The sequence below is a fragment of the Babylonia areolata genome, chromosome 3, assembly GCF_041734735.1.
Source record: "Babylonia areolata isolate BAREFJ2019XMU chromosome 3, ASM4173473v1, whole genome shotgun sequence".
NCBI classification, from domain to species: domain Eukaryota; kingdom Metazoa; phylum Mollusca; class Gastropoda; order Neogastropoda; family Buccinidae; genus Babylonia; species Babylonia areolata.
The window spans coordinates 35,943,119-36,087,297 of record NC_134878.1 but is presented as its reverse complement, the minus strand read 5'-3'; the positions used below and the strand labels follow the sequence as shown (position 1 = coordinate 36,087,297).

At 44.0% G+C, this 144,179-nt stretch overlaps 5 protein-coding genes and 2 non-coding genes across 7 annotated transcripts; 2 read left to right on the top strand and 5 right to left on the bottom strand.

The window, feature by feature from the left end:
• Positions 1-28,464: 28,464 nt before the first annotated feature.
• Positions 28,465-44,494, top strand: LOC143279968 (laminin subunit alpha-like). The gene is made up of 3 exons (XM_076584356.1): positions 28,465-28,606; positions 28,818-28,943; positions 39,485-44,494. The coding sequence occupies exons 2-3, from the start codon at positions 28,847-28,849 to the stop codon at positions 39,622-39,624; spliced, it is 237 nt and encodes a 78-aa protein (XP_076440471.1). The 5' UTR covers positions 28,465-28,606; positions 28,818-28,846; the 3' UTR covers positions 39,625-44,494.
• LOC143279967 (cilia- and flagella-associated protein 95-like) lies at positions 40,001-56,050 on the bottom strand. Its single transcript, XM_076584355.1, has 5 exons — positions 55,865-56,050; positions 53,255-53,360; positions 47,015-47,139; positions 45,806-45,935; positions 40,001-45,172 (listed from the first exon to the last, which is right to left on the bottom strand). Exons 1-5 carry the CDS (start codon positions 55,960-55,962, stop codon positions 44,984-44,986), a joined length of 648 nt encoding a protein of 215 aa, XP_076440470.1. The 5' UTR covers positions 55,963-56,050; the 3' UTR covers positions 40,001-44,983.
• A 292-nt stretch (positions 56,051-56,342) lies between these two features.
• On the top strand, positions 56,343-56,414 carry Trnap-ugg (transfer RNA proline (anticodon UGG)). Its single transcript has one exon. It is a non-coding gene; the product is annotated as a tRNA-Pro (tRNA).
• Positions 56,415-60,197: 3,783 nt separating this feature from the next.
• On the bottom strand, positions 60,198-69,526 carry LOC143280312 (uncharacterized). The gene is made up of 2 exons (XM_076584943.1): positions 69,320-69,526; positions 60,198-64,451 (listed from the first exon to the last, which is right to left on the bottom strand). The coding sequence occupies exons 1-2, from the start codon at positions 69,524-69,526 to the stop codon at positions 60,198-60,200; spliced, it is 4,461 nt and encodes a 1,486-aa protein (XP_076441058.1).
• A 33-nt stretch (positions 69,527-69,559) lies between these two features.
• LOC143280311 (uncharacterized) lies at positions 69,560-81,653 on the bottom strand. The gene is made up of 4 exons (XM_076584942.1): positions 81,447-81,653; positions 72,374-76,579; positions 69,756-70,034; positions 69,560-69,619 (listed from the first exon to the last, which is right to left on the bottom strand). The coding sequence occupies exons 1-4, from the start codon at positions 81,651-81,653 to the stop codon at positions 69,560-69,562; spliced, it is 4,752 nt and encodes a 1,583-aa protein (XP_076441057.1).
• A 37,161-nt stretch (positions 81,654-118,814) lies between these two features.
• Positions 118,815-119,681, bottom strand: LOC143280309 (uncharacterized). Its single transcript, XM_076584941.1, has one exon. It carries the CDS (start codon positions 119,679-119,681, stop codon positions 118,815-118,817), a length of 867 nt encoding a protein of 288 aa, XP_076441056.1.
• A 9,258-nt stretch (positions 119,682-128,939) lies between these two features.
• Positions 128,940-129,012, bottom strand: Trnav-aac (transfer RNA valine (anticodon AAC)). The gene has a single exon. It is a non-coding gene; the product is annotated as a tRNA-Val (tRNA).
• Positions 129,013-144,179: the final 15,167 nt, after the last annotated feature.

Genomic DNA, 144,179 nt, shown 5'->3' with positions numbered 1-144,179 from the left:
GTAATGCCACTGAAACGGTGCAGATGATAGGGCAGCAACAACAACAACAACAAAAAAAAAAAAAAAAAAAAAAAAAAAATCATGAACACATCCAACCCCTTGATTAAGCCACCATACACTGCATGAACATTTTCGGATGCTGGTTACCCATGTTACACTTCCCCTGGCATCTAAATCAAATAACATTTTATAAGCTTCATCAACAGCAAATCTGCATTCATACATTTCAACCAGTTTTAACCAATACCTGATGCGTCTTTGGGTGTGTTGCTCCGATTACCTGACCAACACTGCAAGTGTCTGTATCTCTCGGGCCTGGTTAACGCCGGGATATCATTATGACAGGAAGCGTAGAGTACAGCCTTGTCACGCAGTCCCAAACCAGAATGGACCTCCATAGCAACATCATCATCATCATCGTCATTCTCCTGCTCTTTCATCGTCATCAATATAAACAAAATAGTCTCAAAGTCTGTGGCCTTTCATGCCCTGCTCTCATGGTGACCTCAGTTTCGATACCCCTCCACTTCCGTGCTTGGGGTGAGTCCTGTCAATGTCGTCAGTGTCGGCAGATTCATGGGGGGCTGTTGTTTGAGGGACGTGGTGGCGGTCTCCACTCTGGGAGGGACGCTCACTCAGTCTGGCTCCGCGACTAAGCCATTACTGTCGTTAGTAGGGGGCTTAGTAGGTGGTGTCCTAAGTACATTAAAACAGAACAGGCACCACTGAACACCACCGAAGTGACTCAGCAGCAGTGCAGGGTCTCCTCTGGTGTGTGGCCTCCTGGCGACCTAACATCGATGGTTCCCTGTGGACTGCCGACGCTGGAGCTGCGACGGACGAACCCGGGTGTGGCTGTGTATGGGGGAATCTAAATGAGTGGCGTGGGAGTAATGCCACTGAAACGGTGCAGATGATGGGGCAGCAAAAAAAAAAAGAAAAAGAAAATGGCGTTCGTCTTCTTCAGCGTTGCAGAAAGGACAGGAGTTTGATCTTACTGTGTATCTTTTGTGCAAATTAATATCACTTATGCCTAGCCTGAATCTAGCAAAGACAGTATGAAACTTGACAATGGTTATGTCTGAAATGTACTTTTCTGGTTGCAACAGTGACTTAAGACAGCGATATGTAGAGTATCTATCACTTTCAAATAGTCTACTTGACCAGTCTTGTTTATGACAGTCTATTATGCGTTGTTTAAAAACTGGTATGAATGCATTTTCATTTTCAACTCCTCCATTCAACCAAACATCTGAAAATCCATATATATCTGGGCAATGCTTAACCGTGTTGGCCCAGTTGTGTTTGTCGAGCTGGCTTTCTGTGTTTCTGATAATTGTGTTTTTGTTCATTTCATAAGCTTGTTTTGGCAGTCTGGAAAGATCTAATCTTCGTAGTTTGAACCAATACCAAATTACCTTAATCATACTATCAACATATAGGGGGTACCTACCTAGTTCACCATACACCATCAGGTTTGGAGTTTTGGGACCTACCCAAAGAAAACGCTTACAGGCAAATGTATGAGGGGCTTCTACAGACTGAAAACGAGTCAACCCCCAAATTTCAGCTGCATGCAACAACATAGGCTTTACCTGTGCATCAAATAATTTAAAGAAAACTGAGCATTCCATGCTTCCAAGGCTCCACATTGTTTTAATGATTTCTACCACTCTGCCTTTGGCTCTTCCTGCAATTTCTTCAAATGCAATATCAAACGACAGTTTTGTCGTTAAGGTAAATTCTAAATATAACTATTAACAATTTCTATTTCTTTTCCATCCAAAAACCATTTTTCTGTTTTTGCTAAATGCCATCCTCTTCTAAACACCATAATTTTTGTTTTGTTCAAGTTTTCATTCAAGCCAAGAGACTTCGAAGTTTCTGCAAGATTGTTTATCTGATTTTGTAAACCTACGGGTGTGGATGAGATCAAGCAAATGTCATCTGCAAATAAAAGCAAAAATATTTCTTGTAAACCAGGTAAAAACTGAAAACCATGCTTTCCTTTTTTGTTCACATTTTCAGCAACTTCTGTAATTAATAAAGAAAAAATCAGGGGAGACAACAACCTTGCTTCACTCCGGCAGGACAGTCAAAAGAAGTCAGACATTTCAGATCCCCAGCAAACACAACACTGAACTGATTTATACATCCCCTGGAGCATTCGAAGCATTTTCGTAGACGTTTTAACTTTCTGTAAGACTAACCAAAGGCTACTTCTATCTACTGAATCGAAAGCCTTCATATAGTCAATAAATGCAACATAGAATTTACTTTTCTTATCCCCATACAAACATTTTTTAATCATAGACACAAGTGTAAAAATATTATCAGAGGTGGCATAGTTTTTACGACAGCCCGCTTGTTCCTCACTTATTTTATGTTCATTCTCTGCCCAATTGTACAATCGTTTATTCAAAATAGATGTAAATATTTTACTTATAATACTTAAAAGAGAAATGCCACGATAGTTTTCTGGATTATTTTTATCTCCCTTTTTAAGCAGGGGAACAATAACAGACCGGGTCCACTCTTCCGGGAAAATACCTTTATCAAACAAATGATTAAACATTTTGGTCAAAACAGGTGCAATTACGTCTTCGGCTGCTTTCAAAGCTCACTCGATATTTCGTCTAAAGCTGCGGCTTTACCTGTTTTAAGTTTGTGAATAGCCTGTTTAACTTCATTCACTGATATTTCTTCATCTAACTCGGAAACGTGTACATCATAGTCATCAGTCAGTAACTGGTTTTGTTCTGAAGTAGTTGTTGTACGCTGTCCTAACACTCTGGTAAAATGATTTTTCCATGTTTCTATGTCTATTGATGCTTCATTGTACACTTTAGGTCGAGCTCGCTTTACTGTTGACCAAAATTTGTTGCTGTCGCTTCTATTTTGTACCAAAGATTCACGTACTGAATGCCTATATGCTTTTCTCTTTTCCTTTAATGTAGAATGGTATTGTGATCTTTTTTCTAAGAACTGCGCTTTGTCTTCGTTATCCAGCGTACGTCTATAACAATTTAAAGAATTACTAAGCTGACATTTTAAGATCCTATACTCGTCATCAAACATTTGTGCGCCGCGTGCGACCGCCGTGAAAAACAGTGCACCGCATGCACTGACTGGCCTTGAGCAACATAGAAACGAGTTTATCAAGTGCACTGTCAATGTTCTCTTCAATGCGGTCTGCTACTTCGTTCATTGCTGACTGACCTTGTTCTGACGTCAGAAAGTCTAAAAAGAAGTGGGCTTTCTGTGGATTCCATTTCAATATCTGTGTGCTACCCATTTTTCTCGTGTTGACATTATTTTGAATGGCAGCACACACAGTGAGTTCCACAGGCATATGCTGTGATTCAACACGACTGACAACTGATAGACGTTTAATGTGAGTTACAAAATTTATAGAAGTTAAAAAGTAATCAATTAAACTGTTTCCTCTCTCTGAGAAAAAGGTAAATTTGCCATCAACATCTCCATCAACAAAACCATTCAATGGGGTTAAATGGAACATACAACATAACTGAATCAATATTTTGCCAAAATTATTCACAATCGCATCCTGAGATTTTCTTTCAAACACAGCATCTGGACTGTTTATAGAGTCATCATCATCATCGACTTCCAAGTGCCATGTACCAATCTGGGAGTTCAAGTCCCCACCAATCAGATAATGAAATTCATCTCTTGATTCCAACAAAGACAAAATAAATTGTTCTAACAGTTCTAGGGTACAATCATAATCTTTCTTTTCATAGTACACACTCTTAACCTTCGCCGGACGGTGCTATTGACTATACACGGAAGACGGTGTGGGTCCGTGTGGACCCATGTCCCTCAAAGAGGGAAAATCATGTCCACCCTTCCACAGACGGTGTGGGTCCATGTGGACCCATGGCCGTCATAGAAGAAAATTTTGTGTTCATCCCTCCGAAGACGGTGTGGGTCCAGGTAGACCCATGTCTATAAAGAGGGTTATTTTAATCCGATTTTGGCGAAGTTCTCAAAATACTGCTCCATCCTGCAACAGTGGCGGACAGTGGCGCTTATGCTTCCATCACAGCAGAATTTGTGTGTTATTATGTGTGTGTGTGTGAGGCATGCCTACCGTTACTGAGGGCCCGTAGTTGTCCCGGAAAATTGGTAGAATTGAAACGGTGTCCTGGAAATACGGATGTTTGCTGCATGTCCCGGAAAATTAAAAAAAATCCGACCATAACATTTTTTCCCCTAAGTATTGAGTGGGTACAAGTGTACCCATAGATGGCTTTCTGACCATTGCTGAAGACACTTCTTTAAGACTTATGGAAACATGGGTGCAACTCCTCCGTGGTCCTGAGACTGATTTTAGGTTTTCCCCCGGTCCCCTTCATGACCGTTTTATTGGGACGAGCGTCCCCTCCGCGATCTGCGTCTGCAGACGCATCGCCGCGGTCCCTATCGGGAGAAATCATGAGCTCCGGGCCTGGGAGAGTCTCTTGCCGAGTATCTCTCCCAGCATCATGATCCCTGCCTTCGTAGGATGGCATACAAGGCATGGTACCGCGCGTAAGCACCCAGCAAACAATTCGATCCCCAACAGAAAAAGGAAAGACAGGATTGGCTCAGAGGTAGAAAAATACGAAGGAATCGAGGGGGCCGAGTGGAAACGAGTACACAGAATGTAAGAACAATATACAGGCAAGCCGCATACAACAAAATAAGGCCAAATGAAAACGCTTAATAGCCAAAAAAAAAGCGTTAGACGAGACAGAGCGAAAACCAGACAAGATGGCGTGGAGAGCCTTGGCCAAAGGAATGATTCAGTGCTTATAGCTGTTAGAGGCGTTTGATTGGCTAAGAGCGGGCCAGACTAAGAGGGGCATCTTTTCACTGTTAGCCGCACGAAATTTGGCCAAACAGAGCAAACCATAGGCCTAGTTTGCATCAGTTTGACATGGTAAGTATATGTAAACACCAAACATGGAGTATAATACAAACTCCTCCTTTTTGGTCAAAAACGGAACGTCCATTTTCTGGAAGAAAAAAGGAGGAAGAAAAACGCCCATGAGTTCGCGTTATCTAATTGATGGCCAGTGAGACCTGTCTGTAGTCAGTCCAAGAAAGCAATGTACTGAATGGCTGTGCCCACCTTCCTCCCTCCCCAATCTTCCTCCACCTCCACCTCACCCTTCCACTACCACTGGCAGAGCTGTCAAAATCACTGCAGCGCTATTCTGGTCCCTTGACTACCCCTCCCCGCCTGTACTTTGACTGCTCAGTCTCTCTCTCTCTCTCTCTTTCTCATTCTCTCTCTCCTCTCACTCCCCCTGATCTCAGTGTGAAGGTCCTGTGTGCTGATAAAAAGAAAAAGAAAAGAAAACCGCCAGAAATAAGCATTCTGTGGAATTATATTCATAAGTGAAATCTAGTGAACACAAACATGACCTCAGTTTTCCTCCTTTCCTTCTGATCCCCTCACTTGACTACATCCCTCACTCCTCTTGTTTCCCACCAGACACCACCTCCCATATGCATACTTGCCCTCCGCTCTCTCTGAGTCTCTGCCACCAATGGTGAGAGAGGGGTGGGGGTGGATAAAACCACACAGTCAATGAGTGTGGCAAAATTGGCACTGAGCCAGGACAGTGACCACTTGCTCTGGCTGAGAATCCCTGACTGTTGAAATTAATATGACCAGTCACATACCCACCCCCACCTCCCTCCAGTCATCCCCCATTTCTTTCCTCAAACCAGCACACAAGTCTGTCAGTGGAACAGACACTACAGCAGCAGAGACCAGATGGTCAGTTATATCGGTACAGTACAAACTTGTGTGATAAGTACATTTTCCTTGTAAACACACACACACACACACAGAGAGAGGAGAGGTCCTCCCACACCTCTTAAAAATCAATAATTTCGTTTTCTGGCAGGAGTTGAGTTGGCCCTGGATGGTCAGCTGGGCCACACTGAAATCAGTAGTACTAATAGTGATGATATCAATTTAATGTGAAATCTGCAATAGATAAATAATACAGGTGTATATGAGGGACTTGAATCACAGCCTTGGACATGATTGCATGATGACACAGATCTTCAGGAAGGAACACTCTGAGAAGTAGCCGTTCATAAAGCTGGGGAGGAAAAGAGAGGCGTATGTGTTTTGCGACATCAGTCAGACTGATGGCAGATGTATGTTTGCTGAGATGTTCCTGAAAATTTAACCCTGTCCCTGATTCTAATGTGTGTTGTTCCTGAAAAGCAAATTTGGGGGTAGGCATGCCTGGTGTGTGTGTGTGTGTGTGTGTGTGTGTGTGAACTGTATGTGTATGTGTTGCATGTCTGTATGTGTGACACTAAGGAATGTTACCTGAAATGCAGACTATATTTCTAAGGCAATTAGGCTTCAAGCAGCAAGAAAAAAGAAACAAAAATACAATCAAGATCAAAACATTAAGAACACCAAGCAGTAGTAAGAAACACACACACACAAAAAGAACTCAACAAGCAAGAATCATGTTAGGTCATGACATTGTGTAAGAGCCAAATACCATATCTTCACTGCATTTGGTATAGCTGAAGAACATGTATGCATTTTAGAATTCTCATGATCTGACAAGTTCAGCGTTTTTACTTTGAGCACGCACAGGAAGGGCAAAGAATTTGCATGTGGTCGGGACAAACATGCTGACTGCATTTCTGGCACCTCTGTCTCACTTTTCGATCAGCCTTCCATGAGCAGAAAAAGCAGCGTGCTTTATTGCGCTGTGTGGGGGCAGCTTCACTTGATGTTCCAGGATCAGAACTGGCTTGCCTCTTGTGCAATGTGCTGGCAGCTTCACCTGATCTTACCGTCTCAGACTTGCCTTGCCTGACCGTTTTTGCTCTTGGCATTTTGTGCCCTTCTGACTCAAGCTCAATCCTCTTGATTGAACGTTTCATCAGATCAAGAGTGCCCCGGTGCATGTTTGTGTGCATGAGACGGCGCTTCATGTGTGGCAACATCAGGTTTTTACTGATGCATTGGATGAATGCACTCCGTGCATCTTTCTTTGCAAGAGAATCATCTTCAAATTTGATTGACCAGACACAGCGTGCAGCCACTGTAGCAAGATCAATGATGTTGGCAAACATGACAACTGGCCAGCGTTTGGAAATTCTTTTTGAGGTATAAGCATGGGCAAGCTTATCCAGAGAGTCTACGGCCCCCTTTGTCTCATTGTGAAAAAGAACAGTCTCAGGCTTCTGCTTGGGGGCCCCTGGCTTCACCATCCCTTCGTCATGCATTGAGCTGTGGAGAACGGTGTTTTTCCTTCTCTTCCCCTGGTAATTAACAAGGGTGACAGTCTTATTGTAAGCAAACTCGCTGCCGTGAAGTGGGAGGTTTCTGTTGCTTTTGAAAGGGTAGGGTAGAAACCTTTTGTTGGATCTGACTGTCCCTACGACTGTCAGGCCATTGTTTTGGGTTCCAGGGACCTGACTAGGGGGACACTTGAAAATGTTCTTAGACGGCGTCTTTCTTTTTCCGGTCACTGGAACTTTGCTCCATCTTGTTCCGTCCTTTGCTGCATATCTGTTGGAATCTGGTGGCACTTCTTGCTCCTCACCTGACTGAGAAAAGACTTCTTCTTCATCTTTTTCGAAATCTGGTTCATCATCACTAGGGGACTCCGCATCAGGCTCAGGTGGAAGAAATTCTTCGTCACTAGTCATCGCCACTTTCTTGTTCGTGGTCCTGGGAACTGGCAATCTGTGTTCTTTGCTCATCTGGGGTAACCAAAAAAAAGAAGAGAAAGGTACAATATAGTCAGATATGATTCCATAAATTTGCAGTTATGTTTTACACACACACACACGCACACACACACACACACACACACACCCTGTCATCGAAAAAACCCGTGCAACATTGTAAGCATTCGCAACTAAAAATGACAAGCAACAAAAATGCAGACTCATGTAAGCACTTGTAAACAATTAACCCATAAACACTAGAGCACCAAAACAGAGAGAGAGAGAAAGCCCCCCCCCCTTGTCTCCCCAGACACATGCGTAGACTACAGGCAAACATACACACATACAACAATTGAAAGGGAAAGTAGGCATTCATACCAAAATCTTCTTCTGGGGATAGGAAAGAAAAACAGTGGGTTTCATTGGTTTTTATAAAGCACATACGTTAATCCCCCTATCCACCCCTCTATCGGCACCTGTGAACGCATGAACTACTGCGCGAGTACACCTCTGTGATTGTATTCTTCAAGCCTTTTTACGTTATTGATTAGTTTTGGCTAGCTTTGGGATGCAACTTGAACTGAGACAGAGACAGATACAAACCATAGATACAAGCCATTTCTGCACTCCCCAAACCCCCGACCCATCAACCTTACTTCCCCTAATAAATAGTCAAGTGGTTTAAATTCTAACTCAAAATGTCTATATACTCACCAAAATTACGGTCTTCCTCTGCGTCAGCGCAGGTGACAAGGGCTTCAAAAATGTTGGGTCTGTCCATGACGGTATCAGTGACTGTCCAGCCTCCATGAGAGATACTCGTAGCAAGGAGTGAACGTGGGAAAAATCCGCCGCTTCATCAGAACTTGTTACTTTCAGAAGTGCCAGTATCGGTTTCAGTTTCTCTCTCCAGCATGCAAAGAGGGGTCCTACAGACCTCCCCATTGTCGCCCTCTGTTGCCAAGGGTTACAATTTTCCATCTTTGCGAGACATGGGTCCACACGGACCCACACCGTTTGCGGAAGGGTAAACACAGTTTTCTTTCTTTGCGAGCCATGGGTCCACACGGACCAACGCCGTCTGCGGAGGGGTAAACACAGTTTTCCCTCTTTGCAAGCTATGGGTCCACAGGGACCCACACCGTCATCAGTGACTAGTTAAAATGTCACCTTTAATTACTTTTTGAAATTTTGACCGATATTTTCGAAATTTTAGGACAAGGAGGGGATTTGTGTGTTTGGAGCATATCTAAAATTTCATTGAAAAACATCTATAAATATACGAGATATCGGCATTTAAAGACCCTTCTGGGTCCACATGGACCCACACCGTCCGGCGAAGGTTAACTGGATGATTGTAGACACCAATGAACACCACATCTTTATAACTACCAAACAATTCCTTTGATAGTTTACAACAAAGGATATTTTCAGACTGACTGTCGATTTTTTCTACATATTGTGATAATTCTTTCCGAATCAACAAAACGGTTCCTCCAGAGCAGTGTCCCATTTTAGATAATTTCACAGCAGGTGAATGAAGAACAATAAAGTCTTTAAAGTACACATCAAAATCAAACAATGGCATTGTAAACGTTTCGGAAAGGAAACAAATATCAAATGATTTGATATAACTTACAAAATCGGGATCTGTTAACTTGGAAAATAAACCATTAATGTTCCAACAACAAAAGGAAAATGTTTGTGAACTTGTCTGTTTAGCGTCATTTTTTTTCGTGTTTGTGTTACATGTGTCTGCATGAGAGTGGTGTGCGTGTCCATGTTGTGTGTGTGTCGTATCGTCATGTTGCAGGCCTTGGCCTCGCTCCTATTTGTTAGTGACAGTGCGGTGTACACGTGCAGTGCAGTCAGCGCTGTTGCCCCACGCCATCTCGTTCAGTCGAGGTTGACGGCTTGAAGAATGGGTTCTCGGTCTGTCGCTCACATCGTTGTGCACGGGATTTCCGTTGTTGTTGGCGTGGGTCTGCCCAGGAGTGACGTCAGCCACTATTTCGGCGTCTCTGGTTGGCTCGCTGGTCTGGGTCAAGGGGTGGTCCTGTTACGTCACGCGTGGGTGTTCTGGGGGATTCCAGCCTGTTGACGGTGTGAGTAGCGGCGAGGGGGCGTGTCCTGTTCTTTGATACGAAGTTTGCCGTTTACAAAATAACCAATCTTCCCTTCTTTCCGCAGTTTCTTCAGACTGATGGACATTCTTTTAGTGAGGTCTTGTGCAACCCTCAAACCGTTCTTCTCCATGTTCGTTCTGGCTGGTCAATCCTTCATCAGACGGATGGCATCTCCCCATCGCTGGAACTTGGCGATGATCGGACAGGGGTTCGGGTTGTGGGGGTTGGGTCTGCCTAACCAGTGTGCCCTCTCTATTACGTCAGGTTCCCATGTCTTGTCAGGAGTGTACGTGGCTAACACATGTCTGACAACTTCAGCACAGTCTTCTCTACCATCTGGAGCTTCATTTATACCAGACAGTTTTACATTATTACGTCGGGAGAAACCCTCTAGACGGTCTATCTCTGCCTCCAGACCTGCCATTTGCTCGTTCATCTTGTTCTGATTAACCGACAACTTCTTAACAGAATCTTCATTTTGTTGTGATCGTCGTTTGATGGCACTCACGTCCTGATGCAAATCTTTGATGGTCATTTTTATTTCTTCTTGTTCTGCACTAAGTCTCTTCAGTGTATCACCCTGTTCCTTCAGCATACTTTCCTGCCTCTGTACTGTACTGAGGATGGTGTCAAGTTTCTGCTGCAAATTGTCCTGTAGCAACTTGATCCTTTCACTCAGCGTCATTGTCTCTTCAGCAGTACCTTGTTCCTTTCCTGGGCCAGGGTTTTCCTCGACATCACCACTCAACTTCATACAACACATTGCCAACACCAACACTGTCAGGCACAGAGTGGGAGCAAACTGTTCTACAACTGGGCATGCCACATTCATTGCTGACTGTGACACACTGTCAACACTGGTGATAATGGACGTTCCACACAAAAACATTGGTTCGTAGGTTGCAAGTCCCATTCCGGCAGAAGGAGAGAACACATGCTGGAGCACTTGCCTCGCACTGAACACACAGCCGGCCAGAAACAGAAGGCAAACCCAGGTACACAGCACATCACTGACAGTGACACAGTTTTCACGTGTTGTCCTGCCCGTGGCTCGCACCGCCTTCAAACATCTTGATACACATGCCAAGTGAAAATGGCCCATTACAGCTCTCCACAGACCTAGTTCCACCATTTTTGCACACCAGTCCAACACATGCACAAAATTCCAGTTCGCAAGCCAACCTGTTGGTCAATGTTCCTGCTACAGCCACTGTAAACAACATTTCAACGCTTCAGCTGGAGCACTGAAAAAATTTGCTGCGCCATGTTTTCTCGCACCTCCTGAGAGCCCACACAAAGATAGAGAGAGAGAGAGAGACTGAGACAGAGAGAGAGACATACAGACAGCGAGACACAGAGAGAGAGAGAGATGACTCAACGCATCCTATACATGCACAATCAAAGATATTCAGTCACACAGGTACATGCTGTTAGAGAAAGGGATGGAAGGGGGTTATAGCTGAAGACAGGCGAAAGGGAGGGAGGGGGGATAGTGGGAGAGTAGTGAGGTAGTGAGGCTATTGAAAGTAAAACTTCTTTATTTTCCTTCACTAATTGCAAATTTAAACTTCTGAAATCACTATTAAAAAGGTATGGGTCGTGCATGACCCACACGAGCTTTCAAGGGGTGACCACGTTTTTTCCTCTTTAAAAAGCATGGGTCATACACGACCCACACAAGCATCCGTGTGTAGTTAAAACGCCACCTATAATTACTCATTAACTAATTAATGAATTTTTTTCATGTTTTGGCAAAAGTTGGCCTTTAAGGTGTAGGAAGCATTTCTGAAATTCCGTAGAAAAATACTAAGAATTGGCTGAGATATTTGCATTTTTGTACCCTTCTGGGTCGTGTACGACCCACGATAGCCAGCGAAGGTAAAGTAAGTGTGATGAGTAAAACTTGCACTGACTTGTACACAAGTGAAGGTTTCACTGACTAGTACATGATGAGTAAAGGTTGTACTTGGTGAATGCTGTATTGAACATGAGTGAAGGTTGTAATGACTTGCACATGGTTAGCGGAGGTTGTATTGACTGGTACATGAGTGAAAATTGTATTGACTTGCACAGGATTAGAGGAGGTTATACTGACTTGTACATGATGAGTGAAGGTTGTACTGACTTGTGCATAATTATTGAAGGTTGTATTGACTTGTGCATGATAAGTGAAGGTTTTACCAACTCGTACTTGATGTTTAAGGTTGTATCCACTTGTACATGATGAAGGTTGTATTGACTTGCACATGATTAGTTGAGGTTGTACTGACTTGTATTACATGATGACAGGAGGTTTTATCTACTTGTACATGAGTGGTGGCTGTATTGACTTGCACATGATTAAAGATTGTATCACATGATCAGTGGATGACAAAGGCTGTTCTGACTTACACATGATGGATGAAGGTTGTATTGACTTGCAAATGATTAGTTGAGGCTAAAGTTACTTGTACTGACTTGTACATGAGGGAAGGTTATACTGATTTGTACATGATGGGTAAAGGTTTACTGACATGGAAGTAATGAGTGGAGGTATGTATTTCTTTTTGTCACAACAGATTTCTCTGTGTCAGGTTGTACTGACTTGTACATAAGTAGAGGTTACACTGACATGTACGTGATGAGTAAAGGTTGTACTGACATGTACCTGATGGTAGGAGGTTGTACTGACTTGTACATGATGAGTGGAGGTTATACTGACATGTACATAATGAGTGGAGGTTATACTGACATGTATGTGCATGATTGGTGGAGGTTGTACTGACATTTACATGAGTGGAGGTTATACTGACTTGTACATAATGAGTGGAGGTTGCACTGATATGTACATGATGAGCGGAGGTTATACTGACTTGTACATGATGATAGGAGGTTGTACTAAGTTGTACATGATGGATGGAGGTTGTACTGACTTATACATGATGAGTGGAGGTTTTACTGACATGCACATGATGAGCTGAGGTTATACTGACTTGTACATGATGATAGGAGGTTGTACTGGTTGAACTGAGTTGTACATGATGAATGGAGGTTGTACTGAGTTGTACATGATGAGTGGAGGTTGTACTGAGTTGTACATGATGAGTGGAGGTTGTACTGAGTTGCACATGATGAGTGGAGGTTGTACTGAGTTGTACATGATGAGTGGAGGTTGTACTGACTTGTACATGATGGATGGAGGTTGTACTGACTTGTACATGATGTGTGGAGGCTGTACTGACTTGTACATAATGTGTGGAGGCTGTACTGTAGGTAGCGGCAGCCCCCATGGCTGATGCCGGGAAACCTATGAACGCCTAAAAAAATTGACTAATTTTGAAGTGCATTTTCTCAAATTTGATTTTATTTTGTGAAAAACTATCCAACTGAAATAATTATTTATCATCCATATTTTTAATTTTTATTGTGTTTGCTTTATGCAATGCCTGAATGAGTTAGCAGATAGAAGAAAAAGAAGTGTACTGTAACGCAAAATAGTGATCATGTTCAGTGGCGGCCGGCGTCTTTCTGAGCGCGACAAAGTTAGTTTCAACCACATAGTGGAAAAAATCACATCCGTTGCTTTCCATTCATTGGTTACTGTTCGAAAAACTGGGAACCGTGAAAGGCGAAAGTTCAAGGAGAACTTTAGTGTGTTTTTTTCCAAGCCTTGGGCGAAGTAGGGTAGTTAGATCTGAGCGCAAAGTTACGGGAATTTTTGGGCTATCTTTCAACGCCTCGCGCAGTTCGAAAATGAAATCCGACCCTGCATGAGCGGTAAAGAGCATTTTCTGCTGATTTCAATGGTATCCGAAACTAAGATTTTTGATCCATGAGCAATTTGCTCCAGCGATTCAAAAGCAGGTACTCGCCTTCGTCAGTTGTGTCGGCCCAATCAACATTCGACACAGGAGAGCGGCACTTCATCAAACACAAAAATGGCATTGTTTCTCCAGAAAATCTTAAGTTTCATCGGTAAGTTTTATATTATTTTTGAAAACGAATGCCTTTAGCAATTTCATTAACAATATTGAGCTGAAATTCTTTGAATCAGGATTTTGATCGATGTCAGTAACTGAGCAGCTTGGATCTATTTCATCAGTGTTTTCATAACATGACACCGTGTTTCAACATGATTTATTTTTTTCTGAGTAAAAAAAAAACAAAAACTATTTTCAGAATGAAGAATGGACATGTTAAAATGGAGCCTATGAATTCCCATTACTAATATTTAATTGATATTTGCTTTAGTAAGCAAAATATTACCTGGGTCTAAAACCGGAAGTGCTTGAGACAGCATTAGCGTCGTCTGCTAACAAACTCAGTGAGTGTTAAATAAGTGAGTAAAAAATTGTAATGTGGTTTCTTTTTCCATAAAATGAGCGTTTCATTCAAGATAACACAAAAGTCTGATATTCTAGTTGCATTTTGCTTCGATAGCTGTGAAACTTTACATTAATATGTACAGACAGATACTATGCTCTCACATTCCAAAAAGAACAAGAACACCAATTCATACTAACCCCCTGCTCCCCTCCACCCCCCTCCTCCCCCTCTCTCCTCTGCAAACTTCACTTTAATAATTTGCTGAGAGTTGTATAGTCATTCCCCTCCCTTGTCTCTCACCAATGGTAAGGAGAGGGGAGGGGGTTGTCAGTGGTTGTGGTAAACTTGGCATTGAGCCAAATCACTGACCACTTGCTCTGGCTGAGAATCCCCAACTGCTGACAGTGATATTACCCCCCACCTCCTCCCTCCAGTCACCCCCCTTCCCCATTTCTTTCCTGTCAGTGGAGTAGGTGTGTTTGTGTGTGTGTGTGTGAGAGAGAGAGAGAGAGCAAGTTTGCATTTGCACATGTATGCTTGTGAGTATGTGTATGTATGTTTGAGTATGAAAAAAGTGTAATGTGAAGAGATATGTGATTAATTTGAACAGTGCAGTCAACATTCTGTTTCTTAAAAAAAAAAAATTAACACCAATTTTTAACAAACTAAAATTAGTAAAAAGAAAATCTGTACAATAACACCCATAGCCTAAGTTGCACATCAGACTCAGTCAATCTATATAACATTATCAGGGATCCAGCAATTAAGAGTATAATGTGTGTGTGTGTGTGTGTGTGTGTGTGTGTGTGTAACCCATGATATGCTGTGCATCTCGACTGCATGAAACAGAAAAAGGGATAATTCATGAAATGATAAAATGCAAAATACCATGCATATATTGTGAATGAAATATTCAGTTTGATATATATATATATATATATATATAAGACATGCATTCTCACATACACACACAAATAAAGGTGAGTACACAAAATATATATCAAACAATAAGATACTAAGTATGATATGCGTATTAACAATAAAATATTCAATATTTAGTAATCATACATACCTAAGACATTTAGTAATACATTCATCTCAGTCATGGAATGTCGTACCCTGAAGTGGAAATATTTGAGTAAATAATCACATGCAACAGACACATAAGATGAACAGTACATGTAGATGGCAAAGCTCTTGTCAGCAATTAGAAAGGACAGACCCCCAAAACTTCAGCCTCAGTTGTCAAAGCATAAGTTGTTGCTGCAATTTGAGTTATTGTGTGAAAGGTAAATGCAGCCAAATAGTTCAGTGCAGTGAATTTTGTGTTGCTATTGAATGAATACTTACCTGTTAGTATGCCATTTTATAATTCTTTTATCACAGTCTTTTCCTCCCACTCAAAACACTCAGAAATTGACAAAATCCTAAACATATTAAACTGAAAGCTCTATTTTTGGTTTTATGTTTTAAATTGAATATAACATTTGTTCTTTCTTATGAGCTGATCTGTGTATCTAACATGTTGCAGAAACGGCTGCTCATGGCAGGGCATGCAAAACCTATCCAATGATCCAAAAAGGCCAGTATGAACAGCTCAGGTAGCGAGCAGCATGTTATTGCTGATGCCAGGAAACCTGTGAGTGCCAAAAAAGAGAGAATTTTTGGTGTGCATTTTCTCTCCTGTGAATGCCATTTTGTGAAGAAATAAAGATGCATCATCCACCTTTTATTTCTTATTTATTGTGGTTCTTCTACAATGAAATGCATGACTGAGTTCATGGATGGAAGAAAAAACTAGAGAGCTGAAAGAAAATAGATTCATATATCTGTCATTTTTGCTAGCAGATCAAGTAATATTTGCTCACTCCTGGGAACCTTTGTCTTGAAATGCCCCATCAACGTACCCATTCTGTATAATGCTCTCAAGTTGTATTTGTTTAAAAATCTGCAGTAATTTTGCAGAAGCTGATCAGCCAAGACCACTGGTAACTTATTGTGACTGTAACTTCAATATTTTTTCAAAAACAAAAATTTTGAAGAAGTCTCATCAGCAATGTGCACCCTTTTTTATGAGAAAATCAGGTATCATTCCATTTCTGCCAACTTTAGAGGGAAGTTTTAAGGTTGATTTAAATTTATTTTGAAAGCTGATATTTCACTTAATACACACACAAAATTTCCTGGTCCTACTTGTGACAGTTACTGAAATATTCATCTTTGTAGCAGGCTACCCCAATAAACAGTCTTTTTTCCGATTTTTCAAAGTTTGAGACTCTGATACTTAAAATTCAGCTAACTATCCTGCCTGAAAAAAATTCATTGCCCTTTTTCTGATGTATTCTGCAAGATATTTTATTATGAAATGTGTCGTGTCTATACCTAGATAGTAATACAAGGGAAATAACTACTATAAAGAGTCAAAGGTCACAGGAAGCGTGACGTGATATCTGGATCAAGATGGTGGATTAAACCGGTGTAACTATTACCAAGTGTCTGTGCAATTTGAATGGTAGCACATGATAACAACACCAACCATCCACGCATACATACACACAAGATACAGATAAGACAATGGCGACGAGTATAAACCTTCTAGGACGACCACGACCACAAGCGTTTGAAGCGGTAGGTGACGCACAAACTCTTAGCATCAAGTGGACTTCGTGGATAGAAGAGTTCGAAGCCTATGCAGACAGTGTTGGTTTATTTGTCAACGAGGACAGTACAGACAACGTGAGGCAACAACGTAGAGCACTCTTGCTATATACGGCAGGCAGGAAGGTGAGAGACATTTTTGCAAATCTTCCAGACAAAGGAACAGCAACAGAATATGACGAAGCAGTGACGGCGCTGACAAAACACTTCAAAGTGAAACCAAACAAGACATTTCAGCGACACCAGTTCAGAAAACTAACCCAGAATGACACGGAAACTGTTGCTCAATTCATGGGTAGACTGAGACTGAACGCAGATGGTTGTGAGTTTGATAATATAGAAGACCAGATCAAAGATCAAGTTGTGCAAACAGTGAAATCTGACAGATTGCAACGCAAACTGCTAGAACAGGGAGATGAACTAGATTTAGCAAAGACTCTCAAGATTGCAGCAACACATGAAGCCGTAGATGAACAAGCTAGACAGATGAAACAAGATCATTTGGGTGGAAATGGAGCAGTGGCCAGAATACACACTAATAGTAAAACGAACAGTCACAAAAACAAGTCAAGCAAAGGTGAGTGCTATAGATGTGGTAATACTGATCACTATGGCAGTAACCCAAGTTGCCCTGCCAGAGGCAAAACATGTCGCAAATGTGGTGGAGCAAATCACTTCCAAAAAATGTGCCGTTCTAGATCTAAGAGAGAAAGGACAGATCATCGAGATGCTAGACCACGGAAAAATAAGAACCAAGAGGAAGGTAGACAGCAAAGTAGAGGAAACAGAAATCAAGTGAATCAGCTTGACGCAGAAAACTCAGAATCAGAAAGCGATGAAGAGACAGTCCATGTATTCATGACTAGGGAGACTACCGTCAGAGACAGTAAACTCACTATCCAAGTTGGAGGTGTGCCTGTTGACTGTATTGTTGATTCCGGATGCGACATCAACATCATCAGTGAAAAACTGTGGTCAAAACTGAAGTCAAAGAACATAGAACACAAAATCAAGAAATGCACCAAAAAGCTGTACCCCTACACATCAACTACACCACAACAGACAGTATGTTGTTTTGAAGCAGAAGTGTGTGCTGGTGAAAACAAAGCTATAGTCGACTTCATTGTGATCAGAGAAGATGCAGACCCGCTGCTTAGCAGAAAAACTAGCGTGGAGCTAATTAATGTACTTCATATCGGACTGAATGTTCAGAACGTGTCAGCAGATGAGAACGAAGACATCAAGACTAAGTTCAAACCACTGTTCACAGGGTTTGGAAAGCTGCAAGGACATCAAGTCGAGCTCACTGTAGACCCCAAGATAAAGCCAGTTGCACAACCAGTACGACGAACACCATTTGGACTCAGAACCAAGGTATAGGCCAAGATCAAAGAACTTCTCAACAGTGACATCATCGAGCCCGTGGAGAAGCCTACTCCCTGGGTAAGCCCGGTAGTGATCGTGCCGAAAGCCAACAATGACATCCGTATGTGTGTGGACATGCGACGTGTCAATGAGGCCGTTCAGAGAGAACGCCATCCAATACCAACAGTTGAAGAGCTACTGCAAGACATGGCTGAAAGTAGAGTCTTCACAAAACTGGATCTGAAGATGGGCTACCACCAGCTGGAGCTACACCCAGACTCACGAGACATCACTACCTTCGTTACACACTGTGGACTTTACAGGTATAAGCAATTGGTGATGGGCATCAATGCAGCAAGTGAGATATACCAACATGAAATAGCACAGGTGTTACAAGGCATCCCTGGTGTGGCCAATCTCTCAGATGACATCATCATACATGCGCCAGACAGAAAGCAGCATGATGAGCGACTGCAGCAGACACTCCACAGACTCCAAGATGCAGGTTCAACACTGAATCCGGACAAGTGCCATTTCAGAAAAGACGAGATTGAGTTCCTCGGACACAAGCTGACTGCCAAAGGCCTTGACCCTGCAAAGGATAAGGTTGAAGCTGTGATCAACGCCCGTGAGCCACAGGACATCAGTGAAGTGAGGAGTTTCCTTGGGCTAGCAAACTACTGCGCACGTTTCATCCCAAACTTCGCGACATTGACTGAGCCCCTACGCAGGCTGACCAGAAAAGCTGAAAAGTTTCATTTTGGCCCAGAGCAGAAAGAAGCATTCAAGTCACTGAAAGAAGCCCTAGGTAGTGCAAAGACATTAGGCCGCTATGATCCCAAGGCGCCAACTCAAATCATCTGTGATGCTTCGCCAGTTGGATTAGGTGCAGTTCTAGTCCAGAGACAGAAAGAAGGAGCCAGAGTCATCAGCTATGCAAGTCGAAGTCTGACCGCTGTAGAGAAGAGATATTCGCAGACAGAAAAAGAGGCTCTTGCAATCGTCTGGGGATGCGAGAAATTTCATCCCTACATATACGGACTGAACTTTGATCTTCTCACAGACCACAAACCTCTCCAGACCATCTTTGGCCCCCGCTCGAAACCAAGTGCTCGGATCGAGAGATGGGTACTTCGACTCCAAGCCTACCAATTCCAAGTCGTGTACATCCCAGGAAAAGCCAACATTGCTGATCCATTGTCCAGACTCTTGCCTACCCAGACCCCTCCACCATTCTCAAACGTTTCTGAAGAAGCTGAAGAACACGTCAGATTCGTCACAAACAACGCAACGCCATGTGCTGTGACAACGGCTGAAATTGAAAAAGCATCAGCTGAAGACGACGAGCTGGAGACAGTCAGACAATGCATAGAGACAGGACAGTGGCACAATTGTGACAAGCTGTATGCTGCTGTGAGCCATGAACTGTGTACTGTTGGCAACATAGTGCTGAGAGGTTCCCGCTTTGTGATCCCCAAAACGTTGAGACCTCGCATTCTGACACTAGCCCATGAAGGACATATGGGTATAGTTGGAACAAAACAGAACCTAAGAACCAAAGTTTGGTGGCCCGGCATGGAGAAACAAGCCAAGAAATACTGCAAGACCTGCCATGGCTGCCAACTGGTAAGCCGAGCTAACCCGCCTGAACCAGTGAAGAGCACCAAACTACCAAACGCACCATGGGAAGACCTAGCCATGGACTTCCTAGGACCACTGCCATCAGGACACTCAGTACTTGTAGTCATTGATTACTACAGCCGGTACTACGAGATTGCCATCATGAAATCTGTAACAGCTGAAAAGACTGTGGCAGTTTTGAAGACAATATTCGCCAGACATGGAATGCCGCTCACAATACACTCTGACAATGGGCCGCAGTTCAAATCTGAAGTCTTCGCAGACTACATGAAAGACATTGGAGCCAAACACATCAGAGTTACACCAAGATGGCCGCAAGCAAACGGTGAAGTTGAACGCCAAAATGAATCACTTCTGAAGAGAATGAAGATCGCACAAGCAGAGGGAAAAGACTGGAAGGATGAAATTCTGAAATACTTGCAAGTATACAGAGCATCTCCACATCCTTCAACTGGAAAGAGCCCAGGAGAATTACTGTTTGGACGCAAAATCCGAACAAAGATTCCCCAGTTGCCCAGCGACTACATTGACCAAGAAGTCCAAGACCGTGACGCTGAAAGGAAAGGACTTTCAAAGTTGAATGCTGACCAGAAACGAGGAGCGACTGAGTGGAACATCATGCCTGGAGATACCGTCCTGCTGAAAAGAGACCAGAAACAAGGGAAGCTGGACACAACCTTCCTGCCAGAACCATATGAAGTCATCGAGAAATCAGGCAGCAAAGTGACAGTCCAGTCTCCAAGCGGTGTGAAAATCTCCCGCAACTCATCCCATGTAAAGAAGTTTCACAGCCCAAGTAGTGATGAGCCCAGCAGTCCACGGGAGGCAACCCAGTTCACCGACCTTCCAACAGCTGACAGTGAAAACCCACCCCATCCCCAACCCCTAGCAGAGGCCCCACTCAATTCCAGACACCCTACCCCATCACCCCCCAAAACCTGTACTGCAACCCCAGTCCGAAAATCGGAGCGCACAAAGACAAGACCCAGAAAGCTTGAGGATTATGTGACAAGCTGAGAGTGAGAGAGACTGGGAATGAATACGTGTGTATTTGGATTAATAGAACAGATAGTTCATTCAATGTGCTTTATTTTAATTTCATTTACTACAGTGATAATACTCCCACTGAATGTTGGACATTGATTTATTTTAAGAAAAGGGAGAGAAAGAAGGAGAGAGAAGGACAAACGTTGAACGAATGTGAGAATGCTTAAGAAAAAAAGACATTGAAAGAGTTTAAGATTGAAACTCAAGAGACAATGCTTTCATTCCTTAATTGTTGTATTTAGAAAGAGTTTAAGATTGAAACTCAAGAGACAATGCTTTCATTCCTTAATTGTTGTATTTAGAAAGAGTTTAAGATTGAAAACTCAAGAGACAATGCTTTCATTTCTTAATTGTTGTATTTAGTTTGTGAGAAGTCTTGAATGAATATGGATGAACATAAATTTGTTTGTAATTAATTTCTTTAATGTTTGTTTTTGAAACACAAAACAAATTCAGACATTATGAGAGTGAATCACAATGTAAAGAGTTTCTAATTGATTGAGTATTTTTACATAGGAAGATAGTATTTCATACCTAAAACAATTATTAATTCTGTTTGATATCTGTTGGGTAATTTTAAACTGATTTTAAATTAAAGTAAGGGAGGGATGTCGTGTCTATACCTAGATAGTTATACAAGGGAAATAACTACTATAAAGAGTCAAAGGTCACAGGAAGCGTGACGTGATATCTGGATCAAGATGGTGGATTAAACCGGTGTAACTATTACCAAGTGTCTGTGCAATTTGAATGGTAGCACATGATAACAACACCAACCATCCACGCATACATACACACAAGATACAGATAAGACAAAATGCAACAGTCTATTCTTTTCAGTGCTGTAGACCTTTTAAGTTTCTATTCTGTGCAGATTGACATGTCTTGATTTTCTATTTCCCCCTACTTTGACAGGCATATTTTCCAATTTCTTTGCTGCTGAAGTGTTACTGTTTTCTTGTGCAATATGCCATTATCATATGGTTTTTAAAAGTATATGAGTTTTCATTACAGTACCCTCATGGACAGTACAGCATGACTGAAAAGGTGAAAATATTAAGTACTAACAGCATGTACGCATCATCACATCTTTAAAATGGAATATCTTCAGAACCAATAGGAGGAGTTTGTATTATACTCCATGTTTGGTGTTACATATACTTACCATGTCAAACTGATGCAAACTAGGCCTATTGGTTTGCTCTGCTTGGCCAAATTTCGCGCGGCTAACAGTGAAAAGACAGGCCCGCCCGCTCTCAGCCAATCAAACGCCTCTAAAAGCTATAAGCGCTGAATCATTCCGTGGCCATGAACAAAAATGCCCCATGAGAACCACAGCGGAGACGCGGGGACGGACGGGCGGGCATTTGAGTTTGACATGGTAAGTATATGTAACACCAAACATGGAGTATAATACAAACTCCTCCTTTTGGTGTCATATACTGTACCATGTCAAACTGATGCAGAATTTAAAGCAAATGGAGGAGGGCAACGCCTACTGGTTCGTATGGGGAGCCCTTGTAACTGAGACGGCAGTGTTAGCCGCGACAAAGGAAATCCCCTTGGAACCGTCAGCCCTGGTCATACGGAAATTCCTGAGGTAGAAGTTGATGAAGGGATTCTCAGACCACCAGAAGGCTGCCTCCAAGACATGCTGCGTTGGCACTGAGTGCTGGAAAGCAGCCAAAGTAGCTATGGCCCGCACTTCGTGTGCTCTGGGATGAAGACAGCTGATATCCATGTGTGCATGAGAGTAGGCTCTACGAATGATTTGGGAAACCCGGCGGGAAATGGTGCCTGCAGCGATGTCTTTCTTGTAATTCTCATTGAGGGAGATGAGCAGACGCCTCTGAGAAGAACGCCTATGGCGAGACCTATCCCAATAATATTTGAGACACCGAACAGGGCAGAGGTGCCTATCCTCATCATCTTGGGCAAGAATATCAGACAAAGGTCTGAACCTCAGAGAGGGGGAAGGAACCTCAGGGTCTTGGTTCTTAGCCAGAAACTCTGGAAGGAAACGAATAGTGATGGAACCATCTCTGTGGAAGGCCAGATCTTGTGGCATTCCACTAAGACCATGCAGCTCACTTCTACGACTGCCTGTGGCCAGCCGCAGAAGGAAAGTGGTCATGAGGGTGAGGATGTCAAAAGGAATAGTCCCCAATGGTTGGAAGAGCTGTTTTCGAATGAAATCCAGCACCAGGAACAAGTCCCAGAGGGGCACTCTTCTGGGGTCTCTAGCTTCCTTCAGAGGGGCACCCCTAGCCACCTCTCTGAGCAGGAAATCCGCTTCAAAGGCGGGACCACCTAGCTGTTTGCATTGTGGTACAGATGGCAGACCTGTACCCTCGCACAGAACTAGCAGACAGGATGAGAACCGAGGAGCAGAGAGCCAGGAAGTTGGCCAGCTGCATGCTCGTAGGGTTCGTAGGGGTAATGCCCTGAGCTGTACACCACCGCAGCCATTTCTTCCAGCGAAAGTCATACAAAGTCTCCGTTCCCTGCCTCCTTGCTCTGGTGACTATGGAGAGGAGGTCAGAGGAGGCACACCCCTGGGTCAGCGCAGCCGACACAGAGGCCGACCGAGGGGTCGAGGACTTCAATGGTGATGCTGACAGTTCCGACCGCACAGCAGCCATGCATGCTGGTGGAGCAGTTGAGGATTGGAATGAGGAGTGCCCGAGCGAGGCTGCCTCAGCAGATGAGATTTGGTTTCAAGTTCCAGGGGTGGAAACATGTGTCAGGGACTGAAGGTCCTGAAACCAGGTCTGGGCTGGCCATTTCGGCGCAATGAGGATCAGCTGCGGGTGTTCCAATCTGTCTTTCCGTATCACCTTGGACAGAATTGGAAAGGGAGGAAACGCGGAAGCAATCAGACTGCTCCAGTCTAGAGAGCATCCACTGCCCACGCTTCTGGGTCGGCAACCGAAGAGATGTAAGTGGGAAGTCTCTTGTTGAACAAGGTCCACCATCGGCCGAAACCACTGTTCCCACACCCACTGAAGGCTGTCCTTGTCCAGGGTGCACTCTGTGCGTATGACACTCTTGGACCTGCTGAGAGCATCTGCCAAGATGTTGGTTTTTCCTGCTAAGTGTCTCGCTGAAAGTGCAATGCCCTTGCTGTGGCACCAACGGAGGAGAGCCTCAGTCCGCATGGAGAGGTCTGCCGAGTGCGCTCCCCCCCATTTGTTCACATAACATGCGACCGTCGTCTTGTCCGTGAACAAGCGGATGGTCTTGCCAGTGGCCTCCCCCATGAAGTGCAGGAGAGCCCTGTGAACTGCCTCCAGTTCCAGAACATTGATGTGGCATAGGCGCTCCTCCGGGGACCAAGTCCCTGCTGCATGGAGTGAGTCCATGTGGGCTCCCCAGCCCAGGGAGGAGGCGTCTGTGAAGAGTGCCACCTGAAGAGTAGGTGGGGCTATGGGCACCCCCTGTGTCCGAAGGGGGGTGATTAACCACTCTGATGTCACCTCGAGGAACCACTCGCCCAGACATATCTGGGTATCCCATGGCTGAGTGCTCTGTGACCGGCGTAACCTCAGTGCCCTCTGGAGAGGGCGCTTGAGAACCCTGTCCAGGGGAATGAGAGGTGCCGTGGACTCCATCATGCCCAAGAGGGAAGAAAGTGTCCGCGCTGTATCTTGGGAGGAGTGGCGCCAGTGGCTGAGGAAGCCTGCCAGACGGTCCCTGTGATCTGGCGCCAGAGAGACTATCATGGACCGCGTGTCGAATGTCATCCCTAAGAAGTCGAAGGACTGACGTGGGGACAGATCGCATATCTGCTGGTCCATGAGGAAGCCCAGTTGGGAGCAAAGGTCTAGAAGTCTGGCCGTATGACTCAGGCACAGGGCCTGCGACTGGGCCAGGATAAGCCAGTCGTCCAGGTACACACAGAGAGAAATGGATTCCGAGCGGACGATGGACACCAATTCCCGCACCACCTTGGTAGACAGGAAAGGGGCAAGGGACAGACCAAATGGGAGGGCCGGGAACTGGAACCCCTTGTCCCTCCACACGAACCTCAGGTACCGATGGGATGCCGAATGGATGAGTATATGAAAATAAGCATCTTCCAGATCGATAGAGGTAGGCCAATCACCTTGTTGGATGGTCTCCCGAATCTGTGCCTGTGTGTCCATCTTGAATTTGATTTTGGGGAGGAATTTGTTGAGGGGGGACAAGTCCAAAACTGGTGTCCACCCTCCCGAGACCTTTGGAACCACCAACAACCAGCCGTAAAAACCGGGGCCCGGGTCCGAGAGTTGAGATATAGCCCCATGAGGAGTGGGTGCGATATCTCTTTTTCTAGGACGCTCTCCTGCTCCGTCGAGCTGGGCACCTAAGGAGGAGGAGTGGATTTTAGAGGGGGGAGGTCCTCCACCCAAGACAGCATGTACCCCAACTCTAGCACCGACATAATCCCGTCGTTGAGTCCCAGAGCACACCACTGATGTGCATGCCGGGACAAGTTTCCTACTTGGAGGGGCTGAACGACTGGCGGTGCTGAATCGGGGCCCAGTCATTGGGGGTGCTGCCTTCTGGCCTTGGGCATGGCCGGTCGGCTTGGACGGACATAAGGTGGTTTATTCCTCTGCCACTGATTCTGCACACACTGCTTTGACTTAGGCGGCGTGGTATATGGAGGGGCCCTGGTGGCCGGTCTCTTCAATGGCATATAACCCTGGAGCCCATGAGGGGTGTGGGCCAAATATGAGGCCACCTCCCTGTTTGTCTCTGCCCTGTGGCTGACAAAATGGGGCGGGAACTGGCCGAAGAGGGAGTGCTGCTGTGCTGGGATGGACCGCAGGGCAGCCCTCTCCTCCACAGGAATGTTAGAGAGGCTGAGAATGGCATCACGCCGCGCTAGCACAGTGTTGAAGTGAAGGCTGGTAGCTGTGTCTGCAGCTGCCGTGAGACCAGATGCTACCCTATTGCCAAAAACGTGTAACCTCTGGTCGGTGAAGAGGCCAGGCAGGACAGAGGAAGGAGACCCCGTGTCCTGATTAACCGGACACTGTTCCCACAGCTCCTTGGCCCTGTGGAGGAACGCGTCGAAGGTGTACGCCGTGGAAACCTCGAGGAGGCAGCGGCGGGCCAATTTGTCCCACTCTGCTAACGTTTTAAAGGATAGGGTAGCTGAAGTGGGGAAGGTGGTGCGCTGTGAGACCAACATCCTGTCCTGTGCAGAGGGCTCTGCTCCGCTGTAGGCAGGGTGGTCCTGTGTGTACCAGGACCACACCCCTCCCTTGGAGGAATCTTTAAGGAACTTTCCCGGGGAAAAGGCGCCCGGGGCAAAGAGGGACTCCCTGCCTGGAGGAGGGATGGAAGCAGCACCCCTGACAGTGCGGGCTGGCTTATTAAGCCATTCCTGCACCATTTCTGGCACTCTGAGTCGCCTTGTGGTTCTGGAGTTAGAGTCACATGGCGAAAGGAGGGTCAAGGGTAACAAAGTAGCCTGAGGGACTGATTCGGCATACGTGACCCAATTGGGGAGGGTCAGTTCGAGCTCGGCAAAGTCCGAGTTTGGTTCAGGCTGGTCCCTAGGGAGGCGCGGGCTCAATCTGTCCCCCCTGGGATGTGGGCGAAGAGTGCTCATCTGCTTGTTCGTCCTCATCCGAAGACAGGGGCTCCCACTCTTGTTCGCAGTCCATCCCCTGCTGGGTGCCATCCCAAGTGGATGTACCCACTGGGGCGTCCTGTGAGCTGTGGTCAGCCCAGCGGGATGAGCTGGGATGATCCCGAGCCGGGACCATGGCCGCCACTGTTATGTCCTTGACACCTGAAGCGGGTGGGGAGCGTGTGGACCGTAGGTCCAACCATGCTTGGGATGGTGGGTGCCACACCTTTTCAGAGAGGGCGTCCCTGGATGCAAGAGGGACCCACGAGTGCTGTGAGGGGACAAACACCCACTCATCTCACTGTAGGACCGAGGGCTGGGCAGGTGGGAACTGCAGGCTCCGCCGGGCCGAGTAGGGCCCCTGAGCAGCCGTCGGTCCTGAAAAGGAGGCCGTTGTGACCGTGGAGGTCACCTGTGGGTTGACAGAGGCCCGATTTGTGGACAGAGTGGCAATATTGGTCGAGGAGCTCGACCTGACCGACAAGAAGTCGATCCCACTTGTCAGGGCTGTGTGTGTCACCCTGTGAGATGTGCTGGGTTGGGTGCGGTGGGGAGCGGACAAGGGGCTGGCCCTTGGTGCTCCCGGCAACCCAGCGTGCACCCTAGGTGCGCCCCAGTACGGGTAGAATGGGGGTAACCACCCGTGGGCACCAGCCATACTGTGACCCGAACCCCAAGGGTCACTGGCGCGTTGACCTCCATGAAGGGAACAACCTGGCCAAGTCGGAGGGAGGTCAGGTCCGACTTGGGTGTCAGTCCCGCCCGAAGACGAGCGGGCTGACTGCCCAGAACCGCCTGACACGCGCGTGCCTCCCCCAGCAGGGGAGACCGGCCGGATAGCGGAAAGACCTGCCGAGCAGGTTGCCACGCGCCCCGAATCCCCTCCCGTGGGGAGACTGGGGTGGCTTGGCCCGGGGTGGGCAAAGTAGAGATCCCCCCCCGGAACCAAATATTTCTCCCCCCCCCCAAAAGGAGGTGGGGGAGGGGGGTCGACAGAGAAGGGAGGAGGGGGAACAACAATGGGGCCCGTGAGGGCCGTCTCCGAGTGGGGACCCGGGTAATGGCCGGGCGCGGCCTCCCCTTGGGAGTCCGCGCCTAGCTGCGAGTCCCCACAGCCCGGAGAGGACTTGCCATTCCCCCTTCTCCCCGCCTCGCGCTGGGACACCTCGGGAGGCGACGCTCGTACCTCTTTCCCCCCGGTCCCCTTCATGACCGTTTTACTGGTACGAAAGTCGCCTCCGCGATCAGCGTCTAACGACGCATCGCCGCGGTCCATATCGGGAGGAATCATGAGCTCCGGGCCTGGGAGAGTCTCTTGCCGAGTCTCAATCCCAGCATCATGATCCCTGCCTTCGTGGTATGGCACACGAGGCATGGAACCCGCGCTTAGGCACCCAGCGAAAATCTGACCCCCAACAGAGAAAGGAAAGACAGGATCGACTTAGAGGCAGAAAAAAACCGAACGAATCGAGGGTGCCGAGTCGAATCGAGTACACAGAATGTAAGAATACAATAAACACAAGCCGCATGGAACAAAATAAGGCCAAAAGGATACGCTTAATAGCCAAAAAAAGCGTAAGACGAGACAGAGCGTAAACCTGACAAGATGGCGTGGAGAGCCTTGGCCAAAGGAATGATTCAGCGCTTATAGCTTTTAGAGGCGTTTGATTGGTTGAGAGCGGGCGGGCCCGTCTTTTCACTGTTAGCCGCGCAAAATTTGGCCAAGCAGAGCAAACCAATAGGCCCAGTTTGCATCAGTTTGACATGGTACAGTATATGACACCAAACAAGATATTCACTTACTCGTTTCTTTGTTTTTCTTATATTGTCATTAGCCAAAAATCACATTTCAGTCATTGTAATGAATATTTAAATTTTCATTGCCACCACCTACTGTACTGACTTGTACGTAATGAGTGGAAGTTGTACTGGCATGTACATGTGGGTGAAGGTTGTACTGACATGCACATGGTGGATGAAGGTTGTACATGAAGAGTTAAGGTTGTCTGTTTGGTGCAGGTGATTTTTGTGGTGGACAATGGAGCTGGAGCCATCTCCACCACCTTCACTCTGCCTGCTAAGAACACTCTGTGTGATGGGAAGTGGCACACCATTATAGGTAAGATGCAGTTTTTGCATATTGTCTTTTTCACTGCTTATTACTATACTGATGTATTCCATCATGCTCTCAGTATGATTATGTTTTTATTTTACAAAGATAGTCCTGTGGCAACAGTTTGTATGTGAGCTCCAAGCTCTAAATACTATAAAATTAAAAACGGGTCTCATTTGACTAAAGCAGTGTTTTACATGATGTTTTGGTTTTTCAGCCAACAAGAATAAGAATGTGGTGACGATTATGGTGGATGGAATGGAGTCCCCTGAGCCAGGTGTGGGCTCAGCCAAGGTGTCATCAGCCGACACTAACGACCCCCTATACATTGGAGGGGTGCCTGGTGAGTTGGGGTGCTGCAGTAATGTATATCGCCTGTTGATGGTCATATTGTTAGTTTTGTTTTATATTAGCTACCACCACCGTCAATTGGAAGGATAAATAGCCATTGGAATCAGTAGTGAAAGCAACTAAAGAAGTAGTTATCAGATTATCTGGATGAAAGCAGTTTAAGGTAAGAAGTAGTGATCAGTGTGTGTGTGTGTATGTGTGTGTGTGTTTCTGATGCAGTTTGTGGTATTTGAATTGCAAGACAGATTTCCTGTGTAAGAAACACAAATTCTGACTGCACATATGCTCAGAAGTAAAGTATGATTTAAGTGATGTTCATCCTTCGGATTCGAAGATGACCAAACCTTCAAAAATCAGATGAAAATCAGTGGCTGTGGGTCCAGCTGTGACTGATGAGGCCAATCCAGGCCCTAAAGGCTTATCCATATGTGGGACACAAGTGAGTGGGTGTTGTTATGGCAATGGATGCTGCTCAGGTCTTGTGCACAGCATGTTTTCGTTGCGTTTCGGTGATGCACCTGGCTTCAGCTGCACAGGTTCCTGTGGTGATCTTGCTGCGCCAAGCTGGACATTCCAGAGCATGTCTCCCACATGTTGATGTCGATGCCCACGTCTTTGAAGGACGCTTTGAGGCAGTCTTTGTAGTGTTTCTTCTGCCCTCCAGCTTAGCACTTGCCCTGACACAGTTCACCATACAACAGCTGCTTAGGCAGTTGACTGTCTGGCATTCTGACTACATGTCAGCCAACCTGGCATGGGCTTTCTACAGGAGGGTGTAGACACTGCAGAGGCCAGCTCATTCCAGGACTTCCATGTCGGGGACTTTGTCCTGCCACCTGATGTGGAGGGGTCTGCAGGGACAGCTCAGGTGAAAGCAGTTGAGCTGTTTGGCGTGTCTCCTGTATACAGTCCTGGTGTAAAGGATGGTGGTAGGACCACTGTACTGTAGACTTCAGCTCGGTGGAAGCTCTGAGTTCACTCCACTTACATTCTCATGTAGTCTCCAAAAGGCGGCACTGGCTGCGTGAGGGAGCATGCCGCCCAGGTAGGTGAAGTTGTCAACTGCCTGAAGGTTCTGCCCCTTCACTATGGTGCAGGCTGGTACATAACTTTGGTCTTTTTGGCGCTGATGGTGAGACCGAAGTTGTCTCAGTCATTTCACATCACGCTGCATCTTCTGCTCTGTGCTAGTGTTGAGTGGGCTGTCATCAGCAAACAAGAAGTCTCTAATGACAGTCTCTTTCACCTTTGTAACAGCCTGCAGGCACCTGAGGTTGAGCAGTCTCCTGTCAGTCCTGTACCTGACACAGAGTCCTTCTTCACAGTCACAGTAGGCATCTGTCAGCATGGCAGAGAATATCATACTGAACAGAATCAGGGCGAGAACGCAGCCTTGTTTGACGTTGTTTGTCACCGGGAAGGCCTCTGACCTGTCTCCATCATCATGAACTTTCACCATTTCACCAACTGTCGGATGATTGTTGCTGGGGCAGCCAAACTTCTCCATGATCTCCCACAAGCCTTCTCTACTTACCATATGGAAAGCCTTGGTCAGCCTCCCGAAACCTGGAGGGGGTCAGGCTGGTGTTCTCCTGACCCACTCCCGGGAGGGTCACTACCTTGTCGTGGTCGGGAGGCTTAGTGGCCAGTGATCGAGCGAGCTATGTCGGCGGGGGCATCAGTGCTTCTTGGGGTTTGGTGCTCTGATCCCAGGTCTTAATTGACAGCCTACATAGCCATCGTAGCTGTCAGGGCTGAATAAGTGGTGGTTTTGTACTGATGCCCCTGATAGGGCTTCCCATGCCGAACAGGTCGTGAGTGAGGCCCAAACTAAACGTGACCCACTGTCCCTTTCGCTGTTCTCTATTCTTCTTTTTACTGCCTCTTTTCTGTCCTCAGCTCCCCATCAAGCCTTCTTTTCCACATTCTTTTTTTCTCTGCGGCCTTCTTTAGGCCCGCCGTGTTTGCCGTGCGGCGCGACCTGTGATGGAGGGGAATGAGATCCTGGGGATTGAGAGAGCACGCTGCTCTCAACACATCCCTTTGGCTCGGACCTCTCCTAAGACAGGCGGCACACATTGGCCCATGTGTGTCAATCGGCTACCCCTTCGTGGGGCTGGGTCAAGACTGGCAGTTTAGTGGCTGACGAAGGTAACCCCCATAGTGCTCGGTTCTCTGTCCCCGGGAGCTGGGCATGATCGGGGGGGAACACGTTGGAGCTGGACTGTTGGTCGTATATCCCTCCCGAAACCTGGAAGGGGTCAAGCTGGTGTTCCCTTGACCCTGGCCCCTAAGTTGGACCCCATGGTGGGTGGGTAAGGGAGGGATGAATTCAATTTTTTTTCAACATGACTTCCAAAAAACTACACCCCCCTGGCTCGGGGAAAAAGAAGAAGACAGGGAACTGGGTCAAGACTGGCAGTTTAGTGGCTGACGGATGACTCGGACTCCGATTCGGAGGTCGTTGAGACCTCTGGATTTTGGCCATCGTGGCTGGTGATGGAGGGCGCTGATGACGACAAGCCGTTGTCGGCTCTCAGCCCCTTCGCTATCCAGAAGGGCTTTCAGTGTCTGGCAGGATCGCTGAAGTCCATCAAGAGGCTGAGGAGCGGAGCATTTTTAGTTCAGACGGAATCCAAAAGGCAGACACAGCTCCTTCTCAAGGCGACCACTTTCGTGGATAGGGCGGTGAAGGTTTCCCCTCACAAAGGCCTCAACTGCTCAAAGGGGGTCATCAGATGCCCGGAGTTGAAAGGTGTGTCTGAGGCCGAGATCAAGAGCGAGCTGTCCTCTCAGGGAGTGACCGAAGTGTACAGGGTGACGGTGAGGAAGGGGTCGGACAGAGTCCCGACCAACACTTTCTTCCTCACCTTCTGCTGCCCGGATGTCCCCAAGGACATTCAGGTCGGATACCTCATGGTCAGCGTAAGCTTGTATGTGCCGTCCCCCCTGAGATGCTTTAAATGTCAGAAATTCGGACACGTCAGGGACCGATGTAAGGAGGAAGAGGCGTGTGGCACCTGCTCGAAGGCGGCGCACCAGGGCGATTGCGTCAGTGCAGCCCGGTGCGCGAACTGCGGAGGTGGCCACCCGTCCTCATCGAAAGACTGCCCTGTCTGGAAAAAAGAGAAACAAATCCAGAAAGTCAAGACAGAAAAGAAAATTTCCTTCTTTGAGGCAAGGAAACAGGTGGAGGCCGCGTCGCCTAAGGTGTCGTATGCCTCTGTCGTCAGACCCAGGACGGTGGACGTCGCGGTCTAGACGACGTCCACAGGAACGCAGACGGACGACTTAACCGCCTCGTCAGAACCGTTGGCCTTGGGTGGAGACGCCGTGTCCACCCCTTCCCATCCTGTGCGGCAGTCCTCAGGGGCTGCTGGGCGGGAGCGGAAAACCTCGGGCGGAGGCACGTTGTCCTCCTCCCGCCCCACCCCACCCCCCGGCACCCCTCGCCCCGCCTCTCGTCTGCCTGGCCCTCGGGCTGGCGGAAGTGGCCGGAAGCCCCCCGTACCTCCAAGGCTCAAGGAGGGGAGGGTTGCAGCCTCGGCGGGATCGGGAGGGGCCGAGGTGGTGGATATTCCAACTCGGTCGGAATCCGAAAAATTTATTTCGAAAAACAAATACTCCATCCTGGCGGACCTTGAGCCACCGCAAGCACAGGAGCAGGGGGTAGCGATGGAATAGGTTGCTGCTTTATTATTTTAACCTTTTTTAATGGCAGTGATCCACTGGAACATCCGGGGGTTCCACGCCAATTTTCAGGAACTCCAGCTGCTTTGTTGTGCTTTGAAACCCTCAGTGCTGGCGCTGCAGGAGACTCTGCAAAGAGATGGCAAGGTTTTATCTCTCTCTGGTTTTAACTCCGTTTTTAAACCCGCTCAACCGAAGCAAGAGGGATTGACGGGAGGTGTCGCTCTTTTTATTCGCAAGTCCCTTTTATACAGTACAGTTCTTTTAAGCACCCCTTTACAGGCGGTGGCAGTCAGAGTCACGCTTGAGAAAACCATCACTGTCTGCTCTCTCTATCTTCCTCCTTCCGTCCGCGTTCTGAGGCAGGACCTCATGAACCTGGTCGACCAGCTCCCACGTCCGTTTTTACTGTTGGGCGACTTCAATGGACACTCCCCGCTCTGGGGAAGTGAGATGACATCAGCCCGAGGTCTTCTCTTGGAAAACCTTCTTTCAGACATGGACTTGTGCTGTCTTAACGACAAGTCTCCCACTTACCTGCATCTGTCCTCTGGAAAGCTCTCGTGTTTAGATCTGTCGGTCTGCGATCCATCGTTGGTCCTGGACTACGAGTGGAAAGTGCACGACGATCTGCACGGGAGTGACCACTTTCCTGTCGTCCTCCGCCCCACAGATGGAGAAGGTGACTCTCTGCCTGACCGCCTGTATTACGACAAAGCAGACTGGAGTTTTTTTACCACCAAGATAAGAGCGGAGCTGCAGGAAGAAACAGTATTGAAAAGCAAGGACCCTGCTGACGCTCTGACTCGGATCGTTTTAGATTGCGCCAAAGCAGCAGTCCCATCGTCTACCTCCAAGCCTCAGGTCCCTAGAACGCCCTGGTTCAACGCGGAATGTCGGGAGGCCCGCAAGTCTCGGAAGAGAGCGCAGCGACGTGTCTTTCGGAGACCGGAGACCGATAGCGTTCGAACCCATCAACACCTGAGGGCGAAAGCCAGGTATGTTTTTAAAAAGAGCCAGAGGAAGTCATGGAGAGATTTTTGCTCTTCCTTAACCTCCAACACACCCAAGAAGAAAGTGTGGAGGGTTTTAAAAAGAATTAAGGGCAAAAACGTATGCCCGACCTTTCACCATCTTAAACTCTCAGACGCTCTGGTCACAGAGAAGAAAGCAGTTGCCAATTTGCTTGCCTCCACAATAGAACAGAACTCGAGATCTGCTAACAAATCTGCTCGCTTTCTTAAAACCAAAAACCTGTCGGAAAAAACACCATGTAACTTCTTTTCCGACAACACAGAGAATTACAACCTCCCTTTCACAATGAACGAACTTAAATCTGCCCTTCAGACCTGTACGGATTCCTGTCCAGGAATGGACGAGGTCCATTATAAACTCCTAAAGCACCTTCCCCAAACCTGTCTGGACACCCTGCTTAAAGTTTATAACCACATCTGGGTCACAGGCTTTTTTCCACCCTCCTGGCGGAAAGCCCTCATAATCCCGCTGCCGAAACCGGGAAAAGACCCCTCGAACCCCTCCAACTACCGCCCAATTGCACTGACCAGCTGCGTCTGCAAACTGATGGAGAAGATGGTCAACGGTAGACTGATGTGGAAACTAGAGACCGACGGCCTTCTGGCGAAAGAACAGTGCGGTTTCCGCAAGCATCGCTCTACCGTTGACCATCTGGTTCGTCTGGAAACCACTGTCAGAAATGCATTTGTAAACAAACAACATGTGGTGGCCATATTTTTCGACTTGGAGAAAGCTTACGATACCACGTGGAAATTTGGTATTCTTTCCGACTTGCACAAGCTCGGCTTCCGAGGACACCTGCCTCAGTTCATCCACAATTTTTTTACAAGACAGACAATTCCAGGTGAGAGTCGGCACCACCCTGTCCGACATTCACGAGCAGGAGCTGGGTGTCCCGCAAGGGAGCATCCTGTCGCCGGCTCTTTTCAGCATCAAAATTAATGACATCGTTCAATCCGTTCAGAAAGGATCGGACAGCTCGCTGTTCGTGGATGATTTTGCCTTATATGCAACCGGCAGCACGTACGCCAGCATCCAGCGACGGCTTCAGCTCTGCGTCAACAAAATCCAGTGTTGGGCAGAGGAGAATGGCTTCACGTTTTCGTCCTCCAAAACTGAATGCATCCATTTTCATAATTTTCGCCAGTTCTATCCGGACCCTGAAATCCGTCTGGGAACATCCACCATCCCGGCGATCAAGGAAGCCAGATTTCTAGGGGTCGTCTTCAATCAGAAGCTGAACTTCCTCAGCCACATTAAACAGCTGAAAGTATCTTGCCAAAAAGCCCTTAACATCATCCGAGTTGTGGCACACACGAACTGGGGTGCTGATAAGAGAACTCTCTTGCACCTCTACAGAGCCCTGGTCCGGTCCAAACTGGATTATGGGAGTGTGGTATACGGCTCGGCCAGACCGTCCTATCTGAAACTGTTGGACCCTGTACACCACCAAGGGCTCCGTCTCAGCTTAGGTGCTTTCCGCACCACTCATGTGCACAGCCTGTACGCAGAGGCGGGGGAACCGCCTCTTTCCAACTGCAGACTGAAGCTGACCCTGAACTATTATCTTAAATTGTTCTCTGAACCTACAAACCCTGCTTACGACGCTGTATTCAACAACCCTTTCGATAAGAAATTTACAGACAACCCAAACTGCATACCTCCTCTCGGACTCCGCATTCAGCCGCACTTAGAAAAGGCCGATCTGGATGTCGGTGGCATCTCGGATTTCTCTAAGTTCCCTGACAGCCCTCCGTGGACCTTTACAACACCTGAGGTCCGATTCGATCTGGCCTCGTACCGTAAGGACACCACCAGTTCTCTGGCCTACAGAACCTACTTTTCGGAACTGTGCCACAAATTCCCCACTTTTCAAAGCATCTTCACTGACGGTTCCAAGTCGGAGGACGGAGTCGCCGCATCTGCGTTCTGTCCCGCCTTTCCTGACCGGCCCTCAACGGAACACATCCTGTCTGACAGCTCGGTGTACACCGCGGAACTGACCGCACTGGTTCTGGGGTTAAAAATGGTTCTCTCTTCGAAACAGAAGAGATTCATGATCTTTTCCGACTCCTTGTCAGCCCTGGAGGCGATCGCCTGCAGGAATATCACTCATCCCAAACTGCTGGAATTTTATTAAACTTTTACTCTCGCAACGAAGAAAGGATATGAGGTTGTGTTGGCCTGGGTTCCCGGACATGTTGGCATTCGTGGTAACGAAAGGGCGGACCTGCTGGCCAGGAACGCTGTAAAGAAAGAATTGTCCAGATCCTTCGTACCCTATACAGACATGAAGCGGAAGGTCAACACTTACGTTAAGGATCTTTGGCAAGAGGAGTGGAACACCCAGACGGACAACAAGCTCTTCCAGATCCGTCCGGACCTAAAAGAGACCCTCCCTTCGGGGGTGAAGAACAGAAAGGAGGAGTCTGTGCTGTGCAGACTGCGTACGGGGCACACTTTTTTTTACTCATTCTTACTTGTTGAAGGGGGAGGAGGCCCCTTGATGCATTCCCTGTGACGAGCCTCTCACCGTGAAACACGTGCTCCTTGACTGTTGGGATCTGCATGACGTTAGACGCAGACATTACACGGCGGTTTCTTTGAAGACTTTGTTTCGTGATGTCCCTCCGTGGGCGCTGATGGACTTCTTAAAAGAAGTGAACCTTTTTAACCAGATTTGAAGGTTTTAAACTATGGAAGTTTTTTTAACTTTGGAGTGGAAAGTTTGAAGTGTTGACTCGTTTTAATTGGTTGTTTTTTTATCCTTGTAGTAGTTATTGACGCGGCGATAGCCTTGAGATGGCCTTGGTGGTCGGCGAGGCTCTAAGCACCATAATTTCATTTCATTTCAGCCTTGGTCAGATCAACAAAGGTCATGAAGAGATCGCTGTGTTGCTCCTAGCATTTTTCCAAGAGTCGGTGCACAGCAAAAACCATGTCTGCAGTCCCACGTTCAGCACGGAAGCTGCACTACTTTCTGGTAGGAGACCTTGCTCAAGATGCTGGAGAAGGCAGTTGAGCAGGACACAGGCCAGAATCTTCCCAGCAATGGACAAGAGGGAGATGCCTTGGTGGTTGTCGTAAGATTGGCGGTTGCCTTTCCTCTTGTAGATGTGGATTTGCTGGCATCTTTCCGCTGTTGCGAGATCTGTCCCTCGTTCCACTTGGACTGGAAGAGTTCAATCAGCTTCTGCATCTCTACCAATGGCCTCGTAATTGATGTTGGCAAGACGGTTGAGGATGTTGTTGAAGTGCTCAGTCCACCACTCCAGAATCTGCTTCTTTTCTGCCAGCAGCTGCATCTGCATTGAGGAGGGGTGAGGAGCAAGAGGACTGGGGTCTGTATACAGCCTTAAGCGAATCATAAAAGCACTTTGTCATAGCTGTCTGTGTAGCCCTGGATTTCATCTGCCTTCTTGCTGAACTAGCTGTCCTGCATCTCGCTAAGTTTCTTCTGCACCTTTCTTTTTGCGTTAGCAAGGGCATCTTCCCTGGCTTGTGACGTGGGGTCGTTCTGATGCACTCTCAACAGTTGATTTTTTTCTGTTATCAGTGCCTCTATTTCATCATCATTCTCATCGAACCAGTCTTGGTTTCTTTAGATTGCTGATCTGAGATGTTAGAGGACAGTAGTGTAGAAAGCATCACTGAAGGCCATCCACTGTTCCTCCAGCCATGTTAGAGGACAGTAGTGTAGAAAGCGTCACTGAAGGCCATCCACTGTTCCTCCAGCCATGTTAGAGGACAGTAGTGTAGAAAGCGTCACTGAAGGCCATCCACTGTTCCTCCAGCCATGTTAGAGGACAGTAGTGTAGAAAGCGTCACTGAAGGCCATCCACTGTTCCTCCAGCCATGTTAGAGGACAGTAGTGTAGAAAGCGTCACTGAAGGCCATCCACTGTTCCTCAAGGCTGGTCCCATCTTCTGTGATGTGTCTGGCAGTCTGTCTTCAAGGTTGTCGGTGAATTCTTCTGCAACCTTGCTGCTTTTCAGCTTTGAGACATTCAGCCTCTTTGCAGTCTTCTGTCCTTGGGGTCTTCTCATGGGCAGAATGCAAAGCCTTAACTTAAACACAATGAGGCGGTGGTTGGTCCAGCAGTCGGCACCACACATGGCTGTCATCACTCTTGATGTCCAGCCTGTCCCTCTTCCTGGTGATGACTTTGTCTATAAGATGCCAGTGCCTCAAGTGAGGCTGCATCCATGACGTCTTCTTATGGGTTGGTAGGTGGGACAGGGTGTTGGTGATGACAAGGTCATGTGTGGCACATGTCTTGAGGAGCAGAAGGCCTTTGCTGTTACACTTGCCAGTGCCATGTCTTCCACTGATCCCTTCTCAGGTTTGGTAGTCTGTCCCTACTCTAGCATTGAAGTCCCTGAGAACAGTGAGCTTCTCTGACTGTGGGACTGCTGAAATGAGGGCATCGAGTTCCTCATAGAACTTGTCTTGGTCACGGTGGGGGCATAGGCACTAATTAGCGTTGAACTCGTCTTGTTTTAAAGTGGGAGCCGAAGTGTCATCAGGTGGTCTTTGATACCCTCTGCAAGCTTGGTGACTTTACAGGCGAGGTGAGGTGAGATAAATCCCACACCTGCTTCTCATTGTTCAGTGCTGCTGCGACCATTCCAGAAGAAAATGTATCCACCACCTTGTTCTGTAAGCTAGCCCTTGTCTGCTGGGTACATTTTGCTGAGAGCTGCTATATCCACATTGTAGAGAGCTAGCTCTTTGGTAACCAGTGCAGTTCTCTCGGGTCTGTCTGCCTTCATGTTATCCAGCCAAGTCCTCACGTTCCATGTGCGAAGGTTGAGCACCATCACTTCTTTTTTATTTGTCGACCACTATGAGGGATCCCCACCAGCGGCAGTAAGCTGGCCAGGGAGAAGTGAAGCAGGCTGTGTTTGAGCACCTTTTCTAGCCCGTCTTCACGGAGGTGAGCAGAGCAATCCTAAAGAGAGCTGCTCAGACACCCGGAGGGCTGCCAAACGCCACTGCTGCTTTGGTCCAGTAGAGTAGAGAGTGACCCTATCCCCTGGGCTGCCTGTGTAGGTTTTTGACGACAGTTTCCAGTGTGCCTGCACTTGCTGCTTCGCCACTCCCCCATTGCCACAGGACGTGAGGTGTTGTATGTTGCAGTTTGAAGTCATGACTTGCACTTGACTTGGATCCTGACAGCATGGGGAAAAGTAAAGTATTCCACCATTATCAATGGATTTCGTAAGGTTGGACTGTGTACTGCAACAGATGACAGTGCAAGCAACAAACAAGCAGCGACTTCCACCTTGCATTCATGTTCATCAAGTGAAAGCAAGGCTGAAGTCAGTGACAAGATGGCGGAGAAGCTGTGCTTATTCTCTTCAACTCGGACACTGAAGACGAAGATTTCAGTGGATTCAGTGAGCAGGACAACCTTGAATAAATGTGACTATCCCTAAATTATGGATCTTATTTTCGTTATTTCTTTTTTTGTGGCAGCAGTATTTTCAATTGCTTTTCTTTGTGTTGTTTCCGTTTGTGTTTATTTCATAACTGACAGTATTGACAGCTTTTCCATATTATCTGTATGTGTTCCGGTACCAGTAATAACTGCGGCTTATAAGCCAGTGCGGCTTATGTGTGTTTGAAGTTGTTGTGTTTTTTTTAATTTAGTGGGTGTGGCTTATATACCAGTGCGCTCAATAGGCGAACTTTACAGTACATGAACTGTTGTGTGTAAGTGTAAGAGCAAAGGATACAGACCTGAGTTGGAATGATGGTGTGTGACAGAAGCAATTTACAGTCTGCATCTCACTTTTTCCTTCCCAGATGCCAGTGCTAAAGGCATCCAGACCTCGGACAACTATGTTGGATGCATACGCAACCTACGACTGAACGACCAGCCTCAGGCTCTGTCCAGTGGTCAGGTGACTGGTGACATTCAGCTGGATTCCTGCCCTGTGAACTAGACACTGCCAATGTCACTTACACACCCTGTATATGACTTTCATACAAGGCTTGACTTTCAATAACAGCTACAGTGTTTATGATCACAATAACCCTCTGATGATTATGACTGCTCATAATCTCATGATGTATACATTGATGATTTTATAAGCAACTTTCAAAGTGTGATTTTGACTAATTTTATAGCTGTTGATTTTTAAATCAAATTAATTATGTAAAATTTTAAGATTACTGTTTGTGATCAGTTAAGTTGGTTCATTTTGTATACAGCATTTGATTTAGGTAGAAGTAAATGGAAGGAACTATTGCAAAAAAGGAAAAGAACCAAGAGAAAACTTGTAGAAAATGTTTTAAGGTTGGTGGTTATGTAGGTTTACTGATATTCGGGTGGGAATGTATGCATTTTTTTAATTCAGGGCAAAGAATCATCATTGCTCAATACTTTTACTCTTGATTTTTCCAAATGTTGTCTTGTCTTTTTGGCTAAAAGCATTTTGCTCAAGCCTGATGAGAAGTCATGAGAAGCATGAAGAATATATCAAGGTGATTGTGAAACATGTTGAAATGATCACAGATAGCAGAACCATAGGAATTGTGTTTGTTTCCTCCATTGCTGAGAAATGAGATTCAATGTTATAATGGTGATGAAACAGCACTAGCATGCTTTTTGTCCCCATTTTATAACATGTTACACTGTTTTATTTGCTGAGAAATATCACGCTTTTTGTACAATGGAACATGACTGCTGCAATGGCTTGTATGGTATTGATGATTATCTTCTTTTTGCCTGAAATGCAATTCATCATTACAAGTATCTCTCAGTCAAGACAGTCTTGTCAAAAATATTTATTTTGGAGCAAATAGTGAGATGAAATCTGTATCATATAATGTAGGACACACAGAGGAGAAAGCCCAGGTACTAAAAATATTATAATTATGGAACATTTTCATGGGTATACATCAGTGGAACCTATCACACAGTTTGTATTGGTTTTAAAACTTTTTTTTTAATGTCACCAAGCATGTTTTCAAAGTTGGAAAGAAAACACATTAAGTGGATTGTAAACTGTTGTCACAAGAAAAGTATTAAATATCTGGATGATTAGCTTCATCTGTGTTTTAACTTGTATGTCTGTTCTGTTACCATTATGTCTCTATTGAGATAATCACATGGAAGTAACCCTTTGTTCTATTTTTCCTTCTTCCATTTAATTTTTTTTTTTTAGTAATTAGTCATGATTTAACAGACAGCCATTATCTTCCGAGGATGATATTACTCAGCACATTTTAAAACAAAGTGTAAACCAATATCCATTTATGTATTCACTTATCATTTATTTGTTTACATCACTCATTTGGTTTACATATTAAATTTTGTTCACTTAGCCATTTATTTGTTATTTTTATTATCTTTGGCATTTTTATATTTGTTCTTTTTGTTATAATTCTGTTTGAGCAAGTTTGTTTTTTTTTTAATATGTGTTTTCATTATAATTGATGTTGTCAGTCTTTGTTTCATATTAGACTGTAAACAGTATTGCATATCTGAGACATCACAGACTTATGTATTCAGTGCTCTGAAATATTTCGGTTTTCTGACGCCCATTGTTAGAGCTATGTTCTAGGTGGATGTCAGTTTTAATCTCGTGCTTATTCTTGTCAGTTTGTTTCTCTTCCACCACTGAGCCATTCTGTCTTTAGAGTTTAAAAAATGACAGAAAAAAGACTGATTTTGCTGAACATATATACAAAATTCAGCAACGATCAGAAATGCTTTACTCTTTTTAATTCAGATCTGATAAGTGCAGTCTATTCTTATACACCATTGTATATTGACCACAAAGAATATAGAAACAAAGTTCTTTTCATCAACATAGTCTGAACATAGAATGCAATGGCATCTGTTTCTTTGCAGGAATTCAAAATATTTCTTCCAGTTCTAATAGCGAATTGTATTGATGTATTTTGTGTTCTAGAAGTTTCATTGTCCAAGCTCAGCTCCTTTGTAACAATGTGACATATTTTGTTGTTGATAAATAATGGAGTAGCTTTCCATGTCCTGCTGCAGGTATGGTTAACTTGTTACCCAGAAATATAAGAGAAAACATACTTTGTAGTTACACAGCTCAGTCTTCGCTGTTGCAGTAAATGTAGTTTTTAGTCATTCTTGGGTATGTACAAATTTGGTGATGTTCTCAGATATGTCCGCAATATGTCCAACAATATTCCTCTGCCAGCTGTTCCTCTCAGATCCAATTTTTTTAACCAGTGTTTGGTGTTCTGGAAATGTTGCTGCCATGAGAAAACTTTGCTTAAACCTCACTGAATAAGGGTGTTGAGTTACCAGATGTGATCTCATAAATCACTTTAAATTGTCACTAATTATTTACCAACAGAGTGACATAAATAAGCTTTCCCTTGAAGGACATGAATGCTTGTTGTGGTCAGCTGATATATACATTTTCTTCAAAAATGAGAACTACTAAAATTGTATAAAGAGGAAAGATCCAAGCCAGAAATGAAAAGTGGTGCCAAAAGAACATATCCATCTGTAGCTATTCATCCTAATAATAATATCTCAAACTGAAAAGGAAGGTCCATGTCATATGAAAGATAATCAAAATGGTTCTATATAATTAAAAAAATAATAATAATAACACACAAAAATCCCTCCAGGCCCAAAAAGGTTAGCTTATTTGGCTGTAGATACCCATTTTAGGCAATTAACTCAAAGAAAGAACATTAAATTTTAACTGATGATACTGAGGGGAAAAAAATCTGGCCACTTCACAGGCAAGAACATTTCCAGACACCTCCAAAAATGATTTCTTTTACCACCAAAAAAAATGTTAATCACCCCAGAAATAAGATGGTTCAGGCATCTCCTCAGACATTTGCACACATCAGCAGTTAATGTGGATTTACTGTGCATTGAATCCTGTCATTCTTATTGAAAGTGAACAAACTTACGTTTCTCATGGTTTTGTTCACTCTCAGTCACAGTTACCAACATATATGTTCACGACTTGTGAAACTGCATTAGCATTATAAACTGTGCATTTTGTGCAATTTTCATCATTGCATGATACTTCCCTTAGAAAGTTTATTCAAACTACACAAAGTAAAAATGCTTGTGAAGATAATTTTCCAACATATTTCCAACAAAAGCAGGTATGAAAACTCAACTCCAATTTCCTTGTAATTCAGGGATAGCAACCATTTACTGCAGAAAAGAACTGATAGTTCACAAAGGAAAAAAAAACAAACTGCTGTTGCATGCATACTGAAGTCCTGGTGATTCCTTCATTGTCATATTTCTGACACTGCCTCTCCTTTCCCCCTTGTTTTCATGTTTTTGTACACTGTTGAGCATCATATCCTAAGTTAACTTCAGTAGACTATGGCTTTACACAATTTTCTGCGACCTTGAAAGTAACATATATTGGTAGCTGGATGTACATAAGACAGCTCCTGCTCCCTCTGTCAGTGCCTCACCCCCACTCTCACTCACATAAACACTTTTTAAAATTATCAATGTTAGTACCACAATGGAAGTCATGACTGTTTATGGCCCGTATTTAACCCCTAGGCTGCCTATATGACGAGATAACTCGTCATCACAAGCATGTACGCTTCGCTGCCACAATGACGAGATATTGTCATCGAAATATTCTGACTATTCCCTGGTTTGCATTCAGTTCATTGACAAAAATGCTGGTCGCTTTAGCTTGGGGAATCTTTCTAGATTCTATTCATAGCTAGAAACCCCATATACGTCATGAGGCAGTCCATTATTTGAACGTTTTGGTTGGGTTACTGTCAAAGTGTTTTGCCTGGCTCCCTTCCTCACTCGCTCAACAAAATGTTGGACTGATGCCATGCTCAAGATATGCGATTGTGGCAAACTAAATCAACCAAGATTGCTTTCTTTAGCTGATGCTCAGAAAGAATCGAAGTGTAAATTCGAAGGAGAAGACAGTGATGAACATTTATAGGACGATTTGATAGAAAATAAAGGGAGCAATCAAGAGAGTGGCCAAGATACGGCTATCAGTGAGTGATGCCAGCTGCACAGCTTTAGCAGACGACACAAACTAACCAAATTATTAGCAGGACACAGTGTGAGCGATTTTCTTGGCACTCAGCCAATGCGGTCTGATGAGAACTGGATAAAGTGATCATGTGAGAGAGGTGAAGAGGAAGGAGTGGAGACTGAGGGGGCGTGGCCTCACATCCACATTACCACTTGGAGAAGTCACAATGCATTGTCTATCTCTTTTTTATTATTTTTTTATTATGGTTGTTCAAGTATGATTTTGTGTGTGCAGATATCCATTTGTCCAGAAAATATATTTTAGTGCAAATCACCTGACTGATGTTTGTAATGAACAAGTTGAAAATGTGACAAAAAACAAAACACTCATTTCAAAACAACAGCATGTCACTAAAAATATATAAAATGGGACAACATTATGTGTATTGTGTTCTTTATTCATTTACCTTTCGGAAAATATATACTTTTATGGGTCTTTCTCAAATAACAAATAGCACAGAATTTTTTGGAAAATTTATACCCGTTTTTTGTGAAAAAACCCTGGCAAATATATTTCACTTAAATCTTATTTTCCTGGCAGCGAAAGGGTTAAGAAAGATATGATTTTTTTTTCCTGCAGTGCCCTGAAGGCTCTATATACAGCATTCATGTGTGTGTATATTTTAGATGCTCGGGAGGGGCAGGGGGTATTACAAGCTCCAACATCATCACTGTGCCGGTGCAGTTTGTTCTTATATTTATTAAGGAAAATGTTTAATACAGTTTTATAGTTTTTGAGATCACTTTGGTGGACAGTGTACTAAAATGTTGAAACAAGATTGACTTGCGTCTTTGAATACTTGTGTACTAGTATGATGGATGAAAGTGCTTCTTTACAGTTGTGAGGTGTGATTGTGTTTGTTCACAGTTATGATGGGTGAGAGTTATTCTTTACAGTTGTGAGGTGTGTGTGTGGGATTACACCTGTGAGATGTGCATATTTTGTGTAAAGTAGAACATAAATTCAAACATATGGATCAAAACATGTATGACAGTTGAATCAAGTCCATAAGCTTATTGTGGTTAAAAAGCACACTCCACCTTGAGAAAACAACACAAATTCACAAATAACATATTGTATGGATAAAAGAAAATTTCCAAGAATATTGAATAAAAGAAGTAAATAATGGGTAAGTAAAAACCATTTTTGGTTCTATTAATACTAACTGCAGCATTTAAGATCTGCAGTTAAGTCATTCTTTCACACAAAAAAAACGGACAAAAAGAAGAAATGATGACAGTCAACTTTGTGTTGCCATGCCTGATGCTCAGGACAGTTGTTCAGGAACAGGATTTCTGGATACAAATTCCTGTCTCTTGAAATGTGTGTTGGCATAAATGCCGCTCTCATCTTGCCAGGTGTTGCGTCCTGGCCGCCTGTAGTCAGCTGTGTCAGTGAATTGTGAGTGGCATTTGCGGTAAGCTGCTGACTTGTCCTCAAATTCAGGTGGCTGTTCCTGTGAACAGACATTTCATTACACACACTGCACATGGACCCACTGATGCAGGCTCAGGCAGGGGTCCGATTCTTGTCCTGTGCAAAATATTACTCTGCCAGAGTCTGCATCAGTGGATCACATTAATATGTTTTTACAAGTGCTACCCTCCAATGTTTATGATGCCAACCTCTGCACTTTTCCCTTTCACACATACATTTAGGCACCTTTCAATTATACACTATGGCACACAAGCACACATTCTCACACCTGCCCACTCTTGCTCAAATACACTGTGCCTGCAAGAATGCAAACAAATGGAGTACTGGTACAGGTTTTTCTAAGAATGTATGTGTGTTTGTGTATGATGTGCTAATGCTGGTTTGTGTGATGACAATAGTGTTTTTGATATGCCAATGTTGGTACATCAATTTTAATATTAACTGAACCTTAACAAGGCTACACACACACACACACACACACACAGAGTCAATGAACAATAAATAAAACAAAGGTGTGTGTGCATATGCGTGTGCATGTGTTTGTGTGTTGATGTGCTCATGCTGGTGAGTGTGTTTGTTGATGATGCACTCATATTGATGTGATTGTTACACTCCTCGTCATTTTCACATGACAGAGATGTCAGAGACTCACAGGTGCTGGTTCATAAGGAAACGGAGGCTTGAAATCAGCATTGTGTGTGGTTTCCAGGTAGAACTTATTGTATTCAGGGTGGTGGTGTGGAAGCACAGACCCATAGCCTCCTTTTGGGTCCCCGGTGTCCCTGTATAAAGTGCCATGCTGTGCAGTTAAGAAAGGGAACACAGATTGTGGCTGGAATTAAATCCCAGTCCACCAATATCTTTCTGACAAATGAATGAGAAAATTTTGACATTGTTGCTTACTGTTCAGCAGACTGCACAGGGCCATACCAGTACTGCCCAACAATTCAGCTCCATTAAACACAAAACTGTCACTTCTGTAAAGAAAACCACAGTTCATGACTTATTTAATCATTAAGCTCCTTAATCTCTTGAATGTTGATACCTGGTGAAAAGAGATTGGCAAGGCATGACTTTTAAGTGCAGTTGCTATATTTTGCACACTCTTAAGTGTTGATTTTGCTGAACAAAAGTAATGCCGTCCTAAAAGGAAAAAGTCCATATAAATAATGCTGACTGACACCCAAACCTTTAAGCTCAGCCAGTCTCAAGTGACAGCCCTTTAGTGACAAGCATACATGTCAGCAGCAGTCAAAGGGTTAAGGCAAATAAGACAAGGCAGTGCTGAGGATGTCATCCCTTCTGATTATCATCCCCAGATTACAAACAATTCTGTTTTTTAAAGAATCAGAAATACTTAAGAGCTGCACAAAAATTATAGAAAAGGCAATGTCAGCAAATATCACTGCAGAATGAACAGCTAGACTAGGCATGGGAAGGCTGAAAATAAGGAAGAATAAAGGCAGAAACAAAGAGAGCAATAGAAAGCTGAAAATGTCTTGCACAGATTTTCCAAAAGCAGGGGGGACACTTTTTATACAGAAAGACCCCTGGCATCCCAGCAAAATCCTGTAGCAAAAACGTAGTTCTTGTTCAATGAAGCAGTGTCAAATTGCTTGGTCAAGACAGAATTTCTTTCATGATACTAAAATATTGATTGCAAATACTCTTTTCATCACACACACACACACATATTTGTGTGTGTATGTGTGTGTATAAGGATGAAGATTGTTTTTTCGCTGATATTTACAATGAAAGGACACACACACACACACTTTTTTTTTCTTTCTTTCTTTTCTTTTTTTTTTCTTTTCTTTTCTTTTTTTTTTTTTTTTTTTTTTCTTAACAAATCTCTGCATACCTGTCAACATGGATGTGTTGGATGGTGTCCATGGTGACCATCGGTTTCTGGCTGTCCTGCTCACTGTACAAGGGCTTCAGAAAAACCTGCTTGGACTGCTGCTGGTAGGTCGTCTCTGGCAATGACTGCAATATAGTCACTGATTGTTGTTCAATACGCTTCCTCCTTTACTCTTAGTCCCTACAAACACTGATTCATCAAAGCTTGTGACACTTCATAAATACTCCTCATACACACACACATGCAAGAATGCATGCACACACACACACACACACACACACATGTACAGAGAAAATTTATCATTTCTATCTCCTGAAATCATGGACCGAACAGCCTGGTTGCATGTAAGTCAGTTTTGAAATATGCTGTCTGCTTTCTGTATGTCATCTTGTGAAAAAATACTAAGTGTTTCAGGATAAGAGCTAATGCCCATTATGCTGAAAGTTTAAATCCTGTTTTTATGCCTGATTTTGTCATTGCCACAACCTTGGAAATAGGTTATGTGGTATTCTGCTCTCTTCTCTCAAAAATGTGATGAGCATTGAATCCTTAAAAAATAAATAAATAAATAAATAAATAAAATAATAATAATAATGATCGCAATAACAACAATAATAATTTGATTTATAAAGGACCTTTCCACGTAATACATGCTCAATTGTGCTGTACAATGTATAAACCAGTGTTTAAAACATGCATTTAAAAATTAAAAACGTGCATGCATAACCCTTTACAGGCAGCCAACCTAACACTCGGGCACAAATTCATGTTATCACACACACACACACACACACACACACACACACATCTATGCACACTCTTCATACTTATCACATGAAAATAACTAAAGAATGTAATATCATATCACAATACTAAAAAAAAAAAAAAAAAAAAAAAAGACAATACATACAACAACTCCTGATATCACAATACATAAAAACTAAATCACAATACTGAAAATCCACTTCCAGCTCAAAACACCAGTCACATACATCACAATACAATAAAATTCTCCATTTTAAAGTACAAAATTTAAAAGCAGTCACACAACACATCATCATACACAGAAAAAAGAAATGAGCACTCCTCTGTATGCATCATGCTAGGTGAAGCAAAGTGTGTCTTTAAATTTTTTTAAAGTTGAAAAACACAGTATTTTTCAGAAGGAAAGAGGTAGGGAGTTCCCGTCAGTGGGGTCAAAGACAGAGAAAGATTTTTAGCCAAAGGTTGAAAGGGAGAACCAAGGAATTGTCGGCAGAGAGGTGTCAACTGAGCGCAGCGACCTAGAAGGATGCTATAGATGGAGAAGATCTGAAAGTTAAGTGACATGCTGTTGTGAAGCAGAGACAAGCTACTTTGTACTGAATTCTTGCTTTAAGTTTAAAAGGATGCCAGTGAAGTGTTTTGAGCAGTGATGTTGCACTCTTATGCCTGGGTTTATGGAGAATGAGTCAGGCTGTATGATTCCGAATCCTTGTTCTTTTCATTATTACATTATCCTCATGTAAAAATCTGATTGCTGAGGAAGAAAAAAATTCTATAATACACTTCAAGTTTGCAAATGTTGGTATTGAGCATTTTCACTTAGCTTGTGTGTACACATTCGCATGTGCACGAACACACAAAGATACACATTCACCACACACAAATACACACATTCTCTCTCTCTCTCTCAAGCCCAGAGTATATAGTACAGTACTGTGTTGAGATTTGGGGTTTGGAAAATGGATATGAGATAGAAAAACTATATTTGTTTGCTATAAAAAGTTTTTGCAGGTTGACAGAATGCCAAATGACTTGGTTTATGGTGAACTTGGTAGTATCTGATTTAATTCATATGTAAAATGCATCAGGTATTGGTTAAAACTGGTTGAAATGTATGAATGCAGATTTGCTGTTGATGAAGCTTATAAAATGTTATTTGATTTAGATGCCAGGGGAAGTGTAACATGGGTAACCAGCATCCGAAAATGTTCATGCAGTGTATGGTGGCTTAATCAAGGGGTTGGATGTGTTCATGATTTTTGTTGTTGTTGTTGTTGTTGTTGTTGTTGTTGCTGCCCTATCATCTGCACCGTTTCAGTGGCATTACTCCCACACCAGTCATTTAGATTTACCCATACACGGCCACACCCGGGTTCGTCCATCACAGTTCCAGCATCAGCAGTCCACAGTGAACCATCGATGTTAGGTCGCCAGGAGGCCACACACCAAAGAGACCCTGCACTGCTGCTGAGTCACTTCGGTGGTGTTCAGTGGTGCCTGTTCTGATTTAACATACTTAGGACACCACCTACTAAGCCCCCAACCAATGACAATAATGGCTTAGTCATGGAACCAGACTGAGTGAACAATCCTCCCAGAGTGGAGACAGCCACCACGTCCCTCAAACAACAGCCCCCCATGAATCTGCCGACACTGAAGACATTGAGTGGACTCACCCCAAGCACAGAAGTGTAGGGGCATTGAAAATGAGGTCACCATGAGAGCAAGGCATGAAAGGCCAGAGACTATGGGACTGTTTTGTTTATACTGATGATGATGATGAAGGAGGAGGAGGACGATGATGACGATGTTGCTATGGAGGTCCATTTTGGTTTGGGACTGTGTGACAATGCTGTACTCTACGCTTCCTGTCATAATGATATCCCGGCATTAACCAGGCCAGAGACACTTGCAGTGTTGGTCATGTAATTAGAGTAACACACCCAAAGACGCATCCTTGAAGTGGATGACACTCGACTGTGTGGTCCCAGTCTCCCCATTTAAGCCCACAGCACACTCAACTCTGGGTAGGAGCCAGCCACAGGCCGAAAAACCCATCTCCACTGGGATTTGAACCCACGTCCTCCCAGCCGTCAGTCCGTGACACTAACCACTTCGCCATGGCAGCTGGTGTGTGTTCATGATTTTCTTGTTTGTTTAAACAGCGTATGATTGACTGTAAATGGCAGGAGTGGAACTACCATGTACAAAATAGTGAAAGATTTTATTTGTTCAGGCCATGTAAAATGAATTTAAACAGAACCATATTTAGTAATGAATATTAACCGAGTCATTAGATGTTCTTTAACAAGGTTTCTTTTTAGAGTACCTGATATCAATGTGCACAGTAAAAGATACAAGACCAGCACTGAAAACAATATGGTATGTCTATTATGTAGATCTGCAAAAGAAGATGAAGTCCATTTGTATTATGATGTCCTGTATTAGATGAAACAAGAGATATATTCCATTGAGATACTGTAGAAGACCAAGTAATTTTCTGTCTTCTACAAATGATAACATTATTTCAAATCTTGCCATATTCAATTACAAGTCATTAAAAAGATGTAGTTTCATGATTGGTTAAACAGAACACAGTTTTGTTTGTGTATGCGTGCAGTAAAATTATATTGTTAGGTACATTTATTCACACAAAACATGTAATCACCCCTTCAAATGGGGCCATGGCCTTCTTGAATAAACTATAGTTCCCTCTCTCTCTCTCTCAATCACTCACTCACTCCCCTCCCCTCAACCACCCCCTCCCCCTCCACACACACATACACAGAGGTTTACCAGCTTTTGTCATCCAATGATCTAGACAGATTAAGAATGGATCTACATCAGTGGGGAAGAAGACAAGCATAAGCATGGAGTAGGCTTCTTAGAACACAAGAATGTTGTGGGCACAGTCCTGGGATGCCGACCCATTTCAAGCAGACTAATTGCCATCCGCCTGAAAGCAACTCCTTTCAACATGAAAAAAAGAATATCATCGTCACTCAGTGGGACTAAAATGCAAAAATAGGAGAGGATGCCCATACCAACATGAAGAACACTTGTAGGCAGTTTTTCAACATCAAAACCAATGAGAGAGGTTCATGACTCCTGGAATTTACCAGCAGCAACAACTTAGTACTTGCAAACACTTTTGACTCTCACAAAGCATCACGACGAATGACCTTGCACAGTCCCAGAGGTGAACATCTCAATCAGATAGACTTCATTCTAGTCCAAAAACGTTTCAGATCTAGTGTAAATGTCACCCAGACTAGAACTTTACCAGGAGCAGATGTTGGCAGTGACCATGACTTGGACATGATGTCCTTTCGCCTTCGTCTCAGGAAGGTGTGTAAGTCAAAATTAACGAGACTCAAGTTTGACCTTGACAAGCTGAAATACCCTGAGGTGACAAAAGCTTTTAAGGCAACCACAGGAGGAACATCTGCACTACTTCTCATCCTCGGTGCAGAAGAGGTAGATGTGAACACCATGATGTCTGCCTTCAGAACAGCATTGACAGAAGTGGTCATTGACATCCTCGGCAAGCAACGACCCAAGAAGAAGCCATGGGTCACTGATGAGCTGCTAGAACTTTGCAACAAGAAACGTGAACTGAAGAAAAAGAAAAAGGAACCCGAAGGAGCAGCAAAGTACAGGAAAATTAACAAAGCCATTGAGAAAGGCATGAGGATTACCAAACAAGTCTGGATTGAAGAGAGATGCCAGGAAATAGAGACTGACCTGAACAAAAGCAACAGCAAGAGGGTGTACCAGACAGTAAAACTAAAACAACTTACAACTGTCAAAGAATCCAAGGTCTCCACTAATCAAAGCAAGGATGGAAAATGTCTCAATGTCTCTTATTTATCACACTCCCAAAGAATGGAAACTCCTATTGTGCCAAAACTGCCATACAATAAGCCTTATCAGCCACCCTAGCAAGGTACTACTGAAAGTCATCTTGAACAGACTGAAAGCAAAAGCTGAAGAAATCATCTCTGAATACCAAGCAGGCTTCTGAACTGGACACAGCACCACAGAACAGATTTTCAATCTGAGAATAATATGCAAGAAATATCTTCAACACCAGCAACCTCTATACCATGTCTTCATAGATTTCTGGAAAGCATTTGATACAGTGTGGCATGAGGCTTTTTGGGCGACTATGAGAAAATATAACACCAGCACCAACATCAATTATCATCCAAGTTATTCAACAACTATACGACAAGGCAACCACTGCAGTCCTCCACAACGGATCCAATGGAAACTTGTTCAGGACAACAGTTGGGAGTCAGATAGGGTTGTCTTTTATCCCTAAACTGTTCAACATATTCCTGGAATATATCATGTCAGATGCACTGAAAGACCATGAGGGCACCATCACCATTGGAGGCAGAACTGTTACAAATCTTTGGTTCACCAGTTACATTGATGCTTGGCAGGAAATGATACTGAACTCTCCAACCTGGTAGAAAGACTTGACATTACCTCCAAGACATACGGAATGGAAATCAGTGCAACAAAGACAAAGACCATGATGAATAACACCAACGGCATTAGCAGTGATACCCAAGTCAACGGGCAGTCTTTAGAATCTATATCTAGGTTCAAATACCTGGGTGCAACTGTCACAGATGAAGGCTCCAAACCAAATGTCATGTCCAGGATAGTGCAGACTACAGCAGCGCTCACTCGACTGAAGCCCAATTGCAGAGACAAAAACATCAGATCAAAAGCGAAACTTACACGCTCACTGGTTCAATCAATGTTTCACTATGTTTGCAAAATGTGGACTCTCACTGCCAACCTCCAGAAGTAGATCCAAGCCATGGAAATGAAATGCTTCCAAAAGCTACAAGACATCTCCTACACTAAGCATGTTACGAACACTGAGGTCGGACAGAAGATCACCCAAGCCATTGGACCCCAAAAAGACCTTCTAACCATCATCATGAGGAGGAAGCTCAAATGGTACTGACATGTCATAAGATCTGACAGGCTCTCAAAGACCATTCTGCAGGGCACAGTACCAAGGCAGTAGTAAGCGAGGGAGGCAAAAGAAAATGTGTCAGGGCAACATCAAAGAATGGACAGACCTGAATTTCCAAGATTTACATAGGGCTGCAAGAGACCGGAACCGATGAGAGAACTGGTCTGGAAATTATCTATGGTGCCCTAACGACCCTCCACTGGGTTATGGCTTAGGTGAAGGTGACTAATGGAACTGGCAAATACAGTAGTCTGCTTTCACAGATTGGTCCTTCAAAATCTTTTGAACTCAATTTTGTAATTATTTTGCAACATTCAAGTGTGTTTGCTTTTTTTTCTTGCTTTTTTTCTTGCTTTTTTTTTTCAATTTGTAGAAATATGTGTAAAAGAGGGGGAATTTTGTGCATTAAATTAGTAAAGAGGTGAAAATATGAGAGAGAGACAGACAGACAGAGACAGAGAGAGGCAATGTTTATTTACCCCATCAGTAACATTTCCAACACGGTTATAAGTAGCCTTTGTCAGATCTCGGACAGCATCCTTGCTCAAATCATAGTCTTTGGGCTCTGATTCTTGTGCCTGATGCCTGCGAAAATGGGTTAAACATAGCTGTAGGAACACATTAAACCAAGGTAAGTCTCACCATAATCCTCATGTAATTTATACAAACTTTAGTCTAAATATTTCATCGCTGCTAAACAGATGGAGAAGCAAAAGTTTCTTCTAAACATTTGTATTTGCATTTGTATTTTCTTTTTTATCACAACAGATTTCTCTCTGTGAAATTCGGGCTGCTCTCCCCAGGAAGAGCGTGTCAATATACTACAGCGCCACCCTTTTTTTTTTTTTTTTTGTATTTTTTCCTGCGTGCAGTTTTATTTGTTTTTCCTATCGAAGTGGATTTTTCTACAGAATTTTGCCAGGAACAACCCTTTTGTTGCCGTGGGTTCTTTTACGTGCGCTAAGTGAATGCTGCACACAGGGCTTCAGTTTATCGTCTCATCCGAATGACTAGCATCCCGACCACCGACTCAAGGTCTAGTGGAGGGGGAGAAAATATCGACGGCTGAGCCACGATTCGAACCAGCGCGCTCAGATTCTCTCACTTCCTAGGCGGACGCGTTACCTCTAGGCCATCACTCCACTTTATACAAGGCTATACATTTCCGAACACTCCTATACCCATGTGCACAAACATATATAGGTGAGTACAGTGAATTCATTATTCGGATAAAAATGAATGAAACATGCCTTATTTAGAGTTATTTAATGTACCATCAAACCACAATGTGGTTTTCAGTTTCAGTTATAGTTTCTCAAAGGTGTCACTGTGTTTTTACAAATCCATATATACCACACCACAACTGCTAAACAGATGCCTGACCAGCAGCATAGCCCAACGCCCTTAGTCAAGCCCTGAGTGCACGGACATATATATTTAATTTGTGTATCTATCAGAGTGGATTTCTTCTGCAGAATTTTGCCAGAGGACAACACTTCTGTTGCCATGAGTTTATTCTACAATGTGCCAAGTTTGTGCTGCACATAGGACCTTGGTTCATTGTCTCATCCAAATGACTAGATGCTTCGTCTGATTTTCCAGTCAAACTTGGGAAAAAGGGTGAGAGCGAGATTCTAACCCAGATCCTCATGGATACTGTATTGGCAAATAAGCATCTTAGCCATTCTGCCACTTTAAAATGTGGTAAAGTAGTTAACATAACAAACTGATGACAATGGGGTTTCAGGTTCCATTAGAGACCCATCAGAGACATAATTATTGTCTGTGTTTACAGACCTAGATGCCTCCTACCCAGATCTGATTGCAATGTGCTCAGATGGGAAGACTGGGCACACAGCCAGATAATTAACTTTATGGATGCATCTTTAAGAATGCCAGTCACATTTCTTCATCAAAGCTCCCATATATCTGATGGATACCTAGTACCTTTATAAAAAAGAAAAAGAAAAAAAAGAAAAAAGAGGAAGCACAAATAACAGCCCAGCCTCATACTTTCAAAAACCTAAATAGATCAAGAAAGCAGCAGTATTCATCATCCTCATCCATGATCATAAAATAAATAATTACCCTTTATTCTGTGGCCATTTATACAATGATCTCATGGTCATACAGTGCTGGGCAATGTTTGGTTGTTATGAGGCCCCACACCAGAGGAGACCCAGAACTGCTGCTGAGTCACTTTGAGGACATTAAACTGATTTGATTGATTGATTAAGAAACCTTAAGAATGTAACCAGTCTAAAAAAATGTATTTAAATGTATTTTAGTTCATTTTTTGTGGACTGTTAAAATGTGTTAAAAAATAATATACAGATGCCTATGGAACCTTTTAATCAATTACTGGAAACCTATACCAAGAACAGACGCAGCATTTGTCCGAGGCCGGAAGTGTCTTAAGGTCACGGCCTTGGTTTGTTTGTCAGGTAATTTAAGTTACTAGGAGACTTAATGCTCTGCCTTGCAGCTGCAACAACAGCCTGGCAACCTTGCCAGTTCAGTGTCTCTGATCACGGGGCAATTATTATTATTATCATTATTGTTATTATTCATTTTCCTCTTCTGATTTTGTTAATCTGACTGATTTGGGGTCATTCCCCATGATAAGGTGAAAATGATATGCATCACCAGTTTTGTTTTGTTCAAGAAAAAATAGATTAATCGTAAAGTCCATTGCTACATTTCCTAGTGTTATTTTGTGAAAAAGACAAAATGCTGACAGGACCTACACTGTGAAATCACTCCACATATTCATCCCATCCACCCAAAACTCACAACCTACTTTCACATGTAAAACATACACTTCCAGCCATATATTCCTACACTCAGTCACATACATTTCACCACTTACACACAGAAAGAAGTGGTTACAAGAAGAAAATTGGAATAAAGCGGATTTTGAAATAACTGAAAACATAAAGAATCAGAGCTAATTCTTTCAAAACTAAAGTTTATAAAAAATGTTCTCTGTTTGATCCAAGTAAAAGCAGCAAATAAATCGGCTTGATCAGTTGATACTCAAATTTGATGAAGAAACAAGTAAATTTGAAACAAGAAAAGAAAATTCTCACCAATTAGAATTCAAGATGGCACGAGAGTAGTTCATATGATCTGAACGAAGAAACAGAGAGCCTTTCCGCTCCACAATGTCTGGAATATCGTAACTCATGCTGAGATGTTGATTGCTTTGGGAGCAGACAACACTCAAGACGAGTCACCAACCTGACACCATCCACATTGACAGCGGAAGTAGTCGATTTACGTCGTCATCTGTGTTCGTCCACTAAACGAAAACAAAAAACAGCGAAAGTTTTCGAGCGTATTATTTTAACAAACATACAATTTGCAGTGGAAGAGACTTTGAAAGTTGTTAAAATATGTTTTTATACCACCAGAATGTGCTTCTTCACTTGGAAACAATGGGGGGGCGGGGGGGGGGAGAAAAGAAAGCCATTCCACAGTACCAATGTATTTATACGCTTTCTCTTAGCAACCAATCAAATCAATGATCATGCATTCATATCTATCTTAAACACATAGTAAATAAGTGGCTCGTTGGTCTAGGGGTATGATTCTCGCTTTGGGTGCGAGAGGTCCCGGGTTCGAATCCCGGACGAGCCCCTGACATTGCCTTTTTTTCCTTAACTATGCCCCCCCCCCCTTTTTTTTATTATTATATTTTGCTTCCCTTCTGATCTTTTAATTTTTTTGGTCACCAGTGGAAATGATTTTGTGTTATTTCGTTTCATCAATTTGGCGAAAAACGAACCGCATTTTTCTTCAAACAGATTTTTGACTCACTTTTGTAAACAAAGTGAGTATGTTTTAACCCGGTGTTCGGTTGTCTGTGTGTGTGTGTGTGTGTGTGTGTCCGTGGTAAACCTTAACATTGCCATTTTCTCTGCAAATACTTTGTCAGTTGACACCAAATTTGCCCGGTAATATAGGAAAAATTCAGTTCTTTTCAGTCATCTTGTTTAAAACAATATTGCACATCTGGGATGGGCATAAAAAAAACAACAGAAAACAAAATTAAGCTAAATTATATGCAAACTGAATTTACTTGGGGGGGGGGGGGGGGGGGGGGGGTTGTTGTTGTTGTTTTAAATTCTCCAAACTTGGCATTTGATCGGATATTCGACACAACAACAAGAGCAGTCATTTTTATCATTTTTTGTTCAAACAGGAACTTCTTTTGCTAAGCATGGAAGTTATATTTCTGGTGCATGTCTTTGCTGCAGATAGTAAAAAAAAAAGGGAAATTAATCTGTAATTAATGCTAGGGGACTTCATTTGCTTTAAACTGATCTTTCTCATCTTAAACGGCATTACATTTTGACATTATATTCAATACATAAAAAGCTTGTGTGTTTTACTCTCAGTGTACAGGGCTTTCACTATGTTCATTCGCCCAAGTGGTCTTTTTCGGAAAATACTAAAATCAATACTACGAGTGGACTTTATAGACCTTGTTCGTTAGGAAGTCAAAGAAAAGTTCAGCCCCTTCATCCTGGGACGTTCGGACAAGGCAGCATGGCGACTGTCCGCTGAAACTGAAAGTGCGCTTGAATCCATGAAAGTTGAAGAACCGAAAGAGTTGTTGTTGTTGTTTTTTAAAACAACAACAACAACAACAAAAAACTGGACAACTGATAAGTAGCGCGAAAGTTGAACTTGTTCGTCGTGCAAACATTTTCATTTGTCACGGAACCAGAAACAAGAAGGCGAAGTCAAGTCAGTTTCTACTGTTTCAGAACAAAATCCTACTAACAAAACCCTGTCTCGCGTGCACCTCGGGGATCAGCTGCATAGCACGAGACAAATTCAGATCCCCAAAACCCCAAAACAGTTCGATAAAGTCTGCCACTCCCTTCTGCTCCACAAGATCCACTCCACTGGCATCACAGAGAAAGTTCACACCTGGATCAGGAAGTTCCTATCAGATAGACAGCAGTCTGTAGTGGTGGATGGAGCCACTTCCAGTCCTGTTCCTGTAGAATCTGGAGTCCCACAAGGATCTGTTCTTGGGCCTTGCCTGTTCCTGCTCTACATCAACGACATGCCGACTGGACTGTCCTCCACTGCTCGTCTCTTTGCTGATGATACCCTGTGCCACAAAACCATCTCCTCCACCAGCGACCAGCAAGCCCTACAAAAGGATCTGGATTGCCTTGCAGAATGGGAGCAGAAGTGGCTTATGAGCTTCCATCCAATCAAATGTCAGACCCTGCGAGTGAGCCGGAAGAGAGACCCCCTACCATCAGAGTACACCCTTCGTGGCCACACCCTTGATGTAGTCAGTAAATCCAAATACCTCGGCATCACCATCACCTCTGACCTTAGATGGACCCCCCACATCTCCAATGTCTCCAACTGAGCCAACAAGACCTTAGGCCTACTAAGACGGAACCTGAAAGTAGGCTCCCAGCGCATCAAACAGCAAGCCTACCAAACACTGGTCCGCCCAACCTTGGAGTATGCCAGCTCTGTGTGGGACCCCTATACAGAGAAGGATATCAATAAACTTGAGGCAGTACAACGCCGGGCTGCTCGCTGGGCGACCCATCGACACAGGAAAACATCCAGTGTGCAAGACATGATGGAGACTCTTCAGTGGTCTCCCCTCAAAGAGCGAAGGAGAAAGGCAAGACTGATTAACTTCTATAAGTTCCATAGCGGCAGTCTTATCATCAACACATGCCACAAGCCCTCTCAAAATCCTTCAGCATCCACTGGGACCCGAGGATCGCATCCAGCAGCATACCACCTCTCCAACTGCAGGACGCTGTACAGGCAAAAGTCTTTCTTCCCTCGAACAGTATCAAACTGGAACAGCCTTCCTGCTGAGACTGCTCTCAGCATAACCCTGGAAGGCTTCAAATCCCGAATCTGATTACCTCCCCCCCCCCCCCCCCCCCCCCCCCCTCCCCCCCGCCCCCATACCTCACCCCCCATCCCCTGGCCCAGAAACCTCTACCTCATGAATCCACAAAACACGCAAACCCCCCTTATAGTCTACAGAATCTTCAAAATGATGAAGGCGGTTGTCACGCTCTATAAGAGAGCGGACTAGAAACCCCCACCCAGCCCAGCACTAACACCCAGACAACACAAACACAGACTACAACAATTCAGGGTTCACATACATTTGTTTAATCACACACCTAGCTTGCCCACAAACAATAACCACAACCCCAGCTGCAACAACACTTAAATAACAGAATGGATAAATAATAACACACACACAAAAAAAAAACCCAACACACAAAAAAAAACAGAGCTTTAAGATAAGGAAACAAGCACAACGTTAATGATGTAGTGACGACGACGACGAACAGTAAGTGACGACGACGAGGAACAGTGACGACGAAGACGAACAGTGACGACTAAGACGAACAGTGAGTGACGACGACGAAGAACAGCGACGACGAAGACGAAGAACAGCGACGACGAACACGAACAGTGACGACGAAGACGAAGAGCAGTGACGACGAAGACGAAGAGACGAACACCCAGACGGCTGAGCGTCAGGCCAGAGAACGCTGGCGACGGCAGCCAGCGGCAGGCGGCAGCAGCCAACGGAGGCCTGGACTAAGGAAGCCAAAGGCAGGCAGAGGGGTTCCCGGGGAGACAGTGGAGGGTCAGTGGAAGGGTAGGGAAGTCAGTGGATGAGCGCGAAAGTGGGAACACTGAAAACACTTCCAGAGAGGTACCACTACCCCAAGGCTGGAAGTTCACACAGAGAACACAGAGACCACGACCACTCGGAGGAAAGTGATCCCCACTACAAGCGTCCAGACGGGCAAACAGCCCTGAAGAGAGCCAAAGACTGGCACGGCTGCCTCCTCTGACAGTCGCGGGCGAAAAGCCCAGAATCTTGTCATTTGTTAACAAGGAAGAGGCTGATCTCAGTTCAGTGACAGCCTGCACTGAGACCGAGACAGACTGAGTATCTCGTGCAAACAGCACAACCCACACTGCTCTCTAGCTAGATGGGGTGGGGGAACGAGGGGGTTTAGCACTCATATCTGATTTTGTCATGAGATGTGACAACAGCCCCCCTCAAGTTCAAACGAAGATTGAAACTTAATTATAAACATGTCACACAGAATGACAAACACAATAACACACATTCCCACTGCCGTATCATCCACAATGTCCTCTCAAACAGAGACATATGACAAGACACTGCCCTCCTGAAACTAAATGTAAGGAAAAGGCAAAACAATTAAATGAAAAAACAACAACATCATCATCAAAACTATGAAGTCTGGAATAACAGGATGAATTGCAAATTATAGAATTGCCAACCTTACCAACTAATAAGTAGTATTAAAAGATACACATGGCCAGTATACAGCTGCCTCATTCAGGTGTTAACACTCAAACTGGGCCGTATTCAGATCATATTTCATCCAACTCTGGCAGACGACTGAGGAAGTCAGCACCAACGTTTTCTTTGCCAGGAATGGCTTGCACCCTGAACGAGAAAGGCTGCAACTGTAGAGCCCAGCGCGTCAGTCTGCCGCTGACCGTTTTGGCCTTGTCTAGATATTGCAGCGGTGCATGGTCCACCTGGACGACAAACTCCTTCCCGTAGAGGTAGGGTTCAAACCTCTGAATACCCCACACAAGAGCCAGGCATTCCTTTTCAATTGTGGGGTAATTGCGTTCGGCTGGGCTCAATTTCTTACTGGCACACGCCACTGGTTGAGCACCCATACCTTGATCTTGGAGCAGAAGAGCTCCCAACCCCACGTTCGAAGCGTCAGTCCGCAGTATGAAAGGCTTGGACAGATCGGGGAGACAGCAAACTGGCCTACTGCAGAGGATTTGTTTGAGCTGCAGAAAAGCTCTCTCGCAGTACTCATCCCAGATAACTTTGTTTGGCTCCTTGCTCTTGGTTTTCTCAGTCAAGGGAAGAGCGATTTCCGCAAACTGAGGAACGAACCTCCTGTAGAACCCCACGAGGCCCAGAAACCCTCGGAGCTGTCGTTTCGTACAGGGACGAGGTGATTCTCGGATCTTCTCCATTTTTTCTGCATCTGGCCAAATTTTCCCAGCACCCACATGGTGACCCAGATAGTCTAACTCCCTGTGGCCGAGAAAACATTTGGAGGGCCGTGCTGTCAGTTTGCAATCACGCAACCGGGAAAACACGCTGCATAAGAGCCTTAGATGCCGTGTTTCATCGGCGGAGGAGATAAGAACATCGTCCATGAAGTTGTCCACGTCCGGGCTGTTGAGAGGCAGTACTAACTTCCGCATCATGCGGGAAAATACTGCGCCAGCAGTTTTGAGGCCAAACGGCATTACACACCACTGGAAGTGTCCCTGAGGAGTAGTGAAAGCTGTTTTAGGGCGATCAGCTTCCACCATGGGGATCTGCCAGTACCCCTTTGAAAGGTCTAACTTCGAGAACACCTTTTTCCCTGATAACCGGGAAAACAGTGCCTCTACATCTGGCATTAGTTCAGCATCAAACACGGTTATCTTATTGATGCGACGGAAATCGACGCAAAACCGTACCTTTCCATCTTTCTTCTTTACGAGGACGATAGGAGAGGAGTATGGGGACGAGGATGGCTCTATCACGCCCATCTTCAACATTTGTTGGACCTCCTCTTGAATCGTCTCACGTTGGGAGTAGGGCAGTGGATACTGCTTAGCCCTAATAGGGGTGTCGGAGGTGAGATTGAGCGTGCATGTCTCGAGGTTCGTACAGGCAGGCAAGTCAGTGAGAACGTCCCTAAACCCTCGAGTCATTTCACGAATGGCCTCTTTCAGTGAGGAGTTATCAGCGGCCAGCACAACATCCTCTGAACCTTCAGTTGCCTCCAGGGGCATGAGTGGAATGTCGCGTTCCACTGTCCTCGTTCCTTCCCAGACCTCTGGGTCTTCAATCACAGCCAGAGCCACAGTCCCTCGAGGAGTGCGCTCAATGTATTCTTTCAACAGATTGGCATGGTACAGCTTTTCTTTCTCGCCAATCTGAACGCAATAATCTGCGATGCCCACACGACGCAGAACAGTGTATGGACCCTGCCATTCAAGTTCCAGTTTGTTCTGTTTGGTGGGGCGAAGGAGAAGTACTTTGCTCCCCTCAGCGAACTGTCTTTGCTTTGCTTTGGCGTCAAAATAACCCTTGTACCGCCTTGAGGCCCTTTCGAGGTTTTGCTGAGCAATGGTACAGGACTCTGCGATTCTGTTTCGCAGTTCTACCACGTATTCAGCAGCAGTCTGAATTTCTGGCCTCTCAGGGTGGAGCCAGTGTTCTCTGAGGATCTGCATGGGACCCCGTACTGTTCTCCCATAGAGCAGCTCGAAAGGCGAGTAGCCAGTGCTCTCCTGGGGAACTTCTCTGTAGGCAAATAACAGAGCGGGAATCCAGCGGTCCCAGGCTCGAGGTTTCTCGTGTGATAGTCTCCGCAGCATTGCCTTCAAAGTAGCGTTAAAACGCTCCACCAACCCGTTGCACTGAGCGTGGTAGGGGGTTGTGGTCAAGCCCCGCACAGACAGAAGGCGATAGACTTCCTGCATGACACTGCCTGTGAACTGAGAACCACGATCAGTCAAGACCTCAGCAGGAACACCTGTACGTGTCCACATGGTGAACAACGCCTCAGCCACAGTTTCAGCCGAAACGTGTTTGAGAGCGACAGCTTCTGGGTACCTGGTCGCATAGTCGACCATTGTTAAAATGTACCTTTTGCCAGACTCAGATGAAGGGGATATAGGTCCTACAATGTCGACAGCTACTCGACTGAAGGGCTCTGAAATGAGGGGCATCTTGACGAGTGGCACTTTCGGGACTCGACCCTTAGCTACCGTCTTCTGGCATGTGTCACAAGAACGGACGAAACGCCGAATGTCAGCACACATGCCAGGCCAGTAGAAATGTGGGAAAACTCTTCCCTGCGTGCGCTTAACCCCAAGATGACCCGACATGGGGGCTTCATGGGCAAGAAGCAACACTGTGGAACGCAGTTCCTTAGGAACACAGATTTGGGTTGCTTCCCCCCGATGGTCCTTGAAACGCCGCATCAGTATTCCCTGCTTCCTGAAGTACATGACCTCTCTAGATCGTGTCTTTTTGACGGCTTTAGACACAGCCAGCTCCCGAGCTTGACACAGGTCAGGATCGCTATCCTGCTGATGCTCTAGGTCCTGTCTAGACACATGGATCTGGATGTCCTTGACAGGCAAGGGAGATAACCCTTTAGCCCTGGCAGCTGCTTGGGCCCGCGTCTCAACAGCACCCACAAGACTGGCGTCCGAGTAAACGGGCACGGGCACTGAAGTGCCATCCTCGCACCAGGCAGTATTCCCAATAAGGACCTCTTCCACAGGAGCCTCCATTACTGCCACGTCTAGCCTGCCTTCCACGAAAGGAGACTGGAAATCTACCCTGGCGATGGGTAGGACAGAGGTGCATCTTGATTCGGCCAGCACCACACGGACAGTCGCTCCAGTGAAAGAATCTGGACTGACCAGATGGCGTGCAACGACAACCATGTGAGCTCCGGTGTCTCGCAAAGCCGGGACTGAAACCCCGTTGATGACAGCCTCACATCGTGGTGAGTACTGCTTTGCCGCACAGGAAACACAAAGAGATGGAGGTGGGGAATGGGAACCCTGCTGCAGAAAGCTCGGCTGTGCTATAAGGGAAACCTTCTTCCGCTGGCGGCACTCTTTGGCCACATGTCCAAGTTTCCCGCAGAGGAAACAGGTAACTCCTCTAGTGCTCTCGACACCCCTTGAGCTGTCGATAAGAGCGGAACTACTTTGTCCAAGAGATGCGGCCTTTTGCTCTGCATGAGGTTTGGCACCAAGACCATGATCCCTGGATTTCCTGGAAGCTCGTGCTTCACTCTCAGCCATCCGTCCCGCTCTCCTGGCACTGACAACCTTCGAGGTAATGCGTGCGACATCCTCCACCCTGTCTGGTTCTTCACGCTTAACCTCACTGACGAGGTCAGGGTTAAGGGTAGCTAGGAACTGTTCTTGAAGGAACAAGTCCCTTAGGTCCTCTGCACTGTCGTAATCGCGACCAGCAGCTGTGCACCAGCGAGACAGACAGACCTTAAGCCTTTCCAGAAATTGGATAAAGGTCTCTTCTGTAAGCTTCCGCATCGATCGGAAACGCTTACAATACGCATGGGCATCTAGCCGAAACTCGCGGAGTAAAGCAGCTTTCAATGACTCGTAGTCATGAAGTCTCTCCGGAGGCACTCGCAGACAAGCGTCCCTAGCTCGACCTTGTAACAAGGTTACTAAGCGAGCCGCCCATGAACTTGGCTTCCACTTATTGAGAAGCGCTACCCTCTCAAAATGGGTCAGGAAGTCGTCGAAGTCGTCCTTCCCATCGTAGGGAGCAAGGGAAAACGGTTGGCTTATTTGAGCCTCGACCTCTTCTTGCTTTAACTCCATTTTCCTTTCAAAACGCTGCCTATCCTCCTCATCCCTCTTCTCCCTATACCGTCTTTCCTCTTCCCTATATTCATCCTCCCTGTGATCCCTCCAGCGCCTGTAACGGCGCTCTTCCTCCCTATTTGCGCGATCTTCCTCCTTAGCAGCGGCATCAACCACAAACCGCGCAAGGGCCTCACCAGTCAAACCCATGTCAGCACCCATGGCTTTGAATTTTGTGTAAGGATCCTGGTGAGATAGAGGAACAGTGTCCCCTTTCCTTCCATCATCAGATAGATTACCTGGGTCATCCTCTTTCAGTTGACCCCGTATCCATCCAGACAAACCTGACTTATCTGTCTGAGAAGGAGTAGAGGTACTCGACTTATCCATCTGGGACTTTGACCCGGGAGTGACGGCCGCAGCCGTTTGTCGCCGAGTGGGCATTTTTTTCCCCCTTTTTTTTCTGTTTTTTTTTTTTTTCCCTCGCAGAATGCGAGAAAGGCAAACCAAACTCGGCAAAAATCAACAGCCGAAATCAAGTGCCTGAACAACAGCTAACTTTTTGAACAGGTAAGGTGTCTATCATAACCTCACCCAAACATTCTTCCAGTGACACAGCATAATTTTAATCAGATATCATAGAACGTCAAATGGGAACAGGATATGTACACAGGTAACAGACAAAACGATTACACCCACCCCCCTCCCACTCTATCCTAACGTACCCCGCATCTCCACCAAATTGTCACGCTCTATAAGAGAGCGGACTAGAAACCCCCACCCAGCCCAGCACTAACACCCAGACAACACAAACACAGACTACAACAATTCAGGGTTCACATACATTTGTTTAATCACACACCTAGCTTGCCCACAAACAATAACCACAACCCCAGCTGCAACAACACTTAAATAACAGAATGGATAAATAATAACACACACACACAAAAAAAAACCCACACACAAAAAAAACAGAGCTTTAAGATAAGGAAACAAGCACAACGTTAATGATGTAGTGACGACGACGACGAACAGTAAGTGACGACGACGAGGAACAGTGACGACGAAGACGAACAGTGACGACTAAGACGAACAGTGAGTGACGACGACGAAGAACAGCGACGACGAAGACGAAGAACAGCGACGACGAACACGAACAGTGACGACGAAGACGAAGAGCAGTGACGACGAAGACGAAGAGACGAACACCCAGACGGCTGAGCGTCAGGCCAGAGAACGCTGGCGACGGCAGCCAACGGCAGGCGGCAGCAGCCAACGGAGGCCTGGACTAAGGAAGCCAAAGGCAGGCAGAGGGGTTCCCGGGGAGACAGTGGAGGGTCAGTGGAAGGGTAGGGAAGTCAGTGGATGAGCGCGAAAGTGGGAACACTGAAAACACTTCCAGAGAGGTACCACTACCCCAAGGCTGGAAGTTCACACAGAGAACACAGAGACCACGACCACTCGGAGGAAAGTGATCTCCACTACAAGCGTCCAGACGGGCAAACAGCCCTGAAGAGAGCCAAAGACTGGCACGGCTGCCTCCTCTGACAGTCGCGGGCGAAAAGCCCAGAATCTTGTCATTTGTTAACAAGGAAGAGGCTGATCTCAGTTCAGTGACAGCCTGAACTGAGACCGAGACAGACTGAGTATCTCGTGCAAACAGCACAACCCACACTGCTCTCTAGCTAGATGGGGTGGGTGAACGAGGGTGTTTAGCACTCATATCTGATTTTGTCATGAGATGTGACAGCGGTAGTCAAGGGAAAGAAGAAGAACAGGCGTGGCAAAAGAGGTGGGAAAAGATTGTGCTTAGGTAGCAGAATGACAAAAGCAGAGCGGCTGTCAAAGAAATTCTTTAGAATCGGCAGTTGGAATTGTTCCAGCGCGAGAATGAGAATCTCAACAATTGAGAAATTGGCATATGATTTTGACATTTTATGTCTCCAAGAGACCAGGACAAGTGCAGACAGACCAATACATTTTGAGAATTTCACAGTCTTTCAAAGGAATGAAGGAAGAGGAGTAGCAATCATACTGAACAAAAACCTAAAAAAACAAAGATTCCACCATAAATCTAGAGAAATGGTGTAGCAACTCATGTGAACTAGTGGGGGTGCGTCTTGAAAAACCTGACGGAATTCACAAAAGCATCGTGCTCATCAATGCCAATGTTCACCCAGGAACCTGCACAACAAAAGAGGATTGGGCCTTTTTAGAGGAAATAGAGAACGAATTTGGAGACTCAGTCATTATCTGTGGAGACCTTAATGCAAGATCGAAGTTATGGGACCAGCGGAACACCAACCCACAAGGACACGCACTTGAAGGAATGATAGTGGAAATTCTTCTTAGCCCATTAACAACCACATCCCCAACTCGCCTTGGAACAAGACAAGGGGACAGTGACAGTGTGATCGACATCGCTCTAACATCTCCAAAATTCAGAGCAGAAATGAATGCAGAGACGCTTCCACACCAAGGCAGTGACCACCTCCCGGTAGTTTTCAGTCGACAAAAACTGCCAGATAAACCCTGTATGAAACCGAGTGAACCATTTCAGTATGAAACCAAAGAGACAACTGTCATCGACGCAGAAGAAACAAAAGAACGGCACCGAACAGGATGCAAACTATTCAGCCCCCATGGTGGAATACCGACACAGAGAGAGCCTGGATAGAAAAACATGCGGCTGTTAAACTTTGGCAAAAAGAGAGAACAAAACCATCTCCAGACAAAGATACTGAAAAAAAATGAAAGAAAAAACTACACAGTTTGAAGTCATTGCTCAAGAGGCCAAAAATGACAAGTGGAAACAGTTTTGCGAGGCACTCAGTTATGACACAACATTGACAGAGTTCTGGCAATTTTATCGTCGCATGGAATGGAAAACGTGCACAACAACAACCCCAGACATGTTAGACACTGAAGGAACCAAGCTTAAGACAAACGAAGAAAAAGGATCCGCCCTGCTCAAATGTTTCATACAACAGAGCGATCAAAGAAACTTAGATGAGAAAAAGAAATATGTCGAGGCGTTAAACCAAACCCTTATGCAGACTGGACCCGATGATGACTTGACAACAGATGATCTAAACCGAAGCAATAGCTAAATGCAAGAAAGAATCGGCTCCTGGCCCAGACAAAGTTCGCTACTCGGACATCAAGGAGCTATCGGAAGAAGACAGAAGCAAACTTTTCAATCTATATCAAAACAGTTTCCACAATGGACATGTGCCGGAGGACTTGACACACAGCTCCTTAAAACCCATACCAAAACCAGAAAAGGACCATCGTCAGGTAAGCGGCTACCGGATCCGAACCATGCAAAACATTGCTGGAAAGCTCATGGAACGCACGATAGCCAGGAAACTTGCAAGGGATCTTGAACACAGGCACATTCTCCCTTCAAATCAAGGTGGTTACAGAACAGGCAAGTCCACATGGGAAAATGCAGCTGCTTTTGCATATGAGGCCTTGAAGATGCCTACAATAAAGTCCAGTTTGCGCACCTCATGGAGCTGCTACTAAGGTATGGAGTAAGTTTGACACTGACAAGATGGATAGCAGCAGCGTTTCAGGAAAGAACCGTCATCCTACGCCTCGGAGATTGGATGTCTGCACCTTCTAAACTATCCATGGGACTGCCACAAGGGTCTCCACTCTCTCCTGTCCTCTACAATGTCTACACAAAGGGCCTTGCAGACTTAAACAACAATGGAATAGCTCGGGTGCTTACTCTTGCGGACGATGGCCTGGTCTTCAAAACTTCGAAAGATGCTCAAGAAAGAACTAAAGCCATCCAGAAACAACTAAACAATATTGCTCAATGGTGCAAAGACAGAGGATCTTCCATCAATCCAGCGAAAGCCCAAACGTTGCTGTGCACCCTCAACAACAGAACCGCGAGCAAATCACCACCACCTGTGTCATTCGACGGGATTCAGATCGAGAAAACTGAATGCCTACACTGCCTAGGAATACACTTCGACAGGATGCTGACCTAGTTCAGAAAACATACGGAAAATACTGTTCTCAAATGCAAAAAGGGCCTTTCAGTCTTAAAAGCAATGGCAACCAAAGGTATTGAACAACGCCACCTCTTCCTGCTATACCAATCACTCGTCCTCAGTGTGATCAACTCTGGACTTGGGCTAACAACACCATCTCAAAGCAACCTCCTAAAATTAGAAAGAGTTCAAAATGAAGCTATGAGGCTGATCCTTGGAACAACAAAAGACACGCCCACAGAAACCATGTGATACCTGCTTGACCTTCCTTCAGTGCAGACCAGGTCAAGACCTACTTCAAAGCATTAGAAAACCCTCAAAACCCACTGCATGACGCAGTCAAAGAACCAAAAGGCAGCCGCCAAGGACGAGGAAGATCATGGATGGGACAAGCAGAAGACACAATCCAGCTAGTATGCCGACTACAAGACCTGAAAGAAACAAAAGAATGGGAGAAAAACCCCAAAAACATCAACCATCTATTCAACACAGCCATTTCACCCACTCTAGGAAGACATTGTCGGGAATGGCCAGAGGGCAAAACTGATGCGGAAGTGAAGCTACTCATAGAAGAAAACAGTAAAGAAGAGGACATCATCATATACACAGATGGCTCAGTCACAAAGACCAATCCGATTGGGGATTCACTGCAAAACAAAATGGAAAAACAATTAGGGAAGAGAATGCTGCCTACAAAGTCACAACCTCCAGCCTAACGATGGAAGCTGAAGCTGTGACACATGCCCTCCAGTGGCTATCGTCCATCCATACGCCCGGAAACCAACATGCCATAAATCTAACCATGATCCATGATAGTGCCTGCCTTGTGATGTTGCTGGCTGGCTTCCTCAGGGTGTGCCCGATCCATCCCCATCTCCTGCGCCGGATTTCATCCTCAGCTGGCAGCTGGTTGGTACGTTGCCACAGGTCTGCGTTGCTGATGGTGTCGGGCCAGTGGATCTGGAGAATTCTTCTCAGGCAGCTGTTGATGAAGGTCTGCACTTTCTTGATGGTGGTCTTTGTTGTCCTCCATGTCTCCGCTCCATACAGTAGGACTGACTTGACGTTGGAGTTGAACAGCCTGATCTTTGTCCGAGTCGACACCACCTTGGAGCTCCAGATGTTCTTCAGCTGCAAGTACGCTGCCCTCGCCTTGCCAATTCTTGCTCTGACGTCTGCGTCTGTGCCGCCCTGCGTGTTGATGATGCTACCCAGGTACGTGAATGCCTCCACTTCTTCCAGCTCATTCCCGTTTAGTGGGACTGGGTCCTCACTCGCTGCATTGATCTTGAGAATCTTGGTTTTTGCCTTCATGGATCTTGAGGCCAACTTGTAATGAGGTGGCTGCTAGTTCTGTAGTCTTGTCCTGCATTTGTTGGCGGCTGTGGGAAAGCAGGGCCAGGTCGTCTGCAAAGTCGAGATCATCTAGTTGGTCCCACAGTGTCCACTGGATTCCATTTCTTCTGTATGCTGTTGATGTCTTCATGGTCCAATCGATCGTCAGGAGGAAGAGGAAAGGCGACAGGAGACAGCCTTGTCTGACTCCGGTCTTCACCTCGAAGCTGTTTGTGAGTTGTCCTCCATGGACCACCCGGGAGGTCATTCTTTCGTAGGAGTTCTTGATCAAGTTGACCAGTTTGGTTGGCACTCCATAGTGGCGAAGCAGTTTCCAGAGGGTGTTGCGGTCCACACTGTCGAATGCTTTCTCATAATCAACAAAGTTGATGTATAAAGACGAGTTCCACTCTAAAGATTGCTCAACGATGATGCGCAAGGTGGCAATCTGATCTACGCATGATCTGTTCTGGCGGAAGCCGGCCTGCTGGTCTCAGAGGAGAGGGTCGACTGCACTTTTCATTCTCTCGAGGAGGATCCTGTTCAAGACTTTTCCTGGCACTGACAGAAGCGTTATCCCTCTATAGTTGGCACAGTTGCTGAGGTCTCCTTTCTTGGGTAGCTTGATGAGGTAGCCCTCCTTCCAGTCTGATGGTACTTCCTCCTTGATGTAGTCAGTAAATCCAAATACCTCGGCATCACCATCACCTCTGACCTTAGATGGACCCCCCACATCTCCAATGTCTCCAACTGAGCCAACAAGACCTTAGGCCTACTAAGACGGAACCTGAAAGTAGGCTCCCAGCGCATCAAACAGCAAGCCTACCAAACACTGGTCCGCCCAACCTTGGAGTATGCCAGCTCTGTGTGGGACCCCTATACAGAGAAGGATATCAATAAACTTGAGGCAGTACAACGCCGGGCTGCTCGCTGGGCGACCCATCGACACAGGAAAACATCCAGTGTGCAAGACATGATGGAGACTCTTCAGTGGTCTCCCCTCAAAGAGCGAAGGAGAAAGGCAAGACTGATTAACTTCTATAAGTTCCATAGCGGCAGTCTTATCATCAACACATGCCACAAGCCCTCTCAAAATCCTTCAGCATCCACTGGGACCCGAGGATCGCATCCAGCAGCATACCACCTCTCCAACTGCAGGACGCTGTACAGGCAAAAGTCTTTCTTCCCTCGAACAGTATCAAACTGGAACAGCCTTCCTGCTGAGACTGCTCTCAGCATAACCCTGGAAGGCTTCAAATCCCGAATCTGATTACCTCCCCCCCCCCTCCCCCCCCCCCTCCCCCCCCGCCCCCATACCTCACCCCCCATCCCCTGGCCCAGAAACCTCTACCTCATGAATCCACAAAACACGCAAACCCCCCTTATAGTCTACAGAATCTTCAAAATGATGAAGGCGGTTGTCACGCTCTATAAGAGAGCGGACTAGAAACCCCCACCCAGCCCAGCACTAACACCCAGACAACACAAACACAGACTACAACAATTCAGGGTTCACATACATTTGTTTAATCACACACCTAGCTTGCCCACAAACAATAACCACAACCCCAGCTGCAACAACACTTAAATAACAGAATGGATAAATAATAACACACACACAAAAAAAAAACCCAACACACAAAAAAAAACAGAGCTTTAAGATAAGGAAACAAGCACAACGTTAATGATGTAGTGACGACGACGACGAACAGTAAGTGACGACGACGAGGAACAGTGACGACGAAGACGAACAGTGACGACTAAGACGAACAGTGAGTGACGACGACGAAGAACAGCGACGACGAAGACGAAGAACAGCGACGACGAACACGAACAGTGACGACGAAGACGAAGAGCAGTGACGACGAAGACGAAGAGACGAACACCCAGACGGCTGAGCGTCAGGCCAGAGAACGCTGGCGACGGCAGCCAGCGGCAGGCGGCAGCAGCCAACGGAGGCCTGGACTAAGGAAGCCAAAGGCAGGCAGAGGGGTTCCCGGGGAGACAGTGGAGGGTCAGTGGAAGGGTAGGGAAGTCAGTGGATGAGCGCGAAAGTGGGAACACTGAAAACACTTCCAGAGAGGTACCACTACCCCAAGGCTGGAAGTTCACACAGAGAACACAGAGACCACGACCACTCGGAGGAAAGTGATCCCCACTACAAGCGTCCAGACGGGCAAACAGCCCTGAAGAGAGCCAAAGACTGGCACGGCTGCCTCCTCTGACAGTCGCGGGCGAAAAGCCCAGAATCTTGTCATTTGTTAACAAGGAAGAGGCTGATCTCAGTTCAGTGACAGCCTGCACTGAGACCGAGACAGACTGAGTATCTCGTGCAAACAGCACAACCCACACTGCTCTCTAGCTAGATGGGGTGGGGGAACGAGGGGGTTTAGCACTCATATCTGATTTTGTCATGAGATGTGACAACAGCCCCCCTCAAGTTCAAACGAAGATTGAAACTTAATTATAAACATGTCACACAGAATGACAAACACAATAACACACATTCCCACTGCCGTATCATCCACAATGTCCTCTCAAACAGAGACATATGACAAGACACTGCCCTCCTGAAACTAAATGTAAGGAAAAGGCAAAACAATTAAATGAAAAAACAACAACATCATCATCAAAACTATGAAGTCTGGAATAACAGGATGAATTGCAAATTATAGAATTGCCAACCTTACCAACTAATAAGTAGTATTAAAAGATACACATGGCCAGTATACAGCTGCCTCATTCAGGTGTTAACACTCAAACTGGGCCGTATTCAGATCATATTTCATCCAACTCTGGCAGACGACTGAGGAAGTCAGCACCAACGTTTTCTTTGCCAGGAATGGCTTGCACCCTGAACGAGAAAGGCTGCAACTGTAGAGCCCAGCGCGTCAGTCTGCCGCTGACCGTTTTGGCCTTGTCTAGATATTGCAGCGGTGCATGGTCCACCTGGACGACAAACTCCTTCCCGTAGAGGTAGGGTTCAAACCTCGGAATACCCCACACAAGAGCCAGGCATTCCTTTTCAATTGTGGGGTAATTGCGTTCGGCTGGGCTCAATTTCTTACTGGCACACGCCACTGGTTGAGCACCCATACCTTGATCTTGGAGCAGAAGAGCTCCCAACCCCACGTTCGAAGCGTCAGTCCGCAGTATGAAAGGCTTGGACAGATCGGGGAGACAGCAAACTGGCCTACTGCAGAGGATTTGTTTGAGCTGCAGAAAAGCTCTCTCGCAGTACTCATCCCAGATAACTTTGTTTGGCTCCTTGCTCTTGGTTTTCTCAGTCAAGGGAAGAGCGATTTCCGCAAACTGAGGAACGAACCTCCTGTAGAACCCCACGAGGCCCAGAAACCCTCGGAGCTGTCGTTTCGTACAGGGACGAGGTGATTCTCGGATCTTCTCCATTTTTTCTGCATCTGGCCAAATTTTCCCAGCACCCACATGGTGACCCAGATAGTCTAACTCCCTGTGGCCGAGAAAACATTTGGAGGGCCGTGCTGTCAGTTTGCAATCACGCAACCGGGAAAACACGCTGCATAAGAGCCTTAGATGCCGTGTTTCATCGGCGGAGGAGATAAGAACATCGTCCATGAAGTTGTCCACGTCCGGGCTGTTGAGAGGCAGTACTAACTTCCGCATCATGCGGGAAAATACTGCGCCAGCAGTTTTGAGGCCAAACGGCATTACACACCACTGGAAGTGTCCCTGAGGAGTAGTGAAAGCTGTTTTAGGGCGATCAGCTTCCACCATGGGGATCTGCCAGTACCCCTTTGAAAGGTCTAACTTCGAGAACACCTTTTTCCCTGATAACCGGGAAAACAGTGCCTCTACATCTGGCATTAGTTCAGCATCAAACACGGTTATCTTATTGATGCGACGGAAATCGACGCAAAACCGTACCTTTCCATCTTTCTTCTTTACGAGGACGATAGGAGAGGAGTATGGGGACGAGGATGGCTCTATCACGCCCATCTTCAACATTTGTTGGACCTCCTCTTGAATCGTCTCACGTTGGGAGTAGGGCAGTGGATACTGCTTAGCCCTAATAGGGGTGTCGGAGGTGAGATTGAGCGTGCATGTCTCGAGGTTCGTACAGGCAGGCAAGTCAGTGAGAACGTCCCTAAACCCTCGAGTCATTTCACGAATGGCCTCTTTCAGTGAGGAGTTATCAGCGGCCAGCACAACATCCTCTGAACCTTCAGTTGCCTCCAGGGGCATGAGTGGAATGTCGCGTTCCACTGTCCTCGTTCCTTCCCAGACCTCTGGGTCTTCAATCACAGCCAGAGCCACAGTCCCTCGAGGAGTGCGCTCAATGTATTCTTTCAACAGATTGGCATGGTACAGCTTTTCTTTCTCGCCAATCTGAACGCAATAATCTGCGATGCCCACACGACGCAGAACAGTGTATGGACCCTGCCATTCAAGTTCCAGTTTGTTCTGTTTGGTGGGGCGAAGGAGAAGTACTTTGCTCCCCTCAGCGAACTGTCTTTGCTTTGCTTTGGCGTCAAAATAACCCTTGTACCGCCTTGAGGCCCTTTCGAGGTTTTGCTGAGCAATGGTACAGGACTCTGCGATTCTGTTTCGCAGTTCTACCACGTATTCAGCAGCAGTCTGAATTTCTGGCCTCTCAGGGTGGAGCCAGTGTTCTCTGAGGATCTGCATGGGACCCCGTACTGTTCTCCCATAGAGCAGCTCGAAAGGCGAGTAGCCAGTGCTCTCCTGGGGAACTTCTCTGTAGGCAAATAACAGAGCGGGAATCCAGCGGTCCCAGGCTCGAGGTTTCTCGTGTGATAGTCTCCGCAGCATTGCCTTCAAAGTAGCGTTAAAACGCTCCACCAACCCGTTGCACTGAGCGTGGTAGGGGGTTGTGGTCAAGCCCCGCACAGACAGAAGGCGATAGACTTCCTGCATGACACTGCCTGTGAACTGAGAACCACGATCAGTCAAGACCTCAGCAGGAACACCTGTACGTGTCCACATGGTGAACAACGCCTCAGCCACAGTTTCAGCCGAAACGTGTTTGAGAGCGACAGCTTCTGGGTACCTGGTCGCATAGTCGACCATTGTTAAAATGTACCTTTTGCCAGACTCAGATGAAGGGGATATAGGTCCTACAATGTCGACAGCTACTCGACTGAAGGGCTCTGAAATGAGGGGCATCTTGACGAGTGGCACTTTCGGGACTCGACCCTTAGCTACCGTCTTCTGGCATGTGTCACAAGAACGGACGAAACGCCGAATGTCAGCACACATGCCAGGCCAGTAGAAATGTGGGAAAACTCTTCCCTGCGTGCGCTTAACCCCAAGATGACCCGACATGGGGGCTTCATGGGCAAGAAGCAACACTGTGGAACGCAGTTCCTTAGGAACACAGATTTGGGTTGCTTCCCCCCGATGGTCCTTGAAACGCCGCATCAGTATTCCCTGCTTCCTGAAGTACATGACCTCTCTAGATCGTGTCTTTTTGACGGCTTTAGACACAGCCAGCTCCCGAGCTTGACACAGGTCAGGATCGCTATCCTGCTGATGCTCTAGGTCCTGTCTAGACACATGGATCTGGATGTCCTTGACAGGCAAGGGAGATAACCCTTTAGCCCTGGCAGCTGCTTGGGCCCGCGTCTCAACAGCACCCACAAGACTGGCGTCCGAGTAAACGGGCACGGGCACTGAAGTGCCATCCTCGCACCAGGCAGTATTCCCAATAAGGACCTCTTCCACAGGAGCCTCCATTACTGCCACGTCTAGCCTGCCTTCCACGAAAGGAGACTGGAAATCTACCCTGGCGATGGGTAGGACAGAGGTGCATCTTGATTCGGCCAGCACCACACGGACAGTCGCTCCAGTGAAAGAATCTGGACTGACCAGATGGCGTGCAACGACAACCATGTGAGCTCCGGTGTCTCGCAAAGCCGGGACTGAAACCCCGTTGATGACAGCCTCACATCGTGGTGAGTACTGCTTTGCCGCACAGGAAACACAAAGAGATGGAGGTGGGGAATGGGAACCCTGCTGCAGAAAGCTCGGCTGTGCTATAAGGGAAACCTTCTTCCGCTGGCGGCACTCTTTGGCCACATGTCCAAGTTTCCCGCAGAGGAAACAGGTAACTCCTCTAGTGCTCTCGACACCCCTTGAGCTGTCGATAAGAGCGGAACTACTTTGTCCAAGAGATGCGGCCTTTTGCTCTGCATGAGGTTTGGCACCAAGACCATGATCCCTGGATTTCCTGGAAGCTCGTGCTTCACTCTCAGCCATCCGTCCCGCTCTCCTGGCACTGACAACCTTCGAGGTAATGCGTGCGACATCCTCCACCCTGTCTGGTTCTTCACGCTTAACCTCACTGACGAGGTCAGGGTTAAGGGTAGCTAGGAACTGTTCTTGAAGGAACAAGTCCCTTAGGTCCTCTGCACTGTCGTAATCGCGACCAGCAGCTGTGCACCAGCGAGACAGACAGACCTTAAGCCTTTCCAGAAATTGGATAAAGGTCTCTTCTGTAAGCTTCCGCATCGATCGGAAACGCTTACAATACGCATGGGCATCTAGCCGAAACTCGCGGAGTAAAGCAGCTTTCAATGACTCGTAGTCATGAAGTCTCTCCGGAGGCACTCGCAGACAAGCGTCCCTAGCTCGACCTTGTAACAAGGTTACTAAGCGAGCCGCCCATGAACTTGGCTTCCACTTATTGAGAAGCGCTACCCTCTCAAAATGGGTCAGGAAGTCGTCGAAGTCGTCCTTCCCATCGTAGGGAGCAAGGGAAAACGGTTGGCTTATTTGAGCCTCGACCTCTTCTTGCTTTAACTCCATTTTCCTTTCAAAACGCTGCCTATCCTCCTCATCCCTCTTCTCCCTATACCGTCTTTCCTCTTCCCTATATTCATCCTCCCTGTGATCCCTCCAGCGCCTGTAACGGCGCTCTTCCTCCCTATTTGCGCGATCTTCCTCCTTAGCAGCGGCATCAACCACAAACCGCGCAAGGGCCTCACCAGTCAAACCCATGTCAGCACCCATGGCTTTGAATTTTGTGTAAGGATCCTGGTGAGATAGAGGAACAGTGTCCCCTTTCCTTCCATCATCAGATAGATTACCTGGGTCATCCTCTTTCAGTTGACCCCGTATCCATCCAGACAAACCTGACTTATCTGTCTGAGAAGGAGTAGAGGTACTCGACTTATCCATCTGGGACTTTGACCCGGGAGTGACGGCCGCAGCCGTTTGTCGCCGAGTGGGCATTTTTTTCCCCCTTTTTTTTCTGTTTTTTTTTTTTTCCCTCGCAGAATGCGAGAAAGGCAAACCAAACTCGGCAAAAATCAACAGCCGAAATCAAGTGCCTGAACAACAGCTAACTTTTTGAACAGGTAAGGTGTCTATCATAACCTCACCCAAACATTCTTCCAGTGACACAGCATAATTTTAATCAGATATCATAGAACGTCAAATGGGAACAGGATATGTACACAGGTAACAGACAAAACGATTACACCCACCCCCCTCCCACTCTATCCTAACGTACCCCGCATCTCCACCAAATTGTCACGCTCTATAAGAGAGCGGACTAGAAACCCCCACCCAGCCCAGCACTAACACCCAGACAACACAAACACAGACTACAACAATTCAGGGTTCACATACATTTGTTTAATCACACACCTAGCTTGCCCACAAACAATAACCACAACCCCAGCTGCAACAACACTTAAATAACAGAATGGATAAATAATAACACACACACACAAAAAAAAACCCACACACAAAAAAAACAGAGCTTTAAGATAAGGAAACAAGCACAACGTTAATGATGTAGTGACGACGACGACGAACAGTAAGTGACGACGACGAGGAACAGTGACGACGAAGACGAACAGTGACGACTAAGACGAACAGTGAGTGACGACGACGAAGAACAGCGACGACGAAGACGAAGAACAGCGACGACGAACACGAACAGTGACGACGAAGACGAAGAGCAGTGACGACGAAGACGAAGAGACGAACACCCAGACGGCTGAGCGTCAGGCCAGAGAACGCTGGCGACGGCAGCCAACGGCAGGCGGCAGCAGCCAACGGAGGCCTGGACTAAGGAAGCCAAAGGCAGGCAGAGGGGTTCCCGGGGAGACAGTGGAGGGTCAGTGGAAGGGTAGGGAAGTCAGTGGATGAGCGCGAAAGTGGGAACACTGAAAACACTTCCAGAGAGGTACCACTACCCCAAGGCTGGAAGTTCACACAGAGAACACAGAGACCACGACCACTCGGAGGAAAGTGATCTCCACTACAAGCGTCCAGACGGGCAAACAGCCCTGAAGAGAGCCAAAGACTGGCACGGCTGCCTCCTCTGACAGTCGCGGGCGAAAAGCCCAGAATCTTGTCATTTGTTAACAAGGAAGAGGCTGATCTCAGTTCAGTGACAGCCTGAACTGAGACCGAGACAGACTGAGTATCTCGTGCAAACAGCACAACCCACACTGCTCTCTAGCTAGATGGGGTGGGTGAACGAGGGTGTTTAGCACTCATATCTGATTTTGTCATGAGATGTGACAGCGGTAGTCAAGGGAAAGAAGAAGAACAGGCGTGGCAAAAGAGGTGGGAAAAGATTGTGCTTAGGTAGCAGAATGACAAAAGCAGAGCGGCTGTCAAAGAAATTCTTTAGAATCGGCAGTTGGAATTGTTCCAGCGCGAGAATGAGAATCTCAACAATTGAGAAATTGGCATATGATTTTGACATTTTATGTCTCCAAGAGACCAGGACAAGTGCAGACAGACCAATACATTTTGAGAATTTCACAGTCTTTCAAAGGAATGAAGGAAGAGGAGTAGCAATCATACTGAACAAAAACCTAAAAAAACAAAGATTCCACCATAAATCTAGAGAAATGGTGTAGCAACTCATGTGAACTAGTGGGGGTGCGTCTTGAAAAACCTGACGGAATTCACAAAAGCATCGTGCTCATCAATGCCAATGTTCACCCAGGAACCTGCACAACAAAAGAGGATTGGGCCTTTTTAGAGGAAATAGAGAACGAATTTGGAGACTCAGTCATTATCTGTGGAGACCTTAATGCAAGATCGAAGTTATGGGACCAGCGGAACACCAACCCACAAGGACACGCACTTGAAGGAATGATAGTGGAAATTCTTCTTAGCCCATTAACAACCACATCCCCAACTCGCCTTGGAACAAGACAAGGGGACAGTGACAGTGTGATCGACATCGCTCTAACATCTCCAAAATTCAGAGCAGAAATGAATGCAGAGACGCTTCCACACCAAGGCAGTGACCACCTCCCGGTAGTTTTCAGTCGACAAAAACTGCCAGATAAACCCTGTATGAAACCGAGTGAACCATTTCAGTATGAAACCAAAGAGACAACTGTCATCGACGCAGAAGAAACAAAAGAACGGCACCGAACAGGATGCAAACTATTCAGCCCCCATGGTGGAATACCGACACAGAGAGAGCCTGGATAGAAAAACATGCGGCTGTTAAACTTTGGCAAAAAGAGAGAACAAAACCATCTCCAGACAAAGATACTGAAAAAAAATGAAAGAAAAAACTACACAGTTTGAAGTCATTGCTCAAGAGGCCAAAAATGACAAGTGGAAACAGTTTTGCGAGGCACTCAGTTATGACACAACATTGACAGAGTTCTGGCAATTTTATCGTCGCATGGAATGGAAAACGTGCACAACAACAACCCCAGACATGTTAGACACTGAAGGAACCAAGCTTAAGACAAACGAAGAAAAAGGATCCGCCCTGCTCAAATGTTTCATACAACAGAGCGATCAAAGAAACTTAGATGAGAAAAAGAAATATGTCGAGGCGTTAAACCAAACCCTTATGCAGACTGGACCCGATGATGACTTGACAACAGATGATCTAAACCGAAGCAATAGCTAAATGCAAGAAAGAATCGGCTCCTGGCCCAGACAAAGTTCGCTACTCGGACATCAAGGAGCTATCGGAAGAAGACAGAAGCAAACTTTTCAATCTATATCAAAACAGTTTCCACAATGGACATGTGCCGGAGGACTTGACACACAGCTCCTTAAAACCCATACCAAAACCAGAAAAGGACCATCGTCAGGTAAGCGGCTACCGGATCCGAACCATGCAAAACATTGCTGGAAAGCTCATGGAACGCACGATAGCCAGGAAACTTGCAAGGGATCTTGAACACAGGCACATTCTCCCTTCAAATCAAGGTGGTTACAGAACAGGCAAGTCCACATGGGAAAATGCAGCTGCTTTTGCATATGAGGCCTTGAAGATGCCTACAATAAAGTCCAGTTTGCGCACCTCATGGAGCTGCTACTAAGGTATGGAGTAAGTTTGACACTGACAAGATGGATAGCAGCAGCGTTTCAGGAAAGAACCGTCATCCTACGCCTCGGAGATTGGATGTCTGCACCTTCTAAACTATCCATGGGACTGCCACAAGGGTCTCCACTCTCTCCTGTCCTCTACAATGTCTACACAAAGGGCCTTGCAGACTTAAACAACAATGGAATAGCTCGGGTGCTTACTCTTGCGGACGATGGCCTGGTCTTCAAAACTTCGAAAGATGCTCAAGAAAGAACTAAAGCCATCCAGAAACAACTAAACAATATTGCTCAATGGTGCAAAGACAGAGGATCTTCCATCAATCCAGCGAAAGCCCAAACGTTGCTGTGCACCCTCAACAACAGAACCGCGAGCAAATCACCACCACCTGTGTCATTCGACGGGATTCAGATCGAGAAAACTGAATGCCTACGCTGCCTAGGAATACACTTCGACAGGATGCTGACCTAGTTCAGAAAACATACGGAAAATACTGTTCTCAAATGCAAAAAGGGCCTTTCAGTCTTAAAAGCAATGGCAACCAAAGGTATTGAACAACGCCACCTCTTCCTGCTATACCAATCACTCGTCCTCAGTGTGATCAACTCTGGACTTGGGCTAACAACACCATCTCAAAGCAACCTCCTAAAATTAGAAAGAGTTCAAAATGAAGCTATGAGGCTGATCCTTGGAACAACAAAAGACACGCCCACAGAAACCATGTGATACCTGCTTGACCTTCCTTCAGTGCAGACCAGGTCAAGACCTACTTCAAAGCATTAGAAAACCCTCAAAACCCACTGCATGACGCAGTCAAAGAACCAAAAGGCAGCCGCCAAGGACGAGGAAGATCATGGATGGGACAAGCAGAAGACACAATCCAGCTAGTATGCCGACTACAAGACCTGAAAGAAACAAAAGAATGGGAGAAAAACCCCAAAAACATCAACCATCTATTCAACACAGCCATTTCACCCACTCTAGGAAGACATTGTCGGGAATGGCCAGAGGGCAAAACTGATGCGGAAGTGAAGCTACTCATAGAAGAAAACAGTAAAGAAGAGGACATCATCATATACACAGATGGCTCAGTCACAAAGACCAATCCGATTGGGGATTCACTGCAAAACAAAATGGAAAAACAATTAGGGAAGAGAATGCTGCCTACAAAGTCACAACCTCCAGCCTAACGATGGAAGCTGAAGCTGTGACACATGCCCTCCAGTGGCTATCGTCCATCCATACGCCCGGAAACCAACATGCCATAAATCTAACCATGATCCATGATAGTGCCTGCCTTGTGATGTTGCTGGCTGGCTTCCTCAGGGTGTGCCCGATCCATCCCCATCTCCTGCGCCGGATTTCATCCTCAGCTGGCAGCTGGTTGGTACGTTGCCACAGGTCTGCGTTGCTGATGGTGTCGGGCCAGTGGATCTGGAGAATTCTTCTCAGGCAGCTGTTGATGAAGGTCTGCACTTTCTTGATGGTGGTCTTTGTTGTCCTCCATGTCTCCGCTCCATACAGTAGGACTGACTTGACGTTGGAGTTGAACAGCCTGATCTTTGTCCGAGTCGACACCACCTTGGAGCTCCAGATGTTCTTCAGCTGCAAGTACGCTGCCCTCGCCTTGCCAATTCTTGCTCTGACGTCTGCGTCTGTGCCGCCCTGCGTGTTGATGATGCTACCCAGGTACGTGAATGCCTCCACTTCTTCCAGCTCATTCCCGTTTAGTGGGACTGGGTCCTCACTCGCTGCATTGATCTTGAGAATCTTGGTTTTTGCCTTCATGGATCTTGAGGCCAACTTGTAATGAGGTGGCTGCTAGTTCTGTAGTCTTGTCCTGCATTTGTTGGCGGCTGTGGGAAAGCAGGGCCAGGTCGTCTGCAAAGTCGAGATCATCTAGTTGGTCCCACAGTGTCCACTGGATTCCATTTCTTCTGTATGCTGTTGATGTCTTCATGGTCCAATCGATCGTCAGGAGGAAGAGGAAAGGCGACAGGAGACAGCCTTGTCTGACTCCGGTCTTCACCTCGAAGCTGTTTGTGAGTTGTCCTCCATGGACCACCCGGGAGGTCATTCTTTCGTAGGAGTTCTTGATCAAGTTGACCAGTTTGGTTGGCACTCCATAGTGGCGAAGCAGTTTCCAGAGGGTGTTGCGGTCCACACTGTCGAATGCTTTCTCATAATCAACAAAGTTGATGTATAAAGACGAGTTCCACTCTAAAGATTGCTCAACGATGATGCGCAAGGTGGCAATCTGATCTACGCATGATCTGTTCTGGCGGAAGCCGGCCTGCTGGTCTCAGAGGAGAGGGTCGACTGCACTTTTCATTCTCTCGAGGAGGATCCTGTTCAAGACTTTTCCTGGCACTGACAGAAGCGTTATCCCTCTATAGTTGGCACAGTTGCTGAGGTCTCCTTTCTTGGGTAGCTTGATGAGGTAGCCCTCCTTCCAGTCTGATGGTACTTCCTCCTCTTCCCAAATCTTCTCAAAGAGAGGGTACAGCATCTCTACCGTGGTCTCCAGATCTGCCTTGAGTGCTTCTGCTGGGATGTTGTCCAGTCCTGCTGTCTTGCCATTCCTCAGCATTTTGATGGCTTTCCTGATCTCAGCATTTTGATCGTTTTCCTGAAAACGAAAAAGAGGAAGGCCAAGAAACACCTGGCGACGTGACCTTGAGGCAGAAACCAAGAGGATGGGATATACCTGGAGACAGCTGGAGAGAATAGCCCAGGACAGAGGACTCTGGCGGACTGTTGTCGGCGGCCTATGCTCCAGGGGGAGTGATGGGCCTAAGTAAGTAAGTAAGTATGATTCTAACCGACTCAATGAACCTCATACAGAAAATTGAAAACGGAATGGGGAACCCGGAGTGGCATAAGGCAATGCGCAACTTTCAGATTAAAAAACTCACATGGTCATACTGTCCGGGACATGCAGGTGTTAAGGGAAATGAGCGAGCTGACAGACTTGCTGGTAACGCAACACCAACGAGCGGCATACATCTAGGAAAATCGGAAATCCTCAGAAAAGTCAAAGAATATCAAAAAGAACAGGTACAAGGCCATCACACCATCGATCGCCTCAAAGAAATAAAAGCAGAGAGAGGGAGCGGCCGTAAGTCTAACATGAAAGGTAGAGCACGATGCTTGCAAACAAATATCGGCATCATTTCCAAACCAACATTGCGCAAATTTCTTCAAAACGGAACAGAGTCTGTGGGCTTTTCCAAATACAATAGACTGAGCAACACACTAGACGCCACGTTCTTGGCATCTGAGATCTTTTCCCATCCCTCTTGCGGCCAATCAGTGGAGGCCTCTGTGCGTGTGTGTATGTGTGTGTTTTGTGTGTATGTGTGGGTCTGTGTGTTTGAGTGCGTTTGTGCATGCGCAAGGGTGTAAGTGTACACAAGTGTCAGGAGAGTTATGTGCATGTGCGTATGTTTGTGTGTGTGTGTGTGTGAGGGGGAGGTGGGGGAGCCGGGGGAAGGGGAGTAGAGGATAAGGTCTGTGAGTGTATGTATGCCTACACTGTGGGAGCAAGGGGATATTGGAACGTGCGGGTGTGTATATATATATATGTGTGTGTGGGGTTTGGGGGTAGGGGATATGGGCGTATGTGTGTGTGCTTGTACAAGTAAGTGTTCATCTGTGTGTGTGTGTGTGTGTGTGTGTGTGCCGTGAAAGCTGCGATAGGTAGCCTAGAAATGAGTGTGTGGAGGAGGGGGGTAGAGGAGGTGCAGGGTAATGTGTGTGTATATGTGTGTGTGTATGTGTGTGTTGGGGCTCATGTACGTTTATGTGTATTTGACTGTGCTTTCATATATGTGAAACTGCATGTTTGGTGCATATATGTTATGCATGTGTTGGTGTATGTGTGAATGTGTGTCTTCATGTTTTACATTTATTTGCTTATTTATCATCATTGTTGTCTTATTTATTCATTTATTTATTATTATTATTACTACTTTTTTCATATTATATTATTATTTATTTATTTGTTTATCTATCTATGTATTTATTTACTTATTTATGTACGCTTATCTTTTATTTATTCACCTTTTTTTTCTTTCTTTTTTCCTCAAGGCCTGACAAAGCGTGGTGGGCTACGCCACTGGTCAGGCATCTGCTTGGCAGATGTGGTGCAGCGTATATGGATTTGTCCGAACGCAGTGACGCCTCCTTGAGCTACTGAAACTGAAACTGTTACAGAGACGTTTCTGCTGTCACAGCGACATTAACCTCCCGCAGATTTTTAACAACTGAACTGAAGAAAAAAGTATACCTCCTGTGTGTGACCCATTCATTCAGAATCTATATACATTCTAACATTTAATATTGTTGCTACATAGTATGAGAGAGAGAGAGAGAGAGAGAGAGAGAGAGAGAGTGTGTGTGTGTGTGTGTGTGTGTGTGCGCCTTCTAAAAACAGATTTCAGACTTGAGATAATGGCTATCAGTTGCTGTTCCAATGAATTTGATCTTTTTCTGGCTTTTCTATTACATGACATTTTTTTTTAATTTTTTTTTTTTATTGGAGTAGCTTTAATACATATTGTGGGGAGGAGAGTGTTGGAATTGAGTATGGAAATCTGTGGGGAGCTGAGTGGTGGGGCTGTGCATGGAATTTGATTAAAGATAATCATCATCAAGACTGATTAATGTGTGTTTCATCACAGTTGCACTGATGATTAACTGCAAGTAAAGAGTGATTTCATCTTATGGTGTAGCATGCATGTATGTGTGCATACAGTACTCACTCATTCATCATTATTACAAGTGACATGCATTGATAAGTCTTCTCAAGACTCCCAGACATTCAGACACACCAGTCTGGTACAATCAGCTGGCCTGTTTACCCAAAATGGATATGTCTGTACTTTCACCAGTATGTATTTCTTTTATGGAAACCTGCAAGTTCATTGTATCTAACAACTGGCCAAAGGATTGACACATACATACCATTTTTCTCTTTGATGCCATTTTTTGGAAACTGGTAGTGCTGTAAATTCTTAGTGTAAATATTTGCATTTATTTACATTTGCATGCCCCCACCTCCCATTTTTTATTTCCTGTATTTTTTTTAATTCATAAATATATATATACATAATTTTCATTTGTTTATTGAAGAAAATCACCTTGATTAGATATTTTCTTTTATTTTTTTTGTATTATTCATTCATACCTAAATGCTAAACAATGAACAATTGTCTAAACAATTCGAGTTATTTATGATGTGAGCACCAATTAGCTGTGGATGTTGTGCATGTGTGTATGTGTGCGTGCGTGTGTGCATGTGTGCGTGTGTGTGTGTGTGTGTGATATACATCTGTATTGGAGTGCAATGTCTACATTCACAAAGTTTTGATTTTTTCCCCATGATCAGAAAGAAAAAAAACAAAACTCTGCAGTGAATCTTAACTGGTTTGAACCACACTGCACCCCTTCCCCCCCCCCCCCCTTTCTCCCTCAAAGAGAAGAAGAAGAAGAAAAAGAAGAAAAATCACAGCTACAGTTTCTGAAGTCTTATTTGAATGCACCATATGATCGTTATCATTAGCAAGCAGTGGGTATAAGCTTTGGCTGTTGAAATCAAATGATCTCTTGTACACAAGTGATGTATATATTGCATATAAATCAACATTATATCAGATAAATATAAACAGTATATAAACAGTTGCAATCAGTATGAAAAAAATATCAGGAGCATTCAAACTCCACAATTCCCAAGAAGAAAGCTTAAAAAAAACATATTCATACACAGATCATAATCTGACTGTCTTACACAATTTGTCAATACCAATGATCCACCTGAATCAATCCACTCTCAACTAACACACACACACACACACACACACACACACACTCTACAAACTGACACCCACTTCTGTAACCCCCCTTCAGTCTAAATTTTTTGACAAAACATGCAGTCTTCATGGCCCTAATAAGTCATCTTTCACTGTGTCATCAGTGTCAGATTGGTGTAAAGGGGGAAGCAAAGCTGTCAGATCATTACATATTTTCACTTCCAAATTTGTTAAATTTTGTAAAATTACTCAATTTACTGTCAGCAGCATTGGTTTCCATTGTCTTTTTGGACTTGCACATCTGACAGCTGTGACAAAAAATAAAAAGAATATATAACTATAGCTTGAATGTTATGACATGTGTTTTAGTACACATTTTCAGTCAAACTCCATACAACCCCCAAAATGTGTCAGATCTATTCACTGCATTATGCATGTGCAGAATCTCAAGCCTGTGAGTTGTTTAAATTTGCAACAATAACTATGCTTTCTCTCTGTGTGTGTGTGTGTGTGTGTGTAAACATTCACAATGCCTGTGGAAGTAGCAAGGATCTCACTGTCTCAGTATCATTGTTACAGCACTTTCTGAAAATGTGCAAGCATTTCCACTTGAAAGAAGTATGTGCTGACAAATGTTGTATAGTGGAAATTCTTGTAGTGTTTGTTTCAGGGCTACACTAGTCAGTTTTGTACTATGTGTCAGAGATGCATATATCTGTGCTGAATAAATATCACAGCTAAGAATGTGACCAAAAAACAAACAAACACACACACAAAAATCCAGTTGAATGATACAACATTGATGACCGGAAGTTGAAAAAGACCGGCCAGCTGGTGTACTGTAATTCTCCATTTTAAAGGTTAAATTGTGCTTTTGGATTCAAACATTAGACAGATAAGTGTGTGAGAAATGAAGACAGTATAATTATCCCTCTTTGAGAAATCAGACCCAAAACATTCTTAGGCTTGGCTGTTGAATTGAAACAAATATATTTTGAAACATAAAAAATGAATATTCGATTCAAAATGTCACATGTTTTGAAGACCTTGTTCGTGAAAAGTGAAGGAATATCATCGCCACTGAGGGTGCGGTCCTTTTCAGTACACGAAGTGATTCTGAGCTCGCCACGCTCTATGCAATCGGTTCATGGCTGGTATTCGTTGCGATGTCTCCTTTTTTCCTTTGAAGTTCGAACAGCACACACAGTACTTCTTTCCTCCCGTTTCCCCAGACCCATTGTGAAGCATTTACACAAGTGCAATCAACGAACACTCGCATCTTTAACCGCTTTCAGACACTCCCCCCACGGATTCTCTTTCCGGCTTAATCAAGCGCAAATTACTCTCATTTTTTTTCTAACGAACAAGGTCTATAGATCTATTGGCTGAGCCCTGAAGGTCATGGGCAAAAATCAATTGCGTACACATATTTATAGATATTCAAAGCGCGTGCTCATATTCCTCGCGAACACGAAGGTCGCCATTTTGTTTCAAGTTGTTGACCTGCCCTTTCAATTCTATATTCAATCGACAATACACAATAACATGTGATGGAAAGTTGGAGAAGGAGACCATTAAATATTTATTCAGAGAAAGATTTGTGAACGCCTCATCACTTACTGGATTATGCCCCAAACTGCCATAAAAATATCAACAAAATCAGGTGGAATTCACAGTTAAAAAATAATAAACCATGAGAGTTAATACCCTTGATGAAACGTAAAAATTTGCAGTCTTGACTTAGTCTCAAAATGAAGTCCTTTTCACTTCATACGACGTTTAGAAGTACTTGTACTTGGCTCTACATGTTATTAATTTAACAAAATACTCAATTTTCATATCAACTTTAAAACTATAAAACTAGAATGAACATAAAAGAGAAACTGAATCGACTGTGTTGTACATTCCTGGCGGGTGTAACTAAACTTGTACATCTATCTAGATCCAGAGAAAACGGCTAAATGTTGCAGTGTGATAGCCACGTCTCCTTTACCGCGGACTAAAAAAGAATTTTTAATTGCCCTTAAAGATTTTTGGAATGCCCAAGATACACCAGAATAATATGATTTAAACAGCGTTCTCACTGCAAATACCACAATCGATTTATCGCCCTTTAAAAAAGCATGTTTAAATATGAAATATTTGAACGTCAGTTAAGGAGCCAGATAGTGTATTGGGTAAGACAGTTTCTTCTCACCCGAACATGCGCGGGGCTCGAATCTGCCGTCAGAACTTTTTTTTCTTTTCTTTTTTCTTTTTTTTTTTTTTAACCCGAAGCTTTATACTGAACACATTTTAACGATTAGGTTGGTGGGTTTTTTTTTTTTTTTTTTTTTTTTTTTTAGTGTATCACAAGTGAGTCTTGAAGGCCTTGCCTCTCTTGTTGAAATATATATCATCAGACTCTTAGTCTTAGCCAGTCTTTTTGTGCTGTTTGTTTCCAGATGTGTGTGTGTACGTGTGTGTGCGTGTGTGTGTGTATGTGTGTGTGTGTGTGTGTGTGTGTGTTTGCTTCTTTTTTTTTTCTTTGCCTCAGTCTTCTTCCTTTCCACTCTATCCGGCTTTCTTTCTTCTTGTAAAATAATTCACTTTTAGAACGATGAGCGTGGGGTAGGCAGGAGATCTGAGTTGCAGAAAAATCTCATTCACAGCAGTGCCCATCAATGCTTTCATGCAATTACTTTGATTGTGGAGTCTACATCCACACGGATGGTAATCAAATGCGGCAACTAATTCAGTAGAGGCACTGACTCCCACGCTAGCGCAGATGTCTCTCAGTTGCTGATGATTGTCAGTTTCCTTGCCGCCCACTCAGGCTCTCACTAAGACATCCTGGCAGCTCATCATGGATCACTTTGTAACAACTTGTATAATATGCCTCTGTCTCACAGTAATCTACACCAACCACTCTATTTCACTGTCTGTGCAGAGGTCCCACACAGAGGCTGCATATTCAAGGATAGTTCACTAATGACTTTGTAAGCTTTTACCGAATCAACTAGGCCTTCTCAAAGTCTACTGTAAAGATCTGGCCAAGAATATTTTCTTCTTCTTTTCTTTTTTTTTTCAAGAAACAATATAGTAATTCGGGACAATTAAAGAGCCTCCTCCCCCCCCCCCCCCCCCCCCCCCCCAGCGAGAAGTCCGATTTCTCTTCTCGTTGAAGCCACACCACCTTGTAACCAAGTGTAAACGATAGAGACCCAACCATGCTACATTTCCCAAGTAATCGAAAATTGGAACCGAAAACAATTATACATCAGAGGTGATCAACTAAAAATATTTTTTGGCCTTCTTGTCCCATACGTGGGCCAAAACGCCCTCCCGTGAGGGGCAAAGCGCATGGTGTGGGCGTTTTGCCCCCGCAATTCGGGCGTTTTGCCCCTCGACCTTGTTCGTTAGGAAACCGGAAGTCAGTGAAAACTTCAGCCCCTTCACCTTGGGACGTCCGGATAAGGCAACATGGCGACTCTGTCCGCTGAAACTGAAAGTGCGCTTGAATCCATGAAAGGTAAAGACCCGGAAAAAGTATTTTAAAAAGAACGGACAACTGATAAGTGGCGCGGAAGTTGAACTTGTTCATCGTGCAAAGATTTTCAATTATCGCGGAACCAGAAACAAGAAGGCGAAGTCAAGTCAGTTTCTGCTGTCACAGAGACATTTCTACTGTTACAGCGTCATAAACCTCCCGCAGATTTTTAACAACTGAACTGAAGAAAAAAAAAAGTATCGCTCCTGTGTGTGACCCATTCATTCAGAATCTATACACATTCTAGCATTTCATATTGTTGCTACATAGTATGAGTGTGCGTATGTGTTTGTGTGTGTGTCAGTGCGCGCGCGCGCCTTCTAAAAACAGATGTCAGACTTGAGAAAATGGCCATTGCTGTTCCAATGAATTTGATCTTTTTCTGGCTTTTCAATCACATGACTTTTTTTTGTCGTTGTTTTTGTTTTGTTTTTTTGTTTGTTTTGTTAGTAGCTTTAATACGTATTGTGGGGAGGACAGTGTTCGGAGTTGAGCATGGAAATCTGTGGCCGCGGGGAAATGAGTGGTGCAGTTTAGCATGGAAATTGTGGGGAGAAGAGTGGTGGAGCTGTGCATGGAATTTGATTAAAGATAATAAACATCAAAACTGATTCATGTGCGTTTCATCACAGTTGCATTGATGATTAACTGCAAGTAATGAATGACTTATCTTATGGTGTAGCACGCATGCATGTGTGCATACAGTACTCACTCATTCATCATTACAAGTGACATGCACTGATAAGTCTTCTCAAGACTCCCAGACATTCGGACACACCAGTCTGGTACAATCAGCTGGCCTGTTTACCCAGAATGGATATGTCTGTACTTTCAACAGGTTAGAATATGTATTTCTTTTATGGAAACCTGTAAGTTCATTGTATCTAGCAACTGGCCAAAGGATTAACACATACATACCAGTTTTCTCTTTGATGCCATTTTTAAAATGCTGCTGTAAATTCTTAGTGTAAATATTTGCATTTATTTACATTTGCATGCCCCACCTCCCATCTTTTATTTCCTGTTGTTTTTAATCACACACACACACACACACACACACACACACACACACACACATATATATATATTTGTTTATTGCTTGTTGTCAAATCTGTACAGTCAAATTTGGACCGTTTACAAAATGCAGTGTAAACAGGTCCGAGTCAAACACAGACTTGAAGAAAATCACTTTGAATAGATATTTTCTTTTATTTTTTGTATCATTCATTCATGCCTAAATGCTAAACAATGAACAACTGTCTATGTCACGCGTGCTAAAGCGGACGTGCACCCGCCCCAAGATACCCCACAACGGACGCCACAACACAAGCCCACGCAGAAATGAAATTATGTAATGCTTTTAATGAATGTGTGTATATATCTATAGATGTATATGATAAAAAAAAGAAGTATCAAGAGCAAACAAACAAAAACAACAACAACAACAACAAACGGCAGCAGAACTATAGCCTTGTTCTTCCCACATATATTGTACCACAAGGGCACTGATAAGCGAGACCACACAGTCATTGTAAACAACCAACCACTTAAGAGGCACGGCATCTCAGCCTCACTCTCACCAATATCAAAACAGTTAGTTTTATAGGTTGGTTTGGGTTTTTTTATCCCAACTTTCACTCTCTCTCCGCATGTAAGTATTATGAAAACAAACGTCAGGAACGACAACTGTCCAGGAGACTTTGCAAAATAAAATAAGCGAAACTGGAAGCACAGGATGGTCTTTTGTTTGTTCACCATAAAATATCGGACACATGAACACAGAACTGTTGTTGACGCTGGCGGACTGAAGACAGGCCCTCAGTAAGGAATGTCAGCAGAGCCCTCAGAGGATCCGTCGCCGGCACCGAGAGGCGGGTGGTCTAGAGCGACGTGACGTTGCACCACGACTGGAACGGAGACAGGCAGAACCCAAGACCACGATGCTGTCAACTGTGGAGACCGTCACTGACGGGACAAACCTGCGGGCAAAAACCACCCACTGGCCAACGCACAGTGTTCTGTACTGAGATGAACAAACGGGTACTTACACAGAAACAGAGAAACGAAGAACAATCCCATCTGGCGGACATGAAGTCGTTTACAGAGGGTAGAACGAATCGCAGCCGCTGACCGCTGGTTCCATCACCGTCCTTCTCCAAGGACTGACTCCCTTCGAGTGAAGATAGGGAAAATCGGCGAGGAGCATTGGAAGTACTAGAACTCCGCTCACTCTGCTCACTCGGTTTCCTATGTATTTTTTTTCGGTTGCACGAGACACTTATGAAACATAGAAAACATGACACAACAACACGATCTCTCTCCACGCTCGAACGCCCAGCCACCAAGGGGAACACGCACGATGAAAACATCGTGCACGCACATAAGCAACACACCCGCCTCTAAAAATTATCCAGCGACCCACCAGCCTCCGCCAACTTCGCCTGCCATGAGAGAAGAAAGAGGGGATGAGACGGATTCGAACCCCCGGCCCTCCGTAAACGCAAAAAGAACACAAACAGTGGAACCATTATGTTGTCCGTGACAATACCCCCTCACAAGATTAAACCCTGGTTTAAATATATATATATATATATATATATGTATATATATATATATATATATATATATATATATATATATGAAATAATAATAATAAAAAAATAATAATAATAAGTCACGGACTAATAATGTATAGCAGCTACCTATGTACATAGAGGAATACTCAGCATAAGCCTTACTTGCCTTAAAAGTACCCGAGGAACCTAGCAGCAACCTCGCCTCCTCCAAGAATGGACTCAGTGGGCAGAAAACCTGACTGGCGTTAGCTGGTGTGCCTGTAGAGTAACCGAGCCGCTTGGCGATATTGCCCTTGATCGGCTCAACTGTACGTTTCTTAACACTTGTAAATAGCTTCCTTATTTGGTACACTCTGGGAACTCTTTTCTTTACAGTGCGTTGGGGACATGATTGGCAGTACTGTGAAATGTCTGCACACATACCTGGCCAGTAGAATGAAGCAAATACACGTTCCTTGGTCTTCTTGGCCCCGAGATGCCCTGACATCGGAATATCGTGACCTAACAACACAACTGCCTTCCTGAGAGTCTGAGGGATGCAAATCTGGTTAAAAAGAATTCTTTATTGCCCTTTAAGATTTTTTGAATGACCAAGAAACACCAGAATAATATGATTTAAACAGCGTTCTCACTGCGAATAACGCAATGGATTTATCGCCCTTAAAAAAGCATGTTTAAATATTAAATTTTTGAACGTCAGTTAAGGAGCCACGATAGTGTATTGGGTAAGACAGTTTCTTCTCACCTGAACACGCGGGGTTCTAATCTGCCATCAGGGTTTTTTGTTTTTGTTTTTGATTTTTTTTTTTAACCCGAAGCTCCATGATAACAATTTACAGAACACATTTCAACGATTAGATTTTTTTAAAGTGTGTCACAAGTGAGTCCTGAAGGCCTTGCCTCTCTTGTTTCTCGGTATTATAAAAATTTTCTCAAGATGGTCATGTGGAAAGCAAGAAACATTCTGCGCCTAATTTTCAGTAGCGAAAAGCTTATTAGCAGTCAAATGGTAATGGAATTGTGCAAAAACGTTTATGCATTTGGCTTGCTCTGCTGCCATATATAACTCTACCATTTGACACAAATCCATTGAACTCGTAGACGATTCCATTATCGTAGATCAGACAGAAAATGCACTCCAGGAAGGTCAACAATGCCGTCAGGGGAAATGAAGGACAAAAGAGTGCCCAAGCTTCCAGAAATTGTGATTGGTCATTTACCTCAAAGCCATCGATTCTCCAGGCCCAAAAAGCCATGATGTGGAATCACAACCAGTGACGGCATACAGAAAAGAGCGATAATATAGAATAGTCCTATTTGTCATCTTTCAAAAGGATAAACCAAACGCAGCTATAACAAGGCTCAAACAAATCAGTCTCACTGAGACAAAACCTGTTATATGAATACAAAGTGTCAGCGCAGAAACGACAGATCCACTCCTATTTTCTGCCTCTCAGGCGAAGAAGTTTTGTCTGAAATACTTTGTCACGTGAGCCTAGTTAAGAGCTGTCAGCAATATGTCGCCGACCACGTTCTAACACTTGCCCTTACATCTTCTCCCTCCCTCAACTCTGAAGTGTCGGTGGAGTACCATGCAGAAGAACTGTGCAGATTCATCCGGGGAACTGTTCACCAGATTCCTTTAGGTCTGTCGCTTTGTCTCAAAGCGGTCTTTGCAAATGATTTTCTTGTCCACTTTATAATGTTTCAGTCTAACGGGGGTTTTTTTTGTTTGTTTTTTTGTTTGTTTGTTTGTTTTGTTTTTTTTGTCTTCCCCTCCCTGAACAGTTCCTTGGCAGCATATACAACAAGGACTGATCCACAGCCTGACATTTCCCTATGAACTGTGTCTGGGAAAACTGCCAGACGGCCCGAGACAACTCCCTAGCTATGGGCGGAGAGAACATAACCCTGATGGTCTGGTGTTCATCAGCCTTCCTCTTCTGGAGATGGATCCTGCTTTGTTGGACAAATTATCACTTGCAAATTTCTGTGGAATGATTTGTCTGCTGACATATAATTGCACTAACGGTAGTTACTTTTATTGTATTGTATTGTATTGTATTGTATTGTATATTGTGAAACACGTCACAACAGATTTCTCTATGTGAAATTCGGGCTGCTCTCCCCACAGAGAGAGCGACACCCCCTTTTTTCTGCCTGCACTTCTTTTTTGTTTTTCTATCGAAGTTGATTTTTCTGCAGAAAATTGTTATTGACAACCCGGCCTTTTGTTGCCGTGGATTTTTTTTACGTGCACTAAGTGCGGGCTGCACACGGGATCTCGGTTTATTGTCTCATCCGAATGACTTGCGTCCAAACCACCACTCAAGGTCTAGTGGAGGGTGATCGAGGAAATACTAGCGACTGTGGGATTCGAGCCAGCCGAGTGCGCTCAGATTCTCGGTCTTCCAATGCGGACGCGTTACCACTGGGCTAGCACTCCGCTACTGATGATCAACTGTTTCTTCATTTTACGAGGGCAAGTAGAAATTTAGGATGATATGTAGATCTTTTTTTTTTTTTTTATCTACTTGTATCCAGGAGAACTAAAACTTATTTGATTTTTTTTACCCGGCACTAAATACAGACACATACAAAGAGTAACAGTAGCCTAGTCTGTGGACAGTAATACTGGTATCTATCTGTTGGTGAACTGCTTCTTTTTATCACTTGTATAATGTTTTGTACATGCTTGCGGTGGCAGTGTACTTGTGTTATATGGGGGAACATGTGTTTGTGAAATGGGGTTGGTTGGGTTCGTGTACGACCATGTGCGTACAGATGTGCGTGTGTTAAATGCAGCTCTGTGTTTCATTATCATGCTATTCTTGCATGTATACATGTGTATATCTCCGCCCCCCCCCCCCCCCGGCCCCCGGCCCCCGGCCCCCCTCCACTTTTCAGATTTACTTTCTTTCTTCCTTTTTTTTCGGATGGCTTGGTGTTAATTCTTAAAATAAATAAATTAAAAAAATTTTTTTTTTAAATAAAACAGTTGTTACTCAATATAACATACTGAAATTCATATTTTCACCGCCCTCCCCCACAAACACACACAGAGACCCCCCTCTCCCTCTCCACACACATAAAAACAAACAAACACTGACACTGACAGATTTATTGATTTGGCATTTACAGAGCTATAGGGTTCTGACGCATATAAACGCAGAGTCATATATATATAAGACAGACGGAGAGAGATAGAGAGAGGGGGAGAGAGGTGGATGAACATAATTAAGCTGTATTTCATGATAAATACGTAAACACATGTTTGATTGATCAATTTAAGGGAGAAGGAGATACCAAAAAATATATATGAATAAAGGAAAAGACTGGTGGAAGAAATAAAAGAGTGATTATTGAAAGCAGTAAAGGACAAAAAAGTGTGTAACAAAAACAGTTCTGGAAAATTAGAGCATTGACATGGAAGGATTACCATGTGCTCTGTGTTAAAAAGATTATTAATCTGAACAACAACAACAAAAAAACACACACACACAAACTGAAGGGATGCGGTAGGATATTTGATCCGCGTTTGTTAACAGTGAAGGACAAAAAGTGTGAAACAAAAACAGTTCTAGAAAATTACTGTAACGGTAGGGGCCGGAGGATTACCATGTGTTCTGTAGTATAAAAAAATAAAATAAAATAAAATAAATAAATAAAAAGTTATGAACCTGAAAGAAAGGTACGGGAGGAGATTTGATTCCCAATTGTTAAAGTTGGAAGCATAATGTCTTTCCCTGGGGCCAAAGCGCAAGCCGCCTAAATTGTCCAAAAATATTATTTGAACTTTCTTGTTCAGCGCGGCCACAAATTGAACACTCTATTCGAAGCGATACCACTGATAAAATCATGTTATTTCAATGTATCTCGATTATTCAAAACACATTCAAGTTCGCTGTAAAGAAAAATGACTTTGCCATCGTTTGGGACACATTGCAACATGTTGACGGTAATTCTTCTTAGCCCATTAACAACCACAACCCCAACTCGCCTTCAAACAAGACAAGGGGACAGTGACAGTGTGATCGACATCGTTCTAACATCTTCAAAATTCAGAGCAGGAATGAATGCGGAGATGCTTCCACACCAAGGCAGTGATCACCTTCCGGTTGCTTTCAGTCTACATGAGAAACCATCAGATAAACCCTGTTTGAAACCGCGTAATCCATATCAGTTTGAAAACACGGAATACTGACACACATAGCGCCTCGATAAAAACAAAACAAAACAAAAAAAACAAAACAAAAAACAACAACAAAACAAAAAAACAAAAAAAAACCAACAAAACATGCGGCTGTCAAACTTTGGCAAAAAGAAAGAACAAAGCCTTTTCCTGACAAAGAAATTCAAACAAAAATGAAAGAAAAAACAAAACAGTTTGAAGTCATTGCTCAAGAGGCCAAAAATGACAAGTGGAAACAGTTTTGCGAGGCATTCAGTTACGACACAAGTTTTGGCAATTTTATCGTGGCATGGAATGGAAAACGTGCTCAGCAACAACCCCAGATATGTTAAATACTGATGGAACCAAGCTAAAGACAAATGAAGAAAAAGGATCCGAAAGAAAGAAGCAAACTTTTCAATCTCTATCAAAACAGTTTCCACAATGAACATGTGTCAGAGGACTGGACACACAGCTTCTTAAAACCCATACCAAACCAGGAAAGGACCATTGTCAGGTAAGCAGCTACCGAATCCTAATCATGCAAAACACTGCTGGAAAGCTCATGGAATGCGTAATAGCCAGGAAACTTGCAAGTGATCTTGAATAGAGGCACATACTCCCATCAAATCTAGGTGGTTACAGAACAGGTAAGTGTACATGGGAAAATGCGGTTGCTTTTGCATATGAGGTATATGAAGGATTTCAAATGTAGCCAAGTGGTTTATTATGATAAGGGGACAAAAGAACTGATAATGATTTACTATATTAAAGGATAGAAAATATCCATGCGCAGGCCCATAGACATATAGATAGCCAGTCACAAAAGGGTTTTTCTATTGTTTTATTTACAATAGTTATGAGAAGATAAAGAGACAAGAGAGGCAAGGCCTTCAAGACTCACTTGTGATACACTTTAAAAAAAATATATAATCATTAAAATGTGTTGTGTGTTTGTTATTATAAAGCTTCAGGTTAAAAAAAAAAAAGAAAAAAAGAAAAGAAAAAATTCATGACGGCAGATTCGAACCCCGCTTGTTCGGGTGGGAAGAAACTGACGTTCAAAAAATTAATACTTAAACATGTTTTTTTTAAGGGCGATAAATTGATTGCGGTATTCGCAATGAGTACGCTGTTTAAATCATATTATTCTGGTGTGTCTTGGGCATTCCAAAAAACTTTAAGGGCAATTAAAAATTCTTTTTAAGTCCGTGGTAAAGGCTATCGCTGCAATCACACTGCAACATTTAGCTGTTTCTCTGGATCTAGATAGATGTACAAGTTTAGTTACACCCTCCAGGAATGTATGACACGTTGATTCAATTTCTCATTTATGCTAATTATAGTTTTGTAGTTTTAAAGTTGATATGAAAATTGAGTATTTTATAAACTAATAACATGTAGAGCCAAGTACAAGTACAAGAGAGTAACCTGCCCTTGCGCCCACTGGCTGCACTGTGTTGGCCTCTGCCTTTTTGTGTCGAATCTGTGGTTTCCTTGTTTTAATCTGGACATTTTTTACATGTGTGTGTGCGTCGTTTTTCCAGGACATATTTGGTCGGAACAGTTTTATCATTTTTATTTGCTTTTTAGAACAATTTGATAAATAATATTCATCATATCAGTGTTTCAAATTTCAAACTGACATAAATGAATGCTACTCACCCTACCCTCGTTATCTCATCAGCGACCATCTTCGTCCTGTCAACGATACTCTCCGTTTTTCACGTGCCCAGTCCTCTCTTACCATCCGACCTCTGCTCTCGCACTGCTACTGTCACCATGGTAAACGTCAATTTCATCAAAGCGTTGCTGTCAAATATATCATGGCATAAACAATTCCGACGACACGATGACACAACGCAGCCCATCATCGGCCTGGGCATCGGCAGAGCAAAGACAAAAAGAGAAACCAGAGCGGGCAGACTTCGCCGTTTGTGGACCTCTGTCCCCAGCACTGATCGTCCTGTCTCGATGTCAGCCCTGCTGTTGCTGTGACTGTCACTGACAACATTCATGTTCAAGATGACTCCTTTACTTTCTGTGACACTGTCCTCTCTGACACTTTTCCAAAATGTGGTTATCTCCCGTGATTGGCTCGATCTGGTCTGTTTTCTACCCCTTCCACACCTGTCTCAACTCTCGGACCTTTCTCTGCCTTCCCACTATCCTCCACTGCTCAGTCACCATCGTCTCCTTCCGTTGCCTGTCTGTCTGACTCACCTGCTTCACCATTAAATTTCTCTCATCATGCCTCTGACCTCTTTCATGCCTGCCTGTTCAATGCTCAATCTGTCTGCCCTGATCAAAAGACTGACTATATTTCTGATTATATTTTTGAAAAAGAATTTGATATCATATTTCTCACCAAAACCTGGTTGAAATTACAAGGTCATTCATTTCATTCATTTTGCCCATCGCTCCTGGTGGAGCATAGGCCATCGACGACCCCTCACCATTGCACTCTGTTCTGGGCTGTTCTGGCCATTCCAGTCCACTTAGTCCCTTGCTGCTTCAGCTCTGCCTCGGTATCTTGCCTCCAGCTGTTGCGAGGCCGGCCTCTCTTCCTCTTTCCCTGCGGGTTCCAGGTCAGGGCTTGGCGTGTGATGCTGGACACTGGCTTCCTGAGGGTGTGTTCAATCCAGCCCCACTTCCTCCATAGTATCTGCTTGGCCACTGGTTCCTGTCCCACTCGCTCCCACAGATCTTCGTTTCGGATCTTCTCCTGCCATCGGATCTTGTAGATGCACCTCAGACAGGTGTTGAAGAATGTCTGAATCTTCTGCTGCATCGTCTGTGTTGTCCGCCATGTCTCGCATCCATAGAGCAGAATTGACTTCACATTGGAGTTGAAGATGCGGAGTTTGGTTTTCATACTGATTGCTCCTGATGCCCAGATGTTCTTGAGCATGATGAAAGCTGTTTTTGCCTTGCCGATTCTGGCTGTGACGTCTCGGTCCGTGCCTCTCTGTCAGTCAACCACGCTTCCCAAGTAGACGAAAGACTCCACCTCCCTGATGGGCTCTCCATCGACTGTAACTGGTGTGTTGGCAGTGGTGTTGATCTTCATCAGCTCAGTCTTCTTCTTGTTGATCTTGAGCCCTGTCCTGGCTGACGTGGTCTCCAGGCAAGTGGTCTTGTCCTGCATCTGGCTGTGGTTGTGTGACAGGAGCGCCAGCGAAGTCGAGATCGTCCAGCTGTGTCCAGAGTGTCCACTGTATACCGTTGTTCCTGCCTGTTGTAGTGGTCTTCATGATCAAATCACAAGGTCACGAACCCAAAATTAAACAACTGACCCCCGCTGGATATAAAACCAAGTCACTACCTCGACTGTCTCATGGAGGTAGCATCGCCATCGTCTATAGAAATATCTTGGGAGTCTTCCATTTCCTTCTCCCATAACCATGCCTTTCCACATGACACTTTTGAAATGCTTGAAGTCACTCTCAGTGTTCCTGGTCACTCAGTCATCTTCTGTTGTCTCTATCGTCCTCTTCCAAGTCATAAAAACAACCTAACGTCTTCTCTGTTTCACGATGAGTTCCGAACATTACTTGATTACTACAACCTTCATTCTGGCAAACTTAACATCGTTGGAGACTTCAGTTTTCATTTCGACAACCAAACTTCCACTGATGTCAAATGCCTGTGTCTATCTCTGTCCAATCATTCTCTCTCTCAGCTTGTTACAGAACCAACACACAGATCTGGCCCTACGCTGGACTGGCTCATCACACGTGACTCTGATGCCATGATTGCGTCAGTGACTGTAACTGACGAACTCTCTTCCGACCATTCTGCTGTCATGTTCTTGCTTGATATTTCAAAACCTACCAGAACCAAAAAATCCGTTACTCGTCGCAACCTGAAATCCATCAACATTAACACTTTTTTTTTCTCAAGCTGCTGAACGCCTTTCCAAAATTTCTTCCCGCACTAAAGTCTCTGCACATTACAACACTGTCCGCTCTCAACTGCTGGATGGACATGCACCTCCCACTACCCGCATGCTCCCTGATAGACCTTCTGCCCCGTGGTACACACAAGACATTCAACTTGCAAAACGCAAACGTCGCCAATTGGAACGGTGATGGCGATTAACAAAACTGAAAGTCCACAATCAAATCTTCCGAAAACAAATAAATAAAGTCAAACATATGATCTCATCAGCGAAGACAAACTTCTTTTCTTCTCAAGTTCTCGATGCCACATCCACCAAATCTCTTTACTCTATCATGTCAAATCTTCTCGGTACTGCAAAAAAGAACTCCTCTTCCTTCTGCCAACACTTTATCTGAACTCCCCAATGTCTTCTCCTCTTTCTTTTTTGACGAAGTCCAGAATATTCGTACCATCTTAGACCAAATGCCTTTCCAACCTACTCATCCTGATCCTCAATTCAACAGCACTCCTCCCCATTCCTTTAATCCATTAAGTGAAACAGAAGTCCGTGAAATTCTGAAAGAAATGACAATAAAATCCTGTGAGTTTGATCCTATACCAGCCTCTGTCTTTTCCCAGCATGTCTTACAGCTTCTCCCCACAATCACCAACATTGTCAACTCATCCCTTCTCACTGGAACGTTTCCATCCACTTTCAAAACTGCCTCTTATGAAGAAATCCAACCTTGACGCAAACATTTTTAAAAACTATCTACCAGTTTCTAATCTTCCATTCCTGTCCAAACTCCTTGAAAAAGCTGTCCTGAAGCAGCTCAACAATCACCTTTGTTTCAACAATCTCATCCACCCCTTTCAGTCTGCCTATCATGCCTAGCACAGCACCGAAACCACTCTCCTCCACATCCTGAATAACCTACTGCTAGCATCCGACTCAGGACAGATCTCCCTTCTCATTCTTCTTGACTTGTCAGCCGCCTTTGACACGATAGACCATTCAATCCTTCTTTCCCGTCTTTATTTTACATTAGGTATCAACGGCACTGTTCAAAACTGGTTCAAATCTTATCTCACTGATCGATTCCAATCTGTCATTGTTGATAATTTCCAGTCTGAACCCATTAAAATTGAACATGGAGTCCCACAGGGATCTGTTTTAGGCCCAGTGCTCTTCACAGTGTACACTGCTACTCTCGCTGAAATTATCTTCATGCTGTACACTGCTCCTCTCACTGAAATTATCAACTGGCACAATGTCAGTCATCATTCTTATGCTGATGACACTTAACTCCAGAAGAGTGATACACCTGAAAAACTGTCATTGCTCTTGCAAGAAACATCCAACTGCTTCCTGGATATTCAAAATTGGATGACTCTAAATAAATAAGTTACAATTGAATGCAGACAAAACTGAAGCAATGATCATAGGAACTAAACAAAAATTCTCTTCCATCACAACTGACACAATCAAACTTGGCAGTACATCCATCCCTCTTTCCAGTTCAGTCAGGAACCTCGGCGTTGTCCTTGACAACACACTGTCCATGCAAAAATTTATCAGTCAGACATGTCAATCCTGTTACTGTCAACTGCGGCGCATCAGTTCCATCCGGAAATATCTGTCCATTAACGCAACATCTAGACTTGTCGTTTCTCTCATTCTCTCTCGCCTTGACTACTGTAACTCTCTATTGTCTGGTTTGCCTGCTTCATCCATTCAGTCCCTTCAGCGCATACAGAACTCTGCTGCCTGACTCATCCTCAGAAAGAAAAGATCTGATCACATCACTCCTCTTTTGCAACATCTCCACTGGCTCCCTGTCTCACACAGAATAAAGTACAAGATCAGCACTCTATGCTACAAAAGTATTCACAAATCAGCCCCTTCCTATCTCTGTGACACTCCATCTCGCTCACTACAAGCAGCTTCGGATCCACTCTGTTTACCCATACCCGGATTCAAACTCTCGACTGTTGGCCGCTGTTCTTTCTCTGTCTGTGGACCTTGCAATTGGAATGAACTTCCTCTTTTGCTTCGTCAAGTCTCCACACTCAGCTCATTCAAGTCTGGCCTTAAAACCCACCTCTTCCCAAAATAGCCTCCGTTCCCCGTCTCTTCCTTGTCTTCAATTTCTCCAGTTTTAGAGTTATGCGTGCGTGAGAATGACTGGTGCAAAAGCTCAGATTTGTCTATGCACAAGATTCATATAAATACCATTATTATTAGTATTATTTTTATTACTTCTAAACGTCGTTTGAAGTGAAAATGACTTCATTTTGAGACTAAGTCAAGACTGGAAAGTTTTACGTTTCATCAAGGGTATTAACTCTCAAGGTTTATTATTTTTAACTGTGAATTCCAACTGATTTTGTTGACAGTTTGGGGCATAATCCAGTAGGTGATGAGACGTTCACAAATCTTTTCTTTGAATAAATATTTAATGGTCTCCTTCTTCAACGTTCCATCACATGTTATCATGTGTTGTCGATTGAATATAGGATCAAACAGGCAGGTCAACAACTTGAAACAAAATGGCGACTTTCGCGTTCGTTAGGAATATGAGCACGTGCTTTGAATATGTATAAATATGTGTACGCAATTAATTTTTGCCCATGATCTTCAGGGCTTAGCCAATAGATCTATAAAGCCCACTCCTAGTATTGATTTTAGTATTTTCCGAAAAAGACCACTTGGGCGAATGAACATAGTGAAAGCCCTGTACACTGAGAGTAAAACACACAAGCTTTTTATGTATTGAGTATAATTTCAAAATGTAATGTGTAAGATGAGAAAGATCAGTTTAAAAGCAAATTAACTCCCATAGCATTAATTTCAGATTAATTTCCCGTTTTTACTATCTGCAGCAAAGGCATGCACCAGAAATATAACTTCCATGTTTAGCAAAAGAAGTTCCTGTTTGAACAAAAAATGATAAAAATGACTGCTCTTGTTGTTGTGTCAGAATATCTGATCAAAGTGCCAAGTTTAGAGACTAAAAAAATATAAATATAACAGTAAATTCAGTTTGCATATAATTTGGCTTCTTTTTTTTCTTTCCTTTTTTGTGCCCATCCCAGAGGTGTAATATTGTTTTAAACAAGATGACTGGAAAAAACTGAATTTTTCCTATTTTTATGCCAAATTTGCAGAAAAAATGTTAAAGTTTACCATGCACACACACACACACACACACACACACACACACACACACAGACAGACAACCGAACACCGGGTTAAACTTGTTTACACAAGTGAGTCAAAAATGAAGAGAAAACAGTGCACTGATAAGACACAAGTAAACAAAGGTCATTAAGTACATGTCAGGAATGCAAGTGAATAGTAAAGCACATGTATACATATTACATGGAAAAACTACCACTGGGTTTGGGATAAGCAACAACATAAGATAATGCATATGTGTGAAGACCAAACATTGACATCAAATGACATTTCTAATACATTTGAATAGTGTAGATAAAGTGGTTAAATTTAAGCTGATTTAGTGAAAGTACACTGACAGTATAGATTTAGGTAAAGCTCATACTGTTAACACTGTCATGGGCTGCCAACCAATATCCAGCAGGCTCACTACCATCCACCTGAGGGCATCCCCATTCAACATCACCATCATACAAGCATATGCTCCAACATCTGATCACACCGATGATGAAGTTGAGGAGTTCTACGAACAACTACAAGAAACCCTTGATCAGACACCAAAGAAAGACATCATAGTAGTACAAGGTGACTGGAACGCCAAGATCGGAGAAGACTCCTACAACACCTGGAAGGGCACATGTGGACGATATGGTAACAACGCTACAAATGAAAGAGGTTTGAGACTCCTGGAATTTGCCTGCTTCAACAACCTGAAGATAACAAACACATTTGGACCACACAAAGCATCCAGAAGATGGACATGGCACAGCCCTGGAGGAGATCACCACAACCAAATAGACTACATCATGGTAAAGAAGCGTTTCCAGTCTAGCGTGAACATTGCCAAGACAAGAAGTTTCCCAGGAGCTGACATTGCAAGTGACCACGACTTGGTAATGATGACCTTCAAACTCCAACTGAAGAAAACAAAGAAACAAAGCTTCTCAAGACTGAAGTTCGACCTGGAAAAATTGAAAGATCCTGAAGTACAAGAGGCATTCCAAGCCATGATTGGTGGGAAATTCGCGCCACTCATCACTCTCGATGCAGATGACGCCGACCTGGATACACTCGTAAGCAACTTCAACGCAGCTGTAACTGAAACAGCCCAAACAACTCTTGGAAAACAACGCATCAAAAAGCCCTGGGTCACGGACGACATCCTACAGCTGTGTGACAAACGTAGAGACCTGAAAAAGAAAAAGAATGAAGAAGAAGGGGCAAAACAGTACAAAGCAGTTAACACCGAAATCAAGAGAAGCATGAAGAAGGCAAGGGAGAATTGGATTGAAGAAAAAATGCCAGGACATAGAGGAAAACCTGACAAGAAACAACAGCAAGAAAGCCTACCAAGTTGTGAAAGAACTTACCAACACAAGGCAAGGTAGAACTATGTCCAACATCCAGACCAAGGATGGAAAATGTCTAACAGAAGAACAAGACATCCTAAAACGATGGACAGAATACTGCTCAGAGCTATACAACATACAGACCACAGGTGATCCAGCAATACTGAATGTTCCACCAGCCACTGATAACAGTAATCACCCCATACTCCGTGAAAGAAATAGAGGCAGCAATAGCATTGCTGAAAAAAGGGAAATTGGCAGGAGTGGACAACATCCCATCAGAACTGGTCCAAGCAGGGGGTGAAGTTATGATAGATGTGCTACTGAAAATCTGCAACAAGATCTGGCAAACAGGGGAATGGCCCACACCGTGGACACAATCACTGATCATCACCCTTCCCAAAAAGGGCAATCTCCAGCAGTGTCAAAACTACCGCACCATCAGCCTGATTAGTCATCCCAGCAAAGTCATGTTGAAGATCCTGCTTAACAGACTGAAACCACAAGCAGAAAACATCATTGCTGAAGAACAGGCAGGTTTCAGACCAGGAAGGAGCACAACTGAACAAATCTTCAACTTGAGGTTGCTATGTGAGAGGTACCATCAACACCAACAAGACCTCTACCACGTCTTCATTGATTTTAAGAAGGCATTTGACATGGTCTGGCATGCAGCTTTGTGGGCTACCATGAATCTGTACAACATCAACGCCAACCTGATCAGACTGATACAGCACCTCTATGACAAAGCCACCAGCGCCGTCTACCTCAACAATAGCATCGGGGACTGGTTCAGAACCACAGTCGGAGTGAGACAAGGCTGTCTACTCTCCCCAACACTCTTCAACATCTTCTTAGAAAAAATAATGACTGACGCACTGGAAGAGCATGTAGGAACAGTCAGCATAGGCGGCAGAACAATCACAAACCTACGTTTTGCCGACGACATTGATGGACTGGCTGGAAAAGAAGAAGAACTGGCAAGCCTGGTCAAACATCTAGACAAAGCCTCCACATCGTATGGAATGCAAATCAGTGCGGAGAAAACCAAACTGATGACTAACAACACCAACGGCATCAGCATTGACATCAAAGTCAACGACGAAAAGCTTAAAACAGTCCACAGCTTCAAATATCTGGGAGCAATCGTGTCAGATGAAGGATCTAAACCAGAAGTACTCTCGAGAATTGCCCAAACAACAACGGCACTCAACAAGCTGAACACCATCTGGAACAACAAAAACATCGCTCTCAGCTCAAAAATCAGACTGATGCGTTCCCTGGTTATATCAATATTGCTCTACGCCTGCGAGACTTGGACCCTGACTGCAGACATCGAGAGAAGAATCCAAGCTGTCGAGATGAGATGCTGTCGTAGACTACTTGGCATCTCCTACAGAGACCACATCACTAACACGGAAGTGAAGAACAGAATCAAGCAAAGTATTGGACCCTACGAAGACCTTCTGTCCATAGTGAAAAAACGCAAACTTAGGTGGTATGGACACATCTCCCGATCATCTGGTCTTGCCAAAACGTTCCTGCAAGGCACCGTACAAGGAGGCAGAAGGAGAGGACGGCAGAAGAAGAGATGGGAAGACAACATCCGGGGGTGGACAGGCTTGATGCTCGGTGACGCCCTGAGGAAATCAGAAAACCGTGATGAGTGGAGAGGGGTGGTGGCCAGGTCAGCAGCGGTGCCCCAACGGTCTGAACCCAGACTACGGGAGAGGTGAAGGTGAAGGTGAAAGCTCATACTGTGTCGAAGTGACTCAAATGAATCAGTTATTATGTAGCGCTGTACTGGAGTCAGCCGTATAGGAGAGAGCACAATATCTAAATTATGATTAACAAACTGTGATACATATCAGATGGCTTTAACTCACTCAGGACGACAAGTTTTCTCCCTTGCTTTTCCCCACAGACGGCCCATTTGTAAGGGTTTGGAAAAAAATTACAAAAAATACAAAATACTGTGTAAGTAAACGAAACTTTCAGAACAGGTTTATTACGTGTTGAGCTATTACATATATAAAAAAAAATCAAATTTCTCATCTTATTTTTACAGTTTTGCCATATGTAGAAAATACTGCCAATTTTTCACCCTAGATCACCATACCCATGCTCACTTTCTGCATTAAATTCACTTTCTTCTTCATCATCATCCACCTCTTCAATGTCCGACCCTTCAGTTTGTAGCATTTCAAGTACTTCAGCAACACTAAAACGTTGCCGTCACTGCCTTGTTCGCTTCACAACATTCTGAGAAGAGCCCGCTTTTCTAACTGGCTGGCACGTGAGCAGACGACCAGTCAGTGACTTTGTCAGCATGTGTGCGAGACGGGCCACACATCCCAGGCTGACCAATCATACTGTTCGATTGTGGAGTGACCAAGAATAGCACACTCTGCTTGGCTAATCACAAAATCACGTGTACAGCACATGATGGAATTTTACTTTCGGAGAATGCTATTCCATTCCTTTGTCTGAATCCAAATACGTTTTGTGTAGGAATGCGTGAGCATTCCTTTGTCTGGAGAGAGTTAACCAATAGCTGATATCACTACGACACTATCTTGTAATCACCACAACAGAATACTACACACATCTTCGAGTACTGAGCATGCTGTAACTGTGAAACACTGCAGCAGTACAACTGATATCAGCATGTAAAATAATACATGAATAAGAAACAAGATAATAGAATCCGTGGCTTTGATAAAATACTGGCAATCTGAGAGACCAGACAGTCAGTGCACAATACAAAGACTGGAAGAACCATCATGGCTTAACCATTAAGTGATGAATGAACCTACACAAGTTATCCAGTTTTGTGCTGAACATTAACAGGTAAGTACAGCCTGTGTACAACATTTAAATCTCCTCCCCTGTAGATAAGTAACCTTATCTTCATCAGTGACAGCAAATGAGAAAGAACCCATCATTCACTAGAACATTCTGGAACAAACTATCAGTGTCCAGAGACGTCACTGACTGTGACGTTAAGAAGAATTAAATGGAATATTGCTACGAGCACATGACCACATGACGACATGGCGATTTTCTAGATCAATCATAGCTGAGCTGTGACTGCGTGTCAAAGCAATAACTGAACCAAGTAAACCAAACTAAGGCAATATCAACATACTCATATGAACACAAGCAATGTGTCAGACAATTTACAGATCATCAACACATTCTACACACAGTACTTACAGCGATACATAGCGAGATGTTGGCCTCTGGGACAACACACAACACACACTGATTGTGACACAGCAAGAGAGAGAGAGAGAGGAGAGAGAGTAGGCTCTAGCCAGTGACTGGCCAGGTGAAAAGTGACCAGCAATCACCCATTCTGTCTATTGTGAAAGTGTTCAGTGATAGATTTCTAAATGATTTCTGAACCGATTTACGTCAGATAGTTTGCAAAAGAAACAGCTCAACACTTACTTTCTGATGAGTATGAAACACAGTGTTGATTATTCATAATCTTAATTTAAGTCACCTGAAAAGGGTCAGTTTTAGCGAGCTCATCGTGGAAAATTACGAACTGTTAAATCAGTTTAACATAGGCAAACATAAATGGAATAGATTTAAAGATGGAATTGCAACGATTCTGCCAGTATACAATACTTGTAGTTTACTGATCTGACAAAAGAGATATTTAATTAAATATGCTGTGTCACAAACACAAGTTTCAGCTCACCCAATGGCATACAGCAACACTAGTTGTTGAGTGGTTGTTGCTAAAGGAGGAAAACCAAATGATGTAAGCTTAGCATCAGTTGAAATCTTTACACTAACGAACGATTAAACTAAAATCAAATATGCTTCTAACTGATTAAAGTGTGTTTGTAAGCACAACAAATATAATATTGCAGTGAACGATACATAAACTTAATTCAATAGATGTTTAGTGAACCGGTTTAGAATGGGCTTTGCATTCAAACTGGGATTGGCATCATACATTCTGCACGAGCTGTTGGAGACTGGCAAGTTAGTTGCGAAAAAGGCGTCTGCTATATAGCTTGTGCGTGAAACAGTATCTGAAGCCTGAGCTGAGCAATTGACCTTGAAGATGCTTACAATAAAGTCCAGTTTGTGCACCTCATGGAGCTGCTACTAAGGTATGGAGTAAGTTTGACACTGACAAGATGGATAGCATTCGTGCTTCAGGAAAGAACCATTGTTCTACACTTCAGAGAATGGATGTCTGCGCCTTCTAAATTTTCCATGGGACTGCCACAAGGGTCTCCACTCTCTCCTGTCCTCTACAACGTCTACACGAAAGGCCTTGCAGACTTGAACAACAGTGGATTAGCTCGGGTGCTTACTCTTGCAGATGATGGTCTGGTCTTCAAAACTTCGAAAGATGCTCAAGAAAGAACTACAGCTGTCCAGAAACAACTGAACAATATCGCGAAATGGTGCAAGGACACAGGATCTTCCATCAATTCAGTGAAAGCCCAAACGTTGCTGTGCACTCTCAACAACAAGACTGCGATCAAATCACCACCAGCTGTGTCATTCAGCGGAATTCAAATCGAGAAAACTGAATGCCAACACTACCTAGGAATACAGTTCGACAGGATACTGACCTTTAGAAAACACACTGAAAATACAGTTCTCAAATGCAAAAACGGTCTCTCAGTCTTAAAGGCAATGGCAGCAAAAGGCATAGAACAACGCTACCTCTTCCAGCTATGTCAATCACTCGTTCTCTGTGTGATCGACTATGGACTTGAGCTAACAACACTGTCTCAAAGCAGCCTCCTAAAATTAGAAAGAGTTCAATATGAAGCTATGAGGCTGATCCTTGGAACAGCAAAAGATACACCTACGGAACTGTGCGATACCTGCTTGACCTTCCTTCAATGCAGGCCAGAAACAAGTCAGAAAAGGTTACGACCTACTTCAGAGAATTAAAAATCCCTCAAAACCTACTACATGATGCTGTCAAGGAACCAAAAGGCAGCCATCTAGGATGGGGAAGATCATGGATGGGGCAAGCAGAAGACACAATCCAGCTTGTATGCCAACTACAATACCTGAAAGAAACAAAAGAATGGGAGGCAAACCCTGAAAACCTCAATCATCTTTTGAACAGAGCCATTTCACCTACTCTATGAAGACACTGTCAGAAATGGCCAGAAGGCAAAACTGATGCAGAAGTGAAACTACTCATAGAAGAAAACAGTAAAGAAGAGGACATATACACAGATGGCTCAGTCACCAAATACCAATCCGGTTGGGGATTCACTGCGAAACAAAATGGAAAAACAAGGGAATGCTGCGTACAAAGTCACAACCTCCATCCTAACGATGGAAGCTGAAGCTGTGACATATGATCTCCAGCGCCTATCGTCTATTCATATGCCTGGAAACCAACATGCCATGATTCTGACGGACACAATGAACCTCATACAAAAAATTGAAAGTGGAATGGGAAGCCCAGAGTGGCATGAGGCAATGCGTAACCTTCAGATTGAAAAACTTACATGGTCATACTGCCCGGGACACGCAGGTGTTAAGGGAAATGAGCGACCTGACAGGCTTGCTGGTAACGCAGTAACAAGCGGTCTACGTCTAAGGAAATCGGAAATCCTCAGAAAAGTCAAAGAATACCAAAAACAACAGGTACAAGGCCACCACACCATCGATCCCCTCAAATAAAGACAGGTAGAGAGAGGGAGCTGATGCAAGTCTAGCATGAAAGGTCGAGCAAGATGCTTTGTAAATAAAAATAATATTGGCATAATTTCCAAACCAACATTGCGCAAATTTCTTCAAAACAGAACAGTCTCTCTGGGTTTTTCCAAATACTGTAGACTGCAACACGCAAGACGCCTCTTTCCTGGCATCAGAGATCTTTTCCCACCCCTCTTGCGGCCAAGCAGAGGCAGCATGTGTGTGAGTGCGTGCGTGTGTATGTGTGTGTGTGCGCGCGCGCGCGCGCGTGTGTGTGTGTGTGTGCGTGCGTGTGTGGGTGTGAGTGTGTGTGCCGGTGTGTAGAGGATGGGGTGTATGTGCATGCATGTCTGTATTGTGGGAGCAACGGAATATTGAAAAGTGCGTGTGTGCATATATATGTGTGGGGAGAGGGGAGGGGCGTTGGAGGGGGGAGGGGTATGGGCGTGTGTGTGTGTGTATGTGTGTGTGCGTGCTGTGGAAGCTGCGATACGTAGCCTAGGAATGAGTGTGGGGGCCGGGAGAGGAGGGGAGAGGTGGGCAGGGGGAGGGGGGAGGGGTTGCAATGTGATTTGAGAGATGGTGTGCGTGTGTCAGTGTGTGTGTGTGTGTGTGTGTGTGTGTGTGTGGTGTCTTGGGGCTCGCCGTGCACTTTTGCTTGTAGGTGGGCCTGCCGTATGCACTGGCTGTGCTTCCCCGTCTGTGGAGCTGCGTTTGTGTGTGTGTGTGTGTGTGTGTGTGTGTGTGTGTGTGTTTCATTTATTTGCTTGTTCTTTGTTTTTTTTTTCGTTTTATTTTTAAAAAAAATTCATTATCACTATTGTCTTTTGATTTATTTTTTCTTATTTATTATTTTTACTTTTTCTTCTTCTTTTTTTTCTATTTCGTTTCTCAAATGATAAATTCTCTAGTCATTTACTTATTTATTCATTATTATCATTATATATATATATATATATATATATATATATATATATATATGTTAAAGGGGTAGTAGTGGTGGGGATAGGGGTGTAGTGGTTGTACGGGTAGGTGTAGGAGGTGAAGAGGTACAGTAGGATAACAGGCAGAGGATAGGTGCACAATCCACTCTCTCCTCGTACCACAGCAGGGTCTTTTAGAAAGATGAATTGAGGTGTTTATTTCTCTAACTTAACAGCACACCTGGAACACACACAATATTAAAACCCAGGTTAAATCAATACCAAAACATATGCTAGACATAATTGCACTGATGTAACAGAAACATCATCATGTTGTCTGGACAAGTAAACAATTCCACAGATAACCTTTCTCCATTCTCACACTCAATGTCTAGCCGTACACTCTCTTCTCAAAGAGATCTATGTAAAAATGTAAAACAAGCTTCATATAGCTTACCATCAACAATCAGTGGCACATAGGTTAATGTGCACCAAATATATGACTAACAAATACTAACTCCCAGTGTTTAACTCCTGTTAAACCACCATAGAATAATAGCTGTCGCACCAAGTATGTGGCAGACAATTACAAACTCCCAGTGTTTAACTCCAGTTAAATCACCATACAGTAATAGCTGTTTCCATTAGGACTGAACAAATCTGTACTTTGTCTCTGCAAAGTATCTCATTGGTAAAATTTTTTACATGGGAATCATATTGTTACCAAGTAATATGGTAAATATATAGCAACCTGTGTGCACCAACATAGGACTGCCTGTCAGTGGTCTCAAATCTTATTGAACACATACAGCTATGTGTTACCCCACTGGCATATAATATATGACTACAGCACATGGTAATCACAACTACCAAGTCACACAGGTTCCCCATGTTGCATTATCACTCATGTGCACACACACATGGAAACACACGTACATACAGTTAGCCTGTAGATTTGTTCACCTTGAGTATAACCATCACCACCTAACATACAAAATAGGTATGTCAAACCCCAAAATAATTCCAACTGTTACAACCAAAACATTCTACACAGATGCAACACACATAATCTCTGTGTTTCTTTGTGACTGAATGCTTACATTGTTCCAACAGTATGTCAACAATTGACACACCACTGACATGTTACTGAACATTATCATTTGTGTAAGCCAAGATGCACAACCTGTAAACCCAAACATGTCCAAGCATCATACCATAATATCAACCTGCAGAAAACAGGAAAGGGGGGGGGGGGGATACCCAAATACCCTAAACCAGTTAAACCAGTACTCCATTTAGTCATGTATTGGCTACATTGTGTATTTTAACCACTTTTCCTTCAGTCACTAGCCTCAAATACAATTAAGCCATACACATGCTGGCTATGCTCTCTCACAAGTCATGGTATCTGCATCAACACATTCCAGTTACATTAACTGTGCAATACCACATCAGCCAAAAGTGTCATAATGTTCTTGTGATACAACATTACAATTCAACTAACACCAAACTGTTTCCAGAACTTCAGGAACTAAGTTACAAAAACAAAACAAAACACCAGTACAAACAATTACAGTAATGTACTTAAACCCATTTCAATTACTATTGTTCAGTGTAAACACAAACACCATAAATCTGTACTGCAGTTAGTCTTTTGTGGAAAATAAACAGAAAAGACATGTTTCCCTATGGAACTGAACCTACATACATTACTCACTTTTAGATCATTTCATTAAATGCCTTGGGGTTTCTTGACTTAAATTAGACACCAAACTTTCAGGATTCATGAAATAATAACTGAGTTCAATTAACCAAAGTAAAACAGACTCTATAATCACAACAACATCCGAGACACGCAAACTGAATTGAAGTAAAAAAGGACAAATCAGAGCAGTGATAACCAACAATCACCAAAGTAAATATGTCCCAGTAGCACTGAGAACATCCAAGTGTTACAACAACTAATAATGCAAGCCAAGAAAATTACAGTGTCAAACACACTAAGCTACCACAAGGAATATATGACAAAACCAACTATGTACATACAGGCTACTGATTCTTAGCCAACACAAGTGTTGACTTCATTGTCCATAAGACACTCTCAGAATCTCCATGATTTACCACTAACACTGGTCGTGCCCTTATAAGTTGCCTATTCTTCAAATCTGTTTTCCAACAGCCCTTTTCTCTTCCAGCCCCATGACTTTGGACTAAGTCATGGTTCCAATTCATCTTTTGATCTAGAGAAAACAGAGGCAGGAGTAGGCCATTTTCCAAGAGCAAAAAATTCAGTCCCATTTCTCCACCACTGTTTAATACACCCAAGAGTATCTGGAAGAAATCTAAACAAATACCTATCTTTCACACACAGATCCTGGCTGACATATCAATAATTAAAGTGAGATTCACTTCATGTTCATGTGACGGAACACAATCCCACTGGGGAAATGTGTTAGTCACAGAATCCAATACCAGGAACCAAGCATTCAACTAAGTCCGAAAAATAGATGCTGATTAGATACTTACAGCCCCCTGGTATTGTCTTGTCAGTCTGGCTCTTTTGGCTTCTTCTTGGCAAGGGAGAAAATGACGAAACCCCTCTGCATACTGGTTTTATTCTCTCTCACCCATTCACTCAATGCAAATTATCTTACAACCCAGATCTTCCCAATTGGTTGAGGTTAACTGACCAATCAGCCAGGTACACTACCAGGCCCTCCCACACTGGTTGTGGAGGAAACTAACCAATCTGGAACCAGCAGTGCTAGACTTTACACTTTTGATGCTTTCCCACGGAACCCACACTGCCAAGGAGAAGGGGAAGGAGGGGGTGGGGAGGGGGGTGGAGGTGGCGAAAATGGGAAGGGAAAGGGGAGGAAAGATCGCCCAGCCCTGATTCTGTTCTAAACAGCTCATGATAAACACACCATACCATGCGGTGACCATTGAAGCAGATGCCATCCTGCCAGAGATCAACATGGATAGCACACACACACTACTGGTAGTGGCATGTGTGGTAAATATCAGAATCAGAGAGGAAGGGTCAACAAGGAAGAAAGCCGGTTTGATGTTGATGGAAAGGAAATGGAAAAGGGCAGGGGACTGTAAACATCTGTGGCCTGACATCTCAAGAGACATCACATTTAATTAGTATTTATATTCCACAATAACTTGCTTCCTCTGGACTCAGTGCTGGAGGGGGTGAGGAGGGAGAGGGGGTGTAGGCAGGGATAGATGCCAGGGAGGGGGCCTGTGAGGGTAAGGGGGGTGAAAAGGAGAGGGGTGGCTTAGGATAAATGGGGTGCCATCCTATGAAGTATCAACGCCCATAAATTCTGGTCTTGCTATCTCGGCACTCTGTGGCCAAGGGTAAAGGGGATGGGGGAAGGGAGAGATGGTAGAAAAGGGGGGGGGGGGGTTACAGCCTATCCGAGGAAGGAGTTCATTTAGTGTACTGGTAAGAAGAGAAGGGGGAAGGAAGGAGAGGAGGGGGGATGGGAGTAGGAGGGGTCTGTCAGTAAGCAACGTGTGCTGCAAAATCTCTACCATTGGTGCCTGACACACTATAACATCCACCCCTTGCTTTTGAAAGCAATGTCCTCATTGCTGCAGATTGCATACAAATCAATCACTTCATGCAAATGGCGAGACTAGTTCCCTATCCAAGAGCATTAGTAATCAACACAAGTAGTTCACCCAGAGAGGGGACCTAAGCATAAGAATCCTACCTCTCTGTTCTCAACTCCTGGCTGATCGTGGACCATCCTTTTAGGGTGGGTGCTGAACCCCAAATATTCCTGAGGCAAGGAACTTGAGCAGAGGACATTAACAGATAGATAAGTTACCCGCAATCTGTTACTTCTGAACCGCACTACAAGGTAACTTCGTGGGGTTTGAATGTATACCTTTGTTCGCCCGAGCACTCCTACGGGCTGGAACCTGAGAACTGCTTGACCCACTTCGCGCATCATCGTCATGACTCTGGTCTGATGCTGAGGGAACCTCAGGTCTAACCACCGGAGAGGACCCTTGGATGGGAATCAGAACCCATCCGTCATCACTTTCATCATCACTGTTCTCAACCCTGTTTGGTTTGGCCTGTCCTCCTGTCTTTTCTACTGGTGACAGAAACTGAGGTGGGGCAGTGACAAGGAGAAGGTCTGCACGGTTCAGGGTGAACTCACGCCCACCCGTGAATGGACGCACTACATATACAGGCGTGTTGCTGAAAGGACGAGCAGTCACTATGTGCAAGTCTGGAAGCCACCGATCTTGAATCTTTCTCCTTCCAGTTCCCCGGTTCTTTATACGGACCATGTCACCTACAGCCAGTGACATGTCTGTGCAAGGCTGCTGTTTGTCAGCACGATCCTTGGCCACCTTGTGGAGATGGTTCTGAACCTTGGAATGAGCCTCAAGAAGCCTGGCCCGATGTTGGCGGACCCAGTCTGTGGCTCTTGTGGCAGCAGCTGGTTCCCGACCTAAGAGAACATCGACTGGTAGTCGGGGATCCTGCCCAAAGAGAAGGTAGTGAGGAGAGAATCCTGTTGTGGAATGGGGCGTGTTGTTGTAAGCCTGTACAACCTCCTGCAAATATACCGGCCACCTTTTCTTTTGTTCGGCTGACAGTGTTCTGAGAAGATCATGGAGGGTGCGATTGAAACGCTCACACTGCCCATTCCCCTGAGGATGGTATGGAGTTGTCCTGGATTTGTGGATTCCATACATGTCACAAAGGGATCGAACCAAAGCTGATTCAAAATCCCTCCCCTGGTCACTGTGTATCCTCTCTGGCACCCCGTAACGACTGAACCATTCTTTCACAAGACCCTGGACAACTGTGTTTGCCTCCTGATTTCTGGTGGGGATAGCTACTGTGAATTTGGTAAAATCATCCGTCATTACCAGTACATTTTCCCGACCATCACTTGCCATCTCTAGCTTTGTGAAATCTATGGCTAGGATCTGCAGAGGACGACTGGCATGAATGTGCCCCATAGCTGGTTTTGCAGTGGCTCTCCTGTTCACCAGACAACGAGGACAGCGATCAATGTACTGCTGCACATCTTTTGCCATTCCCGGCCAATAGACTCGCTGCTGCAACAGACTCAGAGTTCTGTCCAGCCCTTGGTGGCCCATTTTGTCATGTAGCTCATATAAAACTGTGGGTCGGAGTGTGGTGGGAAGTACAATCTGCTCGACATTGCCCCAGCTGGGGTCTATGACATGCCTGACTAACACGCTATCCCTCACCTCAAGCCTGCGATACTGTCTCAACAAGGACTGTTCAACAGCTGACCTCTCCCTTGGCTTGCTAGGCCACAACTTCAAGACTGAGTTCAACTGGGGATCCTCCATTTGTGCCCTGGCCAGATCCTGCCGTGACAAGGTCGGCATTACTGGTGTCCCTGAATCAATGGTTGTCACCTTCTCATCACTGCTTTCCCGCTTGGTGACACGTGAACTCTGACACCAAACCTCTCGCAGGCTGGCAACTTCCGGGGGAACCTGTGTTCCACCTTGGTGAAACACCAAGTGAGAAGGAAGTCGAGACAGGGCATCAGCCCTGTTATCCCTACCAGGCCTGTATTTGACTTCAAAGTCAAATTGAACTAACTGCACAGCCCATCTCTGCTCTAACGCACCAAGCTTGGAAGATTTAAAATGAGCTAAAGGGTTGTTATCTGTGAACACTTCAAATTTTGAGCCCAGAAGATAGCCCCTGAATTTCTCAGTCACTGCCCATTTCAGTGCCAACATCTCTAATTTGAAGCTGCTGTAGTTGGCCTCATTTTTCTCTGTGGGGCGCAGCCTGCGGCTGGCATATGCTACGACCCTAGTAGTCCCATCTGGCTGCTTCTGACTAAGAATTGCACCAAGGCCCTCAAAGCTGGCATCAGTCTCCAGGATGAAAGGCCTTCAGAAGTCAGCAAAAGCTAGAACCTCAGATCCAGTAAGTGCCTGCTTTAGTTGATCAAAAGCCACCTGGTGTTCTTCTTGCCATGCCTGGCTGATAGATGCCAGTTTCCCTTTCTTGCCACTGGAATGCTGGTTGACAAGACTATGAAGTGGTCCAGCAATTTTGGCATAGTTCTTCACAAACCGCTGATAATACCCAGCAACCCCAGAAAAGAACGAAGTTCCCTGACATTTGATGGTGTGGGCCAGTTCTGCACTGCTTCAGTTTTCTCAGTCTGACAACTGATCCCTTGGGCAGAGATAGTATGCCCCAGATAGTCAACCTTATGTCACAACAACTGGCACTTCTCTAGCTTCTCTAGCTTTATCTTCAAACCAGTCTCTTCAATTCTCATCAAAACTCTTTCCAGATGTTGCAAATGTTCTTCAAAAGTTTTAGAGAACACAAGCAAGTCATCCAGATACACCAGGAGAAAACTGAAAAGGAAGTCTGACATGACTGAATTCATGAGACGCTGAAATGTGGCAGGTGCACCAGACAACCCAAAAGGCCTTCTGGTATACTCATACAGCCCAAATGGAGTGATGAAGGCTGTCTTTGGTTGATCTTGTGAGTCCATGGCTATCTGATGATACCCACTTGCAAGATCCAAAATTGAGAAAAATTGTGCGCCAGTGAGCGCATCAAAACTTTCCTGGATTCTGGGCAAGGGGTATGCATCCTTCACTGTTTTGCTGTTCAGCCACCGATAATCAACACAAAGGCGCACTGACCCATCCTTCTTGCGGACTACTACAATTGGGGCTGCATATGGGCTGTGGCTTTCTTTCACTACCCCCTTTTCTATGAGATCCCGTATATGCTCCCTGACCTCTTGAAAATCCCGAGGGGGAATGGGTCGGTATGTCTGAGCAACTGGGACATCATCTGTGGTTGGAATTTTGTGCACCTCCCTGTCTGTAAAGCCAATGTCTGCCCCTTCAGATGAAATGACATGCTTATATCTAACAAGGAGATCCAAGACCTGCCGCTTCTGCTCCTCTGACCCTTCAAAGCCCTGCAACTGTGAGTTCAAAGACTCACCTGTCCCCTCTGCCTGACTGGGTGACTGATTCTGCACAACAATCTCTTCCGAGTTGACCTGCAAATGGGGCGTTTCTCCTGATTCTACCGACTCGACCGCATGCAGGACTGCAACTGGAGTTCTGGAATCCAAAACAATATCATCATCAGACAAGTTTGCAACTCTAATATACCTAGAAGTGTTGTCAGTGCCAACTAAAGTGGGGACAACAAACAAGCCTGGGGGTAGGGGGTGACTAGAGGGTTCTGCAAGCAGTTTTCTAAAGGGTCTTTCTATGCCACTTATCTTCATACACATCAAACTGCAACCCGGAACCCGTGTTCTACCCACTACTCTAGCAATGCCCCGGACAGAAGTGCAATGGGCACGTACTTCACTGATGACTGGTTGCAGACAAGGTGGAAAATTTGCATCATGAATTATCTCACTACTGAGGGGAGAAAGAACCTGCTGCAAAATATTCATACCTAGGATAGCAGGGTTATGCTGTTTGCGCACATAGATGGAGGGGTCAGCTGAATCCTTTACAACCAACAGGGATGCCTGGCATTTCTTCCCAAATACCTCTACCTCTCCTTCCAACAAACCAACATATGGAATGTCTAGCCCATTAGCTGCCTTGACAGTCAGCCAACTTGTTTGTTGGAGAGGAACCTTACCTAACTGCTGTCTGTACCAAGATTCTGAGATAGTACTAACTTCACTACCTGTATCCACTAATGCCTTAACTGCCCTCCCCTCTATCACCATGACTGTTTGTGGGCATCGACCTGTCAAGTTGGTAAAGCTAGCCTTGGTGTTCGCCTCCACTGTTTGGCTTCTCACAGCAGAGGCATCTAGTTTCCCCCCTGGCTAGGGCGGTTCTGCTGCTCATCCCTTAACCTTTTTCTGCAGTCCTGTTTGATGTGGCCAAGCTTTTGGCAGTAGTAGCACCGCCCGTTGTTCACTGGTGCCTGGGTCGTCGATCTTGGGAGGGCTACAGGGGATGGTCCAGGGACTGTGCGCTCCTGCAGGGTTGCCATGGCAGTCTGCATGGCCTGGACAGACTCCGTGAGCGAGGCCAGTTGTCTCCTCAGTTCCATCACCTCTGGCGATGGTTGTGGCACCAGCTGATGTTGGAAAACTGCTGGCATGGCATCTTCTGGTTCGCCCTCTTCCCAGGTCCATCTGAGGGCTTCGTCCCGGATGGTGCAGAACGTGGTGCTGTCCCGCTCCCGAATGAGGCGCCGTAGCTCTCTCTTGAGTGGAGCAGAGGTCAGGCCCTTGATGAACCTGTCACGAAGCATCTCCGCTGAGATGTCGTCTCCATCTCGTTCGTTGATCCGGGCCTCCATGTTCCTCAGCTCTTGCGCAAACTCCAGAACGGACTGTCCTGGTGCCTGACGTCTGCCATGGAAGGCTGACATCAAACCTGTCAGAGGCTGGCTGTCTCCAAAGGTCCTCCTCAAGATTTCCAAAACCTTCTGTGGTGTGTCGATCTCGTCTCCTGTGTATGCCAGTACCTCGCGTCTGGCCTTCCCCTGCAGGTGACAGATGATGAAATCCACTGCCACTGGATTGGCTATCCGGTAAGCCTCCAGGAATCTGCTGACCTCTGCAATGAAATCCTCTGCAGGCCCATCAGCAGACTCTCCTGAGAAGTGGGGTGGCTTAGGTGGTGCCCACCACTGTGTTCCAGCTACCTGTTGACCTTCGTCCGCCATCTTGTGTCGTCTTAGGGTCTTGCTTGGGCTGTGTTGAGCTGCATTGGGCTGTGTTGGGCTGTGTGCTGCTAAAGCTAAGAGACACCTCACCTGCTGATCCTGTCGGCGACGCCAAGTTGTTAAAAGGGGGTAGTAGTGGTGGGGGTAGGGGTTGAGTAGGGGTAGGTGTAGAAGGTAGAAGGGGTAGAGTAGGATAACAGGCAGAGGATAGGTGCACGATCCACTCTCTCTTCGTACCACAGCAGGGTCTTTTAGAAAGATGAATTGAGGTGTTTATTTCTCTAACTTAACAGCACACCTGGAACACAAACAATATTAAAACCCAAGTTAAATCAATACCAAAACATGTGCTAGACATAATCGCACTGATGTAACAGAAACATCATCATGTTGTCTGGACAAGTAAACAATTCCACAGATAACCTTTCTCCATTCTCACACTCAATGTCTAGCCGTACACTCTCTTCTCAAAGAGATCTATGTAAAAATGTAAAACAAGCTTCATATAGCTTACCATCAACAATCAGTGGCACATAGGTTAATATGCACCAAATATATGACTAACAAATACTAACTCCCAGTGTTTAACTCCTGTTAAACCACCATAGAATAATAGCTGTCGCACCAAGTATGTGGCAGACAATTACAAACTGCCAGTGTTTAACTCCAGTTAAATCACCATACAGTAATAGCTGTTTCCATTAGGACTGAACAAATCTGTACTTTGTCTCTGCAAAGTATCTCATTGGTAAAATTTTTACATGGGAATCATATTGTTACCAAGTAATATGGTAAATATATAGCAACCTGTGTGCACCAACATAGGACTGCCTGTCAGCGGTCTCAAATCTTATTGAACACATACAGCTATGTGTTACCCCACTGGCATATAATATATGACTACAGCACATGGTAATCACAACTACCAAGTCACACAGGTTCCCCATGTTGCATTATCACTCATGTGCACACACACATGGAAACACATGAGCATACAGTTAGCCTGTAGATCAGGTCATGTCAGGTCATTAGATCTGCTACTGGTAACCTGTAATCCAGTACAACCTGTTCAGGGTCGGGTTGCCGACGACTAAACCGGCACTCCCACCACTCCCTTCTGGGACTGGTGAGGCAGGTGGCTAGACACCCTTATGGAGATCCATAAAAGGGCGTCGGCTCAGGAGAGCCACCGACGGCCATCTAGCTCCACCGTGCTGTGTGCATGCCACACGCAGTTGGCCCCCGGGGTGTGTCTACCCATGTATGCGAAGTCTGGATCCAGCAGAATCTGCGGAAGAAACCTATCGGTTCAACGGAGAGGAAGGCAGTTACAGCAACGCACTGTGGAGTGCAGAGAGCAAGATGAGACACCGAAAGGATATCTTGGTCATCCACTGCATCCGTGCTCATCCTCCAGTCGTCTCGACTTAGTCTTGCCACTGGAAATTGGTGGACCCGGACGAGAGAGTGAGGTCGACGTTGCGCAACTCCTCTTCACTTAACAAACTCATCGTGCAAGTCATCAGACATCCTAAATGACCTTTCATCCTTCATCATTTCATCACCCCCAAGTCCTGTGGCGACAGGCGAGCGACGAAACGACAGGTGTGGGTACACTGGCAGTCGCAGCCGCAGACCTGCACACAGGCGGCTCAGGCCATAGGGTCGTTCTTCGTCGACAGGAGCAGCGATGGAGCTCGGCAGCCGTCTGAGCGTCTGAGCAGCCCTCTTTAGGAATGCACTGCTCACCTCCCTGGCATGAGGAAGGGGCTAGAAAAGGTGCCCTAAAAATTGCCTGCTCCATATCACCCTGGCCAGCATACCGCGGCTGGCGGGGACCCTACATCAGCGGTCGAAACAAAGAGAAAGAAAAGAAAAAAACAAGGATCGTTCCTCTCACCATTGGTGCTTGGAACATAAGGACTCTCCTGGACAGAGATAACGCGGACAGACCCCAAAGGAGAACAGCACTAGTTGCATCCGAACTCGCCAGATACAATATCGACATCGCAGCCTTGAGTGAGACTCGGCTTGCAGGCGAAGGCGAGCTCTGTGAACGGGGATCTGGTTACACCTTCTTCTGGAGTGGACGAGGAAGCGAAGAGCGACGTGAGGCTGGTGTTGGTTTTGCAGTAAAAACAGCACTTGTCAGCAAGCTAGCTGGAATCCCAAAGGGAGTCAACGATAGGCTTATGACCATGAAACTCCCACTGGCATCTGGCCAGAAGCACCTCACCATTGTCAGTGCCTACGCCCCAACCATGACCAACCCGGATGAAGTGAAGGCGAAGCTCTACGAGGACCTTCACTCTGTCATTGCTGCCATCCCTAAAGCAGACAAGCTCATCATTCTTGGGGACTTCAATGCTAGAGTTGGCTCTGACTACATCTCCTGGGATGGAGTGATTGGAAAGCACGGTGTAGGCCACTGCAACCCAAATGGATTGCTTTTGCTTCAGACCTGTGCAGAGCACGAACTGCTGATAACCAGCACAGTTTTCTGCCTCCCTACCCGTAACAGGACGTCATGGATGCACCCTCGCTCAAAGCATTGGCATCTCATCGATTATGTCATCGTCAGGAAAAGGGATAGGCAAGATGTACGTGTAACAAAGACCATGTGCGGCGCCGAGTGTTGGACAGACCATCGCCTTGTAGTCTCGAAGTTGAATATTCGAATCCAGCCCAAGAGATGCCCCCAAGGCCAGAAGGCTCCAAAACGGCTCAACATCGCTAAGCTGAAAAACATCACCATCAAACAGTCCTTTGTGGAGCTGCTGGAAGATCGTCTGGAATCCGCCTCTCTGGACAACCATAATGTGGAGTCTGACTGGAGGACCCTGCGTGAGCTGATCTATAGTACAGCTTCAGAGACCCTGGGACCCATGACCAGAAAGCACAAAGACTGGTTTGATGAAAACTGTGATGAAATCAAGCAGCTTCTGGATGAGAAACGCCGTCTGCATCAAGCCCACCTGAGCAACCCAAAGTCCACATCAAAAAAGGATGCGTACAATGCCACCCGCAGGACTGTTCAGCAAAAGTTACGCCAGATGCAGGATAAGTGGCTGAGTGACAAAGCTGATGAGATCCAGGGATATGCTGACAGGCACGATATGAAGAGGTTCTATGATGCCTTAAAAGAAGTCTACGGCCCCACATCCTCAGGATCATCCCCCCTCCTCAGTGCAGATGGGAATACCTTGATCACCGAGAAGGAGAACATTCTCGAACGATGGGCTGAGCACTTTAACAGTGTCTTAAATCGCCCTTCCTCCATAAATGATGAAGCCATAGACCGTCTCCCACAAGTCCCCACCAACGAAGCACTGGACGATGCACCAACACTTCTTGAGACCCAGAAAGCAATCCGTCTGCTATCCAGTGCCAAAGCACCTGGCTCAGACTCCATACCAGCAGAGATCTACAAGGATGGAGGCACTGTGCTGACTAAGAAGCTTCATCAGCTGTACTCACTCATGTGGAAAGAAGAGACGATCCCCCAGGATTTCAAAGATGCATCTATCATTCACTTGTACAAGCGAAAGGGGAACCGGCAAGCCTGTGATAACCATCGGGGCATTTCCTTGCTCTCCATCGCAGGCAAGATACTTGCCAGGATCCTACTAAACCGCCTCACAGCACACCTTGACCAAGGTCATTTGCCTGAGAGCCAGTGTGGATTCCGGAAAGAGCGCGGAACCACCGACATGGTGTTTGCTGCAAGGCAGCTGCAAGAGAAATGTCAGGAGCAAAATGCTGATCTGTTCTCCACCTATGTCGACCTCACTAAGGCCTTCGACACCGTGAGTAGAGAGGGACTGTGGAAGATCATGGTCAAGTACGGATGCCCTCGGAAATTTATTTCCTTGGTCAGCCAATTCCATGAAGGCATGCAGGCTCGAGTCCAGGACAATGGCGAAACATCTGCTCCTTTTGCTGTCACAAATGGTGTCAAGCAAGGCTGCGTCCTGGCTCCAACGCTGTTCAGCCTCATGTTCTCTGCAATGCTTACTGATGCCTTCAGAGATGGCGATGTTGGAATTGGCCTAAAGTACCGAACAGATGGCAAGCTGTTTAACCTCAGAAGGCTTCAAGCAAAAACGAAGGTCATGACAGACATCATCAGAGACTTTTTGTTTGCTGATGACTGTGCCCTCAACGCTGGATCTGAAGCTGACATGCAACTCAGCGTCGACAAGTTTGCCACTGCCAGCAGGAACTTCGGCCTTACCATCAGCACGAGGAAAACTGAAGTTCTCCATCAGCCAGCCCCAGGGAAACCCTACGTTGAGCCCAACATCACAGTCAACGGTCAGAGACTCAGTGCGGTGGAGCGGTTCACATACCTTGGCAGCACACTGTCACGAAATGCGACCATCGACGATGAAGTGAATGTCAGGATTGCAAGAGCAAGTGCAACTTTTGGTAGACTCAATGCAAATGTCTGGAACAGAAGAGGCATTAGTCTTGAGACCAAGCTAAAGGTCTACAGAGCAGTAGTTCTCCCCACACTACTGTACGGCTGCGAAACTTGGACAGTGTACCAACGACATGCCAAGAAGCTGAACCACTTCCACACAACATGCCTCAGGAAGCTACTGAACATCAAGTGGCAAGACAGGACCCCAGACACAGAGGTGCTCGCAAAAGCCACCCTTCCCAGCATCTTCACCATCCTGATGCAGTCCCAGCTTCGCTGGGCTGGACACGTGGCGCGCATGCCAGACCATCGGCTGCCCAAAAGGCTCTTCTATGGCGAGCTGCAACAAGGGAAGAGATCACACGGAGGTCAGAAGAAGCGCTTCAGAGATACTCTGAAAGTCTCTCTGAAAGCGTTTGATATCAACCCTGACTCCTGGGAGGAATCTGCAGTGGACCGTAACAAATGGCGCGCTGCTGTGCACAAAGGCGCCAAGTTGTGCGAGGCCAACAGGACTGCTGCAGCTGTTCAGAAGAGGCAGGCCAGAAAGTCACGGGCAAACAAGCTCCCTGACAATGATATGCCTGTCTTTGTCTGCCCCAACTGTCAGCGAACATTTCGTGCGCAGATTGGACTATTCAGCCATCTGCGCACTCACAGATAGATTCATGAGCATCCTTCCCCCCACCCCACCACCACCCTCCCCCCATCCCCCATCTGGATGACAACGATGGTCATCATCGATCTCGATGGACACACCACCAGATTTGTTCACCTTGAGTATAACCATCACCACCTAACATACAAAATAGGTATGTCAAACTCCAAAATACGAGGGTCATTCAATAAATAAGGTGAATTTTTCGGTATAAGGACTTCAAATAGAGATAGAAGCTTTTTCTTGTTTTCTTTCTTTCTTTTTTTTTACTTCTTTTTCACATGGATTTAATTTGTTTTGCAGATTAAAAAAAACTTTGAGAGTTTTGGCAATTAACAAAGATGGCCGACCAAGAAGCATGCTCCAGGATTGAACAGCGGTCAGTTATCAAGTTTTTGGTTGCTGAAGGGTGCAATCCAGTTGAAATTCATAGGAGAATGTCAACTGTGTATGGTGCCACATGTTTCAGCCGAAAAAATGTCTACAAGTGGGCTAAATTGTTTAAAGAAGGACGGAGCAGTGTTGAGGATGAAGACAGGCCTGGAAGGCCTACAGAAGTGAGGTCTCCTGAGGTGATCGAATCAGTCAATGACCTCATTCAGTCTGACAGAAGGGTGACAGTGGATGACATTGCAAGGACTTTGAGCTTATCTGTTGGGACAGCACACAAAATTGTCCATGATGACCTTGGCTACTCGAAGGTCAGCTGCCGGTGGGTGCCAAAGATGCAAGGCCTCACACAGCAGCCCGAACGGTGCAGACCATCAACGAACTGCTCCCCCATCCCCCTTACAGCCCAGACCTTGCCCCTTCAGACTTTCACCTGTTTGGTCCCTTGAAAGCGTTCACGAGAGGCACGAAGTTTGAAAGTGACGATGAAGTCAAAAGTGTTGTGAGCGACTGGCTGAGACATCAGTCCAAAGATTTTTATGCTGAGGGAATACGGAAGCTTGTGCACAGATGGGAAAAGTGTGTGACAGTGCTGGGAGACTACGTTGAAAAATTAAAAAAAAAGTAAGCTTCTATCTGTATTAGAAGTCCTCATACCGAAAAATTCACCTTATTTATTGAATGACCCTCGTAATTCCAACTGTTACAACCAAAACATTCTACACAGATGCAACACACATAATCTCTGTTTTTCTTTGTGACTGAATGCTTACATTGTTCCCACAGTATGTCAACAATTGACACACCACTGACATGTTACTGAACATTATCATTTATGTAAGCCAAGATGCACAACCTGTAAACCCAAACATGTCTAAGCATCATACCATAATATCAACCTGCAGAAAACAGGAAAGGGGGGGGGGGGATACCCAAATACCCTAAACCTGTTAAACCAGTACTCCATTTAGTCATGTATTCGCTACATTGTGTATTTTAACCACTTTTCCCTCAGTCACTTGCCTCAAATACAATTAAGCCATACACATGCTGGCTATGCTCTCTCACAAGTCATGGTATCTGCATCAACACATTCCAGTTCCATTAACTGTGCAATACCACATCAGCCAAAAGTGTCATCATGTTCTTGTGATACAACATTACAATTCAACTAACACCAAACTGTTTCCAGAACTTCAGGAACTAAGTTACAAAAACAAAACAAAACACCAGTACAAACAATTACAGTAATGTACTTAAACCCATTTCAATTACTATTGTTCAGTGTAAACACAAACACCATAAATCTGTACTGCAGTTAGTCTTTTGTGGAAAATAAACAGAAAAGACATGTTTCCCTATGGAACTCAACCTCCATACATTACTCACTTTTAGATCAATTCATTAAATGCCTTGGGGTTTCTTGACTTAAATTAGACACCAAACTTTCAGGATTCATGAAATAATAACTGAGTTCAATTAACCAAAGTAAAACAGACTCTATAATCACAACAACATCCGAGACACGCAAACTGAATTGAAGTAAAAAAGGACAAATCAGAGCAGTGATAACCAACAATCACCAAAGTAAATATGTCCCAGTAGCACTGAGAACATCCAAGTGTTACAACAACTAATAATGCAAGCCAAGAAAATTACAGCGTCAAACACACTAAGCTACCACAAGGAATATATGACAAAACCAACTATGTACATACAGGCTACTGATTCTTAGCCAACACAAGTGTTGACTTCATTGTCCATAAGACACTCTCAGAATCTCCATGATTTACCACTAACACTGGTCGTGCCCTTATAAGTTGCCTATTCTTCAAATCTGTTTTCCAACAGCCCTTTTCTCTTCCAGCCCCATGACTTTGGACTAAGTCATGGTTCCAATTCATCTTTTGATCTAGAGAAAACAGAGGCAGGAGTAGGCCATTTTCCAAGAGCAAAAAATTCAGTCCCATTTCTCCACCACTGTTTAATACACCCAAGAGTATCTGGAAGAAATCTAAACAAATACCTATCTTTCACACACAGATCCTGGCTGACATATCAATAATTAAAGTGAGATTCACTTCATGTTCATGTGACGGAACACAATCCCACTGGGGAAATGTGTTAGTCACAGAATCCAATACCAGGAATCAAGCATTCAAATAAGTCCAAAAAAATAGATGCTGATTAGATACTTACAGCCCCCTGGTATTGTCTTGTCAGTCTGGCTCTTTTGGCTTCTTCTTGGCAAGGGAGAAAATGACGAAACCCCTCTGCATACTGGTTTTATTCTCTCTCACCCATTCACTCAATGCAAATTATCTTACAACCCAGATCTTCCCAATTGGTTGAGGTTAACTGACCAATCAGCCAGGTACACTACCAGGCCCTCCCACACTGGTTGTGGAGGAAACTAACCAATCTGGAACCAGCAGTGCTAGACTTTACACTTTTGATGCTTTCCCACGGAACCCACACTGCCAAGGAGAAGGGGAAGGAGGGGGTGGGGAGGGGGGTGGAGGTGGCGAAAATGGGAAGGGAAAGGGGAGGAAAGATCGCCCAGCCCTGATTCTGTTCTAAACAGCTCATGATAAACACACCATACCATGCGGTGACCATTGAAGCAGATGCCATCCTGCCAGAGATCAACATGGATAGCACACACACACTACTGGTAGTGGCATGTGTGGTAAATATCAGAATCAGAGAGGAAGGGTCAACAAGGAAGAAAGCCGGTTTGATGTTGATGGAAAGGAAATGGAAAAGGGCAGGGGACTGTAAACATCTGTGGCCTGACATCTCAAGAGACATCACATTTAATTAGTATTTATATTCCACAATAACTTGCTTCCTCTGGACTCAGTGCTGGAGGGGGTGAGGAGGAAGAGGGGGTGTAGGCAGGGATAGATGCCAGGGAGGGGGCCTGTGGGGGTAAGGGGGGTGAAAAGGAGAGGGGGGGGGGCTTAGGATAAATGGGGTGCCATCCTATGAAGTATCAACGCCCATAAATTCTGGTCTTGCTATCTCGGCACTCTGTGGCCAAGGGTAAAGGGGATGGGGGAAGGGAGAGATGGTAGAAAAGGGGGGGAGGGGAAGGGGGGTTTACAGCCTACCCGAGGAAGGAGTTCGTTTAGTGTACTGGTAAGAAGAGAAGGGGGAAGGTAGGAGAGGAGGGGGGATGGGAGTAGGAGGGGTCTGTCAGTAAGCAACGTGTGCTGCAAAATCTCTACCATTGGTGCCTGACACACTATAACATATATATATATATATATATATATATATATATATTGTCAGTTTTTCTCTTTAAATCTTTTTTTTTTCTTTTTTCTTTTTTTTCCTGAGCGCGTTGGGTTACGCTGCTGACCGGCGGGTCCAGTCAGGCATCTCAGTGCATAGCAGATACGGTTTAGCGAATATGGATTTGTCCGAACGCAGCGACGGATCCTTGTATTACTGACACACCAGATATACGCAGACCGGTGTAGCAACTGAAAACAGAGTCCGAATTTCAACCATACATGTATATTATTTTGTTTAACAAAATAGGTGTCGTTTTTCAATTTTGTTTTATTTATCAGTTTTAGATATATATATTATATATATATATATATATATATATATGTTGTTTTTTTGTTTTGTTTTTAAATGTATTTTCTGGCCACCTTTTGTTATGTTAAATGTGATATATCGGGCACATTACAATTTAGTTCCTTTGAAATTTTTTTCCTTGGGATATCATTCTTTTCGTGGACAACAACGTTGCAGAAACGAAAACAGAACAAAAATGTGTTTCCGCTGGGGCTCGAACCCAGGACCTTCCGCGTGTTAGGCGGATGTGATAACCACTACACTACGGAAACTATTAAGGTAAGTGGCTTCTATATTTCCTTTTACTATTTTAGAATGACTAAATCCTGCTCTTCATCTTCTTCTTCTTCTTTCTCTTCTCTACCGCCTTCACCATAGTGTATTTTTTATTTAATCATTTGTTTCTTGAACTCAGGACAACTATCTAAAAAATCTTACCTTGTTGAACATTCTTATCGGCCATACTATCCTGAGTTCTAGATCCGGAAGTCACTGCCGTCGAGGAGTTCACTCTCTCAACCAGTCTGCTCAAGCGATTGGGTTTCAGCGATAATGCTAAGTTCTCTTAGTAAGAAAAAAAAATATGGTCAGGAGGAGTTCATTTATTTGCAAGTTGGGTAGCAAGTTGTCTTCACCATTTTGCTGTTACAGGCAAGTTTGTTTTTATACTGGGAAATATGTTTGTGCGTTCTGTCGTGAATTTTATTTGTCACAAATAATGTCTACTTTCAGTTTTACTATACTCAGTGTACGATTAACTCTTTCCATACGAACGGCGAAAGAGACGACGTTAACAGCGTTTCACCCCAATTACCATCATCAAAATATTGCAAGCGGAAGGCTCTTATACTGAAGAGGTGAATGTTGACAAAGAATACCACAATTCTGACGACGGAAGCTAAAAGGTTGGGTCATTGAGACACTCACTGGACATCCGAGGGGTGTGTGTAGAGGAGAAGAGAGGACTGGCCGTACTGAGTGAGTTAAGCATAAAGAATTCCAGAACTAATGGATGTGGGTGTATTGTGTGGGTTTTGGTTTTGTGTTTACCAAATGACGCAAAGAAAGATAACAACAGACACGTGGAATAACTGCTGCTTTAATAATAGTATGACGAAGGCATACAACTAAATTCAGTCATCTGCCCAGACCTCTCGGCCTTTTTATGTCCCCATCGAATCTTCATCTTTCTTCCATTTTATTTTATTTATTTATTTTCTTCTTTTGTTTGTTGTTGTTGGGCGGGGTACGCAGGTACACTTCTGTAAGAACTTCGTTTTGTTCATCATAATACTGAGAGGTCAAGGCCGGCTCAGCAGTGGTTCATGCGATGTGCTCCGATTAATATTGTTGTAGTACTGAAGTTTTTGGCCCACGGACGCAAAAAAAAAAAAAAAAAATATTGTGCTTGAATTTTTTTTTAATTTTTTTTTGACGGTGACACTTTTTGACGGTGACATTTATTGTCGCTGTCAAAAAATCCGATAAAAATCAACTTCTTCCAAGGTCAAACAACCTTGAATTGAAAAAAAAAAAAAAAAAAAAAATGTCGGCATTGTTTTGAATTGACTCTCACACAAACGAAACCGCATGTTTTCCAGTTTTTGTGTGTACAAGTAAACGCAAATACTTAGCTTAAAAAGTTAATTTCAATTATCATCAAATCCTAATCCTAACCAGAAAACAGTCAATTTCTTAATAACAAATTATGTCTGGAAAAGGGTTCTAGAGGAGGGGGAAGGCCAGTACCAGAGGAAGAGGATCATCGACTGGGGGGGGGGGGGGGGGGGGGGGGGTGAAAGACAGGAGAAACTTGCAGATAGATGGAAAAAAAAGAAGAAAAAAAAAGGAAGGTCGAAGTGCATTGGAGGAGAGGGCAAAATTCTTCATTTGCCTTAAATGTGAGGTGGGAGTAGAAGACGAAATGAGTATCCAGTGTCACGACTACAAACAGTGGTCTCACAAAGAATGTACTTCACTCACAGACCGGGTCTTAAGCTATCTGAGTGAGAAAGCTGATACAGAAGAAGGGACAGAATGGATCTGTCAGGAATGCTACTCGGGGGGAGGGTGAAAAGAAAACTGAAGTAGAAGCAAACATCGACCGACTGATCAGACTGTTTGAGAAAGTAGATGAAAGGCTAGAAAGACTAGAGGAGGGGTGTAGCGGAAAGGCTCTGGAAGAGAAGATAGAGGAGGTCGTAGAGAAGAAGGTGACAGAACTTTGGGAAGAGAAGGTAGAGAATGAAAAAAGAGTTAAACTTGATTTTCACAAACATCCCAGAAAGTAGTAGTGAGAATAGTGAGGATAGAGTGAAAGAGGACATGTCAAAGATAAAGAAAGTAGTGGGGAAGATCTGCCCAGAACTGAAAGAAGATACTGTCAAGGAACCAGTGAGACTTGGAAACTTCAACTTAGGGTCCAAACCTAGGCTTATTAAGGTCAAAGTTAGTATGAACGAGGCAAAGAGGGAGATCCTGAGGAACGCTCGGAAACTGAACCAAGAAGTGACTGACCAGAAAGAAAGGGTGAACATCATTCCAGACTATACACCATCAGAAAGAAAAGAGAACAAAGAATTGAGGGAAGAACTCTGACAGAGAATTGAGAAGGGAGAGAAGGATATTGGAATCCGAGGTAGGAAGATAGTGCATGTCCAATGGAAATCCAGGCCTGGCCAGGGAGACCAGGGAAAAAATTGACTTAACCTCAAAGCACAAGACCATGTACATAGTTATAAAAAGAAGTTTGTTAATGTTAGAAATACTGTACAGGAAGTTTCTTATTCACTTTTGTATACAAACGCAGATGGCCTTCTAAACAAGAAAGATGAACTACTTGCTTTGATAGAAGAGAGTAAACCAAATATCATTATAGTAACAGAATCTATAGCAAAGAACCAAAAAGAAGTAAACTTACAATAATATTCAATTCCAAGCTATGAACTATTTTTTAATGAGAAACCCAAAAGAGGCATAGTAATGTATGTTAAGGATACCATAAATGCTAAAGAACACACACTAATGGAAAATAACTTTAAAGAAAGCTTGTGGATTACTTTTACAACTAAAGATAGACAAAAGATATTGATTGGAACTATATACAAAAGCCCAAGTACAACAATTGAAAATGAAGAAAAAATGTTTGATCTGTTGAGTGAGCAAAGATTGAAGCAGTTTGACTTTGTCTGCATTACAGGTGATTTTAACTTCCTAGATAATTATCAATTGGAAAGGCACATGTTCTGGAGAAAGAGGACAGGAATTCATAAACTGTTTACATGATGCATTCTTGACTCAAGTAGTAAAGCAAACAACAAGACAAAGAGGAGGACAAAAAGCAAATATACTGGATTTGGTAATAGTTAATGATGAAGACAAAATATCAGATATAGAACATCTAGCCCCTATAGGTAAAAGTGGCCATGAAGTGCGTATGTTCTCACTGTACTTAGATGATGACCAGGAATGCAAAGAACCCAAGCAATCATATAACTTTAAGAAAGGGAACTTTAAACAAATGAGAGAAGAAATAAAGATGATAGACTGGCAAAAACTAAATGAGGTCAGTGTGGAAAGAAATAAAAACCACTCTACATTCTACAATAGAAAAAAATGTCCCACAACAAACCACCAGAAATAATAATAAACAGAAACCAAGGTGGATGAATGCAAACACATTGAAATTTGTAAAAAAAGAAAAGAAAAAAAAGAAACACAAATTGTACCAAAAGTTCCTAGTTACCAAACAAAGGAGAGACTATCAAAAATATATAAAGGCATGTAATGTATGTAGTAAAAAAAAAAATAAATAAGGGAAGCAAAAAAAGAATTAAAAAAGAAACTGTCACATGAATGTATAGATAACCCTAAAGCTTTCTGGAGATATGTACAATCAAAAACTAAAATGAAATCAGGAGTGAGTCCATTAATAACTAAAGATGGAGATACAGTAGAAACAGACAGTGGAAAAGCGGATATTTTGAATTCACTTTTTTCTAGTGTTTTTTCAAGAACGCGTGTACAGTGGTCCTGTTTTACATTGTTTCCAGCCGGTTACTGAAGATTTTGTGAAGAAAGTGTGTCTGAGCGCTTGTCCGAAATTCTGTGAGCTTGACCCTGTCCCGTCTTCTTTGTTGGTTGAATGTATTGATGTTCTACTGCCACATACTACTCATGTCATCAATTCTTCCTTACTGTCTGGTTGTTTCCCTGAAAGCTTCAAATCTGCTGTTGTACGTCCACTCATCAAGAAACCATCTTTGGATCATAATTGTTTGAAAAATTATCAACCTGTCTCTAATCTGTGATTTTTATCAAAACTGCTAGAAAAGATCATATTGTCTCAGCTCTTAGCTCATCTTGAACAAAATGGTTTACTTAATTCCCACCAGTCAGCTTATAGACGTGGTCATAGTTGCGAAACAGCCCTTCTTAGAATAGTGAATGATTTGCTTTCGGGATTTGATGAGGATAAGATATCTGTTCTCGCTCTCTTAGATTTGTCAGCAGCTTTTAACACTATCGACCACTCTATCCTCTTGAACACACATAAAACTTCCTTTGGTATTCGTGAGACTGCACTGGCATGGATCACGTCTTACCTGTCAGATCATACACAGAAAGTGTGTGTAAATGGTAGATACTCTAGAGTATCTGCCTTGAAATATGGTGTCCCACAGGGGTCCGTCCTAGGTCCTGTTCTTTTCGTGCTGTATGCGGCTCCTGTGTCGGATGTCATCAGTCATCATGCGATGTTGCATGAGAGCTTTGCTGATGACACACAACTTTATCAGTCGGCTTCCATAGCTGAATTTGATACACTGGTGACTCAAACACAGGAGTGCATTGCTGGCCTAAAGGACTGGATGACTCACAACAAGCTGCAACTAAATGAAGATAAGACTGAATTTATGATAACCTCTCCAAAGAAGTTTCGTCAACATCCTTCCTTTCCTGACTCTGTTCTGATCAGTAGCACACCTGTCTCACTTTCTCCTTCTGTTCAGTCTTGGTGTAATCCTAGACCAGTCTCTTTCCTTCCAACAGCATTTCGAATATCTGTAAAGTTGCCTATTTGGAAATGCGTAGAATCAGCTCCATGATGTATCCGCCACTATCTCTCAACCGATGCAACCAAGACACTTGTATGCTCTCTGGTTCTCTCAAGATTGAATTACTGCAACTCTTTTGGCCGGCCTTCCCAAATATCTGTTCGACAGACTCCAACGAATTCAGAATAACACTGCCAGACTCGTGCACAGCTTCTAAATTTGACCATGTTTCTCCTCTCCTTCAGTCTCTCCACTGGTTGCCTGTTTCTGATCGAATAGACTATAAGCTATCCACTCTGACCTTTTCTGCAGTAAACGGATCTGGCCCCAAGTATCTTTCTGAACTCCTCCATGTCTTGCCAGCTCCGTTTTTCCTCTGATACTCGACTTCTCAGGATACCTCATTTCAGAAGTAAGTCCTATGGACACAGATCATTTTCTTTCAATCGCCAAAGACGTGGAACAAGCTCCCTGATAACCTCCGTCATTCTGATTCCCTCGCATCTTTTAAATCTCGTCTCGAAACTCACCTTTTCCCTCAGCAATAAGTTCAATTGTGGTAGGTCCACTTCCTTTGCGTTAGCTGTGCTTGACTATGTGTGTATACATATGTATGTGTACATAACTGCATGCATGTATATGAATGTGTATTGTGTGTGCGTGTGTTTATGTAAGTTTGTGCCTGCCTATGTGTGTGTATGTGTTAGGGTAGCTGTTAGATACACATGTATGTTAAAATGTATGTATGCAGTGTGTGTGTTTGTGTGTGTAGTCACATTTTGGTGTGTGTATGTAACATAGTTGTAATGTTTTATGTTAACAAAAGCATTTTTGTAAAGCACCTAGAGCAGATTTCTGGATAGTGTGCTATATAAGTATCCATTATTATTATTATTATTACTACAAAAGAAGATATAAGTACTGTACCTTCTCTAAGTGCAGCTTCAAAGTCAAAATGGTAAGATTTTGGATAGTGTAGATGTTTTGGTTGAAGCTATAAAAAAGAAACTTCAAACTCTGAATCCAAACAAAGCTTGTGGTCCTGATGCCATTCCTTCAAAAATACTAAAAGAGCTGAGTGAAGAGATTGCAGTCCCATTATACATACTCTTTAACAAATCAATTGAGAAGACTGTGCCCATAGACTGGAAAACAGCAACAGTTATACCAATTTTCAAAAAAGGAACAAGAACAGACCCAGGGAATTACAGGCCAGTGAACTTAACATGTACCATATGTAAATTGTCAGAATCATTCATAAGAGAGGCTGTTGTTAGGTGCATGACTGATAATAAATTGTATGCTGAGTGCCAACATGGATTCCGCAAAAATAGGTCATGTGTGACTCAACTTCTGGAAGTGATGGAGGACTTTACAAAAGAGATAGATAAGGGAGAAAACATAGATGTGCTATACTAAGACTTCCAAAAAGCATTTGACTCTGTACCACATAAAAGACTACTAAAGAAACTGGAATCTTTTGAAATAACAGGAAACATACTTGGTTGGATAAGGGACTTTCTAACAAAAAGAACTCAAAGGGTTAGAATTGGTAGTTCCTTCTCCGGTAAAGCTGATGTTATAAGTGGCATACCACAAGGTAGTTTATTAGGACCTGTACTATTTACTTTATTCATAAATGATCTCCCTTGTGAACTAAAGAGTACATGTAAAATTTTTGCAGATGACACAAAATTATACAACTCTACAAATTTATATCAGAATTTACAAAAAGATATTGAAACATTAGTAAAACGGTCAGACACATAGAATCTAATATTTTAATGTTATAAATGTAAAGTACTTCATATTGGGAAATCAAACCCAGAGAAAGAATACATCATGAAAATCAGAGACAAAGAAATAAAAGTATCAAAATGTGATGAGGAAAAAGACTTAGGTGTCACATTTGACAAAACTTTATCATTTGACAAACATATAGCAAATAGTATAAACAAAGCGAACAGAATGATTGGAATAATAAAAAGAGCATTTTCATTTATAGATAAGGTTACTTTCTTGCGATTATATAAAACATTAGTTAGACCTATCCTAGAATATGGAAACACTGTGTGGTACCCAACGCAAATAAAGCAGTCGCAAGCCATAGAAAGGGCTCAAAGAAGAGCAACAAAGCTGGTCTATAGCATAAAAGATTATTATATACATATCAAGAAAGATTAAAGTACTTACAAGTACCATCACTTAAAGCAAGAAGAGTAAGAGGGGACTTAATACAGGCATACAAAATATTAAATGGGTTTAACGATGTAAACAAAGCATGCTTTTTTTGTACTCCAAAGGTAGACACTACAAGAAACAGTACAGACAAAATATTTAAACAGTATTCCAGAACAAATCTCAGAAAGTTTACATTTAGTAACAGAGTAACAAATTATTGGAACAAATTAATAAACAATATCAAACGTGCACCTCGTATAAATACTTTTAAGAACCTCATAGATAAACACGAGTTATTGACAAAAACGAAATATGACTTTGATGGATAAAATGACTGAGCTAGTCAACGACCTGATCAACAATGTAAAGGAGTAAATCTGAAGGGGCATAAAAAGCCAAAAATGGCTAAGTTGTATAAAACAACGCCCCAAATCCTGATCCTGATTCTGAAAAAAATTTCTTTTAAGATGTCGGTGTCAAGGAGATTTTTTAACGTGTTAGTATTTTGTGCAAGTTCAACTTCAGCTGGTAGTGCATTCTATGTTTGTGCAATTCGATTAGCCAATGAATTTTTTGTAATGTTTGGTGTTGCAGTGTTCTGAACAAATTTTCTTTACTGAGTTCCTTGTAATGTCATAGTCCGACATTCTAAAGATATGTCTTGCATTTACATCAGTTATGTTATTTAATATCTTTTAAGTTTCAATCAGATATCCTCGTACTCTTCTATACCTTTTAGTGAGTGTAGGTTTAAGTATGTAAGTCTTTGTTGATAACTCATATTCTTGCATTCTTTTAATAATTTCGTTGCTCATCTTTGGACCCTTTCTATTGCTATAGATTGTCTCTTAAGGTATGGTTGCCACACAATAGTACCACATTCTACATGTGATCTAACTAATGCTTTATATAGATTGAGAAATATATCTTTATCTAAGTAGTTCTCTTAAGGTTCTCTTAATTACACCAATCATTTGATTGGTTTTATTTATAACATTATCAATATGTGTATCAAAGGATAGTTTATTGTCAAACATTATTCCTAGGTCTTTCTCACTATGGCATTTCTCAATATTCGTGTCATTGTCATTTAGATTATTTTTCCCTATGTGCATTACTTTTCACTTTGAAACATTAAAATAAAGGTTCCATTTGTCAAACTATTCCTGTAGTGTATATAAATCAGTTTGTAATGTGAGATTTTTGTGTGCATCACCATAAATTTTAGTGTCATCTGCAAAAATTTTACACATACTTTGTATACAATCAGGAAGGTCATTTATATATATTGTGAAAAGTACTGGTCCAAGAATACTGCCCTGTGGAATACCACTGATTACATTTGCACAAGCTGACTTTTCTTCTCCTATCGTAACTGTGTTCTACCTGTTAAGAAGCTTCTTGTCCAGTTCAGTAAGTTACCAGTAATACCATACGAGGCTAATTTTAATAAGTCTATCGTGTGGGACAGAATCAAATGCTTTTTTGAAGTCTAAATAAATTATGTCAATAGGTTTACCGCTGTCTGTCATTTTAGTCAGATCTTTGAATCTTCGATTACTTCTAATAGTTGTGTTATGCATGATCTATTCTGTTAAAGCCATGCTGACATTCTACATAAAGGTTATTTACTTTCATATGCGAAATCATTGCATCTCTAATAAAAGATTCTAAAATCTTACACACTATACACATTAGGCTCACTGGTCTATAATTACCTGGTTCTTGTTTTGACCCTTTCTTGTAAATAGCTGTTACCCCAGCCATCTTCCAGTCATTTGGTATGGAAGCACTTTCAAGTGACTTTTTATAGATGATGCTCAGTGGAATAACCAACTCTTTGCTCAATTCTTTTAGGAGCCTTGAAGGTATTTGGTCTAGTCCTTGTGTTTTATATGGGTCAAAAGCTTTTAATTTATTTTTCCACTGCCACAGGGATGACCCTTAGATCACATACATTAATATTTCCTGATCTGGAACTTTCTCCAAGGTTAGGTAAATTTGTAACAGTCTCTTTCGTGAAAAACACATGCAAAGAAATTATTTAAAGTTTTTGCTTTTTCCCTATCTGTTTCTGCTAAACTACCATCCTCTTTTTTCAGTACTCCTGTTCGTGTTCTTAGCTTTGTTCTTTCCTGTACATACTTCCAAAACATTCTTGGGCTATATTTACAGGGTTTTTTTTTTTGCTATGTTTCTTTCATACTTTAAAAAAAATTATATATATATATATATATATATATAGCTTTTTTTAATGAACTTACAGCACTCATTCCTTTCTCTTACATAACATAAATATGAGTGACCTGTTTTGGGTCTTAAGAAACGCTTATATTTATATTTCTTTTTGATGCTTCTCATTATTTTTCTGTTCACCCATAAGGGTTTTAATTTCTTTTCTTGTCTACCTGTAATTTTAGGTATAAATTTATCCATAGATTTAAGTATTAGTGTCTTTAAATCATTCCAGCACTTCTTTACATCTTGTTCATCCATGTACGTCCAATCCATTTTATTTAATGTTTCTCTTATTTTATTATGATTTCCCTTTTTTTAGGTAAAATTTATACTTAATAAGTTAGTTTTTGTTTTTAACTTCACCATTGAAGTATGGAACTGGAAAACCAGAATATCATGATGATGTTTGATTTCACTTACCAATCTGGTATCTTCACCATTACTAGATCTACAATGCTAGGTCTTTGACCTATTCTATTTCTTGTTGGTCCTGCCACTTTTTGAGTCAGGAAAGCATCTCTCAAACATTCTATAAAACTATTATCGAAGGGCCTGTCCATGAACCATCCCACTGTATAGCTGGGTAATTAAAATCACCCATAATACAAACTTTGTCAAAATTTGTCAATTCTTTAGATTTTGTCAGTTTGAATAAATTTTCATTTTTTCTGTTCTGATGAATTTGGACTTTTGTATGTACATCCAATTAAAACTTTCTCATCATTTGCACTTTTAAATTTACACCATACACTTCAAAAGCAGACTTGGTTAGAATAGGACATTCCTGGGTTTTAAGTCATTTGTGTAAGTACAGGGCTACACCTCTCTTTTCATTTGTATTTGTGAAAATATTGTAATTAGGGATACTGCCATGTTCTTTTACATTGAAAAAGTACCTTTGGTTTTTTGGAATTGTTTCATTTAGGCCAGTAATGAGTGGTCTTATCTCACTGACTCTTATTTTAAATTCTTCTAACTTATTGGATAGGCTATGTCTTTTTCTTTCAAGTTTCATGGTAAATATAATCTGTTACGACCCAAATTATAATATAATTACATATTCAGTTTATATATTTCCATAAGGTTTTATGACATTTAAAGATTTTTTTTTTAATGTCATACTCATAGTTATTGATACAAAAAGGCATGTAATGTAAACATTTGCTATGGTATAATAAAGATTTTTTATGACTACAAAACTGAAATATGGACATTATTTTGTAAATTATGTCATAATAGATGGTACAGTATTATGAATAGAAGACAGACAAATTGTTTGAGTGCCCCCATTGTTTCTGATTTATTTGAAAATATAGTGTTGTCAGTGTTTAGTTTTGTAAGGTAACGTGATTTTGAGTGCATTCAAGTGTTTCTGGATCAGTTTAGAGTTAAGAGGCCAAGCCTGCAAGACTCATTTGTGCTTTGCAATTTATCCAGTAATGGAATCAGGAGGAAGAAAAAAAAAGAAATTTGAAAAATCGTTGAAAAGTGCTCAGTATCATATGTTATATATGAAATAAGCTTGGGAGAAAAAAAAGGGGGGGCATGGGAGTGGGATCGAAAAACATGCATGTTCAGTTCTGAAGCAAGCAGACTTATCCCCACTGCAGTGGCGCATCTCATTTCATTTGCCTGTATAGTAGATTTAATATTTAAAGCATTGCAGTTGATGTTTTCTTCTTCTTACGATAAATAGATGTGATTGTAGTGGATGTAATAATGCCGTTTAAATCATGTTTCTTGTGTGTTGTATTATATCTTGATTATTCTTTTATTTCGGCGGTAAAGGAGACATTGCCATCGCTTCAAGCAGATCGCAACACATGGTAGATCTCTAGATCTGCATAAATCAGTCTACAATGGGCTGAAAGAAAGGATTGATTAAATTTTTCTTTTATGTTCATTCCAGTTAATTCAGTGTCCACTTTAGAATATCTATATGCAGTAAACACGTTGATGGTGTAGTTAGTATCACTGTATGTGTTCTGTCCAGAATTTGTATTTCTTTCCTTTTAATTGTGAACAAAAAAAAAGGTCATGTCGTCTTCAAACACAACCTACCTTTTAGTAGCTCAGTCGGAAGCGGTTTTTAGAATTTTCGGATTTCGGAATGAATCTCAACAAAATAAACTGTTAATGATTCAGAAAAATGGCTTAATTTGGGAGACTTAAACCTGTTATTGGTATGACTGTGAAGATTTTGTTCATACTACGTTAATTGAAGCCAGTTTGGGTATTGGCAGACAAAGAAATTCCAGAGAAAATGGCAGTGTTTAAGTTTACCACACACACAGAAACCGAACACTGGGTTATAACATAAACTCATTTTGTGTACACAAGTGAGTCAAAAATTAACACTGAAACAGTGTCCACATAAAAGCAAAGACACACACTAAAAGTATGTAATATGATAATATATATGTAAAGATGTGCAATACAGTGTGAATGTACAGTGCTCTTATACAGAGAGAGTGTCACTGTGTGTGTGTTTCATTAAATATATATGCTTGTATTTGTAGACATGGTATTTACCTACTCTGCATCTTACATGATAATCCTTTGTTTCTTCCCCCCCCCCCCCCCCCAAATATATATCCTATGTTTATTTAGAATTGTTTTAAGTTTGTATTTTTCTGATCTTTCACATTCTGTCTCTCATTCTGTTTTTCATTTTACATGTTTGTATATTTCATCTTGTAGAAAACAAGGTGTTTTCAGCTTATTTCACAAGATATTGTGATGTGATAATGAAATCATAGCATTAAAAGGAAAAAAAAAACCCTTCATTTAAGACATGGTTTGTGTGATAGAAAGAAATTAAGTATGCAGCCAGATGACACATATCTACTATTGTGTTAGCAAGGTCTGAGACCCTGAAGGTCCGCTATGATTTTCAGGATCTTACTTAGCACACAAAATGGTCCATTCTATCTCAGTTCTCATGTCTGCAAATTCCAACAAGACTGGAGGACACCCCCAGTCTCACTAGGTGTCAAAAAGGGTGAATTTATGTCACCCATTAGCTTAGGGCGAGTTTAGTGATTGAATACAACAGCAATATCCACATTTCTTCCCCAGTACTTTTCTGTTTATAAGATGGAAAAAACTTGTAAATTGGTTAATAACATTTTAATACATTCTCCACATTTCTTCCCCTCCACTCCTTGATGGGCCTTCTTTATGTCTCTTGATGGGGTAAGAAATGTAGAGTATATGTCACAATGTTATTGAAACAAATTTATGATTTTTCCGTCTAAGAAACGAAACTGAATGGAAAGAATAAAGGGGAGAAAAGTGGATATATATTGCCAGTATAGCAATGTCAGCTAGATATATTTCTTTGCCAGGTTTAATGTGATGTGCAAGTAATATACCATCACAAAAATTTGTATCATATGTGGACATTTGCTCAGTGGTTTATTCCAGATGTTTTCAAGTCGTTTGCAGGCAGTTTCCTCTTGGTAGCTTTTTGTTTTGTTTTGGTTTTAATAGATGTACAGATTGAATTGATCCAAAGAAAAAAGTTATTCTTTGTTTTAATTTGAGTACTGAATTTTATTTGATGTTCTGCTTCTGTAGGTGTTTTGGGACCATATTATGGTTTTCAGTTCTGTGTTCATGTGCATTCCTGATCCACAGATGAATTACCTGTGATTTGGGCTGATTTGTTGGGCACACAAAAAAAATGTTGAATATTTTATTCTTTTCCAAGTTCGCTTTTTCATCAGTAGAAGTGTGTATAGTTGTGCAATTAAATCTGCCATCTTTGGAAAGAGTTCAGGTGTGTGTGTTTTTTTGTGTGTTTTTTTTTTTAAGAACTTGCTTTTTTGTCTTTTAGACCAAGGTTGTTTTCTTTGGTTCTTGCCAGTACTGCTGTTGCAGCATTGTGTTCTTTTTTGAGAATCTTTCACATGAGTGGTGTTCCCCCTGGGGTCTGCCCTGGGGGTCCTCAGGGGTTTTTTCTCCTTTTTAGTTCCCAGGGTCACCTCACCTCATGCTCTTTCATGATGGTGAGCTCTTCTCCTTCTCCTTTTTTTAAATTTTGGTTTTATATTATCATCTGCCTTGATCGGTACTGTTCTGTCTTCTATTCCCCTTCAAGTCTTCTTTTCCACATTTCTTCCCTTTTCTCTGCGATCTCCTTAGGTCCGTCGTGTTTGCCGTGCGATGCGACCCGTATCGGTGGGGAAAGAGATCCTGGTGATTGAGCAAGCCTAGCTTGCAACACGTCACTTTGGCTCCAACCTCTCCTAGACGGGAGGTACATGAGGCCCGCATGTACCAAGCGGCTTCCTCATGAGGGATTGGGTCAAGGTTTTCAGTTTTTTGACCTGGTTTGGAACTTTGGCAGTGTCGGGTTTTCTGTTCCCGGAAACTTTGCACTATCCTTTGCAATGGATTAGGTTGAACTCTGAGGGCCGTATATCTCTCCTGAAGCCTGGAAGGAACAAAGTTTTTCTTTAGTTCTGGCCCCTTGTTGGACTCCATGGTGGGTGGGTAGGGGAGAGATGAATTTTCCAAGAAAAATTATGGATTCAAAACACACCTCAACCCCCAAAAGAAGAAAGATGTCTGAGGACAGATTGTCCTCAGATTCAGAAGAGGAGACAAGAAAGATTTCTGGAAACTGGCCTGCATGGCTGGTGATTGAGGGCACAGACCCTGAAAAACCAGTGACTGATCTCAGCCCTTTTATTGTGGAGAAAGCATTTGCGGGGATTGCAGGAATCTCCAAAAACGTCCACACAAACAAAAAAACCAAAACATTTTTGGTCAAGTGTGAGAAAAAAAGACAAAGTGACAAGATGCTTCAGGCAACCTCTTTTGTGGACAGACCAATCAAGGTGTCTCCTCATAGAACTCTCAATTCATCAAAGGGCGTCATCCGATGCCCTGAATTGAAAGGGATCTCTGAGACGGAGATAAAATCCGAAATGAAATCACAAGGAGTAACTGATGTCCATCGCGTTACAATCAAAAAAGGAGATATCAGAGTTCCTACAAATACTTTCTTCTTGACCTTCTGTTCTCCCGTCCTTCCAGAGTCGGTGAAAGTAGGGTTTCTGAGAGTAAAGGTTTCACTGTATGTTCCTTCTCCAATGAGATGCTTCAGATGTCAAAAATTTGGACATGTCAGCGGGAGATGTCCTGGAGAGGAGATTTGTGGATCATGCGCAAAGGCAAAACATAGTGGGCCGTGTCAAGATCCGGTCTGTTGTGCTAACTGCAAGGCTGCCCATCACTCTTCTTCAAGAGACTGTCCAGTATGGAAGAGAGAATATGAAATCACAAGATTGGCTACAGAAAAGAAAATACCTTTCTATGAAGCAAAAAACTTGTAGCACCACTGTCGGTACTATCATACTCCGACACGCTCCAGAAATCACAGAAGGTTAAATCATCTACTGTTTCATGCCAGACGGAAGTGACCTGGGTCAAGAGCGCGACGCCCACAACTCTGATAAAGAAAAGCTCAGGCAGTCAGACTGCTCAGATGACCCCCACAACTGCCTCACAATCAGTCCAGACAAGTCAGACTGAAAGTAAACAGGAAAGGAGCAAAACTGTTCATGACAAGACGGGCCCACCTACGGGTGGAAGATCCAACATTCCTTCTCGAACATCCGGGTCTGCGGTGAAGGGAAACCCTCCTCCTCCTAGTAGGAAGCCTTCAGCATCTCGATTGTCCTCGGGAAAGGAATCGAAAACGAAAGGCCACTCATCCAACTCTCAAAAAGCGAAAACATCTAGTCAGGAAAGGCTTGTCGCGGCCAAAAATCCATTTGAACCTCTTAGTGAATCGGATGGTGATATGGAAACATCTTCTGTATAACATCTGATGGAAAGCTCTATTCTTCAATGGAACATCCGAGGAATCAGGGCGAATTTTCAAGAGTTACAGGTACTTTGTAAACAGCTAAAACCGTGTGTGCTAGCTTTGCAGGAAACTCTGCAGAGAGATGACC

Excerpts from the sequence above, each read along its gene's own strand:
- LOC143279968 (XM_076584356.1), top strand. The coding sequence starts at position 28,847 with ATGGTGGATGGAATGGAGTCCCCTGAGCCAGGTGTGGGCTCAGCCAAG. Across the intron at positions 28,944-39,484 it reads ATACATTGGAGGGGTGCCTG|ATGCCAGTGCTAAAGGCATC; the intron begins GTGAGTTGGGGT and ends TTTCCTTCCCAG.
- LOC143279967 (XM_076584355.1), bottom strand. The coding sequence starts at position 55,962 with ATGAGTTACGATATTCCAGACATTGTGGAGCGGAAAGGCTCTCTGTTT. Across the intron at positions 53,361-55,864 it reads GCCATCTTGAATTCTAATTG|GCATCAGGCACAAGAATCAG; the intron begins GTGAGAATTTTC and ends CCATTTTCGCAG. Across the intron at positions 47,140-53,254 it reads TTGGAAATGTTACTGATGGG|TCATTGCCAGAGACGACCTA; the intron begins GTAAATAAACAT and ends ACTATATTGCAG.
- LOC143280312 (XM_076584943.1), bottom strand. The coding sequence starts at position 69,526 with ATGAAGGCAAAAACCAAGATTCTCAAGATCAATGCAGCGAGTGAGGAC. Across the intron at positions 64,452-69,319 it reads AGAACATCTGGAGCTCCAAG|GATCCTTACACAAAATTCAA; the intron begins GTGGTGTCGACT and ends CTATCTCACCAG.
- LOC143280311 (XM_076584942.1), bottom strand. The coding sequence starts at position 81,653 with ATGAAGGCAAAAACCAAGATTCTCAAGATCAATGCAGCGAGTGAGGAC. Across the intron at positions 76,580-81,446 it reads AGAACATCTGGAGCTCCAAG|GATCCTTACACAAAATTCAA; the intron begins GTGGTGTCGACT and ends CTATCTCACCAG. Across the intron at positions 69,620-69,755 it reads GCTTCGAGGTGAAGACCGGA|ACGACCTGGCCCTGCTTTCC; the intron begins GTCAGACAAGGC and ends TCGACTTTGCAG.
- LOC143280309 (XM_076584941.1), bottom strand. The coding sequence starts at position 119,681 with ATGGCGGACGAAGGTCAACAGGTAGCTGGAACACAGTGGTGGGCACCA.